At 37.9% G+C, this 144,179-nt stretch overlaps 8 protein-coding genes and 1 pseudogene across 8 annotated transcripts in view; 6 read left to right on the forward strand and 3 right to left on the reverse strand.

The window, feature by feature from the left end:
* LOC139132907 (sacsin-like) overlaps nucleotides 1-341 on the forward strand; it is a 5,528-nt gene extending 5,187 nt beyond the window's left edge. Inside the window, exon 3 of the mRNA XM_070699266.1 lies at nucleotides 1-341. This exon is cut by the window's left edge and continues 3,495 nt beyond it. Coding sequence (XP_070555367.1) covers nucleotides 1-341 — 341 coding nt within the window.
* An 82-nt stretch (nucleotides 342-423) lies between these two features.
* Nucleotides 424-1,683, forward strand: LOC139132682 (sacsin-like). The gene has a single exon (XM_070698950.1). The coding sequence runs from the start codon at nucleotides 424-426 to the stop codon at nucleotides 1,681-1,683; it is 1,260 nt and encodes a 419-aa protein (XP_070555051.1).
* A 4,717-nt stretch (nucleotides 1,684-6,400) lies between these two features.
* LOC139132684 (sacsin-like) lies at nucleotides 6,401-9,304 on the forward strand. The gene has a single exon (XM_070698951.1). It carries the CDS (start codon nucleotides 6,401-6,403, stop codon nucleotides 9,302-9,304), a length of 2,904 nt encoding a protein of 967 aa, XP_070555052.1.
* Nucleotides 9,305-17,684: 8,380 nt separating this feature from the next.
* On the forward strand, nucleotides 17,685-31,387 carry LOC139132909 (nose resistant to fluoxetine protein 6-like). The gene is made up of 12 exons (XM_070699267.1): nucleotides 17,685-18,034; nucleotides 19,079-19,233; nucleotides 22,645-22,723; nucleotides 22,993-23,089; nucleotides 23,420-23,610; nucleotides 24,277-24,453; nucleotides 24,637-24,742; nucleotides 25,404-25,677; nucleotides 26,246-26,334; nucleotides 26,793-26,900; nucleotides 27,752-27,890; nucleotides 31,191-31,387. Exons 1-12 carry the CDS (start codon nucleotides 17,818-17,820, stop codon nucleotides 31,383-31,385), a joined length of 1,827 nt encoding a protein of 608 aa, XP_070555368.1. The 5' UTR covers nucleotides 17,685-17,817; the 3' UTR covers nucleotides 31,386-31,387.
* A 5,675-nt stretch (nucleotides 31,388-37,062) lies between these two features.
* Nucleotides 37,063-50,234, forward strand: LOC139132910 (nose resistant to fluoxetine protein 6-like). The gene is made up of 14 exons (XM_070699268.1): nucleotides 37,063-37,337; nucleotides 40,788-40,942; nucleotides 41,443-41,521; nucleotides 42,013-42,102; nucleotides 42,756-42,940; nucleotides 43,708-43,884; nucleotides 44,280-44,376; nucleotides 44,773-45,046; nucleotides 45,456-45,535; nucleotides 45,971-46,078; nucleotides 46,877-47,020; nucleotides 47,363-47,549; nucleotides 48,308-48,450; nucleotides 49,213-50,234. The coding sequence occupies exons 5-12, from the start codon at nucleotides 42,817-42,819 to the stop codon at nucleotides 47,367-47,369; spliced, it is 1,011 nt and encodes a 336-aa protein (XP_070555369.1). The 5' UTR covers nucleotides 37,063-37,337; nucleotides 40,788-40,942; nucleotides 41,443-41,521; nucleotides 42,013-42,102; nucleotides 42,756-42,816; the 3' UTR covers nucleotides 47,370-47,549; nucleotides 48,308-48,450; nucleotides 49,213-50,234.
* Nucleotides 50,235-50,251: 17 nt separating this feature from the next.
* LOC139132911 (epidermal retinol dehydrogenase 2-like) lies at nucleotides 50,252-55,790 on the reverse strand. Its single transcript, XM_070699269.1, has 4 exons — nucleotides 55,257-55,790; nucleotides 52,947-53,191; nucleotides 52,168-52,284; nucleotides 50,252-51,827 (listed from the first exon to the last, which is right to left on the reverse strand). Exons 1-4 carry the CDS (start codon nucleotides 55,707-55,709, stop codon nucleotides 51,731-51,733), a joined length of 912 nt encoding a protein of 303 aa, XP_070555370.1. The 5' UTR covers nucleotides 55,710-55,790; the 3' UTR covers nucleotides 50,252-51,730.
* Nucleotides 55,791-57,485: 1,695 nt separating this feature from the next.
* On the reverse strand, nucleotides 57,486-62,712 carry LOC139132913 (epidermal retinol dehydrogenase 2-like; annotated as a pseudogene).
* A 12,040-nt stretch (nucleotides 62,713-74,752) lies between these two features.
* LOC139132912 (epidermal retinol dehydrogenase 2-like) lies at nucleotides 74,753-79,062 on the forward strand. The gene is made up of 4 exons (XM_070699270.1): nucleotides 74,753-75,309; nucleotides 75,494-75,738; nucleotides 77,454-77,570; nucleotides 78,849-79,062. Exons 1-4 carry the CDS (start codon nucleotides 74,833-74,835, stop codon nucleotides 78,940-78,942), a joined length of 933 nt encoding a protein of 310 aa, XP_070555371.1. The 5' UTR covers nucleotides 74,753-74,832; the 3' UTR covers nucleotides 78,943-79,062.
* Nucleotides 79,063-83,687: 4,625 nt separating this feature from the next.
* On the reverse strand, nucleotides 83,688-90,707 carry LOC139132685 (proteasomal ubiquitin receptor ADRM1-like). Its single transcript, XM_070698952.1, has 9 exons — nucleotides 90,489-90,707; nucleotides 89,028-89,144; nucleotides 88,163-88,304; nucleotides 87,749-87,832; nucleotides 87,208-87,289; nucleotides 86,587-86,822; nucleotides 85,851-85,898; nucleotides 84,554-84,714; nucleotides 83,688-83,840 (listed from the first exon to the last, which is right to left on the reverse strand). Exons 1-9 carry the CDS (start codon nucleotides 90,693-90,695, stop codon nucleotides 83,688-83,690), a joined length of 1,230 nt encoding a protein of 409 aa, XP_070555053.1. The 5' UTR covers nucleotides 90,696-90,707.
* Between the last annotated feature and the right edge of the window lie 53,472 nt (nucleotides 90,708-144,179).

A 144,179-nucleotide genomic window follows, 5' to 3' on the forward strand; every position in this document is an offset into this window, starting at 1 on the left:
AAATGTATATCCCAATTAAAGGTGATGATATGGGTTTGCATTTTGCAATTTGTACAGAATGTACATACTGTGATAATAACAGTCTAATGGAAGAGGTTAGTTTCGAAAATGAAAACGAAGATGGTAATGAACCTTTATATATGGTACATGACAGGATCTCTAATAAGACAGCACGTCTATTAGGTATTCCTCCCTTAAGTCAAAGACTTGCACAGCCTGATCCCTTGGGATTCGAATATGAATCTACAGGTCCATATGAACCTCTGACAACACGTTTGAAAAACATCCTAAGTGATTATGTCGAAGGTAGCATTTTTAAAGAACTGATTCCAGAATGCTGATGATGCAGGAGCTGAAGAGGTGAAGTTTTTGATTGATTGGCGAGAAAATGCTAATCAGAGAACCACATTATTTTCTAAAGAAATGGAGATGTGTCAGGGACCAGCCTTGTGGGCATATAACGATGCTGTCTTTACAGATGAAGATCTTCAAAACATTAACAAATTGGCAGGTGGTACAAAAAAGGAAGATACTAACAAGGTTGGGCGCTTTGGCTTAGGATTCAACTCTGTATACAATTTGACTGATGTACCTAGTTTAATTACACGGAACTTCTTCATTATGTTTGATCCCCACACGACGCACATACCAAATCTTATCAAATGCAACTCTCAACCTGGCATTAAGCTGAACTTAGAAAAAAATCCCAGGGTCCTTCGAATGTACAAAGACCAATTCCATGTCTACAATGGTATATTTGGCTGTGACCTCAACAAACAAGCCTCTTTTAATTCAACACTCTTCCGATTTCCGTTGCGAAGAGCAGATGCTGCCAAAACAAGTGAAATATCATTGAAGGTATATGATCAGGAGCAAATGGAGAAACTTGTGAATGCTTTGGAAAAACAGTCACTCTCACTACTTCTCTTTACCCAACATGTAAAACGAGTAGAAGTGTTTCAATTGAGACCTGAAAGCCAGAATGTTAGGGATGTAGACTTGCTGCTCACATTCACTATTGAAGAGGGCATTGACAACAAGATGAACCCTGCTTCATCTGGCTTCAACTCATTTGATGAATGTAGACAACATTTGAAACGTGGAACAGCATACATGAAGATTTCATCTGCATTTGAGAATGATATACCTCCACTATTACATTCACCTGAACTAGTATCATACACAGTAAAGACTACCTGCAATAAAGACAAGCAAAATGAAGGCAAAGACGAGTATGATGAACAAATGTGGGTAATTTCTTCATGCATTTCTGATGGTGAAGCTAGAACATTAGCCTTGAAAGGAGAGGGGAAAAGGAGCGGTCTTTTGCCCTGTGGAGGTGTAGCGGTAAAGCTACAGGCTAAAGGGGACCTCAAATACACACTAGCTGAAACCAAGGGAGAACTCTTCTGTTTCCTTCCATTGAACATTCAGAACAACATGCCTGTCCATATTAATGGCTGTTTTGCTGTTGATTCACATAGACGAAGTATTCGACAACATGTAGATTCTGATGTTGAAAAACCTATAGAAGTCAGGTGGAATGAAGTTCTTATGAATGATGTCATAAGCAGAGCATATGTCCATCTACTGGAAATATTACTGCAAAATGACACACTTCAAGAAAAAGGAGTAGTATACTCTCTATGGCCTGTTGCAACCACAAAAGAAACTTTATATTGACATTGTTAGGGGATTTTACAATAGTGTAGTAAGAGGCATTGGAACACAGTCATTACCTAAGGTATTTCTCCAAGAACCATACATAAATGGAGATAGGTGTTTGTCCTTCTTGTCAGTCAAATTCATTGACCCTGTAATGAAGAGTGAAAATGAAGATCTGGCGATTGCTGCTCGACAAGTAGTCAACAGTCACCTTTCCAAAGTGCCACATGAACATCAGAGAACTGCTGACATAGATGATAGAATTCTTCTGACTTTTGAAGTCATAGAGCTGTGTTCAGAAATTCAACACTTGATTGTCTCTGAAGAGCAGTTCTACCAACAGTACTTTTTCCCTAATCTTATAGAAGTTGAGAGAGAGGTCCGAGATAAGTTTATTCTTGATGCCCTTACTCAAGATAAATGGAAACGTAGGGAGTACTTAAAACAATTGCTTCAGAATAGTCTGTGCATACCAACATCACCAAATGGTTGCAAGTTGTCTAAGCCCTCAGATCTCGTGAACCCACGCTCTCCACTTCTTGCAAATTTATTTGATGAATGCGATGAGAAATTTCCATACGGTGACTATAGTCTAGATGACTGCCTGGGAAAGCTTACTGAACTTGGAATGGCAAGGGATTCTTTGCTCTGGTCGGATGTTATTGAACGAACAGAGTCGATACAACCAATGTATGCAAGAGATAAATCCAAAGCACTTTGGCGTGTTCAGTACTTGATCAAATACTTGAATGCACAAAGGGAAGAATATCCAGAAGACATCAGGATGAAACTGTGTATGATACAGTTTTTACCTGTGCTCAGAAAACCGAAAAATTGTATTCTTCCATGGTACACGTCGTCAAATGAGATTCTTTCACCCAACGATATCCATAGCAGACAAAATGACTTGCTTGTCTTCTCGACAAAACCAGTCGTTAATGATGACAATCCCGAGAAGTTTGGATGTGGTAAAATTCCATCAGATGTAGAAAATTTACTTGGTTTAAGCAAACAACCATCTATAGAAGTCGTTCTTAGACATCTTTCTAACATCATTGATTGCAAAAATACGCAAGAATGCTGTACCATGTTAGAGAAAGTTTGTAATACTATATATGAATATATTGAATGTCGCATCTTCAGTGTGAACCCAAGCAGTCATCTGGTTTATTCTACTGAAAACTTTGGTGCAACAAGCCGAACAGAATCAGAGTCAGAGCTGCAGCAACTAAAGGAATTCTCAAAACCATTTCTGTTTGTAGATGGTACCTTCGTACATCCGCAACAAATATCATATAACTGGCATACCAATCATTCACCTTATTTATACAGAATGCCAGATTATTTGAAGAAGTTTAACAAGCTCCTAAAGGCATGTGACGTGAGGGTAAACTTTGAATTAGAAGATTTTATTAATGCCCTCATGACGCTGGAGAGAAAAAAAAGTGGTGTGCCATTAAAAACGGATGAGCTGCAAATGGTTTGCAATTGGCTGAGCCAATTCAGTCACTTTGATAATATTTCAGATGACACTGTAAGAGATATTTACATACCAGATGACAAAATGATTCTACGTCATCCAATTCACCTGGCATACAAAGATGTTGACTGGACAACCTCTGAAGATGGCGAGGAAGACTACTCTTTCACTCACGAATTGATAAACTGGCCTCTTGCGAGAAAGCTAGGTGTTAAAGTTGTCAGGTCAAGAAAGCTTGACCGCTATTCATCTGCAGAGGGATTCTACGTTGGAGAAGATTTTGGCCAAGAAGAGAAGTTAACAGATAGGATCAAAGGCATCATTAGAGACTATCCTTCTAGCACTGAAATCTTGAAAGAGCTGGTGCAAAATGCTGATGACGCAAAAGCCACAGAACTTCATTTTATATATGACAGACGCTACCACAACACCAACAGGGTTTTGAGTGATAATTGGAAAGAACTCCAAGGTCCTGCGCTATGTGTTTACAATGACAAGCGTTTACAGAGAATGACATTACAGGAATACAACGCCTTGGTATTGGTGGCAAACGAAACATTTCTGAGGCTACTGGTCAATATGGAATTGGTTTCAATGCTGTGTATCTTTTGACTGATTGCCCTTCCTTCATTACTAATGACACCGACCTTGTTGTTTTTGATCCCCGTGTACTATATGTTCCTGGTGCAACAAGGCAAAGGCCAGGAAGAAGGATTAAGGTTGAAAAGTTGAGAAAAGACTTTCCAGACATTGTTTTGCCATATCTATCTGACATGTTGAAATTGAGAGGATCAACATTATTCCGATTTCCCCTACGTAAAATAAGATCGGAAATTTCAGAAAAGGTGTACAGTGAGAAAGAAATGCAAAAGGTGATTTCTCTTTTAAGAGAAGAGGTACATCATATTCTGCTGTTTTTGAATCATATCCAAACTATCAAAATTTCTGAAATAGATAAAGATGGGAAAGTAAAGAATGCAATTACAGTAACGGCAAAAATGTCAAAGGAAGATAGTGTTCGACGGAGGCAGTTTTCTGAAGACATTATATATCAAGCAAAAATCACAAAAAAAGACCAATCGAAAATATGGGAAATACCACCAACTAATGTTAGTTACTTCATGACTGTAAAAGTTTCAGATAGAAGTGAACAACAATGGTTGATTACACGGCAAGTGGGTTTCTCTCCTTTCGCCAAAGACGAACAAACTGAATGTCAAATGGAAGACATGGTGAAGTTCATTTTACCTAGGGGTGGAACAGCTATGTCAATTCAAAGTGATACAACTAAGTCTGTAGCATTTTGCTTTCTGCCATTACCTGTACAAACAGGGCTTCCATTTAATGTGAATGGACATTTTGCACTTTCATCAGACAGAAGAAATTTGTGGAGATATGGCAGTAGGAGTAAATGGAATGAATGCATACAGTTACACGTTATTGCACCATGTGTGCTTGTTGGTCTTAAAAAGATGAAAGATTCTTTCTACTTGAAGGGAAATACTCAGCAAGTAACAAATGTTTATTTGGCTAATTTCCCATTGATTAAAGAGGTGCACCCAGATTGGAGAAATCTTGCCGCACAAATCTACAAATTGCTGTCCATCACAAAAGAAGAACTGTTCCCTGTGATAATGCCATCCCATCCACCAAAAATGAAGAATTGTGTGATATCAAGAATGATGAAACAGTCACATGGTTTTCATTTGTCGATGTATACTTCAACATGAGGCCCTCAAAAAGGGTTACTGTCACAACTGATTCATTGGAAAGCATTCTGCTAGAGACAGGATTTCCTCTCACAGTATTGACTCATGAAATTGCTGAAAACTTCCTTATAGCTGGTGTAGAGAATATAAAGAAAATGACACCAGAAAATGTTATGAAATTCTTTGAGAATTGGTCTTCACCGCAGTGTACTATAGGTCCAGTACCATGTAACGTCAGTGAGACAAGCTTTGGCAATGCTAAACGTGTTAAAATGATCTTGGAGTTTTGCCTTAAAGCAAAAGAAATGTGTCTTCATGGAATACCTCTGTGCTTGAGTGCTGATTACATTTTAAGGACTTACAATGCCTATGAGCCCATTTATGTGTCTGAATTTTCTTCACTGTTGCCAAAGTTACCATACAGTTTTGTTGCTGACGAAATAGTTCATATTCTCGGTCCAGAAATTGATAAGGAGGAAGCACTAAAAGAATTCAATGAAGAGGATCTATCAGCGAAAATGGATATTGTTATGCCAACATATTGGAAAGGATGTGGACAATACGTGCAATGGAATCCAAGTTGTTGTGACCAGCCATCTGAACAATGGATGAAGACGTTATGGTCTTTTTTACATTCTCTCTGGAATGGAAAGAATGATCCACTAGTGTCCCTTCAGCAGTGGCCTATCATCCCAGCTAAAGGGTCAAAACTATTGCCTCTATCACTGACACGGACAATACTGGACAGTACGAAATTTAGAAGAAACATATATCGAGACAATATCAAAGATGTGGAAACTGTATTGTGCAAGCTTGACTGCCCGGAGGTTGATTATGATGCAATAGCTTGTGACTATGATGAGCAAAATGAAATTAAAGTAATAGAAAATACAACAGTGCAGTTACTATCAAAATTACAAGCACAGATATTACTCAAGAAACATGTTGCTCATATTACATCTCACTTTGATATCATATCAGTTCTCCACCATCACTTCAAAACTGGTCAGTGCAACATGTCTCTGGAGGAATCAGAATGCATAACACTTCTTCAATATATTCAAGAATGCACATCTTCAATATACTCAGACAAAGCAAATCTCAGTAAATTGAAAAGTCTTCCACTATATTTCACAATATTTGGATCACCGGTCAGCATCAACCGATGGTGGAAGTGTTATGTCCTACACAGAGGAATTCCTGAAATAGAGAGAGATGTGTGGATCGATCAATGTAGCTGTGTATTCCTGAAGGAACAGACTAATTTAAAGTTTCTGTATGATGCAATTGGTGTAGAGAGTATAAATCCTGTAGAAGTATACACTAAATTCATCTTTCGACATTTTGAGGAATTCAGTGATAAAGCTCGCTTTGAGCATCTGATATTTTTAAAAAATTCACTAGCTTTTAATTCCAATAACTCGGGACTCATTGCTTGCTTGGAAAGTTTGGCATTTATACCAAACCAAGATGAGTCTAAACCCTTACGCCGTGCAAATCAGTGTTTTGATCAAAATAATGAGATCTTCCAAGAAATGCTTCCAAAATGCTCGTTTCCCTGACCCCATATGATACTGAAGATTGGCATCCTTTTCTCAAATTTTGTGGTCTGAAGCAGAAGGTTGATGAAGAGCTATATCTCATATTTGCTAATAAGATCGAAAACCATAGTCATGACCACAAGAGCAGGCAGGCCAAATTGTTGATCTGCTACCTGTTCGATCATACCCATCTTCATCATAGCAAGTCATTTCTTGACAAAATATCTACGGTAAAGTTTGTGCCCACACAGAAGCCGAATGAGGAACAACTATCCATTTGCTCTAAACATTTTATGGAAAACGATACGTTCACCTGTTTCCGAGAATCTGTTGCAAATGATAAAGAAAAACTAGTGTGGACAGCATCACCACTACTCCCAGAGTGGGCTGATCCATACTATACGAATGGCAACACCAACTTAAGAAGCAGTTTAGGCATAAAGGCAGTGCCTTCACTTGATAGTGTCTTGCAACACTGTGGAAATGTCGCAGAGGCTGTTTCTGCCAGAAATAAAGCAGGGCTCGAGGAAAGATTGGACCAATGTAATGCTGCATCAGCTGGGCTTCTGACTAAAGTTATGGTAGAAATTTATGAATTTATGATACAGAAATGTTTACACTATGCAACAGAAGAGTCCACATGCTCTGAAAAATGTCCAGACAACATATGCAGTGTTTGTAAACAAATCCATGCAGCCTTATATGATGTCTCATGCGTAATCGTTGAAGACGGATGCATGATGGTCAGAGCAAATCAAGTGTTTCTTCAACAAAATAAATGCACTGTAGAACCGTTTTTACACTGCGTCCCACTAAAACTTGGGAAATATGTGGGACTTTTTAGACTGCTTGGGGCACAGGAAACAGCAACAGCTACACAGTTTGCCATCGCCTTGGAGGAGATGTACAAACTTTATGGGTCACATGAGCTGGATGTAAATTGCCTAAATATAGCAAGAAAGGCCATCGAGGGCCTTTTCTATTGCCTTCAAAATAAAGAAACACTGGTCACAACACATTCAGCAACACTTCCAAGTTGTTTGCCTCCTCTGAAAAATATGTACTTGTTAAATGAGTCAAAACAACTGTATCAATCCGCCCAATTGGTATTCAATGATTTGTATGATAGGATTGGAAAACCACAAGGATTTACATGTCAATTTCTGGTAGACTTATCATCATACGCTCTACATTCACATCCACAAACTCTGGTTGAAAGGATTCCAGAACACCTTAGGCCAAAGTTCCTCAGCAGCATGGTAGAGGAAGAGCTGCAGCCGACACAGCCATGTGAAGAGTCTCAATACTGCACCAATGAAGAAGATTTCACAAGTTTACTGTCATCAGAATATTTTGCTGAGGCCATTCTTAGACTCATTGCAAGGCGTTCAAAAATGGCCATTTCCAATGAATTGAAAATACGTCTTGCACGACTGAAGACCGTTAAGATCCATTGTGTACGCTGTGTTAGAGTTAATCTCGTCAAGATCACGACTCGAGAAATTGTTTGTGGACGACCCTCACCCATTTACTTGCAAGAAGATGATCAAAGATACTCTTTATACATGCAACATTCGTCACAAGAAGATACCATGAAAATAGTACCACTTTTTGCAAGAGCAGTATGTTTAATACTAAAAGGAATGGCTGACTCAGTACAATTAGACATTTTCCAACTTTTGAGACTTAAGTCAATGGAGAGTATTAATACATATCTTGACCAGGAAGGTTGTGAAACATTATTTGAAATTTCTGATTCACTCTTCCCTCGAGTTGGGTCAGAAATACCCCAGGATAAAATTCACCTCCTGAAGCAACATCCAAATTATTACTTCCGGAGCGATGAATATGTCGGTTACAGATTAGATAATGATAGCACTGCATCTACATTCGTGTATGCTAAGATTGTTAAAGAGGTGAAAATACCTACTGGGTCATGCGAAGGTGATTTGACCTACAATGTAAAACGAATTTATGAAGTTGATATAGGAAAAGATGAATTGATTGCAGTTTCAACGTTGGACCTTTACAAAATACAAGGGGTTTTGAGAAAGAAATTTCTCGTGCCGTATGAAAAATCACCATCGTTTCCAGATAGGGGAAAATCTCTGGATGACATACTTGATGAAGTGTCTGATCTCCTAGAAGATATTTGGTCTGACACTTCTTTGACTGATGACGAACGGAGAAAGGCTATTAAACGGCTTTACCTCGAGTGGCATCCAGACAAGAACTTCGGGAATGAAGAACTCGCTACTGAGGTGTTTAAACATATCAAGAATGAATTGGATAGACTGGAACAGGGCCGTCCAAGGAAGAAAAAGGCAAGTGGAAGTGCAACAACTGGAGGATCAAGCAGGACGTCATCTTCATTTAGACCTCGATATCATAGCCGGGGATATTCTTCATTCTATGAAAGATGGGACAGTGAAGCGAGGATGCACAGAGAAAACAGAAATGAAACAAATGCAGGAAGTTCACACTATGAACCTTATTCCTCCAATTTCACAAAGCGGCCGGACCTTGCAGAAGGCAAACGGTGGTTCCGGCAGGCAAGGGTAGATCTAATTGCAGCACGCAAGGACTTTGTGGACACAGATGGCAAAAGCTATGAATGGGTGTCATTTAAATGTCAGCAGGCAGCCGAGAAGGCTCTGAAAGGTGGTCTGTACGCGACACTGGGCTATTTGCCATACTCTCACAGTCACTCAAATATTTCCCTTGCATCTTCATTATCAGATCATGCATCAGATATTGATGTTGCAGCTGATGCCGTAGCACTCATGAATCTGAAATGTGACCACATTCATCCAAGATACCCGGATATGCATGCCCGTCATCAAATACCAAATGATTTCTACACAAAACAGAATGCAGAAAAGCACATGAACATACAACAAATATTCTAAAATCAGTAGCAACGATTGTGTCTGAACATTTTGGCTGATGTTTTGTATCGAGGTGGGTCTTAAATGTGTCTTTGTGTTTCCTGATGTTTTAAATCAGAAGTTCATAGTGTTCGAACGTTATTACTGTATAATTTTTTTTATTACTGTATAATTTTGGCTATGGTCTTGGTTCCTTTGCGCCAAATATTTGCTGTCATGTTTCTCATCGGCCATTAATCATGAATTTTGGCCCTGATAGCATTGTTTTATTGTCACCAAGATGATACCATATTTCTTAAGAACTGATACATAATTCAAAATGAAACTTGCTTGATATTACACAAAACGTTCATCAAAGTTGAGGAGAAATATTTTCATAAAAAAAGAGGAGGGAGACCTACCAATGATCAGTAAACTTTCCACTGAGTATTTTAGGTTTTTAACGTTTTTCAGCATGCCTATACCCTTTTACTATCGCACAATCAATGTGTCAGAACTCGCATTATGTTAAAAATGATATTTACGTACTCCCAGCATGTGCAGTACCCCGGAGTCATTTCCATTACTCGCCAACAAGTGTACATGCCGCCCTTTTGGGTGGGGTTTCAGAAATGTAGTCTAAAAGGGGGTATCAATTCAAGTGCGGTCTTAAATGTGGTATAATTTCACCCAGTCAAATTTAGTTAAAGTTAAGCATATGTTCTCTAACCAAATTTTATATTTTCTCTATAAATGAAGAAACATTTTTAGTTTTTCCCGTTTTATCAAATCATTAAATAGCCAGAGACCACGGATATGCAGTAAGGCATTGCTTGTTTCCCAGCCGTATAAGAGCTTTGTTTGTCCCATAGGGCTTTATAAATTCGACTGTTTGACTTTTTACCAGGCTAAAAGGCTATAAAAGTCGACGGAAGTCTAAAACGAGGTCCCATAACGAGATGTTTAGTCTTAAATTGGGTATGGGGTTTTCATTTATGGCCGCACAGCCCTACAATTTCTCCAAACAGGTACTGTTCCAAGGGGGGCACTACCACGATTTTTCTTAATGAAACGTTGTATTACAGTATTTATGTCCTTGCCAATATGTTTAATGATATATTTAAATCAGTTTTTGTGTAGTAAGAGATTTAAAGTTCTAAGGTAGTGATCTGTTTAAAGTCAGTCGACATACTGTCGATTGTTTTGATTGGAAATATGTACTTCAACAAAATAGGAAACGACATTGCGACCTAGTACTCAACCTATTTATCACATTTAATGTGTTAGTTTGCATTATATATGATATTAGCCATAGATTCCTCTACATAACATTTCAAATGTTTATAAGCTGTGCTCATAAGGTTCATATTGGTTTTATCGACGATGTAAGCGGAAATGAAGATGACCATTGCATCAAAGCATAACGAGTGAAATTTTCTTTCGAAATATGAACAGATAATTTGATCTTGAGATAGAACGCGCCTCGGGGACAAAAATTCGGGCTTTCAAATTTTATCAATTCTTTTCTGATCTACCACTTGTTGAGGCTCATTGTAAAGCTGTAGATGAAAGGAAAGTTTTCACCGTCTTATTTTTCGAAATTCGAAAACTTTATTTCTCCCCATAAAGTAAACACAGAGATGGAGGGCATTTTGAATTTCAAATATCGGGAAATCTTTGGTAATTTGTCTCTCTAGTACCAATTTTTGCACGGTGACCCCTGATTTATTCTTGGTTCGGTAAGAGTATGTTCGAAAGTTTCATTGAGGAACGTTTGAGCAAAAGGTTAATTCTTTCATAAATGTAAACATTCACGATGTGCCGTAAGCAGTCTGTACATTCGAAAATTGTGATGTTTTTCTCTTAATGATATTCCAATGTTAATTGTTTAAGTTTGTGTGCGATGTGTGATAGAGAGTATGTGAGTGCGAGTGCCTCGTGAACTCTGGTGTGTGGAGGGGCAGCAGTAACCACTCATTTTAAGAGTGAGGATTTGGCCAAACGCTTTCGATTGTGGCGTCTTCCCTAGGTGACTGGGTGCCATACGTTGTGAGTGCGAAACCAATCAAAACTTTACTGCATTTAATTGAATATCCAATGTTTATTTAATACTTTGTCCTTTGTAAATACCTTTACCGTCTAAATATCCAATGTTTGACATGTACAATTAGGTTGATCGACTGAATAAGAAGTGTCTTCAAACTACAATTTCATTTTGAAGTTTATTAAGCATGTACCCGAAACCCACTATCTATCTATCTATCTACTCGTCTGCTTTTGTAAGATTTGTCTATCTGAAAGCAATTGCCTGTATTGCATCTGAAAACATTATTTGAGAATTTCCACTGAAATGTGCTAGTTGTGCTTAATTCATATGATTGTTATTAGAGAACCCTGAAATGTAATTATATAATATCGATCAAACTTTGCACCAGACTTTACTGTAGGCATGAATGCATCCTTTAATATCACTTGAATTGTAACCTCAGCTTTTATATTTTTGTTAGTTATCGTAGGGTCATACGTCAGAGTTATCGAACTGTTGAATATAGATATGTATATATACTAGATCTCCTCCAAACCAATGTCAATTTAAGTCATTAAATTAAAATGCGTTCAAATGAGAAACGTAGATGAAGCAAATTTTCCCAATCGCTTCCAAATAAAATTATGTCACCTGTAACACATGCCTGTAGCACAAATTCGAAGACTCTTGCGTGTAAAACAGTATTATAAGATGTTCAATGAAAAGGCCATAGCAAAACATATGTTTGCTGTTCTAAAGGAAATACTTTCACGATCGTAGCCTGTTGTATTATATATTATAAATTTTATATTATAAATTTTATATTGATGATAACATTGACGAAATAACATGATGAGATGAAGTAACAGGAAATTCTTGTGAATTGAAAATATGTCCATTTTCAATTATGTATGACATGACAGGAACGTTGAGTTTTTGCTCCATATTGTATGTTTGTCTCAATTATGTTAATATAGAATACTTGAGTGATAGCGCACTACGATATTGCATAGACGTCAAAGCCATTTTGCAACGAACTTCATTTAATTGATAGTTCTTGGTATGGATTTTGTCCCAATGAATAGATATGCAGAGTGTTTGTATTGCGACTGAGGTAACCATTTATTTAACCAAAATTTGCACTCCCATATCAAGTGTCATTGCATTTATCTTTAGTATTCGAATAGTTTTTCTAATCACAGTAATTCCTAGCAGTCTTTAAGACTGCTTCTTATTTCTTTCTAATTTTGAGTGATTACTTGATTATGGATATATCATATGCTTAAGTCAGTATAGTTCTTTTGAAACATTAATGTTAAGGTCAAGTGACAATTTTAAAACATTTGCAACTCATTAAAGTTTTAGCGATTATAAAGTAAGCTGATATGTAACATTATTGTCGGCGCAGGATTATTTTTATAGCCCTAGAAACGAGTTCGATGATTGGCACGGGTTTGAATGTCGATTACGTTCTTCGAAGAAGCAAACGCGCCATGAGTTACTGTACTTTTCATAACAGCAGCATTATGATGCACAAATGAAGAGTAGTGGACGCGGACTTTCGGATGAAATAAATAAATTTTTCCTAGATGCCTGTAGCTGGATATCTATCTCTAACTTTAATGACTCCTTAGGTTACTTGTGATTAATGACAGGCAGACGTTGTGTCCATTAGTCTTCAGTCTTGCAAATGACTTACAACAGTTGGTTAACGTCAACAATAGTCGACCTGTAATTGACCGGTGGTTCTCAAAGGATGAATAAAAGGGTCACCAGCATCATACCCGTGGCATCGCTATTTGTTCCTGGAATTATTGAATGGTTTGACATCGACTATCCTGTGAACTCTTGTAGAGCAAACAATTACTAGATTACACTTTCATATATTTATAATCTTAGTTTTCCATTGTTTATTTTTAACACGATTCTTCATTTTTTATGTTGTTGATATAACTTTTACGGTGAAAATACGGTGATTAAAAATTAACAAACTACGTAAATACAATGTGTCCGTCATTAATTTTAAGCATTTAACACATCCACTCTTCCTGACTGCAACATCCAAAGCCCTCCCGCCATGTTTTTTGCTTCCCGTGATATGAGCCTTGCTGACCTTTTCAGTACCGCTATTTTCCAACCTAGCTTCGACAACACCATTACGTAGGATACAATTGTGTGAATTGCAAATGATGTCAACATTTAAAATATTGTGCATTGTCCATAAAATGTATCAACTTGCATTCAATGTTGTAGTCTAAACTGACCATTTTTTCTTCTCTCCACATGAGTGCAATCTTGGCTTGTTCCTATATCAAGTTTCTTCATAGGGCTAGCGTAAGCAAAAGATTTTGTCTTGCGTCCTCTCAAGATGCCAAATTCTAGGCTGGTAAGCGATTTAAAACATATAAGAGGTGCAAAAAGGTGTTCGGCGGGCGGGCAAATTTCAAAACTAATCGGCGGGCGGGGAGAAAAATCAATATTTACTGTGGGCAGGGAAGACGTTTCATAATCTTCATGGGCGGGGAGAACATTTTTGACAGTAGGTACCGGAAAATACGTAAAGGGGAGGGGGAAACCGTGGTTGATGATAGAACGTGAGGGGAGATTAAGCGCCCAAGTTAGATGGGAGCGATGTTCCAAGGTATACTGAAGCTGCTGGCACGGTTTGCGTTGATCTAGGTTGCCCAGTGGGAATCTAGTGGGCAACGGGGAATTTCAGTAGTGGGGAGAGGGCAGTGGGGAGCTTGAATTGTTGTGGGGAGGGGGAGCGGGCATAGATACTAGAGGGCAGTGGTCATCAAAATTCAGTGGGAGGGCACATTTTCCGTGTATGCCAGTAGGAGGGCAGTTACGAACAGCTCTACTTTCCCCTCCAAATTTCAGGTTAAGGTCAAAAATAAGTAAAATCGGTACATCAGCTTTCATAACATGTTTGGGATGATTTTGCGAACTTGGTGAAATTTACCAGTTGGCGGCACCTGATATAAAAATGAAACATATCATCAAAATGCAGCAATGTGGCGTTTTCTAATAAACTTTCCCATTCATGTAACTGTATACTTCTAGAGAATACAATTTTACTTCCCCATATGCTACAATGGTTACAATATGACTACTGTAGGAAGTATTTTGTTGCAATGTAAAAGTCATGTTTTTGCAACAGAATACCGTCAAAAAGGGAGAATTCTGTACGACAAAATCTCCCTTAAAAACTTCTTATGGTAAACAAATAATTTACTCACTCTAGCTGACACAAACACCGTAGGGTAAATAGAAGAAAATGTTAAGAAAATCCCTGCATTTTTTTTACAATTTCAGTTTTTAGACAATTTATCGAAAACATAATTGCGATTTCCCTTCAAATAAGCCTGATTTAGTAATTTTAAGTACACTAGGCGCAGCCTGATGTTGCGGGGCAGCTGCCCTTCCTCCCGGAATTGTGAACACTTCAATATTCCAGTATTTAGCAGCAAATATGTTACTAATTGACGATCTGTATTCAATCTAAAACAAATGTGTAAAATAAAATGGTAACATATAAATGTACACTGACTTAGTTACTCTGCAACTTTCAGTTTTCCAAAGTAGTAAATCTTGAGTAATTACGTGAGTTAGTGTCCAAGCCGTGCACAAACAGCAGAAGAGTCCTGCTTCTTCTTCACTGAATTCCCGTTTTCGCAAGTGTGACACGAGTTTGTAAAAGCGTGTGGGCTGCAGGTTGCAGCTATTCACAAGTTTGTAGGTGTTCAACGGTGTCCCTAAACTTCACTTAAATCAGATATCAGGTCTCAAGTATGTCCAAGATCAACATTGCCAAGAAACGACGTGTTATCAAGCAATCTGTTTTGATTTTTGTCAACAAGCAGACAGTGTAAGCTGTCAGTTTGAAATTCAAAGGAAAACTATAGCCAGCAATTTAAAACAGGGCAAATTGGAGTTCCCTGCGATGAATATATTGACTCGTAATTAGGCATAACTTTAAAAAAATCGAAATAACGAACACAGCCCCGAGATAGTTAATTAATGAAATATCAACCGGAGAAAATTATGTCTCTTTGTAAAATTGCAATGACTAGCGATAAAGTGACTGAAACAGTTGAAATGTGGAGAAAATCTCCTTTCCAACCATTTCTAATGATGTTTCATGACCGTTGATTCAATGACGGAAAATGATTCGATGATGTCATTGTCTAATAGCGTGAATAGAATGACGTAGTACTCCAGTCGTGACTTATATGAAGATCTTCCCGCTAGATTAAACATAATGAGTCTATGGTGCTGCTTATTATTATCATGTAAGCTGATCGTTTAAAAACAGGCATACAAAATATTAGTGATCCTTGCGCTTTATCGCAAACAGGACATAAGGGACAATGTAGCTCGTTTTTGGCCCTATGTGATTTCAAAAAAAAACTTGAAATACTTGTATGAAGTCACTCAGTGTACAAAATGACGACGGTACATTAATTGTAAAAGTGTCACATTACCAATTTGCTGAATGCAACTTGGGTGATATTATTTGTGACCTGTAGACAAAATGGATTTTTCTTGCTCGACTCTCTTTTCTATGACAAAGAAACATTGCCATAAATAAACATTGCCATAAATAAACATTGCCCATGCCCCAAATAAACATTGCCATAAATAAACATTGCCCTCATGCAAGGAAAAAAGTTGCTATCCTTAATACAGATTTCATTACAAAAGCTTGCATGAGGACTAAACTTTTGTAACAGTGTTTTCCAACTATGCATGGTTACAGTTGTGCACCAAATATCATTTTTTCAGTTCAGACTATGAAATGTTTCTCTGAATCTTTATATTGTCTGGCTGCAAACAGATTTGAGATTGTACACATTTGACCAGTATTTCAGCATGTTTTAAGAAGTCAAACATGGCAAACTACTTTTTAAATGAACAAAATTCAAGAAAAATCTCAAACTGACCTGCGGTCCTGGTTCTCACAGTAGTGCTTGTTGGTATTCACTGTTTGTGTTATTATAGTCCTTATTCTTCTATTTTAAAATTGTGTCCAGTTATTGTAAATTTGCTCAGAGATAAAGCTGATGGAAAACCTGCTCCATTGACTGGTGCAGAGTGGTGCCATTTAATACCTGGAAAAGGGACAAAATAGTTATCAAAGGATTCTGAGGGTATAATTGGTATTTTATTCATTACTTCAAATGTAAAGAACTCACGTCCCTAATGTTTCAGTTTTCCATGTTGACAGTAATTAGCACAACTCATGATATTTCAGGCAAAATGCCATAACTATGTTGACATTGCTTATGTATGACTAGAACAGTTTCACGAAATCGGATGATTTTTAGGGGTCAGGATAACGGCAATTTGTGATGATGACCCGGCTTGTAATGACATCGGCGGACAAAAAATACCCTTCTAAATCTATTTCTGCTTTAAACGTTTTAAAGAAATGTAATGTATGATTTCTGACCATCACCATGTACTTAAAATAATTTTATATAAATCGTTCTCAGACATTTTTAATTTCTAAACGGTTACTCGTTGAATAGTAGTTCCAGCTTCTGGTATACTAATGAAGAAAGGGAGAAGTTTTCTTTGCGTTTTTTAGGATCTGATTATTTCATCATACCGAAAATTAGTTCATAGCTACGGAAAAGCGACAATCGGAAAACAATATAGGAATGACTGTTTTGGTTGATCGATACATCTTTCTTCGCCCTGTTTTATCCTACAGTTCTAACTATCGTCCTTCGTGTGACTGAGTAGTCACCTCCGGGGCGGGTACTTCAACGAATTCAGTGCTTCGTGACCTAGCGAAATATTGGTTTTATCTAACATTATCTGACAGGAACTGTTTACCGTTGTGGTGTGAGTGGCAGTTTTCTCATAGATAGTCTTATATTCAGATTATGAAAAGTCAACAGACTTGTGAACCTGTACGATTCCCTGAGATATAGGTCAAAATTTTGGACTTTTTTGCTCACTGTGACTCTATAAATGAGCGTCATATTTATAAATGACTTGGTAAAGTTGAGCTTATCAGTTCTCAGGTTATCAAAAAACAATTTGAATTTGCTTTATTTTTTCTTATTTGTCAAATTTTCGATGAATTACGTTATTCACCAATTTAATACTAGTCAAAGGTTACTGCTCTACCAAGGAGTTACTCGATGAGTACGAGTATGATCTACCATGTTCCTCTCCAAAACTTTCCGATCCTCACCGACAACTTTTCGTCGACCGCGAGGATGGCAAAATGGTTGTTATATAATAATCGTGGGTCCTTTATCGAATACAGCGCCTTCCTGGATTTTAAGCGTGTTTATTGCTGTGTTTTGTAAATGAGTCCTTGATATCTTATTTACGCCATGTCAAGGCTTCTTTTGCAGGTCAATGAACGTTCACGACATTCGGAAGTGGGCCGCTGCGGTTGTTGTCTCTGCATTGCTCATAAGCTAGTTCTCCGGTTTGTCAATCGCACTGTACCGTCAGTGAAGTCCAACGCCATCCTTTAAACGCTCTGATACACTTTTTGGGTTGTGCCATGTCTGTAATTTGCAATCTCTTTGTACTTATGGCAACTTCGCTCATTGCAAATGCGCTTAAATCGAATATCATGGATCCTGTATTTGCCGTACTGACAGAGTGGCCAAACCCTAACGCTACAGGGAACCCACTGAAGAACGTCACACTGTCATGTTACCGTAACATGCAGGAGTTTGGTCTGGATCTGCTGATGGCAAAGAACTACGCACGAGAAAGTAAGTCAGCAAGTCCTGTGTCAACATTAGTATAAAGTGACTCTACATTAGCCTTAGACAATTGTTAATTTTATTTTCTCATGCTATCTGATTGAAGACCGGGCAGTTAACATTACCCCCTATATCGGGCAGCGCATTTGGTTTTCGCATTATTGAAATCGTAATGTATAAAAGGACGTGAGGCTTGTTTTCAATTTATTGACAAACATCTATTTGTCGACTGCTTTTTTATAACGTAACAATTATTTATAATAAATGGTTTCTCGCGGGAATAGCAAACATGGCCTGTTTAATGTTTAAGATAAAGACAGATAGCATCTAAGAGTTCGTAAATATATTTTTGATATCTAAATAATGGACGCCGTCAATTATCCATATAATGTGATGACACATGTCAGAAACACATGTGAAATCATGGAGGCAAACAAGAGACGACTTCATCGGGCGCATGGCATTTCCTTAGCGCATGTACAGTGTGCAGCATCTTCTCTATATATTTTTTGGCAATATGACGTTACATACGCCAGTCTATTTGGTAAATTTCAAATAATCTCCGTCTGTCCTGTCAAGTAAATCGTGACCAAATCCTAGGCAAGCGACATTAATAAAGGTCGACCACGGAGAACACGTAGCACTGTTTTCAAACTCCATGCACCGAAGGGGGGGGGCAGCAGTTGCTAACTGATGCATGCCTTCATACTAAAGGGAGAATGAATAGGACCAATTCCTCCCACGGTTGTTAGTGCTTGCTGCCCATTTGCTTCATTGTGTAAAGTCCTGGCCGATGTTTATCTGACGGCGTCGGAACCGAATGGGTCAAAGCGGCAAACAGAATACATGTTTGTTCTGAAACGTTTTACTTAGCATACTACTGTCAAAAGCTGAATTACACATTTAGTAAGAAAAGTTTTCTTTGGTTTATTTCTCACACTTCTCCTGGATTCATGGTGTCTTTACACAGCTAAAACAAACCGTCAAACTATAGGTATTTCAAAAGATCACTGACGCCCGTTCTGTGACCTTCCTTTACTATGTTCTTTACAGTGTACGAATCAAGCGGCTCATTCAGGACAGATTATGACGTGACCTATGATCGGCAAGACCTCGGTCATTATTGGATGTGTCGGCGGGGTAAAGCTGAGAAAACAAATCTTCATTTTGGAGGCCAGTATTGCGTCACGAATACGTTGTTCAGCCAAGTATGTGTCACGTGATGTTTGTACTCTCATCTTTTGCTTCGAGACTGAGATATAGTTTAAGGTAGTATGCACCTCGAAAAGGAAAGCCTTAAACTTTTGTTCAAACTTTCCCCAAGGAATCTTTCAACCATTCTCTTTCAAAATCAAGAATAAAAGTCGGCGTCACCGTGCAAATTTTGGTACTAGAGAAACAAATTTCCCCAATATCAACCGATATTTGAAAGCCGCCACCCCTGTGTTAACTCTATGGAGAAAAATTACATTTTCGATTTTCGAAAATCTAAGACGGTGAAAACAAGTGGTAGATCAGAAAAGAATTGTAAAGGTTTGAGAGTCTGAATATCCGTCAACGAGGCGCATGTAACCTTAAAAGGACAAAAGCTTCAACTTATGATGATATTTTCATTATTTTGTTCACAAAATATAGTTTTTATTCTTCATTCCATAGTAGGTTGAAATACAAACTATCGGCCTTATAAACACGATCCATTGTGTAAAAATGCTATTGCTGATAAATGAACAAAAGGATTCAAAGGTTACTCCTAATGAGACTTCAAGAGTGGATGAACAAAAGTTAAGAACAGTGTATTATCGACCACAGTGATTATTGCGAGCTATTTCAGCAAGGACGTGCAACAGACCGATGATTCAATCATTGTGTCCCACCACATACCTGATTCTAATGTCTCTTGTGCCAGCCGTGGTGACTTGGTCATTTAAACTCCTTGACAATTTAACACGAGTGGAACGAGAACATTACGATAATTAATTACGGCATCTTTAGGGATATTCTATAAGGGGCATTCATCAAGGCCAAAATCCAGAAAGTATTCATAGTATAGTCATATGTATAGTGAATCAACATTTCGGTGAAATTTCAAACTCAACTTTCTTGCACACACATAAACATTTTAACCACCCAAGTCTAATCAGGTATAAATGATTTATCAAACGGCTATAAAAAATCAAGTTTTTGTACGCATGCGAGTTGTAACAATGCTATTCCAATCAAGTACATTTATGTCAATTATTAGACGTCTATAAATGCATAGATATTGCTAGTTTTGTATTGAAAAAGTATCACATAGTTTTCTCATAGACTACCATGTAAAGTGTATCAACATTATCAATTAAATCCAAATATCAAATTTTTGTAAACACACGCACTTTTACCTGTCACTGCAAGCAAAGTACATTTACATGAATCATCAGAAATGTGTGAATGCACAGATATAGATTGTCTTTTATGGTAAAATATTGTGTGCCCAATACACTCCCATGAAATATGATGTGATATTTTAGGACAAAGCATTATATCAGCCACCATTTTGCCTTCTAATAGTTTCGCGATAAATTGTGACCCTCCCCAAAAGGCATGCATGACATTTCATGACCCTTCAAAAATGCTTATGCAAAAAATTACAACCACCTGTAATTTCTGTCAAATCCCTTTTAGGGGGATTTCAAGATTTTAGCAAGTCAGAAGGGGAGATTTGATCGTTAGCGCATTGTGACTTTGTTTGGGGTGTCATATGAAAAAATCTCAGAATATTTTATTGGATTTTATCCCCCCCCACCTCAAGAGGTGTTTGTGTGTTCTGCTTTACTCAAGCGATTGGGGAGGGGTCATGGAATTTTTGTCATCTTAAAGGGGGTTCATCCATTTTCTCGTGCAATGGTAAACTTGCTCCAAGTCTGTAGGCATACAAATATCAAAACAGAACAAATTTAAGGAATGAACCTCAGCAGACTGAAAGGCCAGGTGCTAGGCTGGTGCTTAGATCGTGGAGTGAACAGTAACTGCTCTGGCGAGACAAGCCAAGCGACAGGGGTCAGTCTATCGGGTAGCTGGGTGCAATGGGGTAGCTGGGTTCACTGATTTTGACTGATGTAGCCTATAGGAAGTATTTGCAGGCCCACCCTCGGCCATAATACTGAACGCTCCCTAAGTTGCAAGCACCCCTAGGACACTGATGTCGATTTCTTGTCAAATGTGAGTGTTCATGAGTTGCATGGATACCGTTGCCGAAAACGACACTATCCCTCGTCAGAATACAATATCCTTCTTCAAATTTGACCTACGCATTGCTGATAGTAATGTCTTCGTCAGAGTTGATGTACGCTCTGCAGCTTTAACGTAGGCTCTGCAGATTTGAGCTACGCTCTCCAGATTACGAGCTTAAAGTTGGCATGATATCATCCTCGGATTAACATGACCTTTCTGGAACTCTGAAAATGACGCTACTCAGCGTCAGCTTCAGTTTCATACCTTTAATAACAAAGCCGAAGTTACTCGACCAGATGGAGGATAAATAATAAACTTTTAAAGAACTTTTAAAAAACGTGCATTCTTTCAAAATTATCTTTTGCAACGTAAAATTGTTTGGACAGTAATATTTTATCGGCAGACGATCTCAAAAAGACTCACTTTTCTTTTGTGCTGTTAATTTCAGTCCATGATCTGTTGTGTGTGTTTGTTGGTGTCTTGGTGTCTCATGTGTGTTTCAAATGTATAAAATTCATTACCGTGCAAGGGTTATGAAATCCTAATTCGGAGAAAACATCGGGAACAATGTACCTGAATAATATAACTTACGATCTGAATTGTCGACGTGATTTGTATTTAAAGAAACATCACCAAACTTGCGGCATTCAAACTTATGGGTAAGAATGTTGCATTGTAACCACGTTGTGGTAAATAGACATAAATATGGTAAGTTACTCAGTATTATGAAAGACAAAGGTTATAGTGTTTCGATTAATATTAAAAGTGATATAAAAGGTAAACTCCGCACATAGTTCGTATCGTGGTTGTTTGTGTTTTGAGTATGGAAGTGTATGTATTGTAAATGTATATTGTGTTTGGATGATTTATGTAAAGAGTTGATTAGCTATATGGCGAGACGTAGCCGTAATTTACGTTGGTTCGCAAAGACCCGACACACCCCACACACAGGCGTTAGGAGTGTTCAGTGTAGAGTAATGTAAAAGGCCATTCTTTCTGAGCTGCGTATACCACATTGGCAACTACAATCACCTGTGACCCCCACATTGGGGTGGAGATAACACAGAAATCCTTCGTTACGCGCCAGACAGAATGCTTATGCGTGTCACTATGGCTCGTATACTCTCGTCTTCGAATCAAAAGTGTACAGGTGAAAAATGATATCAGCTTAACTTGTCAAAAAATATGCTATCTTAAAATTAAAAGTGTTTTGACTAAAAATAAATCTGCTTGTACTCAAAACGAATGTGTTTCAGCTCTAAACGAAAGTGCGATGCTTTAAATGGAAGGTATTCTGACTAAAAAATGATATACGTTCTAGACGAAAGTGCTGTAATTCAAACTGATTAATTTCGGCGTTGATTGCGCGACAAAATTCTACTTATCCCGTTTATTATGTCTCGCAGAACGAAACAACGCTCTTCATCGGAACATGTTTCCCAGATTCCTGTACAGAAGATGATGTGGCAATATTCGTCTCAGGAGGTATTTAAACTTATTTAATGGGTATTTTTTCCATGAAATTTACTCTTACATTGATAACGCCATCACCACTACCATGATCATAATAATTTTCATTGTGAAATTATTATTGTTATTATTATTATTATTATTATTATTGTTGTTGTTGTTGTTGTTGTTGTTGTTGTTGTTGTTGTTGTTGTTGTTGTTGCTGCTGCTGCTGCCGTTGATGTTGTTGCTGCTGTTGTTATTGTTATAAATAATAATACTTTCCAATTTCTTATTTTTTTCAGGTTTTCGACAGCAACAGTCCAGTCCACATTATGCCTATTCAACGTCCGTTCATTGTGTTCGAGATTATTCTCTACGGACACGAGATATCGTAGCCATGTAAGCTGACAAATACACAAGCATTCAAAGCTGTCTGTAGAATGGAAAATTTTATGGGCATTAGTTGTAAACATTCAATATAACCAGATGACGTGTACCGCAAATGGTGCTCCCTCAGCGGGTAAAATATCTGAATTGGGAACTGTGCAACACCATGACTTCGGAATCGGTTCTTCCTTTGCAAACACGATACAAGATTGCATTACACACGTGTGTGCGTCCTTCTGTGACATACCGATAACCTTGCAATGCATTGCTAACAAATAGTAGGGTAGTGTTAACAATATTCTTACCCATTGTGTGTTTTCTTTTCCGTTCATTTGTTTTAAGAGTTGTATGTACGATATTACTGGCGGTTATAATTGTTGGCACAGCATTTGACGTCACTTGTAAAAGGAAATCAGAAAATCCACCTAAAAGTGAAGCTGACTATGAATTAGTAGTCCAGACGGAGAGTCAAGACCTTAATCAGCTTAATGAAGACAGTCAATTTTCCATGACCTCCGGCACCAACTATCGAGGTACATAACTGTTTTCCTTTACACATAAATGCAAACACGTACACGTATACATTAACACGATTGGAACACATTTGGGACAATTGGCTTTCAATATTTAGCAAATTTCCCAAAAGTGTTAGATGCCGTACAGCTGTATGTTGCAATAATGCAAATTACTCATAAAAACAAGTGTGTAATGTAAAAAGAAAAGCAGATGAGATTATATTTGTAGATTAAATCGGCATTACTTCACCATCCAATTATCCAAAATTGGTTCCAATCGTGTTACACTAGTATTTAAAGTAATGTTATGTCTATGTCGCTCCAACAGTTTGTGATTGCCAAGACGCCAAAACTCTGATAGGTTTACCGTCCTATAATCGCTGTGAATAAGGAAATATAAGGAATTTCCGCGTAATACTTGCAGTTATTTGTAGGAGTATATCGTCTCTCTGCAATATATACGAATATACGGTACATACATACATACATACATACATACATACATACATACATACATACATACATACATACATACATACATACATACATACAGACAGACAGACAGACAGACAGACAGACAGACAGACAGACAGATAGACAGACAGACAGACAAATAGGTCATCAGAAATATATTCTGTTTATAATTTCTCAGATTTATTAAAGCATATTGTTTCACTCCTACAGGCACAATAACTCAATGCCTACGAAATTTCTCCATTCTTGAATCTGGCCGACAGATATTGCATACTGACGCTGGACAAAGCAATATTTCTTGTTTAAATGGCATCCGTGTAATCAGTATGTTTTGGATCGTCTTGATGCATGTGTACGTCTGGATAGGTCAAACTCCTACTGGCTTCAGTGAGTATTATGTGTTTGCTTTCTCACTGCCATGCTCCTTCTTCCCTTTACAGCGACTAATAAAGATACAAATAGCAGTACATTTCGTCTGATTTCGTCCTATTTGATATTTGACATGAAATTAAAACTTGAAATTGTTTTTCTTAGAATTATTTACATTATTTATATATTTTATTATGGCAGTACTTGCAGAGAATTATAGCTATATATGGGGTGTTCTCAATAAGAGATGGACAGCAACCGTCCTGTGGCAAGGATTTCTCGGCGTCGAGGCATTCTTTGTCCTCAGGTAATGCACTATTTGCATGGACACGGTTTAAAAGTTTTGTGCTTCTGTTACCTTTCATAATTTCATATATATATATATATATATATATATATATATATATATATATATATATATATATATATATATGGTATATAAGTATGATGTATGTATGCATGCATTTATATATCTATGTATCTACTATGTATTTATCTTTGTTTCTATATAAACAGTAAGTTTTCCAGAAGTTCATTGCGTTCATTAAGTGAATGTACTTCATAAGTATGTTGGCACAATTTATTACAAGCCTTCACAAACTTGCCCGGAAAAATAATAATAAAACAGATAATAATTGTATTCAGACAATAATGAAATTACTCAAGGAAAATGAAAACACTCTGAGAACGTTCTTTGTTGTCAAACATAGTTTTTAATATACTAAAACACAGCTTTTCGATCGGTAACATTTTTACTATAAATCAACCAATCTCCCCATACTTTGTGAAAATAAATAAAACCATGACACCACTGTACAGATTTGCATTTGAAATGACCCAACGGCCGGATTCTGCCGACCCGGATCAAACCATAACAACTGAACGTTTCCTAACAATTAGAAGAATAGTTTTTGGAATATTGTTTATCTACCCCGTTCAGAAATAACACGGTCTTGCTGTCATTGCAGTGGACTGTTAGCCAGTTACTGGACACTCCAACAGTTTGATAAGTGTGGTGGGCCCGGAAAACACCGCTGGTGGCTGTTCTATTTACATCGCTATTGGAGACTGACACCCGTATATGCGTTTTGCCTGATGATGTACGCCACGCTGACTCTACACATGGGGAATGGTGTATGGTGGTTCTCTTGGTACAGCGCCCAGGAAACTTGTCAAAATATTTGGTGGACAAATTTGCTGTACATCAATAATCTATATCCATTCCCAGGAATACTTCGTGAAGTAAATACATGTTTATTGTCATTTTTGTGTTTGATAGATTATCGGAATCTCTATCGCCCTCGTTTGGTGTTATAATAGTAGAGTTTGATAGTTTATTGCTAGCGAGTGTTACGTGTATCAGATTTCTGCATGGCCAAATATGTAGCAAAATTGCTTAGAACGTGACACTGCTACTGAGCAAGCATGAAAAACAAAACGGCAAAAACCGCTCCAAAATGACTTCTAATCAAGTATACTAAATATTGAAAGGTATATTTGTTGAACTCTTCGACGTCGAAGAAGACAAATCTTCAATATTTGTCATTCACAAGCAACATGAGTAGTAGAAGCTACTGGCTTAAAGAAAACATCTTTCCCATAAGATATTCTCGTTCCTAAGAATGCTTCATCGATACAAGGTTTTATGTTGTCCTTTTGACATCGACTAGTTGCAAGGTGTTAGTTTTTTTGTTTCCCTCGATGTTTTATCATGTTAAGAACTTTTGTGTCCAAATAGAATTGTTAACATGATGCAGTTTGATCAACTGAATGTTAGTTATGATTATAAAACATATTCTCCTATTTCTAGTATGTTGTGTGTATGGGATGGTCGTGGTATCTTGCAGTTGACATGCAGCTTTATGTCATCAGCCCAGTCTTCATTGTTACTTTTTACAAGTAAGTTTTGCACGGTCGGTCTGTATGTAAAAACACTTGTAGCAATTTTAACTACTCCTGACATTTACACCTCTGCCTATGTCCGTTAAAATTCACGTTGACTTCAATCGACAGCGTATTACAACATTGGAACGTCAAAACAAGAGTTATTTCGTGGTAGAAAAAACTTGGCAATACTTAATTCACGGAATTTAGCTATTTCTCTGTTTAGCCTTTAGCAATTACACCATATATTACCTTAAGGACCCCACAACGTTACTAGTATAAAAGTGAAATGCAGTCAGTGTCCAGTAATCTTCATTATTCTTCTCTCTTTATCTCTTGCCTATAAATCCTAAAGGTTTGAAAACCGAAACCTTTTCACTGTAATTATATAAACTAAACTGTAACGCTGTAGAAGCATCTCATGTGTCTCCTTTGTACATTTCTCATGTGACGCCCCTTTTGAAATCATCCAGATCCTGGAAAGCTGGGTTGTTTCTCAGCATTGGAACCACTCTATGTTCCTTTGGAATATGTGCCTACCTAGCCACTGTTCAAGGTATGCCCGTTGGCATGGATACAAGGTATGTACGAGAAATACTGCTCACTCCCTGTAAACTAAGTATCTCTGATTGTTTCAAGGAAGCTTCAACTTTGATTTGTCATCGATAATACGAAAACACTCAGTCTGTTTCTGATTGTCGAAAATGACGCCACTATTATGGAGCTAATATTGTGCACCTATAAAGCAGAACCTGATCAGAAGAACCGTTGTGAATGGAATTTCGAAGCACTGACAAAGCTATTCTCGTGTGTGCACCATAGAGTACGAAAATCTGATTAAAATCTAACATGAATGTCAGAATCAGTATTTATTTGTTTAGCAAAGCAAATCGTTACATTTGCGAGTTATAATGTTCGTATTTTAATGCTTCATGCTGTATGTAGCATAAATCTTTAACTGTAGATTCGCATCTTCTCTATATCGTTTCAGCACAGTTAGAATTAATTTTCTTTTCTGTTCCTCACCATATCTACATGTTATAGCGTAACAATCGATCAACAATTAAGGTATTGGCGCTTCAAAAGTAAAAGACACTTCTGCCCAAACTTTTCATGAGGAAACATTAAACGATTCCTTTTCGAAATCAAGGATAAAATCAGGGGCACCGTGCAAATAAAAATTCAAAATAGGCGCCATCCTGTATTAACTCTATGGAGAAAAATGAACTTCGATTTTCACAAAAATAAGCCCGTAAAAACTTCATTAACTCCGTGAACTTCAACATTGTAGACCAAATTGTTGTGAAAATTTGAGAGTCAGAATATATGTTCCCCGAGGCGCATTCTACCTTAAAAATAATACAAATAATACGACGGTACTAAATCCTAATGATTGTCAAAATCATCATTTTTCTCATCGATTTTCTCACAGGCTTTATCGGCAAGCCAAATATGAAACAGGTGAATGGATATATTCCAAACCATACTATAGAATACCTCAGTATCTTGTCGGTGTTGGCCTAGGCTACGTGCTGTTCAAATTAAAGGGAAAGACTGTCAGAATCAATAAGGTCAGTCTTACGTTTTCCTATATACATGACAATCCATGTGGGTCAAAAAAGCTCTCTTACAGTCACCGAATTTTTAGTCAAAGTGTCTGTTTTAGTATGGATACTGCCGACAAATGACGCCTGTGCTCATTATAGCTTCTAATTATGATACTGTATTTTAATATGAACACCCGTATTCCCGTTAAAATACGTTATAGGAAATAAGCCAGATCCTCGACATTTACCTATAGATTGGATCATTACCCGGACCACAGACCCTATAGGCTGTAAACAAAATACTGGGAGCTTGCGGAATTGCTATCAAAATCCGCCCCTCAGTATCCTGAAAAATTTAAAACCCCTTCTGCATGACAACAATTGTCAAGGTCCCGTGCTATCATTTGGTCAAATATTTATTAGAGATGTACGCCCAGAAGAAAGAAACACGTGTTGCACAGTTCTGCACATAAATGTACGACGTACACTACTTTTTATGACGCACGAATAAATATTCTGTAGTGGTTTAACGTCGTCAACATTTACTTCTGTTATTTGTAAATGCATCAGTAGACGTTTTGGATTTGTTTGTCTAAACCGACTTGAGTCAATCAAAATCTGGCTGGATCATTGTTGGTACCCGCTCTGAAGCGTCAAAATGACAATCATGGAGGAGTATGCAATTGAACTCCATGCTTCGTTTTGCTGAAAAGTGAAAAATCTGAGCACGGTGACCTATAACCCAAAAATTTGTTTTATTCTTTAAAGGACATGATCTAAACGTTACTTGTAAAGGTTTTAGAAAATTAACAATGTTTGGAGATAGAAATATTCCGTCAAACAAAACATATAATCTCTGAAATTTTGGGTGTAATAATGGCAAATTTGGAAAAAATAAATAATTCCATGTATTCACACACTTTTTATATAACTTAAGAATATTTACTGTCAAAGTCTTTTGTTATTGTAACATTTCATTCAACGTATGAACTTGAAATGGATGGTTTTATATTTTGATATTAAGTGATTTTCGTGAAAAACAGTGACTTTTCGTCGTCAGTATGTAGAAAATCAAGCATGATGATCTCATCTTTTTTAATGTTTGATTATTCTAACAAACTGGAATTCAAAAATCCCTAATGCAAAAATATGGCAACATTTTCATTTTTTCGATCGTATATCCTTTAGCAAACTATATTACGGAATAACATTTGTAACTCTTTCCAGTATTTTAGATTTTTGTATCAACTCAAATCTATAATTCCAAATTTTATCGTATTAAATATTCAGTATTCAGCAAATCAACACAATCTTCGTATGTGTTATGTACACTAATATTGCTGGCAGTCCCATTTCAGTCCAATATACGATGTGATTAATATGTCAATGTACGATGACACAGCTGCGTATTCATACTCTGGCTGCGTGACTAAGTTCAAAACATTTCAACATGATTTAAAAATATTTACTTCAAAAACTGATGTTGACACACAACATAATATTGACAAAAATAAAAGTTTAATATACTTACAGATCGTTCACATCTTGGTAGCTCTCTATGGACAATGTTTTATTAAAAAATTACAAATATAGGTAGTCATACAGGAATAGAAGGAAAGTTTATAAACATTCAAGGAAATGCATTTCTTGGTCTACCACAGTCAATATTACACCTATTGTCCCTTTTCAAAGTTTTGGTCATTGTTTATTTGTAACTGTCATTAAGTCTCCTGGTCTTCCATGTGTTTCTCTCCGGGCCTGATCTTGTACACAAATATTTTTAACTGTCATAAGCGTCATATGACCCAAACTGAGACTTCTTCAACTACATCAGAATCAGTCAGAGTCAGATCTATCGCTGTCACTGCCGGTATACAGTGACACTGTCCGTATAGGTAGTAGCAAGGTAGTAACTGTATTAACTTGGATAATGTTGACTATATTTTTGTTCAGATTATACAACTGGGCGTTCTTGCTGAGAATGTTGAATTGTCCAGTATTCATCTTGCCAATACACCCTGTGTATGTGTACTGTGCATTTGCATCATTGACATACTACTTTCAGCCTGAACGCTTATTCATTTATCAGCAGTAGTGTTTACATATATACGCTTTGTTGAGAAGTTGAATATTTAAGCAATAAATCACACCCAGCGACGGTATACCACGGAATTTTGACCAGTTCATGACATATATGCATGAGCGATAGCGACTACATATACGAAGTGAACTGGTCAAAATCGAGTGGTATACCGTCACTGGGTGTGATTAATTGCTATTATAATATAACAGTATAGAAATTCTGGTATGGAACGCCAAAAAAGGATTTTTGCCCTTGCCGTGAATTCGCGCGTGTGCCAACCGTTCTATATCACGAATATATCACGTTATTGTTACGTCTCGACTAATCAGACAGCTGTATTTGCGCCATCAATATACTGGTATGATATAATTTGTTCGCAGTGTTGTAGAAAGATAGCATGGAAACTGTATTCAATACATCGCACGGAAATATTGGAAAAAATATCAACAGTTTCACTGTCCCGTTACAAGGTCTACTTAATATGAAAATTCAATGGCATTCATAATATAATTTTAAATTTTTGCAAAATGAAAGTGATGAAATGGATAAAGTGGTGATAGATTTTTTTCAATTATTACTAGCATTAGAACTGTTGGATGATTTTTAATTGCCTATCAAACTATGGTATCTGAAAATAAAAAAAGTAAGGAACCAAATTATTTTCAGATCCCCTTGCACACAGAGCAAAACCTTCCAGTCCCCTCTCTAGACGCCCCAGAATTTTCAAATTCCCCCTGAATTCGAATTCCTGTAGCGCCCTCCCAGTATTTGTGAATGCAGCCTAAAAGGGTCTTTACACTAAGCGTATGCCTGACACAAGCTTGTCTCTGAGAAAGTCCTGGTGGTGACACTCATAAGAAAGCGTGTGGATTTGCAATGGGCCTTTTGCCGTGCAGTTTAACTTATGTAGGGAACCTTCGTCAGCGTGAAGGACGAGGAAACAGTATGAACTTGCTACTTGTTTACATGATGACATTGTGGCAATCTGTCTACGTCAGAATCTTGATGAGGCACACACTGCGTGACATCGAACAGAACTGTTCTGTTGTAGTGCTGTTAGTGAAGTGACCAGGAATTGTGCAACAATTGTCCGCACAAAGAGCTTTCTATTTGTCGAACCTGTCGCTCAGTTTTTGAGCAGTGTGATAAACATGTGAACATTTATAAATGGTTTTATAACAAACAATCTGAGTGGGACAAGTGGGACAACACTCTGTAATGGATACCGTTTATTTCTACAGATTTTGAATGTGTTCCTTTGGTGTGTTGCTGCCGCTATCGCGTTAGCTGTTGTCTACGGTGTGTATCCCACAGCAACAGGTCATCGCTTAACCCAGTTTGCAGCAGTCATCTACAATGTTTTGCATCGATTTGCGTTCTCCGTGTCCATTGGATGGGTGATATTCGCCTGTGCTACTGGCAATGGAGGCAAGTAAAAAATACAAGCGCAATCTTCTTTTATTTTATTTAGAGATGAGAAATATACGAATATGAAGTGCCTTATGTATGATATTATTGCATTGCTTCTAATTTCCATCGTTTGATACAACATAGAACGGTAAAAATATCACATGCTAGAATAATCTGAATCCGTGGTACATTGCGGCCAGTCAATATTCTAATTCATTCATTGTGATAGAATATATAACTTGAAATAATATGTTTTTCATCTTTCGTTATGTTGATAAACTTTACTTTACTTTACTTTATTGCTCAACAACACACTCAAGGAGTGCGGTGAGGCAAAAATAGAGCTCTTTATGAATCTTGTCTGTGTACCTCATCAGGTCCCGTCAATGCATTGTTATCATGCAGATTCTGGCTGCCGTTAGCCAAAATAAACTACTGTGCATATCTGGTCCATCTCGGAATTATCTTCTCATATACCTATGGATCTGAAAGTCTATGGTACTACACAGATTTTCACTTAGTAAGTATTTATACAACAAATTAACAGATCTTGTGCACTCAAGCTGACAGTATGAAAACTATACTCTAAAGCTGATCTCTAAAGCTAATGAGTGACATTTTCAATACAATTAAGTTTCATATTCCTGGATGAAGTGAAATTTACTTTCTTGTGATGACAGCATGGTTCTGCACCGACATTATCCGAATATGACATGTGACTTACCATTAATGTTCTAGACAATTACAGATACTGCCATCATTTTCAATCTGGTTTTTCATCAAGAAGCTTGTAACTATCAAGTCTTCATTTCAAGTCTTCATCAAATCGTTGCTTAAAAGTTAACATGTGAATAGTCAAAATTATGAGATAATTCGTGGATAGTCACGATAACTAGTATTTCGATACAAAATCATACATTAATTGACATGGTTTTCATTCATTAACGCAGGTTGTTGAATTCATAGGAATCCTGGTCATCAGCTATGGAATTGCCTTCATTGCCACTATGGCTGTCGAGATCCCTTTGTTGGTCTAGAAACAGTCCTGATACCAAGCGCAGCAAAGAAACATCCGTAGAATTTACAAATTAATGTATCGTGTGTTCCCTTGGCGTTTTTAGCGTATATATAATATATATATAAATATGATAAAATAAGTTACAGGGTATTAGCTGCCCAGTGTCTATTTTTCAGTCTTCCTGTCTGTCTCTTTGGCTATCTGTCTGTCTATCTGTCAGAATGGCAGTCTGTGTGTCAGTATGTATGTCAGTTGCATGTCAGTCAGTATGTCAGTATGTCAGTATGTATGTCAGTATGTATGTCAGTCAGTATGTCAGTATGTCAGTCACTATGTCAGTATGTATGTCAGTCACTATGTCAGTATGTATGTCAGTATGTCAGTATGTATGTATGTATGTATGTATGTATGTAATGTATGTATGTATGTATGTATGTATGTATGTATGTATGTATGTATGTATGTATGTATGTATGTTTATGTAGAGTTGTCACGTATGCTTTCTTTCGCCTTTTGGATGAGCTTTACAGGAATTTTCTTTCATGCAAGTTACTGATCTAAGTTCCAATACAAGTCTGGAATAAAGGTGTGCATGATTACAAAAATGATCATTATCGAGTCAATTTTACACTCGTACTGTTAGATTGTTTCTGATGTGTTGGACTTGACTCTGCAATGTCGAATTTCATTTATTATCGTCTTTGTTGTCAATTTCATTCTCTTGGTTGCTAACCAATATATAACGATATTCACTCTATACAAACTTTGCAAATATCACTGAAAGGTTAGTAATTCGAATCTTGAATATGGAGCAGCTTCAGCCATGATGCTAGAGGCAAAACCTGAAAACTCTTGCCGAAATTTTATGAAATTTGGAAAACAAAAGATGTTAAAGGTGAAAGTATGACCTTTCTTGTTACGTTGATGGAAAATTGGATTTCCGTTGACAGCAAAGCAAACTTTGAATGCGCAACGTATCACTGTCCGTAAGTTGTCCTTACACGGTCATTACTCGTTGTCATTTCTTGATATCTATGGTTCTAATCTCCAAAAATGAGTTTTATGTTTTAATAAGATGTGAGAACATAAATCGAACCAAATTAGGAAAAAGAGCAGCTGGTGTTTTAGTGAATTCTATAATTTGTATGTATTTGTATAGTGTCCGTGTTTTGTAACGGGCATATAAAACTCCCTTGACAATTAAATAGTCCTGCTCCTTGCAGGACTTAGAATGAAGTGGATCTCCTTCTTTCAAAGATTTCCAACAAACATTTGTTCCCCTGCAAAACCGTCATATTCGGAGAAATGTCACACAAGGATAATTTTGTCTTTGTTTTATTTTGCTATGTTTTGTTTTGCTTTCGGTTTTGCGTCCTGAACGACTGGAATTCCATTTGAGACTATGTAGGGTTTGCTAGCACTGGTCCAGTCATTGCAGACATTCATATTCAACTTATAATACTTGGGAGCCAAGTAAGATCTTCGAAATATGTGTCTACGAACTTTCAGTCTACCACATTGACTTGTATAGTTCATATATTGTGGTCGCATTACCGTGGGTTCAAATCGTGATCTCGCCCTGTTATCATGTGTTATTAGTTAATGATCCAATTTTTACAACGAACATTTAGACTACAGATAGTCACACAAACGAGATATATGAAAATTAATATTTAATTCAATATGTGATGAAATAATTAAGAATAACTTTAATGGTTCAATTCACTTATTTTGAAAAAGCATGGATGGCAGAGAGTTTAATAATCTATAATTTGTATCTTTTCTGTCTTTAATGCAACAGCCAATATCCGACAAACCATAGACTGTCTATGGACAAACTAGGAATGAGTGAACTTTTTGTTAATTTGTAAAGTTAACAATTAACTCATGCATACTTTAGGAATACATGTACTTCTATTTCAATTTGAACTGTTGGAAAACCTCACAAGCGTAATAAATCGAAAATTAAAAAGTTTCAATTGCAATTTTATTTATGCTGCAACTTCAATTATTTCATTGTTATCTTGAGTTTGGAAAATTTTGGAAATGTTTGATTGGATTACTTTGCGAATGGGAGGAAACGTCCGAGCATCTACTGGTAACACGATTGGAACTTATTTGGGATAATTGGATTTTCATATTTTTCAAATTTCTCAAACGTGTTAGGTGCCATATAGCTGAATGTTGCAATATTAAAAATTACTTATAAAAATAAGTGTGTTATGTAAAAAGAAAAGCAGAAGAGGTTACATTTGTAGATTAAATCGGCATTACTTCACCATCAAATTATCCAAATCGTGTTTGGTGCTGTCCCTGGAAAAATATGGAAATTCTGCCGATGGTCATAGCACCTGCGAAAAGAGATACCTCAGCTGATTTTGGGAAACCAATGTTTACAAGTGGTCGAGACTGTTGACCTGAATAATGATTTACAGTTGCAACGGATGAACTCTGGGTGTAGCCATCATTAACAGACACTTGGTCTGTCATGTCAATTGCAGATGTCAACTTTTCCGCCATTCTCTTTGAATCGATGTATCCCTGACATAGGAACTGATGCTTCCTTCGTTTCGATGACGACCGACGCTCATGATGAGCCAATTGTTGAAGCATGCTTCACTCAGAAGATTGACGTTGCTCGAATACAATGAATGGTAGGCCTGTAGTGTTGACTCAATTCCGTCTTTTATCTCGAAATTTTCTGCACGGAGATCGTGATGTACCTCGCTACCACGACGACAAAAATACACACCTTTTGCAGAAGTGCTCTCGTGTCCGTCACGGTGATCGAGCGACTTGAATAGGTGGTTCAGTGTTTTTGCTAAGGTTTGGGAACACTGGTAAAATTCCGTAAATGGCCAGGTAACATTTCTTCTGTCCCCTAACCTGATTGCATTGATATACTAAGGGGAACCCGGGTAAAATGACAGGGGAACCTCGGTAACATTTACTTACTTACCGCCCTTAGCAAAAGCACTGTGGTTTTAGTAAGCTGGTTTGGCTTGTTTACCTTCGCCATGGAGATATAGCACTTCCTCCATACCTTCACGGATTAAGGGGAGAACCATTTGATTTCTGGGGGAGGGGGTATGGAGGATTTTGAGAAAAAAAAATTTGTCACCAGGTGAGATAGAAGAAAAAAAAATTGATCCTGTCATGGCCTGAGGAAAAATAATTGTCATAACAGACAGAAGTGAAAAAAAATTGTCACAATGTACCAGAAATTAGCTAAATTTGGAAACTTTATTCTCATGTACGGTATTCTTTGCCGGCGCGCCGCCATAGGCGGCACAAATATTTTTACCACGCAATTCTTATGTTTTTTTCCCAGCACTTATGATATAAGCATGCACTACATAGGTCTACTTTACACCTCAGTACACCCAATGTTTTCCTTCCCTTTTCTTCTGACCCAAGAAATCATATTTCAGGATTTCTCTTGCAATATCTCAATGGCATAGGCACTATCTAAAGGGGATCATTTGACTGGTGTCTCGCCATGTATTCCACACAAAATAAATGCAATGATCCTTTTATTCACCATATCGTAATATTGAACAAACTTGGTAGAGCCGATGTGTGGAGTTGCCCTCACTTTCCTTTATATGAACTGTTTTTCACAAATTGTATTGTCATTTTTGGTTGTTAAATATTGTGACTCAAACACTGATCATGCAAAAAATGTAAAACATATCAGTGTTCAATGTCATTTTCAAACAGTTTTACCGAGTGCAAAATAAACTTAAACTCCTCTCAGATTGCACCATTAAACATATCAATTTCTCAAAATTTCCAATACGAGAGGAGGAACCCCCCTCTCGTGCTCTCCCCCTTGGGGTATTCTAACAGTTTCACTAAGTAAAAAAATTGAAAAATACCTCTCAGATTGCACCAGACTGCACCATTGCACATCAATATCTTAAAAATTTCCATGCAAGATAGGGGAAAGCCCCTGTGACACTTTCCCTCTAAGCCTCTCGCGTGTTCTCCTCCTGTACTTTCAAATTCTGCCCGGTCAGATATCCTAGTGAAAACCCTGTCATAATACCCATCCAAATTAAACAATATACTTTATGGTTAGATACTGCGTGAGCTTTTATATCTTTATTTTATTGTGACTTTGAATTTCATTTTTTGGGTTCACCTTTTTTGAACCATCATGAGATAACTGATGATAGTCTAGCAGGGTACATCAGGCTTTGAAAGGTCTTTACTTTTGCTGTATTTTGTAAATTTTACAATTACAAGTATTGGTATTTAACTTTTCTAAATGGGGGGGATCAGTCAAAATTTCAGAGTTAGAGAGGGAGGTTACTCAAATTCATCATGGTTGGCGAGGGGGGGGGTCACTCGAAATTTCAGAGTTTCAGGCCGTAAATAATGACGACTCCCTAATATAGAACGCAGTACAAACTTGATGACCAATAAAAAAAAATTTGCACTGCTACCCCATTTGGAAAAAAAAAATTGATGGAGGTCTGACAGTAGAAAAAAAATGCTGCCACTCTGACAGGAAAAAAAAAATTTCCATCCCATACCCCCCCCCCGAAATCAAATGGTTCTCCCCTAAGAGGTTTCGATGACCTAAACACTATTATGAGCTTAGGGAGTTACGCCGTCTAACGGAACAGCCGACAACTACCTTTGTATTTTCCCCATCATGTGACGAATACATGACCTGCCTGCCTTGTCACCTGACACAGTGTCGGTCACATCTCTTTTGCACGATCATGGCGCTGCGTCGGTCACTGATCACCGGCTGTTTTATATTGGTGACGATCTTGACCACGTCAAATGCACAGAAGCCGAATATCATGGACTCCGTGTTTTGGCGTACTGACAGAATGGCCAAACCCTAACGCTACAGGGAACCCACTGAAGAACGTCACACTGTCATGTTACCGTAACATGCAGGGGTTTGGTCTTGATCTGCTGATGGCAAAGACCTACGCACGAGAAAGTAAGTTTGTAGGTCTTACTCAACATGCTCGGTCTTTTGGTATCTGCATGGTCTGACACTGGGGACAGTTTACTTGTTGGGCGTTCGTTTTCACGATACAAACATAAAGTTAGACTCACTGAGATTTTAATAGAGGACTTCAGTTTGTGCACGGTCCCTGTAGGAACCGTGGTTTGTGCAATAATGGATGTGCACTCACTAGTGTAAGTACCTCCATGGTACAAAAGAAACGGTCAGCCCACCTGATTTGAGAAATTGTAATTATAGGAGTATACAAACGTGTAATTAAACCATAGCCATAGAGAAATTACTTTCTATGGTTTAACGTACTTCTGAAGAAAATTAAAATTCAAGGGGAACTGGGCTGTTCGTAATTTCTTCCGCTACGATTCGACGGAGGAAAATCATAGAACGCGTAACTGCCCTCCCGTTTCGATTTGACATTTTCACCCTCTCGCACATAAGCTTAAGTCTTCAGACTTCGTAACAGGAAATCTCCCTGCTTCCACTCTCCCCTAAAAAACCCTCCCGATTGCCCTCTCTCCACTACAAAAGCCCCCACTGCTATCTCTTGGCCGCATGAGGTTTGGCCCGCCTTCTTGGCTGTCCCTGATCACATTAATCATTGTTGACAATGTCAGTCTGGTGTGTGATAGACTTGCACATGACCCATTTTGCTAACAAAACTGTCGAGTTACAATTAGGAGTGGCCACCGTTCAGTCTATGGGAGTTTGAAGTTCGTTCACCACGCTGTCACAAATCGGGCCGATTGTTCTCGTCGAAAACGTTTGGTTTACTGTTGACATAGCTTCCCCTGCACAGTTTAAGCACAGACTCTCCACCTGTGGTATAAAGAAAGAAAGCTAGTGCGTGATCGCACTGCCATTTATCATTGATAAAAAGTACTGTTATACTAACATTTGCATATATATGTCTCTGCCTGTTTGACTGATTCCTATGACATTAGTATTTGATGTACCCTCAAGTGCTTGCGGTAAGACAGAAATCAATAGGAATAAAAACCTGTAAAATAATGAAATTTTAAGTTGACAAGTCGGAAAAGATACTAGCTAGTGTTGCCATTTTAAAGATATCATGAAAAGTATTGCATGGTCTTTGTTAGATATCAGCGTGAAGGACACGAAAGGTTGTCGCAGATTGAGGATATGAGAGTACATTATTCATGGATATTTCAACAAACAGACTGTTGACAATCGTACAACAGACATTTTTTTCTAAAATGCTGTGAGACCTTTCTCAAGAACATCGTCGTCTTATGACCATTGCCCACCCTATGAGAGGAACCATCACTAATTTTAAAGTTGAGGGGACGAGACAATTAGTCATTTCCTTTGAACTAACCTACCCTTTTAATACCCCTGGCCTATGTGTTTTCGTGTGTTCACAAGGGGCTAAATATGAAAATGGAAAAAGTGAGAATTTAGTTTCTCGTTACGTTAACATCTATAGAAATCTTCAATTTCGGGCCCTTCCCCAGTTACAAATTACTGTAGTCAGTTGTGCTCCAACCAAGGATTTACCAGGAGAAACTTTGACTTGGAGTTGGCCACCAAGGGGTCCGCTTGTTATCATATATCATTATCATTGAATTAGTTGCAACTTTAGTTTCGGTACAGCCTTAATTCATCCATAGCATTGACAGCGTCTGTCAAAATGTCAAAGCATATGTATTTTGCAGATCACAGTCCCTGTGCAGACGAATTAAATCGGTCTCTCAGACTTGAAGATAAAGTGTTCGCAATGAAATCACGTCTTGCTGACTTTCTTACAGAATCTTGTCAGAAAATCCAAACAAAACAGAAGACCGAAAATGTTTAAACAAAGGCATTTCGTTCCTCCAAAAAGAGAAAAACGGATTTGGCTATGATGAATCGGTCAACATTTACTCTTGACTATAAATTTTATGTTTCACATTGAAACGAACATGCAGGAATCCAAGAGAAAGTTCTTTAAAGGCCCAATAGCTGTATCCTTGAGCATTATTTTTGTGATTTTACTTCCAAACTAAAACAAGTTCGCGGGAATGTACTCATTCAGGGGTGTTTATACAAGTATAATAAACTCTCTACTGGGACTGCATATGTAATTTCGAGCAAGATAAATAATAAACTTTTGCCCAAACGTAAAATGGCGCCCTCATGCAAATAAAGCAAAAACACTATACGTCGTGCCTACATGCATAGGAATGTTCACAGAAACAACAGAGTAGTCCAATATAATGCATAATGCTGAATGTTTTCCGCTTGGACATCATATGCTTTGTTTTCTTTGTAATATTACCAGCTTTTAAAAATGGCGAGAAATCGAAATAACGGTGAAAATTTTAATTTACTTGTCTAATTTTTCAGTAGTAAAAGACTTCATCCTTAAGTTTGTAGAATTTAAAGAAAACCAGAGAAAATAGAAAGCCTTTCTCTCAGGTCAACAAATTTCAAGAGTTACAGCTACAAGGGCTTTAATGACATCATCTACACAAACCATAGGAGTCGGCACCACATATAAGTATATATTGCGCAATGAATCTGGTATTCTTCCTCAATCTCAGCATCATGCCATGCATCTGCATCTGAAAATAATTTTGGTGAACTTCAGTATACACTTATTTCTGTTTTGGGTGGCAACTAAAACACAAACTTTTTTTAATCTCTTGAAATTAATTAAAATGATTAAAAATAGCAGGGAGACGAAATGTTAGGTTTTTATATGAATAATGTTCAATTTCCCTTTCGAAAAACCGTAATTATTATGATCGTTCAGACACGCTTTGATTTGTGAACGATTGGGGGACGTACAGACATAAAGTTACGAAGAGGGAGACACAGGGAACGAAATTGTTTCCGAGGGTTTGCCCCCTTAATTTTCTGTAAATTACCAGTCCGCTATATCCCTTAGGCACCAAGGGAGTTCAACGTGTACTTATTGGTGTAGGCCTACTACCACGAGCACATTTGGTTTATCCATGCACGGACGCATAAACTCCTCTTTTGATGGTTTACAGGGAGAACCATTTGATTTCTGGGGGAGGGACTGGGGATGGGGGGGAATTGTCGGCAGGTGAAGAAGAAGAAGAAGAAGGAGAAACTGACCCAGCAATGTCTTAATGTCCAGTAATGACAGGACATAGAAAAAATTGCTGCCAACATGACGTGAAAAACATTGCTTCCATACCCATTTCCTCCAACCCCCCGAAATCAAATGGTTCCCCCCTATAGACCTCACAGTTCCTTTGCAGTCGTGCTTCTACTGCCTTATGGTTGTCTCAAGTCCAACACACAGGATGTGGAGTTTAGAAAAGGAAAGAGAGCGTGTCAAATATTTCACTTAGCATTGTTTATTGTAATATGTTTGAGTAATGGAAATCTACGTCACTCGGTCCCTGTATTCCACAACGATGTACTACACCATGTATTGTTACCATACCCTTCCAGTGTACGAATCAAGTGGATCATTCAGAACAGATTATGACCTGACCCATAACCTCAAAGATCCTGGTAACTATTGGATGTGTGTTCACGCTGATCCACAGCAGAGTGGCAAGGAGTTTGGAAGCCTTTATTGTCCCACAAGCACTGTGGTTGATCAAGTAAGTTGTCTAATATGATTGACGTCAAAATTGTAAAATAATCAGTGTTTTACGCTCCCCATCTCGATTTCATCCTTTCCATACTTTTTTGTTCATTTATTGGTTAATTGATTTGCTAAGAAATGTTATACAATCAATGTGATAGCAGTGACGTAAAGCCCTAGTACTTGCATCTTTCATAGCGTTTTCATGGCATAAAAATAAAAAAACAACAGTAAGAAATAAAAATAAATGTAAGAAATTTAATACAAACTGACCTTTTTGATTAAATTCTGCATGAGATCGTTGCAAAAAGGTTTCTTGGGAAATACTTTTATGACGACTATGTTGTTAAAGTGGCAGTTGATTGTTTTTGTCCCTTCCCCAAAGGAGCGCCATATAAACAACAATATCCCAGACCCTTGAGGTACTCTCGTTCCCTTGGTCTACATTGTCAATTGTGTCTCATGGCGGGTGTCAAAATACAAATAAACTCGTCCTGTGTTCACTTTGTCTTTTAGGACTATAATGCGTTGTTCATGGGAACGTGTTTTCCAGATTCCTGTACAGAGAATGACGTCACCATATTGGTATTTGAAGGTATGCATATTCATAGACTTAGTACCTGTCGGGCATTATCGCCAGGTTCATAGGAACCTGAAGGCAATTTCGTCTATCAATTATGATGACTGTATTGATTATTGATACCAAGAATATACAATAACCACGTTGATAGTAAATACTATGATGGGAGACAGGATTGATGTTGGCTTGAAGTTGAAGTCCCCTGAAATCTCTGCAGAGGGAAACAGTCTTTGGAGTAAAATCTCTCCGATATAAAAAATCACGTTTCCTATTACATGGCAATTGTGTCGGGATAACTGTACGAGTCGTGGAAAATCACATATATATGGAACTGACCGATTGTCTTCGCGGATAGTGTGTAGATCAAAGAAAGAATATTAGAAAGTGGCTCCTCGAAGCAGTCATCCTCGAAGGAATGTTGTCGGTGTATCTGGTAAGAATATACACTTATACCAATCAAATGAATATTGTAACATGGCTTTATTAAAATATGTCCGTATTTGCAGGCTACCAACACCAACAGCAGAGTCCGTACTACGACACATCTGTTACCTGCTATCGGCAGTATTCCTTCGCGATGGAGACATCGCGGCAATGTACGTGTATTTTGAATTGTTATGAAACCATAAAACATGGACGGCTCCTAATATAATGGACAATTGCTCAATCCCGTTTATGCAGCACGGCCATGGACATACTTGAGTGCGATTGTCATGCAATAACAGGAACAGTTCAATTCCCTGTGTATTTGTTTGCACATTTAGCTAGATATTGACAGAACTTAAATTTGCAAAGGTTCCCACCAGCAAAACTGTTTGTTCCACACCGTTATCAATTATTTTCCAAATCAAAAATGTGCAAAGCTTTCGAATGGTGTTATATCAAAGTACGGCAAACTATGCTAACTTCATTTCATTGTATCACTAGAAAATTAAAAGTTTAATAAGAGCGTCAAGCATGAAATAACTTCCGTTGTCACGTTCAAGTTGACACCATAAGCTTCCTTATAGGTGTGAGAATTGTACACAGTTGTCAATAAGTGCACAGTTCTTGACATACCACCATGTCAGATGCTTCCGCTTTATCTCACAACTTATTCTCTTTCATATGTCGTATTGGAAAGTACTTTAGAATACAATGCTAATCATTTGTCCAAAATTCCATGCACTTTTTTCTGCCATACACTCAAAGGTATACGTAAAGGATTACAAATGTCTACGGTTTTAAAATAGTTATTTTATTTTTTTAGAGTGATCTGTTCTGTTTTACTGGCTGCAATATTAGTCGGCACCATTTACGACGTATACCGTATGATTAGGGCAGACAGTTCAGTAAATTCAGACCCTGAAGTGAACGCGCACACGGAAATTCGCGACCACATCGGAAATGAAGAGGAAAATCTAATCATGAAACAGCATGCCACCAAAAACCCAGGTACGCTGCTAATTGGTGCTTTATGATTTACATACCTATAATTCTCCAGGATTTTTTTGTTATGCAAAATTATGCAAATCAGCAATTTAACTACAGCCCTTAATGGAAGGATCGTGATTTAACCAAGCAAGATTTAAGTGGTGAGCACGTCCACTGCAATGTAGCTGAGGGTCCATAGCTGTGGTGTTTTCGGACGAGATTTCTTCCTTTTACGGGCTGGTTTTGACTTGAACGTTTTTAACCCCGCCACCACATGTTTCCTCATCTTTCATGAAACAGTCGCTAGGCTATTTGTTATTGGGTTTGCACAATCTCTCCGCCACAGTGTAAGCGGTCTTATGGTAACAACTATGACAAAGACCAAAGAGTTTCAATATGATCTACAAGAGAAGTAGAAGAATTTTGCGTTAACCGATTCTTTGAAACAGTGTTCTTAATTAAGAATTTTCTTTGCGCATCGCAATAAAACAATCTGCGCAGAGTGTGCCATCAGTCGCTGTTTGTCAGATTTTAACGGTGTGACAGAAAATATGACAACACCCCGGATGATCCGTAACTTGAAAATCATACTTAGGATTAAATTTCTCCATTCAATTTCTGCCAAAGCACAATTCATTGGTTTCATTTCGTACAGCTACGGTATCACAAATCAGTGTTTCACTCTAAACGCTGACTGCTCGTGCAGAGTGTGCTGTTATACACTATCCCAGTAAATAGTGCTTGTGAATGTGTAACATGACAATTATTGTCAGTTTTTGTCTTAATAGGCGTCGCTTCAAAATGTCTCTTGACATTTTCTGTACTGGACTCTGGTCGGAAGATATTGAATACCGATGCTGGACGTGGAAGCATTTCTTGTTTGAATGGAATTCGTGTTCTCAGTATGTTCTGGATTATTCTACTACATTCGTATTTATATCTTGGATCAAGTCCATCATATTCTGGTAAGTACTCGACGTTTTGCGACATTTCAGCGAAACCAGTCATATATATACTTTTAGTCCCCAAGGACAAAGTCCGGGGAACTTATAGATTTGGTCGAGTCTGCGTGCGTTCGTTCTCACAAATTTCTCAGAGATGCCTGGAGCATTTCATTCAAACTTGTACAATGATTACTCCCGATGCCATACATATGCCCGTTGGTTTGCTTCGTGACCATCATACAATGCAATATGACCATCATTTCCGTCAACGGTTCCAACGTCTCTAACACATTGGGGAGTATGACGTTGACAATGACTTGTCATTCTGTTTATCAAGAACCTAAAACTGGCTTAATAAACGCTCTTCCCTACCAATACGTAACAACGTCATGACAAGCAATGTCTTATAATTATAGAAAATTATCGCTTTATAACCGATGTCGTATATCAGAGATGGACAGCTACCGTCCTATGGCAGGGCCATCTTGGAGTCGAAGGATTTCTCGTCTTAAGGTAAATAATTTACTTTGACACCAAGTTTTGTAATGTAATTTTGATTTCTTTATTAATTATATATATATAAGAGAGAGAGAGAGAGAGAGAGAGAGAGAGAGAGAGAGAGAGAGAGAGAGAGAGAGAGAGAGAGAGGCATTAGTACCAATCATTGAAATCAGAAGAAGAGATGGCGATGGCTTGTTTCTGTGCTATTCAGGCAACTGTCTGTCACCCCTCGAGAGGCTGACATTACTATATTTGATTGTACTCAGATTTGGCAGGGTTACTCCTGTTAAAGCAAGAGTATGGTAATAATGACAGTTCAACGCTACTTTCGGCCAATGACTAAACGCATATGCTGGCAATAAACGTTTATTAATAATATTACTGAGAACAATCTCTCTGCCATTTCAGCGGTCTTTTGGTTAGTTACCTGACTCTTCAACAGTTTGACAAGTGTGGTGGGCCCGGAAAACACCGCTGGTGGTTGTTCTATTTACATCGCTATTGGAGACTGACACCCGTATATGCGTTTTGCCTGATGATGTACGCCACGCTGACTCTACACATGGGGAATGGTGTATGGTGGTTCTCTTGGTACGGAGCTCAGGGAGTATGTCAAAACAAATGGTGGGCTAATATGTTGTATATTAACAATCTCTATCCGTTTCCAGGAACAGTTAGCGAGGTGAGTTGATTTGGGTGTTCATCATAGGTGAGATCCACGAAAATTAACATTTCACAATTGAGATGGCGGCGGTAGCAAACACCAACTATATATAGGAAAACCTGTTTCACATAATAAGCGTCTAAAATGCCCCTTGACTTGGAGAATCAAGGTAGATCCGATTTCCGACTGTCATTGAACATCCACAAAACGCCACAGTCAACTCAGAGACATCGTAGGCAAATGTGGTGATCATATTTCTCGCTTCTCGACTTGATGACGGTAAAGTTTAAGATGCAAGAAGAAACATGGCGGCTTCCTTTATGAGTAACTTTCTAGTGAAACGACACGGAAATGTTCAGTGTCAGAAATAGAATGGTTACTGCAGGCAAAATCGCAAAGGTCAATGTCCTATCGTTTTGTTACATAGTGTATGGGATGGTCGTGGTATCTTGCAGTGGACATGCAGCTCTACATTATCAGTCCCATCTTCATAATCACGTTTTACAAGTAAGTTGTACACGGTTTGCTTCTCTGTGTCACAAATGCTACATGACTCGTGTAATTCATCAAACAGCTTTCACGGTATTTCAACAAAAGCGGTTTCATGATTGAGCTTTCAATGTAAGTAATGCCACAATTGCTTTATAAAGATTTTAAAATCCAAGAAACTGACACAACGTAGTCAATGTTATTAAGAACCATTATGAGAACCAAGTTTGAAAACAGCGGCTTTTACCTGTTTAAACAAAACGTCAGACTTCTACCGGATAGTATATCAACTATTTTCTTAGCGTTCAAGTTTCGTGCATGGAAACACATCCAAATTATTACGGTATTTTAAAAGTACATTGTCATGATCAGAAGCGACTTCACCAACCAAGTTATATAAACCAATCAGTGCTGTATCGCACACTTACAGTTACCATTCATACTCATTTTCAGATCCTGGCGAGCAGGGCTAGGTCTGTCACTTGGAACCATCCTTTGTTCCTTTGGTATCTGTGCTTACCTCGTCACCGTTCAGGGTATGCCTGCAGGCTTGGATCAAAAGTACAGTAAAGATACCCTTTCAGTTCCTTTGCCACATCTCAGAGTTTGCAACGATAAGCTTCATGACAGGATCATGTAGTGATGATACTGGGAAATGGGCATGCTTTACTCGTGACAGTCACACCATGCTCTTTCCAATAAAGCATGTGTTTATTTGTCATCGAATGTTCTCACTAATTTAAGACTTGTTTACCATTTCGTCCCACACACGGCTGTAATCTGTACACAAACATTGACTCAGTGAAACCAAAAGAAGAGGACGGTTTCTGGTTATGGCTTCCTTCCAAAAATGGGCGTCTGTGCGAATTTTCGTATTTTCATTTCTTTAGTGCTAGCCATTCAGTCTGTGAAGAGTTTGCATGTATTGTATGAATTAGGGAAGGGATAGATCTACAAAGCATGTTATCCAGCGACTTCAATAATTAATTTTAAGGCTTCGAAATGATACGTGTGCTGACCTGAACAATACACTATACAATTACAGTACCGCAGTACTACACTGGCAACTTCTAACTGAATGAACTTAACATTTACCCGAATATACCTCTCTTGAATTAGACTTTACAGTGCGATTACAAGACCAGTAATTTTACTGTATGAAAGCCTAGTTGGAATAAGTACTCCAATTTCAGGTTTGTGTTAAAACGAAGATATCGTTGCCGGAGATCAGTGAATCCATATTTTGGCATTCAAGTCAGAAACAACTGAAACACGAGTGGTGTACATCCTATATGGCTTCTCGTTAGCTGACGATATTTCTGTCGATATGAACTTTTCGTGCATTGTGTCTCTGTCCAGGCCTTATCGATCACCGAAATATGACCCAGCTACGGGTGACTGGATATACGGTAAACCGTACTACAGAATACCTCAGTATCTCGTCGGTGTTGGCCTAGGTTACGTTCTATTTATATTAAAGGGAATACAGTCAGAATCAACAAGGTGGGTACTCGACGTCTGTGCAATGAATAAGGAACACATGTTTCAGATTAGTAAACTTTTGTCTCAAACATATAAAGATTATGTGCATATCGTCAACCAGTATATATTAGAATTTAGACAGCCTGTCCAAAAAAGCATTTATGTACTCCAGTGATGAGATTAAACAGAAAGCAATATATTATTGTCCAGAGGATTTATATTGAATGGAAAATAATAGTTTGAAAAGTGTGAATTAGGTACACACAGAACAAGAGGTGTTCCATGTCAAGAAATATGCCCTATAATTAGATCTACCGATCGGGCGTTTTATGTCAGCGCTACATTTCAAATTTCTTTCTGCAGATCTTGAATCTTTGCATTTGGTGTGTTGCTGCCGCTATCGCCTTAGCTGTTGTTTACGGTGTGTATCCCACGGTAACAAGTCATCGCTTGCCCCAGTTTGCAGCAGTCATCTACAATGTTTTGCATCGATTTGCGTTCTCCGTGTCGATTGCATGGGTGATATTCGCATGTGCTACTGGCAATGGAGGTATACTGACAGCTACACTTTTACTTTTTTAAAATAGTAAGATAAGAACTAGTACATGAAAACAAATGTAGCGATGCTATAAATCTCGCTTTTTAAGTTAAAGCATGGATCACAGTCCCTTCATGTGATGGGGAGGGGGACTATGCAAGGACCACAGTCCCTCCATGTGATGGGGGAGGGGGACTATGCAAGGACCAGAGTCCCTCCATGTGATGGGGAGGGGGACTATGCAAGGACCACATTCCCTCCATGTGATGGGGAGGGGAACTATGCAAGGACCAGAGTCCCTCCATGTGATGGGGAGGGGGGACTATGCAAGGACCCCAGTCCCTCCATGTGATGGGGAGGGGGACTATGCAAGGACCAGAGTCCCTCCATGTGATGGGGAGGGGGACTATGCAAGAACCACAGTCCCTCCATGTGACGGGGAGGGGGACTATGCAAGGACCACAGTCCCTCCATGTGATGGGGAGGGGGACTATGCAAGGACCACAGTCCCTCCATGTGATGGGGAGGGAGATTATGCAAGGGCCATAAAGGGTCTATAGTCAAAGCTAAGATTGTAAGTCTCCTTAGTAGCAACCAATGAAGAACACGTAACTTCCAGCAGTATTAAATTTCAGTTGTAACGGTTTAACGATAGCAGACAACTCTCATGAAATAGACAGTTTTGCTTGATGTTGCAACGCAATGCTTGCAAAACCACATGGGAGGACTGTGGCCTAACGTAAGCCTATCCTTTTACCATTGTGTCATAGGTCCCGTTAATGCACTGTTATCCTGGAGCTTTTGGCGGCCCTTGGCAAAAATAAACTATTGTGCTTATCTGGTTCATCTTGGAGTTATCTTCCTATATACATTCGGATTTCAAAGTTTGTGGTACTACACGGACTTTCACTTTGTAAGTACTTTGAACAATCTATTGTCCTTTTTGGCAAACCAAAGTTGACAGCCAATCTATGGCATTTTGAAGGGAAGCTAAACCTTAAGGTAAAGTGTTACCCAAAGTATTGATATCATCATAAAACAACACTGTATTCGGCCACAACGGACTGCTTCCAGGATGTTAATAATTTGTTCTGGCCAACAATAATCACGAATCATTAGGCAATTGAATTGACTTGTTATTTTACATCGGGTCTTTCCTTTTGAATATAATCATTGCTATTCGGAAATAATTTACTGGATGTTAAGATGAATCACCGTACTTCAAGTACTGGATACATTAAGAATCTGAGCGCTGCACTTGAATTTGAATTCAGATCTTACCTTAAATTTCGACGATGCAGGCCGAGACGCTTCTAGTAGGCTCGGACTTAAATAAAAGAAGGGCCCGAGCATGAGGGTTTTTTAACTATTAAAATTATATATTATGGTCGCCGTTTACTGGATCCGTTTCGTTTGTCAAAATTTTCGTTAAAAAGTTTAATTTTGGTCTACTGCCTTCAAAGCCAATTGAAAATCCAATGGAGTATCCTAGTTCACACCGGCTTCAAAGCGGTCTTTGCTCTTGAGGTGGTTCTTTACTTCGAAACGTAACAGATTTCTTGAAGATACAACGTAAACAGCGCCAGAGTTTTTCGTGAGAATCCCTGCGTTTTGCGATCATATACCATGCATGCTTGTCAATATTTTACTCATCGTTTCGAACATCTCCTTACAGGCTGTCGAATATTTGGTGTTCTGGTCATCAGCTATGCCGTTGCTTTCATTACCACGATGGCTGTCGAGTTCCCGATGATAGGTCTAGAAAGAGTATTGCTGCCCAGTAAAAGCAAAAATTCATAATGATTTTGACTTTACATACATATATATATATATATATATATATATATATATATATATATATATATATATATATACACAAATTGCTTGAAGTACAATAACATCTGTTACTTAAGTTTCCTGCAACCCTCAGACAAAATAACTGTCTGAGGATCGTAGGATGCATGAAACATAAGTAACAGATGTAATTACTTTGTACTTGAAGTAATTTAGCCGTCTGTCTGTGTGTTTGGATATATCTTGTTGATTTACACAGCGTGTGTATTTTATCGTAAAATTTACAAGCCAAAAGATGTTCATCATATTTTTGTAAAAAACTTATGCACAGGGTATTCAAACTATTTAAGCAGGTGAGAATGTAATATGTTTAATACTAATAGCGGAAACCTGAAATGCTTGATATTTGTTGCAAGTTATAACATGTAACGTCGTTGTCAACTGTTTTAAATCGAAAATCTCTATTTACTTATCTGTATCACTATTACACAAAGTCAGACAAATTCTGTGACCGCAGTTAGTTCACATGATTTTTTCTTCCGATGATACTAAATCCTTCATGTAATTCGTTCTGTGTGTCAAACAGAGTGATTTACGATAATCTTGAAATTCAAACTTTATTTTGCTAACTTATTTTACAATTCCGTTATACCTGACTTTTATTTGACTTTTCATTAATCATATCCAGTGCTGATTGTTGCGATGGCGGCGTATTTCAAATTTACACTTTTCTTGTCAAACTTTTAAGTGTCAACTGTATCCATATGAGCTATATTTTGTCCCGGGTCTCCACCCCAAGTAGAGTAAACATGGTCGGGTAAAGATCTATATATAAAATATATCCTAGTTCGTGTATTTCCTCAGATTTGTTGAAATGTGACTTGTAATAAATTTTTAAATATGTTCTCAGACAGTTTTCATAAACTATTGTAATATTAATTTGTTGTTGTTTCTGTTATTTGTGATAATGGTGATTCAACGTCGTTCTCAGTACAACAGATTCTCTGTGATTGATTCGTCAGTTCCGACTTCTAGACGGGCGAAAATGTTGAATCGCAGTGTTAGTATAATGTCTAAGTTACATTGTAACATACCATGGTTTGAAACCGAGAAACAAAGCTAATGCCGATGTAACACGGCAAGTTTGCTACATTTCTGACTGTCATTCGTTTGTTGAAGCTCATGTTAGCGTTTTCACATTGCCACATTCTGTAAAAGTCTGAGCTAGGATGTTAAGATCACACCGACTTTGTATAGTGGATTGATTTGAATATCAATTCAAACAAACTCTTGATAAATCATAGTGCGTTTCAGTGCTTGTCTGAGCAGTGTCTTGTCGTCTCTATGGTAACGAATGTCATATAGTCCTAATAGCAGATGCAAAAAAGCATTTGTTTGAAAACTATCACTAACATCTCTTGTTGCGGCACATGCGCCGTTACTAGTCAATACACTATTGTGATCGTATCTGGGATTGAAAAAAATTACGTGCGTAATATTAACACCATTCAGTGCGCTACCCATACAAATGGAACTCACCTCATTGGCCATACACTCACAATGCCTTTAAGGAATAGTCTATAAACATTAAACCATGGTGTATCAAAGTCAGGAACATAGAAATCTTATGCACATAGGAACATTTTGAAATAAGATTTTTGTCAATAATTATTAACAATATCAATGATCTAAATAGCAAATCTAAATTTTAGTATTATTTTATTTCTTGTACTATATTTGTCATGGACAACTATGCCATAAGGTTTTGTCACTGCAACTATACACAACGATGATGCCTCTGTGTTTTAATATCAAAGTCACCGTGTCTATGAACGAATAGGCAAGCCGCCATGATTAGCTCACTATGAAACATTCTTTTTACTATTTAAAGACCCACCATTGACACGAAATACAAAAATATACCATAACATATATACTCTGCAACCACTCACTATAATTCCATGCCATAATTAATGGTGAACATGATGTGAACGACGTAATTATATCGTACGGATAGTCTTGGATAAAAACCCCGAAAACTCGATACATAAACTATAGCCTAGCATGATACGTAATATTGCTCCACCAATGTATAAAAGTATCTTGTCGTGCATTAAACTCCCTTTCAATAATATTGACTTATTTTATTTGTTACACATTTGCATTGAGATTGTCTTCCCTACAGCTTCGACGTTTCTCTCTTCCTGTGTTTGTACTGCAGACCCATTCCATATAGTAGTGAGGTGGTCGTCATACATTCAACAAAACAAACGCTTTTTCGCAGGTTACGAAGTTGTCAGTAGGAGTACGAAAGAATTAGAAATACACAACATAATCTGAAATCAAGCCTTAACTTTCCTTTGTCATTTGGAAAAGTATCCTTTTAGCTATTAATCCTCCTAAAAGTTCTTCTTTTGTCTTCCGACAAAGCCTTCCATAAATGTTCCGCCTCCAACCAGGTATGTCAATCTCATAAAGGCGTCGACAGACATCCAACTACAATAATCACAGAATTGTATTGTTAACTATAGCAGACATATCATAGAGTAATTGTCTTAATAAAGGACGAATAATGAGTACTTGTTCTTCTTATCAAACTTGGAATTCGAAACCGTAGTCAAGGTTTATTCCTTTCAGTACTGCAAATGCGTCAAAAACTGAACATTTCGAAGATTGTTTTAAGGAGAAACCGGGTTTTTAGGGTTATTTTACTTGATAAAAAGAACCACTTTGACACTTTGGCAGTGTAGATAAAAAATCATCTTAAGTCTGTCGATGACAGATACGCGTTCATTGTTGATAGGGAACTCTTGTAGGTTATCTTTACTATACTTACGATTTCAGATAAGGGAAAACATACATAGCCTTTGGTAAGCAGAGTACTTTTTGATTGCTCTGAACGGCGTCTACAACCTTCTTGGCAACATATTCTTGTTCCAACATCGGTATAATGCTGTTAAAACAATAAATTAGGATGGCTTATCATTAACTTACCAACTGCGCAATTGCATTTGTCAATGTGAACGTCGCTGATAACCGTATCGAATCTGTGGCAGTATTTCACAATTTACGCCTTAATGACCGAGCAGAAAGGGAATTTAAATATCATTTATTGGTCTACATTAAGTGTCTTCTGTCTTCCTAACGTCGATTGCAAATCAAGATATCAAATGACTGACAGAGAATGGTTGACACTTTGTGAAAATTGGTATCAAATCCCGCGATAGAATATCATCGTGTGACATCAGGAAACAACGCTTTAAACATCATTCCTTGCTGTTGAATCACAAAATCAAAATAATTGTGCTCGACTCTCGTGCTGATGATCTTATTGGAGAATCACTGTCGTCATTTGAAGCTATTTCGCATTTCCAAGATGCCCTATGCATATTGCAAAGCACTCGATTTTTGGTACCGTGCATTGTCTCAACTTGTGTTTCAGCGGTTGAGTGATTCCGGCAAACTTTTAATGCAGCTATTGAATTAGCCATCATATACTTGTTTCATAGGTACGAAATTAATCCATAGACCCTCAAAATACCATAGGGTCTATGATTAATCCAAAATTTAACACAATTGCCTCTGCCAATCTTGCCCGGGAAGATATTTGCTTACCCAACTTTCACACCATCAAACATTCCAGTATCGATAAAATATGGCTGCACCAGAGTTGTATGAACTCCTGTCACTTTCTGTATATCCATTTCTAACATCAACGATTCATGGAGACCAACTGCAGCAAATTTACTGGCGCAGTACTCCACCAAACCAGGACATCCACAGCTACCTGCTATGCTGCCAATGGTTACCAGATGACCATGGTTGTTGTCGATCATTGTTGGTAGGAAAGCTTTGATGGTCTGGAAAGTGAAACGTAAACTTCAGTAAATTTAAATAAACTTACCAACTTCCATGGCTAAGTATACATCCCCACTTTTAAACTATGAACCTTGGCCTTGTTACTTAAAAAAAATTCAAAGTGTATAAACTTATATAGTCACTTACTTAACAACTTTCATGACGAGCTGCACAACTTCTGTCGACTTACATACTCACGAAGTGTTAGGGTTGACCGAACACCCCATCCCATTCGACAAACTAATAGCTGCATTTAAACCCTACATTCACCATAATACATTGTACTTGGCATTCGGTATTTTTTATGGCTGTCACCATCGAAGTTTACACCAGACTTCAGCATTAAGTCGCTCGCAAGCATTCAAGTTAACCTTTATTTTAGACATACACTTCGATATTATTCTAAGGCTGTACCCGTCCAAGTAGAATCGAGTGTGATTTTACTCTGGAATAAATTACAAAGAAGTCGCTTGCAAGCATTTCAAGACATAAACTCTACATGGCAGTCGATGTTTTTACTGCTACAACCATCCATAGTGCACACTGATATTATCCCCTGTATTATTTTGTTGTGGGTATGGTCACTACTCAACGGATGATGTAGGGTTAGTGGATGTACTGGAGACTTCTATGGGCAAATTTCTTGTATTTGTGTTTGGTAGGAATGTGGCCTGTACGATGACACAAGAATTCAAACGTGCTCTGCAAAATGGAATCGGTTGGATGTTGTACATTGGCACAGAATGTGTGAAGTAAATAGGAAATAGCTTCCACTTATACGTGGAAATGAGAAAAAGAGTTCGTAGACAAACAACAGAAACACTTCTCTCTGAAGGATGTCGCTCACTACGTTTTTTCCACGCCATTTTCAAGCAAGTTGGTTGTCCAAACGCCAATTGAAAGGAAAGTAGGGGAATGGAGCGAAAATTTTAACACAGGAGGAGACTCAGGACATTGAGCCAGATTTGCTGTCTATAAGTATTTTGTCGGCCAATGTGGAAAACGTTTGCTTATTAGTGAGACGATTGTGTTAGTTTGCAGCCAGTAGTAAGAGTTTTTAAAGTGTTTAATCCAACACACGAAATCGTAAGAAATTAGGGTTCTTTTCGGAATTAAATTATTATCTTAAGACCCGTCTTTCCAGGAATGTATAATCAGCATGGACACCTCCTTGTGTTTCGCCTGGTGATTTGTACTTGAACTGACAATCATTACATTCTGTGTTCGGCATCTGTCTCCATGCCATTTCAAGTATTCGAGCTAAAACACTGATAACATTCAAGTGACCCTACAACTCCCTCAGTATTCACGGTTCCACAAAACCTAACTTGTCGTCGTACAGATGAGGAGTAGTCGATAGGCCATTAGGTCATTAACATGGGGCGCGACACATCAGGTGACGACCGTATCACCGTATCAAATATAGCATGTTAAAGCGTAAAGTTACCCAATTCATGTCTTCAAATAAACGAGGTTTCGAAGTGTAGGCAGAATCAAATACACTAGACTTTCGTTTTGTAAAATGTGATTCATCGACGATGAAATGTTCAAATTAAGTCAGGATTGACCTTGTGGGATGAACTGCAGGCAATATGTAAGTATACACAACTTCAAACAGAAATTTAGGAATTCATGATCCATCCAGAAATTCAGGGATTCATTACAATTAATTGCATTCACGGGGCATTGTAGTGTTCAATATTTGCACAGGTGTGTCGGCATTTCAAATGATAAAACAGCTGCTGACGTAATCTGAAAACGACCGCCATATTGAAAGAATCAGTATAAACAGACGGATAGAAGGGACAGTTTTGGAAATTTTGCATGTTTTCAACATAGCATGCAGAACCGCGAAAATTAAATACTAAACAAGTGATTCTCCCAACGTGGCAGCTAGGCTTATATGAGATGTGAAAGTGTGCTTACTGATGCTCGGCGATCAGGGTTCATGCCCTGTTCCGAAGACCAGAGACAGTTGCAACCTATTCGGTAAACGTCAAAAGGCCACATGAAATGACCGTGGAAGAATGGAGCATTACGCACGATATCAACAAATATGGTTATTACCCAAAACACAGCCATGACGTTCACATCCATGGTCCTTTCGATGAGTTCATCAGGGCAGTCTAATAATTTCTTACCAGCCACCACTCCAGCATTATTGACCAATATGGTAACATCACCAACTTCTTGAGTGACTTGTTTAGCAACACGATAAACGTCTTCTTTCTTGGTCACATCTACCACGTAGCTGTGGGCTTTACCTCCAAGTTGTTTAATCTGTTCAGCTGTCTCATCGTTACCTTCTTTGTTAATATCCCAAAGTACCAATGTAGAACCTTGCTTAGCAAAGTTGATTGACATCAGACGACCAATACCACTACCAGCACCGGTAACCAGCACGATTTCTCCGTCCAAAGATTTCTTACTGGCCGGCAGAAAGAATTTTATCCATGACCAAAAAATTAAAGCCCATACACCAATCATGTCAAACAGGGCTTTTAAACCATGTCGGGCCATATCGATCGTAGCTACCGTTTGAATAATTGACAAACAGGACTGCGCACTTGAGAAAGTTCGAGTACGGGCTCTTGAACCGAATTTTCGTAGTGAGCAAAGGCCTAACAACAGGTAGCCTCGTTTTAAAGTAAACATGGGACAACAATCTGTCGGATTTCATTGTCTTTAGACTGCGTGTAGTAGTTGTACACCAGGAGAGCAAACACCAGGGACAATCGATGCATACAAACTACAAAATTCCGTATTGATCATTACGTTCCGGTTGGGGTAAAAGTTCACTCCTCAAAGGGGAGCAAACAAAAAATCAGATACAAAATCAACAAAGTGTGAACGCCGTCGCTCCGGTAAAATAACCGACTTGTGGAATACCATATCAAAGTAAAACCCCAAGCACATTTTGTAAAGGAAATGTCAGAATTACAACATAAACAGAGGGCCGGGTTCATCCGTGCAAGACACGATCTTGAAATGACATGGCATGACTAAAAGTTTGGTGTTTACAACCGTAACTGTTTGGTTTAGTGACGCTATTAACTTCTTATACAACGACAAATCTACACATTTTAAATCGATGATGGCAACTATTGTCGGTACATACCTACAGTCAACGAGGTCAAAGATAAAGTAACGGTAGGGACTCGGCCTTGGAGAGACATCAAAAAGTGGCTGACACCCCCTTCAAACTTTCGCAAACAGGGTGACCCCCGTTCCACTTTGTGAACAATAACTTTAGCAAAAAATATTTATTTTAAGGTAGAACGCACCTCGGGGACAGAAATTCAGGCCTTCAAATTTTATAAATTTTCTTTTGACCTACCACTTGTGGGGGCTCATTTTGAAGCTCTTGGCGTCACCGTCTTAGTTTTTCGAAAATCGAAAATTTTATTTTTTCTCATAGAATTAAAGTTCCATTAGCTGTATCTTCTGGCGATTTTTCCGTTAGTTTTGATTGAAATGATCACTGGCTCATGTTGAATAGCCTGTCAAATAACAGAGAATCGCATATTATTCGGAAACATTACGTGCCCTACAACTAAATAACATGTGATTTTACAACGAAAATTTCAATTTTGTCCGGACAGAAAATACAAACTGTTGACACGCGAATTGCAACGTAGGCATTCTTCTGCACCTGCGCGAGTTATTTACAGCAATTTCAAAATAAATATTCATTACTTATGCCCGGTACTTACGTCGTAGTCCATTGTCCGAGCACGTTGCGTAGCCAGATGTCTGGCAATCCACGACGCAATGTTGTTTTGATCCGACAATAAACGTGAACTTGTACATCTGGCGTGATCGCGGCGTCACCATATCTGCGTTCTCCCCACCAGCACGCTGAGCACGCCAGACGTCAACAAACGAGCTCGGAAGGGCAATACGTTTGAACAAAAATTAGCAGTTTTATGTGGCTGTAACATCACTAATCATGTTTGTTTCTTCGTAAAACAACATTTTGCAACAAATATGAGCCTCCAACTTGGAATTTTCCGAGGTAAAAAATGGTCAAAAGTTACAAATAATGGCCCTTTAACACAGGGATGGCGGCCATTTTGGATTTCAAATTTCGAGAAATCGCAAGTTATTTGTCTCTCTAGTACAAAACTTTTAACAGTGACCCCTGATTTTTTTTCTTGATTTGGTAAGAGAGTGGTTGAAAGTTTCACTGAGGAAAGTTTCACTTTCGAGGTGCATATATATACGCGCGATGACGTCAGTGAATTTGAAAAAAATTTCCTTATTATACTGTACTCAAATGACTTTTTCTTGCATTGATTTTGCGGAGATGAGAACGTATAATTTTATTGATGAATTGCAAGTTTGAAATTGACAATACTTGAGTTGAAGTGTACTTTCACAGTTTTACAAATTCAGAGTCAAAAGTCCAAAGAAAATCTGGTGTACGGAATTTGTCTTCTTCTCTGACTGACATTTCATGTGCAGTCGGCGTCAGAATATTACACTGTGCGAGTCAAATTAGAGTTCCAACTGGCCGAAGTACATATAGTACTATAAGGTACAGAATTATATTTAATGTTTTATCAATAGCAGTGAATTTGTGATGTCATCCTTCCGGATTATTATTGATAATGTATCCGATTATCCAGCATTGTGGTACCAGATATTTTTCTACATCTACAAATACACTGGCATCGCCAAAAGTATAGAATAATAACAATAATGTACTCCTTATACCGGTCGATAATGGACTCAAGTAAATTTTGCACTCCATAATGTACTCGACCTCCAAGTCACCCCATACATTATGTCTCGCAAAGTTCGCTTTCGTCCATTATGAACCGCGAGGGGGTACATGATTGCTTAAATAATTAAAGGGACAAAGTCGCCCATTTTTCATGAATTTTGTTTGAGACGAGATACTACTTATATTGTTTGACATGTTGAAAGATACTGAATGAATGGGTGACCATGCATATATTCGACTCCAGTTTTAGACACGATACATGAAACCATCGCGAAAATGAATTAATGGTCATCACCAATAGTTCATTTTTGCGCTGGTTTCATTTAATTTGTGTAAAACTGGGGTCGAATATATGCATGGTCACTTATTCATTCAGTATCTTTCAACATGTCAAACAAAATAAGTAGTAACTCGTATCAAACAAATTTCATGAAAAATGGCCGACTTTGTCCCTTTAATATAACAATGTCTTTAGCATGCATCAGTGACTGTGTACAGCTTGAGCTAGGATCATTAAATATTCTTAGTTACTGTCATCTTAGTTCAAAGAAGACTTATCTATGATTTATAACAAAAACTTACCGCACACAAGCTCTTTTAGGAATCACCATTATATTTCGGAATGTCATGGCCATAATGGTGACACGCTCCTAAATATTTGACATTTAAGGGGTGAGCTGAACATACATATTTTTTCAGTAATCCCCTCTCTTCACGTTCTGATCGTTGGAACAACAGATATTTTACAGCAGGATTGTTTACATTGTAGATTTGTTAACATTTTACTGCCCTCACCAAGAGTCTAATGACTAAAACAAGGTGGCATGTGAAAGATGAAATTAAACAAGAGACAACCAAATTGCTTAAACTGATTAAAGCACACCAGAAATAAAAAAAGATTTGCAAGTCTGGAAAGTGAATTGGATGAGAACACTGGATGTCAGAATAACGCGCGTGCAACTTATAAACGGAACCAGTGAAAACACGCATTTTATCAGTCCCTAATATGACTGTTTGATTGGAGAAACTGCAAGAAAATTGTATTGGGATTGACTGCTTGGTTATCGGACGAGTAGTGATCTCTAGCCACTCGATCAGTATATCATTACTATTCAAATTTTAGGGCATATTCAACCAAAGCCTAGTTGCGAGAAGGTTACGATTGGTTCGTGTCCCATCTTCTTGTCGCAAACACTCCCCAACAATATTTAGGGAGAAAACGATTTGAGTCACTTAGTAGAGAGACTTGCAGACTTTTATCAGATTGCCCGATTACAATTAGGCAATCCTGGCAGAATGCAAACATTGTTATCAAGTTCTAAAAATTCCTTACATAGTACCTAAAGGCCCTAAAAATTATCTAGTATTAAATTTTTTATGATTTAATTTTTATCGTCTCCATAACTACACAAAACGTCCATATTATCACAAGTACTGCATAATCACAACGTAGGTGACTGTGATGTCAGGCTAATTTCCATTCGTAGTAACTCAGTCACTAAAGATGATACAAGCCGTGATTCCCGTTAAGTCTGTTTCTTCTGTCTCCCAACAAAAGTTTCCATCACCTTTCCTGATTTTGATATGCGCCCCATTAGCATTGTGGCGTCCACTGGCATCCACCTGAAAAATGTTGATAATATGCATTTCTTATCTAACTGTGGCCACCTTTGACTTTGTCTTTTTTACGTTGTCACAATCTGGTTCGTTAACCGGTGAGAATCGCCAGCTCATAAATCATATAATCATATTAATAATCATGAATAATATAATCATGAAAATTTAAATGTTCGCTCTTTATTTCCCGCGTAGGTAAAAATAGACGTTCTAATTATTACTTACTACTTTTAGTCGATTAAATCTTTAATCGTTTATCTTAATACATTCACACCTGTTATGACATTCATTGTCATAAAAGAAGTAATTTGCAGAAGATTACACCATCTCATTGCATTATAGGAACCGCAAATTCCCGATTGTAAACAAAATATCAAAGCAACAAGACAAGACTTTGAATACTTACGATTTAAAGTATGGGAATAGATACATACTCTTCGGCAAACAGAGAACCCTTTGGTTGGTCTGCACTGCGTGTATAATTTTGTCAACAACATACTGTGGCTCCAACATTGGTATAAGACTGATCAAGAACAATAGAAATGGACTATTAATTAGCGTCGGTGGCAAAACATTCTAAAAGTATTCTGGGGATGTTTGAGTCCTAAATGGGTGAATTTCTTTCCTTACACGAAAACTACTTCACAAATTCCATATGATGTGTCATTTCATTTGTCGTTTCTATGACATTGCATCATTCAAAAGCATGAAGTTCATTGCTCTAAAACCAATTACTACGTTGAAGGTAAAGCGAAGATAAGAAATTCTCTTCGACGGGCAAGATTAAATCTGAGTAAGCATTTATCTTCACTTGCACAACGTCTGCTCTCTCTATTTACTTTTCTGATTTCGTGATCGGGATTATGTATCAGATATTGAAGAGGCTATTAAAACTTAGATGGAGTAGACAAGAAACACGTTTCAGGAAAACACTGAAACACTCGAACGGGAGACGAAACAGAGTAATTATTGGACATCATTCTGTAGATGTAGAAAATTCAAATGACCCATGGGATGGTCATACAGAGAGAGGAGGCTTAAATAAACTTACTGTTTTCATAGAACGTACAACAAAGTTACCATTTCGAAAACTACTTGATGACTCTGACTCTAAAAACGATAAAAAGAGGGGCTCTAAAAGAAACCACTTACTCCAGGGTTACACCCTCAAACATCCCAGTATCTATCCAATATGGCTGCACCAGCGTCGTCTGAACTCCCGTCACTTTCTGCATATCCATTTCTAACATCAACGATTCATGTAGACCAACTGCAGCAAATTTGCTGGCGCAATACTCCACCAAACCGGGAAACCCCATTGAACCGGCCATACTGGCAATTGTCACCAAATGTCCATGGTTTTTAGCGATCATCGATGGCAAGAAAGCCTTGACAGTCTGTGAAAAAAATGCAGTGAAGAAGAATTTATAGCAAGTAGAACTAACTTCTGTGCATGTATTAGCTGGGGACTGATCCGTATGCGCAGTACAGTTTTGTGTCCTAGACCCTCTTAATATAACAAAGCACGGCACATCCTCATAATCAACATCCATACAGCCTGTACATGGATATCACTGACACATTTCTAGTAATGCAGTGGTGCCGTAAGCTATAAAACAACAGTTCCGTACTATACTGTGGATAGCCCTGTGTATGATGTTGCGTGTGTTCCTGCCGTATAACACCGGGAATACACAGCATCGTAGGCAGGGCCAGGAAATGGTATGCTACGATGTGCATTAGTAATGTGACCGATATTGGTGGCACTTCGCCAAGTAAAGGCAGATCAGGAGACACAACTTCTATTTCTGAGAGATGGATTTCTTAATTGCAATACGGCAGTGCAGCTTTTTTGTCCTTCTATACCGTCATAATGTTGAAAAGTCGATTCTTGAAGGGTGACAAGCACAGTACTGAGCAATTATTTCATGAACTGAAAAAAATCAAAATCAGACTAAACCATCAGTAACTTTGTCATGCTGCCGTAAATTATTTCGAACATCCAATGTTGGAGTTTTCTTTTGCATTCAAATTCTGACAACCTATGACACAGTTTCGATAGTTGCTCGGAACCGGACATCGTATGAGGAACTGTCTCATGACACTCGGCCCTGCACTGCCTTTGCCAATTGTTACTGAGGTCAAAGGTTACTGACTAGAGTTGAACAAACTCTGGACCGTCGCTTTCAATGTGTATAGTTATGAATGCTAAAGAACAGTGGTCCCTTGTTGTATTGTTGGGCCATGGAGGTTATCTCCATGGTCGGGCGAAAAAAAGACTATTTTCATTAACTTTTATAGCCAGGAGCGGGCTCTAAGTGGATCATTGTGTGAGTTTAATAGCCAAGTAATTCCTAACTGGTATGTCAAGAGATCGGGAACAGTATAATCTTACCTAAAGTGACCTTCAAGGGGACTGGACGAAATACCATAGGGCTCAATAAGCATTACGTAAAGTAAATGGCGGCGTTATATAACAATCACGGTCGCTTGTGGTCAAGGTATGAGGTGACTGTCGTATACTTAATTACCAGTGACCGTACGTACTTTGCAATGTATTAAATTCTAAATTCCTGCAGGCTGGGGTCGAATGAGGTCACAAAAGCTAGTTGATTTATGGAAAAATAAGGCAAGGGCCGCTTACCCAAAAAATAGACATGGCGTTCACATTCATGCTTCTTTCGATGAGTTCATCAGGGCAGTCCAATAATTTCTTACCAGCCACCACTCCAGCATTATTGACCAATATGGTAACATCACCAACTTCTTGAGTGACTTGTTTAGCAACACGATAAACGTCTTCTTTCTTGGTCACATCTACCACGTAGCTGTGGGCTTTACCTCCAAGTTGTTTAATCTGTTCAGCTGTCTCATCGTTACCTTCTTTGTTAATATCCCAAAGTACCAATGTAGAACCCTGCTTAGCAAAGTTGATTGACATCAGACGACCAATACCACTACCAGCACCGGTAACCAGCACGATTTCTCCGGCAATCGATTTCTTGTTGGCGGGCAGAAAGAATTTTATCCATGACCAAAAAACCAAGCCCACACACCTATCATGCCAAACAGGGCTTCAATTATCTCTGCAACCATTTGATGCCGGTTGTAGTAACAGGCTCACGGAGTATGCGTAAATGATATATACTCTGCGTTCGCAAGCGTGGAGTCAGAAGTCTGAAGCCCTTGAACAGTGCAATGATAGCCTCGTTCCGGTACTTCAAACCGTTGAGCTTCAGCTGTTGTTTGTGTGAAGAGTTTTAAGGTCACTGAGGGGGCGTATGAAACTTACACTGATATAATTTATTGGCAGAAAGTTGAAAAGGGAAATTCTTTATCATATTTCCATCCGTTGTTGTTCGTACTTTTGGTCCTTAATAAGGCCTCAATCGGCCGTACATAGCTGTAGCAGTGACCCCTGGACTCTGCACTTAAACTTTGGACTTTACTGTCATGTAAATAGAGATCGTATAGGTCTTAATTTAGAAAGGTTCACCGGAAGAGGGGGTATTCACTTTTTATGAACACATGGATTTCATACTTTACACCACACTGACACCATGTGGTCGGAATTGCAATAGGGAAAACTGTGTTAACTTTCATCGAAGCAAATTACGCTGGTCTGCAATAATATTCCATACATTCATTAAGTTCTTCGTTCAATGATCACTCTGTTTATTTAAATTAATTATCCATCTTTCGGTCCATTCATACACTCATCGATTTATATACCCAACAACACACGCACACTCCCAATCACCATGTGTTGCCATCGACAATTATCCTCCTCGGGGAATCGCCATGCGAGAGGGTATCGGGATACAGAAACAGCGTAGAGACTCCAAATCTTCAAAGATAACACCGTTTATTTCTTATAAATGGATGTTACATATTGCCAGATAGGTCCTTCTCTCAAGATGTTGTCCCTTCGTCTGAGCTGGTGTTCGTAAAGACACCGTGTATATACAATTCAATGCATACAATCCTTATCTACATACAAATAAAATGCAACGTCTTTCCCTGACGTATTTGGTGCCAAGGTACCTACGTGTATCAATCGCCAAGACCATAAACACGAGAACAGTGTGTACTTGTTAGATTTCTCACATGACGTAACAGTATGTACTTGCTAGATTTCTCACCTAAGGTATAATCATCGCACATAATTAATAAGTCTGAACCTGTCTGAACCTGATAATTAACCTTTATGCAGAATTGACGTCAGAGTCAATGAACTCTGTAACATTCCCCTTCTTTCTATGAATGCGTCCCGCATGAATTTTCAATTAGAAATAAACGGTAAAATGAAAAGCATACAACCACTAATAAAATAAAGAATAGAAGAAAAATTACATACCTCAAGAAAGTGTGTTAAATAATTCTACACAACAGTTAATATACTTCGTCATAAATATACATGAATAATGAGTAATAAGGGCCCTTTCTTACTACAATTTACACAGAATATTTTCATAATTTCTTACAAACCCAAAGTGGAAGGGTTATATCCCTTCATTCTGAAAAGTAAATCTTTCCTTTGTTTCCTTTTTTCTTTGTATCACTACGTATTACAGAACCATCATTAATATCTCTCTTTTTCGAAACTTGCATTTCTATTTCATATCTTGTACCACTTCAGTCACACAAAATTCACCATTATAGGAGGCAGAGTGGGTTTTATCGCCGATTTTTCAATTCAAATTTCAGAGAATGACGGCTTAAACTATTCCCGTCCTTTTCACCTCGTGTAGCTCCCTTTAGGGGGCGTATTAAATTTAAATAGTCTCAGTTACGTCTTTCTTTTGGTTTCTTTAAGTGGAAGGACTAAATCTTGATACTTTCAGAAGATAAATACAACACTATAAATTCATATTTTCGTTTATTTGATCACATTCAGGGGCAAACGAATCGAGTCACGCCACTCACAAAGTTCTAACATACTTAGGCCGGCCTTGCATACACACCAATCATTCATCTCAGACTAACCGTGACCACACATTCGTTTCACCTTTATATGTGACCAATTAGCAAATTCGTAAAAAAGACAACAATGCCTTGCCTGTAACTTTCACAGGGTGCTCTCGTAAATACTCTCGTGCGGCATCATTCAAATTATTTTCATCTTCCCACGTATTATGTTTGTGTGAATAGTCCTTCCACTTGACTAAATATTGTAATTTGCCGTTTCTATATCGACCCCTTACAACTTTCTCAACTTCATAATAAGGTGCCTGTTCACTTTCTGAGCCCACTGATCGTGGAGCGTTATTGTCATGATCACCACCAATTGTTAAATATTCGTGAACTGAATGTTCATTGTCATCATCATTGTAAGAATGCACACTCTGACTGTAAGCTGAACTAACATCGTCATCAGGAGAATTCCTGATCTCATCAGCTACTGACGATTGAAACGGACTTGTAATTCATCTTCAGACTCATCGGAAGTCGACGAATTAAACTCTGATGGACGCAAATAAGCTTTCTTCAACCTATTTACGTGGATCACCTTACGATAATTCTTATTGCTATTCAAAAGTCGTAACTTATAATTAACAGGAGATACCTGCTCCGCAATTATATAGGGGCCCGTCCACTTGTGAACAAATTTCTTATTTACTCCTGGCTTAATTGACGGCTTGTACAATACACCGCATCTCCTATCTTAAACTCTTGAGATTTCTTAATACGGCGATCATAACGCTCTTTCATTTCACACTGATATTTCTCAATATTCTCTCTTGCTAACTGATAGGCTATGTTTCTTTTACTTGCCAAGAATTTCAAATGGGTGTCTATATTTCGTGTTCTACCCTCAACTGGTTGAAATTCTACATCCATAGGGAGGGTAGCCTCCCTTCCGTATAACATGAAAAAGGGAGATAGCCCTGTTGCTTCTTGTGGACTAACTCGATAAGCAAATAACACAGAAGTTATATATCGGTCCCAATCTTTCTGTTTGCTGTCTACAAACATTGATAACATGTCAACTAGCACACAGTTAAAACGTTCCGTTAATCCGCTTGTCTGGGGTCTATACGGGGAGGACACTTTGCGCTCTATATTAAAATATTTACATGTTTCTTTTACTACCTGAGATAAGAAATTTGATCCTTGATCACTCAACAAAACTCTAGGACTTCCATATGTAGAAATTACTTCATCAAACAATATTCTGGCCACAGTTTCTGCTCTGGCATTTCTCAGAGGGAAGGCTAAGGGAAATTTGGAAAAATAATCGGTAAGCACTAAAATGTATTTATGACCATCATAAGTTCGGGGTAATGGTCCAACGATATCCATTCCTAGTCGATCCCATGGTCCAGAAACTGGAATCGGCAGTAATTTAGCACGGGACGGGGGCACAGCACGTTTCCTAGTATGACAATGGGCGCACGTTTTAACATACATATTAACATCTCGAGGCATTCGCTCCCAAAAGTACCTTTGTCTCAAAACTCCCAGTGTTTTAGTGTAACCAAGATGTCCACCAAGGACACAATCGTGGGCCCTCTTCAACACATAATTCCTCATAGATTTGGGGATAACTACCTGCCTAATACAATCAGTTTTCGTTGTAGCTTTCCCAGTGGGTTTCCAATAGTGATATAGAACTCCGTCAACAATATCATAATTAGGAGCCATATTTACTAATTTCTTAGCTAACTGTTCATTCTCAGGTAGTTCGTTACTCTCCATATAATTTAAAAGGTTAATCAAATACGAATCATTTCTCTGTTCCTTTCGTAAGTTTTCTATAACTTCTTTGTCAATTTCATTGTCTGCCTTATCGGTATGGGTTTCCTGATCTGAGAAAGTGTCTTGGCCTGTGGCGTAACCTTTGTTTAAGCTTTCCTGGCTCTCAACAGTCAAACTAGAAATGGTAGGAGGCTGAACTAAGTCTGTATTGACTGCTTTATCAACCAGCTTGGGACTGTGATCAGGTCGATAATTTATTTCAGGAGCATTCTCAAGATCAGTGACGTCGGAAGGAAAACCTTCACACTGCCGATATGGTCGCCTTGACACCCGTCAGCGTTCATATGTTTCTTTCCAGGCCTGTAAATAATCTCATAATCATATTGTTGCAATGTCATTATCCAACGACCAATTCGACCTTTTGGTATCTTTTGTTTAAACATGAATGTTAGATTGGAATGATCTGTTACAATAACAATGTGATTGCTCCTTACATACGGATCGCAATATCTTATAGCATGTATAACAGCCAGGGCTTCTAACTCTGTGATAGAATAATTCCGTTCATGACAGTTTAAACTCCGTCCGCCATACAAAATTACACGCTCGACGCCATCTTGCTGTTGTGCCAAAACAAATCCAAGGGCATAAGTCGAACAATCAGTATACAAAATAAATTCTTTACTCATATCAGGGTACCCCAAAATTGGTGCTTCGCATAGTATCTGTTTCAATTTCTCAAATGCCTCCTCGCATTTATCAGTCCACTCAAATTTGACATCCTTTCCCAATAATTTGTGTAAAGGCCTTGCTATTATTGAAAAATTCTTAATAAACTTCCGATAGTAATTTGCCATTCCCAAAAATGACTTCAATTGTGTCACTGTGTGAGGGCGGGGATAATTCTTTACAGCTTCTACTTTACTTTGATCGACCGAAATTCCATCTTGACTTATGATATGTCCTAAAAATTTAACACTACGCTTCATAAATTGACACTTGCTAGGCTTCAATTTTAATCCTGCTTCACGTAATCTTGTCAAAACGGTGTCAATGTGTTGTAAGTGGTCTTCGAAGGTGTTACTAAAAATAATGATGTCGTCAATATAACACAAAACATACTGCCAATTGATGTTACGTAGGACATATTGCATGGTGCGTTGAAAACAACTGGGGCTATTTCTCAACCCCTGAGCCAGCCTCCGATATTGATATAACCCTTGATGTGTGACAAAAGCTGTCTTTGGCCTACTTTCTTCATCCAATTCTAACTGAAAAAAGCCAGATTGCAAATCTAAAGTCGAGAAATACTTGGGATTGTTTTACCAAGCATTTCTAAAGATCATCTGTTCTTGCAAGGGAAAGGAATCAGGTATAGTTAATCCGTTCAAAAGCCTAAAATCCGTGCAGAATCTGAAAGAATGATGATCTGATTTCGCAACTAAAACCACCGGACTTGAAAAAGGAGAAGTAGATGGTTCGATAATACCTTGTTCTAATAAGTTGTCAATTTGTCGTTCTATTTCCTGCCTTTTATCAGGGGTCACTCTGTAAGGGGCGCGACGAAACGGAACAGAACCCTCTTGCAATTGAATCTTATGCTTAATCAAATCACAGTGACCCAGTTTACCACTAGAATCTACAAAAGCATCGGCATTACGCAGTAAAATATCTTTAAGTTGATTACGTTGATTATCAGTTATGTCTAACTCATCAAGTTTCAATTGACCAAGCAAGTAATCTCTCTCATATTGTGATTGACTGTGACTGCTATCAACGTTATTAATCATGGGTTCAACCAGTGGAATAATTTCACTTGAGAAATGAAGTGGCGAAAATGCTCCGACAATACTATTTTCTTGATCTTAACATCTGTATCTAATGTATTCAAAATTCTCATTGGCATTGATTTCTTATTCGAATACACCAAACCACTAGCTACTAAAACACCAGGCGTTAATCGGGTCCGTTTATCACAGAGACACCCTAACACTCCATTTGCATACTTATACGGCACCTTAACGGGAATTATCATTTCACGCCCTTGGGGAATTATCATATTGACCGTAGTTCTCAATGGTACATCAGATTGTAACTTACACTATTTGCAGTAAAATCAATGACAGCTCTATAACGCTTCAAAAAATCAAGTCCCAAAATTAAATCATGAGTGAGAATATCAACTAAGTTAACATTCAACATTACACGCTTATTTCCAACATAAGCAGGTATCTTCATAACCCAACAACATTCAATTTTCCCTTCCCCGCTGTTTGTACACAACTATATTTTGATGTCAAAATCGGATATTTCCGTAACTCAGGAATTAAATCTAATAATCGCATGGGAGCCACTGTATACTAGCCCTGTATCAATCAAAGAATTTACCTTTCTGTTACAGATAGACACAGGAATTAAATTTCTTCAAAAGTATTATCTTTCCGGAGGAACAATCTGTGTGGGAAATTTTACGAGTTTCACCTTCAGTAAATGACATCCACAAACAGCTGGCTGAGTAAATTTGCTCTGGTGAAACCCTACAAACTTCTTAAACACATTGACGAGCTATGTGCCCTGGTTTCCCACAATTATAACATATTCTACTATCGAAATAGTCTCTTGAATTTCTAAAACATTTCGAAATATTATGTAAAATACCTTGACGGCGATTAGACCGTATTGCTTTGCTGTCAGCCTTTCTTCTTCCGTATTTCTGTACTTTCCGTCGTCTCTTGCCTGTCTGCTGTGAGTCATTTTGACGCGATTGTTCATGCAAGTTCGATTCAATGTCCGACATTTCTTTCACAAGTTCTTTCAATTGTCCGATTCTTTCTTTGATCTCCTCCGTTAACTCTGCTGACTCCTCCTCTGGCTCCTGTTGCAATTTGTTGACAACTTCGGCCGTCTTCGCGTGTTCATAGGCGCTTGTAAAATCGGTGGGATTCATTCCTGCGACGAATGCTTGTAGTGGAGGTTTCAGTCCATTCATAAAGTACGATAAAATTTCCTTGTCGGTTTCGGGCTTTCTCTGCCTTCAGCTGTAACAGTGATGCGTATTGGTCGACTGTCTGGTTAGACTGCTGTTTCAATTTGAAAAGCATTTTATCGTACAACCATGTAGGACCACACTTATCAAATCGCTCAAGGAAAGTCTCTCCTAAGATTTCCATGTCAGCCCGTCGATCGCCAGGTAAATTCCGAAACCACCTCTCGGCTTCGTCTGATAAGTAAGGATTCTCCACCATGTGTTGCCATCGACAATTATCTTCCTCGGGGAATCGCCATGCGAGAGGGTATCGGGATACAGAAACAGCGTAGAGACTCCAAATCTTCAAAGATAACACCGTTTATTTCTTATAAATGGATGTTACATATTGCCAGATAGTCCTTCTCTCAAGATGTTGTCCCCTCGTCTGAGCTGGTGTTCGTAAAGACACCGTGTATATACAATTCAATGCATACAATCCTTATCTACATACAAATAAAATGCAATCTTTCCCTGACATATTTGGTGCCAAGGTACCTACGTGTATCAATCGCCAAGACCATAAACACGAGAACAGTGTGTACTTGTTAGATTTCTCACATGACGTAACAGTATGTACTGCTAGATTTCTCACCTAAGGTATAATCATCGCACATAATTAATAAGTCTGAACCTGTCTGAACCTGATAATTAACCTTTATGCAGAATTGACGTCAGAGTCAATGAACTCTGTAACATCACCAATCCACACATCCTACATTCATCCATAACCTAATCCATTCTTTCGTTCTTTTGATGTCTCGCTTGCTCGTTATTTCGTTCGTCCATTCATTCCCTTCTTCATTTACTTATTCACTCACTCAATCACTAAATTACCCAACCATGCATCAATCCATGCATCCATCCTTTAAAAACTCAACCATTCATCCATCTATCATATCCTTCAGGCACCCCTTCATCAACCCTGCTCGCTCGCTCACTCACTCACTCACTCACTCACTCACTTATTCAGTAGCTCACTGAATTAGTCATTTGTCCATTCATTTCTCTGTTTATTCCTTCTTCCTTTCATGCTTTCTCCCCTCTAAAACGATGAGTTCTAAGGCCGAAGTTATGCCCACGGCATTCCCAGCTCGTGCCTTCGGCGCTACGCTTGTGAATCCTAACCCCCACTCCGTATGTGCAAGAGACTATACCAATAATACCTTTTCTATGATTAGATTTCATCCGTTAACGTTATGGTTATACAGCGTGGTTACATGTGAGTGTCAGTCAATGGTTCTATCCAAACTGTTACATTGTACAATGTGTTTCACATCAACTCTTCGCACTGTTTAACTTTCGTTACGGAATGAACTTATTCGACCGTCTATGACGGTACAAACGGTCGCTTACCTTTTTCAGTAACTTAAAATCAATGGAGTAGATTTCTATAGTTCAATAGTTTCTACACATGCGAACTGGCTGGCTGTTTAATTAGGAAAGGATAGCAAGTAACGTATAAAAAAATACTTCTACTGTATATTGGAAGCCCTCTCTGTGTTGCACATGATCCATATACATTCAATGAATTTATAGAGTGCTGATAAGCAGAAAGGAAGCTAACACGTTTTTATTTATATTAATATTTCAAAAATTATATTGTTTTTAATATTTACGAAAATAATATCATGTTACTCTTAGTTCGCCTATGTCCGCTCTAGCAAGTTCTCGATTGCGTTTATTATCGTAGTCATATATAAGCATTGGTCAACGCGACTAATATTGAAATGAACTCATTCTATTCGGACGTGTACCTAGCGCTATCTACAGGTATCTTGACGTTCTTGCTCGAACAAACATTCTGTTTTCGTCTAGTCGATGATGACAAAGACGAGCGGTTTTGAAGTCTAAGCTTGTTGGGCCTTGCTCAATGAAGTAGGTCAGTAACTTTTGTTTACCTATTTTAAAGTTGCAATATGGATCAGAATTGTCAATTGCTTTTTGTAAAACTACAGCGAATAGATCATACTACGATGAAGTACTCTTCTTAGATAAACCTCTCGCCACTCCAGGCACACAAACTCGTTCATTTTGATGCGTTGCGGCCGCTCAGAAAAGCTGTTTTGTAAACAAACTTTCAAAACAAAAACATGGGGATTTTCTGCTGTACACGTGATCAAGACCGCCAAATTGATGACGTCAATGATCTCCTCTCTCTCCCTGAAAATGCAAGTTGTACACGAGACTCGAACAGCAATATTGATGCAACGATGGCGGAACTTGAAGTAAGGCTGCGTTCACAAAAAAACGGTCAGGGGGCTGGAGGAATTCGGGGGGATTCGAAAATTTGGGGGTAGTAGAGGGGGGACTTGAAAATTTTGCTCTACCTGTAGGGGGGACTTGAAATTTTTTTCTTCCCTTTTATGTTTTACATTTTCCAATTCCAATTTTTTGTAATTCAATGAAAAATTAATACCATTTTTATGCCATCCAATTGTTGTAATGTTAGTAATAATTTAATAGAATCTAGAACCATTTCGTCACATTTCATGACTTTTATCTCGAAAAAATCTAAACATGTGTGATTTGTCATAAAAAACCAAACTTGAGCCTAGTAACAGGGCAGAAGCTGCGACTGTTAATGATTTCTGCAATATTTCTATGCAATATAACAACTACAGTTTCTTGCTATCTCCCTACGGCATGCTCAAACATACAATATTTAGTTTGTCGACAAAGCCTGTATATATAAATATCAGGTGATAATTTAATTGGAGTCCAGACTGACAGTCAGTTATCAGTGACACAAATGCATGGTACACATACATATTATAGGCTGTGATAGCAAGCTGAATACTGGACAATTCAACATGCTGTAGGGAGAAGAACAAGAACGCAGTCGTAAAACTGAACAAAATTATTGTCAAAATTATCAAAGTTAACACAGCTACATGCTGTAATTTTTTCCCACTAAAATTTTAGAGCATTCCACCAATTTTAATGAATTTTTCTGTAAATTTTGTGATAATTTTTGACCCTATGGCCATCACATTTCATTAGCTACAGTTTCTTATCAAAATTTTTGCACAAATCTGAAAAAAAATGACTGGGGTACATTTTACACAGGCGGCAAAAGTCGACTTTGGCGCTCAAAGGGTTAATACAGCTACTGCCTACAGGTAGTGTCACTATCATTAATGCTCTGCTACTGCAGTGTCACTGTCACTGCATACCTGAACAGTGACAGAGACAGCTCTGACTCTGATGTACATTGTAGTTGAAGAAGAGTTTGGGTCAAATGACGCTCATGACAGCGAAACATAATACTTGTACACAAGATCAGGCCAGAGAGCAACACAAGGAAGAACACATGGAAACTTGTGAATTCTGGCATATGAGAATAATCAAATATTAAAGAAAAAAGATGGGGTCACCATGCTTGATTTTCTAAATTTTCACATTCTTGTCATAAAATCATACCGAAGTAAAACTTTGCACAGTAAAGACTAAATGAAAAAAATATTTGACCAAATGGAATTATTTATTTTTTAACCAAATTTGCAATTATTACACCCAAACTTTCAGAGATTAAAACATTTATTTGATGGAATATTTAACCTTCCAGTATTGTCAATTTTGAGTAGCATCTAATGAAACAAATTTTTGGTAGGTCACTGTGCTCAGTTTTTTACAATATGGCAATTAGCCAGAATTCACAATTTGCCTACTCTCTCATGATTGTCATTTTGTGTGCTCTTCGGCAGGAGCAATTGACCTGGCCAGAGTTGGATTGACTAAAGTTGGCTTTTAGACCAATAAATCTAAAAAATATACTGATGCATTTAAAGAACTTGCCTTGAGAATATGACTATAGAAAGTGCTAATACATGTAGCGTTGAACACCTGTGAGCAGAACGGCACAATATATGTTTATTTTTTCTGTGCTCACATCCTTTACAAATATGCGGGCCTGTGATAGATGGGGGACTTGAAAAAATTTGATCATATAGAGGGGGCATTTGAAATTTTTTAGGGTACTGAGGGGGGATCTGAAAAAAAATAAGATTTCAATCGCGGTTCCTCCAGCCCCCCCCCCCCCCAATCGTTATTTGAGAACGCAGCCTATAAGTAATGAATAATTCATAGTGAAGTTTGTATTTGCCAAACTTTCTTCGTTTCATTATGTTTCGAAAAGAATACAAGAAAGTCCGTATGATCTGAGCTCGGCCAGTCGGAGTAGGGTCTCTGTTAGACAGAAAGATTTATATATGGGTCCTCCCGACATCTCTTACTTCAACCACAACCCAATGATTGGGTCAGAGATCATGACGAAGCACCGATACAAATACTATGAACTAAATCTTTTGGTTTCCAATAGTTTATATTACCACCAGATACTGGTAAACATAGCTTGAACATTTGTATATTTCAAAGATAATACATTTACTGTATACAGATCACTCAAAGTAACCTGACAGCAGAGTTGGTGAGGACCATGACTTCAATCAATGGCCATGGCTCAGTTGTAACACAATAAATATTCAAAACGTATGGTAATTAGAGATGAATAACTATACACAAAATCCATCAAATTATCTCTGAGTTTTTGATTTTACAGCTTGCCTTGTCGATATCATGCGATATCAAAAGTATTTCAAGTAGAAATGTATTTAAAAAAACGCTGAAAGCTTACCTTCTAGACCATTGATAAATAGGCCTATATGTACGATTTTCTTGAACATGATATTTTTATGCCTGAGATTTCACTTCAGTTGTCTCCTTTTGCACCGCAAATATTTTACGTTTTCACCATGTACAACAAATTTGCCATCCAACACAGTTACGTATAACTATCTGTCTGTACATTTTTGTTATGGACACGGACTCGACCAGTTCGTCGAGAACTATTTCTGTGACCGTCACCAGATTTGAGATTATTTTTTTCTTCTCTTTCGCACATATTTCTGGTGAAATAAAATTCACTTCACTTCTCGTCACTTCACAAAATTCACTTCACAGTTGCTTAATATAGGTATATAGGTAATTCCAATGTTTTGCAGCTACATGTGATGAAGCGTTTGAGACACGCAAGTTTCCGTCATCAGCAGGATCTGTGGAGAAAAGTGTTTGCGAAACTCAAACGAGTCCTCAGCGTTGTGGGACAAATTATTTTGTTTCACACCAAAAACAAAAATACAAGAAGAATATATACCAAATTAGACACATAAGATCATTATGTTTATAAAATAGAGGCTATTAAAGAATGTGCATAATCGGAAAGGGTAATTGTCTTTTCCTGCAGAGGAGAGATGGGTTCCAGAGAGCAATTACTATTTATTTCCCCTGATCTCAATACAATATGTTAAATGAGGTAAAGAAAAGCCTTCTATAATTTCATAAGACTAATAGTGAAAATCGTATTGAAAAATCTTAATTAGGTGTCGCCTGTGTTTGTAAAATTCCCTGGTCATGCACGTGCCAACGCACACAGGGTCAATGACCTCAGGTCAGATAAAGGACATCAACAGTCACATGACTGACGTCAAAAGTTCGACAACGATCCGAGCCTTGATTCAACTCACGGTCCCTCGATCTCTCTGTACCTCGGCTTTTATGCCTCTAAAACGTTCGAAATGGCTGATGGGCACCAACATCTGAGGCCACACAATCTGTTAGACTTGGCAATCACATTGTTCAAAACAATTTACTTATTATTTACATCATGGCTGTCATTCATCGTTCCCGCTGTGAAGAAATCGGTTGCCGGAGAAATCGTGCTGGTTACCGGTGCTGGCAGTGGTATTGGTCGTCTGATGTCAATAAACTTTGCTAAGCAGGGTTCTACATTGGTACTTTGGGATATTAACAAAGACGGTAATGAGGAGACAGCTGAACGGATTAAACAACTTGGAGGTAAAGCCCACAGCTACGTGGTAGATGTGACCAAGAAAGAAGACGTTTATCGTGTTGCTAAACAAGTCACTCAAGAAGTTGGTGATATTACCATATTGGTCAATAATGCTGGGGTGGTGAATGGGCGCAGATTTTTAGATTGCCCGGACGAGTTGATTCAAAGGACTATCAACGTCAACACGATGGCACATTTTTGGGTAAGTAGAACCAATGATGGCGAGAAAGTGGATGTTAAACAACTCCCTTTATGTGTATGCGAAGTTAAAGACGTAATATGAAATATTAAGAATATAACCTGACTTCCCATTGCCAGCCAACAAGTCATTATGCTATGCATCATTACGTTATAATGTTGAAATGTTTTCACCTCCCTACCTACAGACACTGAGAGCATTTCTACCGTCGATGATTGCAAAGAATCATGGTCATATAGTGAGTATTAGCAGCATTATGGGATCTGTTTCAGGTCCGAGACTTACAGATTACTGTGCCAGCAAATACGCCACAGTTGGTCTCCATGAATCTCTGGCTCTAGAATTGCTGGCTGAAAGAGTAACAGGAATTCACACAACACTTGTACAGCCATATCAAATCAATACTGGACTGTTTGCAGGAGTCTATGTCAAGTAAGTTTACAATGTATTGTGTACATCGTCGTACACCACGCCCTCTTCGGCGAGTCTTATCACCCAACGCCGAAAAGGAAAAAATGGAAAAAATGCTCTGGCTTGCGAGAATGATTGTGTATGGATGCAGCACAACTTTGAGTATAAGCATTACTTTGGATATCTTAAACTAGCCCTGCGTACGATGCTGTGTGTTCCGCTACAGCTACTGTAATAGCCCCGCTGTGAGCGGGGCTATTAGCTGTAGCGGAACACACAGCATCGTACGCAGGGCTAATCTTAAACATGCACATTTAGCTTTACTGTTTCATGATGTGTAAAATTGTTCCATTAGCCAAAACATTGTCCCTGATATCAAGTGCATAAAGTTGATGGACGACATTAAAAAAATGATTGCATGTTGTTGACTTTCTCTATTATTCACTGTACTGATTTACCAGGAATTACATTCATAGTATCAAAAAGTAAGTTTGTAAGTGTTCACAGTGAGTGTGCTTTAAAGTAGTTTGCTTTGTTCGTGAATGGGTTAGTGCCCTAGGAACCAACAGACACACTAAACTCTATTGAGAGGTCAACAAATCCAGTGTCAAAGGTCAAGGATCCCAAAATGTTTCACCCAGACCAGTGAATCTGTTATTTTCATCCACAAGTTTGTATAATCCAGACTTTCTTGATTTAAATGACAGAGAAATGTTCATGTATATCTTTACTCACAAAGATAAACTACCTCTTGTGAAATCTTGTACTTTAGTTCCTCCCCCAGCAGCAGCTTCATCCAGTGTTTGTTGAAGTTTACATCTTTTAGTTTTGTAATTTTTGCCTTACCGCACTTCCATTTGTCTCACAAAGTAATAGAGATTTCACATCACTATTTAAACTTACATGTACGTCACACATTTTTTTTAATGCTGCAAAGAATGTGTTGATAACCCAGACATGACAGCTGTTGAGCTGTTGAACATTTTTTTAGAAAAAAAACTGTCGGTTTACCCATGGTTGTTATGGTACCTTGCACCAACACTGTTCTGTCTCTGCCAAGGTTTCTGTCTGCCAAGACCTTGTACGCTGTGTTATATATTTCAAACTGATTAGTGATATTTCTTTTTAAAACCACTATCTCCATTGTGATTTTCTAACAAATGATTAAAAACGAGTTGGTAGCTTTTATGTCCGGTGAAGTATCAATACATTTGATGCACATTTACGAAAAGAGTGTGTCAATGATGATGTGAAATCTGCTGTAAATGCATGCATTGTGTGAAAATGTATTGTGAAAATTGTCTATGGTGAAAAAGAATGTTTGCAGGACAGTAACTAAAAGGCAACTAGGTCTGCTGTTCCTCAGATCACCAAACACTGAATGAATCTATCCAATCCTGCCATGAGAAACAAATCCAACCATAATGCAACAAAATGTGCCTTTCTGTATCAATTTTAATGCACTTCAGATATATGTGAATGTGTGGTCTAGGAGATTGATAAAAATAAGGTCTTGTCAGTATTTTTTCTGTGCACTACTCAATCTTGTGATATTTGAATTACATAATATCTGGTGATAATCAGCATTGAGAATACATGATATTACAATGATAGTATCAGAACCTGTGCCTTTTTCCCCTTCATCATTATCCCGCCTTTAAATTTACTTCACAATTTTGTACTGATGTCACAGAGACTATATTTTATGTTTGTCTGTTTTCAACATATATTTGCAGTTTGTTTCCTCCACTGGATCCACAATATGTAGCTGACAAGACACTCCATGCTGTCCTTACAAATCAAAAAGTTATCATCCTACCAAAGCTGATGTACTTGTTGCCATTTTTAAAATCGTAAGTAAATTAGCAGGAGTTCATGTACAGAGCTTGAAACTGGACTTTCACAATATGAAGCTTTTTAGCTCATATTTGATATGTATATAAATACCAAAAGAGCTTATATGGTGAGTTGGTGGCATCTGTATGTCTGTATGTATGTACCGTATGTATATATGTATGTTTTATAATTTGTTTCAGTCAAGAATATCGTTATTCCTTATAGTTGGAGTTTCTGAAGAGCTTGAAGTATACAAAGTGGTGTCGTTGAGAAATTGTACCATAGATGGTAGAGAAATGTTTCTATGCTATGAGAGTACACATACAAATTACAAGTAATATTGCGCTGTCTGGATTGACCTTACTCTTTCAGAAAGTGTTAAATGAAGCTTTCATTCCACTTTTAGTATATGTATTTTAAATGGACGGCAAGTCTGGTTTCCAGGTGAATTGGTGCACTTTGTCATTTGTTGGTAATCACCAGCTGGTTGTTGTTAATGCACCACCACCAGTGTCAGTTTTTCACTAAATTCTGTCATTTGACATTCTGTGCATACAAGTGATGACTTCACACATATTTAGCTCCAGAAGGCCAGCATAGGCGCCCTCTGGAACCGTTGCGTGATTATTCACTGGTTTCAGCAACCTTAATTTGTCTTGTCAAGAAAAATGCAAGTCAAGCCCCAGATTTTAATAAATAAGATAAAATGCCCTTGCTAGAACTTGCAGAGACAAAAATGATACTGTATACCGGTATACAATGTGACACTGTGAGACAGTACTTCGCATTGAATGTGTATTTTTGGAAATAAAAGGCGAAAGAGTGTCTTCAAGGGGCCATTAGTCTTGCCCCTGTTTACATATGCATGAGGATAATTTGATGGCAGGTATCTGTAGAAGTGTTTTGACCAAAAAGGTTGCGTGGCTTGCAAAATCAAGTTTATGGTTGACTCACTTCAGATTTACTTGGTTTTTTGCAGTCAGGCCTAGCGGCAGGTAAGACACTGCTGGCAATAATGGACCTTTGTATATTTGAAGTAGGGATAGTGGACCATAAACAAAACTTGAATGGTTCTCCTGAAAACAATATCACAATATTGTGACTTGTATCAAAATTTTACAAAAAAAATTCAAACTTTCATGTATGTGAGAGCCAATGGTTATCAAATTTCATCTTTTGAATCTCTGAATTATTGCTTACAGAAAAGTAAAATACAAAAGTGAAGTTTTTGTGGGTCAACACAAATACATGTACAGTAAGAATGCAGTGATTGATTCATTGTCGTTTGTTTTCAGGTGGCTGCCGTTTGAATGTACCGTCTCTCTAGCACAAGGGATGGGATTTCTTGATGCAATGGATTCATTCATTGGACATCAGAAACAAGTTTAACATTTGGATATTGTTCTATGAACTGTGATTCAGTTATTTGCAGTTTGTTGCCAGCTGACATGAATGTAGATGTATTGTGTCGGCTGATCAGAGGAAGATAAGGACAGGAGTCAGGATGATGGCGCCCTCATGCAATTCTGATGTGATATTCATGGTACAACTTACATTGCAATTTCACCATTGCCCCAGTAATTGGGCGGCTGAACACTCATCAAACAAGTACAGGGAGTCACACATTGTATACTTTTGGGGGATATCAATAATTGACAATGCACTGCATGAACGAAGCTGAAAGATTTGATTTTTCACATGTAAGACGGAAATATGATGAATAGTGCAATACCATTAGCTTTCCCATTTTAAGGACCAGTAACTGTAAATTTTGATCATTTTTGACTGTATTTTATCAATGTCAACCATAGTTTCTTGTTCTACTCCCCACAGCACGTTGAGATACACACAGTATTCATCTTGTCAACTCAGCCATTACATGTGTTGATTATTGTTCACATGTGAATTCTGGGTTAGACTAGAATTCAAATGTGTACAATAATGGTACATTTCACACATATAAATACATTGACAAGCGCAATAGTAGGTGTTTCAACAAGAATATGTACTTTACATTCAAAATGAAAATAGTGATTTTGGTGGAGGGACTCTACTGGTAATGATATCAAGACATTCACTGTTGGCAATACTTAGCATCAAAGACACAATCTTTCAATTGATGGTGAAGAATAGAGCAAGATATTATTAAAATGATTCAAGTTTTCGATCACTTTCCTCATCAGTCGATTATAATCTGTGGCAGGTGAAGCTAATCCTGTACAATAGAATCTAAATATCTTCATGTTATACTTGACTTATTTTTAAAAAAAACAACGATAGAAACCTAAATACATGATGTATGAAATATTAATACCATTTTAATAATAAACGCATCAAGACAAGTCTTTAACAATAATGCAATGGATTTTATTTGACAAATATAATAGCAATGTGTGCATTTGGCACCTGCATGTGAGAGTACACACTGTTCTACTACATAACAGCACCAGAAGTTTTGACACAAACATATCCAACCATGAACTGCTTAAAAACAATGCGCAATCTTTTCTCGGTTTGTCACAGACAATCAGGGACAAAGAGTTTTAGTTTGAACAAGACAGAATTCAACATAACACCAGCAAATGAAAATTTCATGAGAAGATTTTCACCAGGTACATGCATTGTGAAGTTGGTTACAAAACAATTTGTACATTCTCTCTATATTTAGCCACAGCACATAATTGATGGTTCTTAGTACCATAAAGCATATCTTCTTGTCATTCATTGAATATTCATATGGATTATTTCACTGTCATCATTCACTGACGTCAAGACGTCAACTTAGGTTGGAAATAACATGACACCTAAATGAAGATGTTACATTTGTTGACCTTTCTCCTGTTGGGTCATTTCTGCATGATGTTGTGTCCTGTTGACCCTTGACCCCAGGATAAAGCAATAAGCAGAGTGTTCAAAGTACAGAACAAGGCTATTACATTTCTGAAGTCTTGTCTGTATTCACACAAATGAAGCTAAACTTTGACCATTGGTACAACATATATAAAACATTGTCCTCTCTCTCTCAGCCCTTGCACAGAGTTCTTCATTGCTGTACGACTGATGTGCCTTCAGCAGTCTGGTCAAACAGAGTAAGCTAGGCATCGTTTCTGAAATATTTGTAGCTGTGCTAGCTTGCTGAGCTGGGCTCTGTTGGGTTTATCCTTTTACTCATTTTTGTGTACAGGTCCACATTCACCATTGAAAACAATGGAGTTGGGACAAACCATGGTGGTGGAAGGGTTAATAATGATGGCATATGAATGGTAAGGATTGGCTGGCACTCAAACCCAAGCACAGGGGTGTGAGAGTCTACAATCGATGTTATAAACGTACGTTGTGTTGACATTCAAATGACTTACAAAGTTATACTGAGTGCTTAGTTTCTGATACAGCTGCAATACATGCTGTGATTTACTGAAATAAACTTGACAAATACTGTATCATATTACACAATAGCTGAGCAGTTGTTCAATCCATACAGCTTGCTATGATCATCGGATCAGCACACACTGGTATACAAAACTCAACAAATACATCTTCAAGCCTGCGAAAACATTGATCAAGACAGGACACATACTGAATGCAGTTACAGATGAAGTGAAATACATAACATTCAAGCCATGATTCTCACTGCAAAAGCTAAATGTATATGTTAAAGGGCCAGCAGCTACAACTTTTGATGATATTTTCCTATTTCTGTTTACAACTCTAAACCAGACCAAAATTCTCTTGTGAACAGTAAAGCAGTCTAAAGATGTGCGGGCTGAGTTGACATGCTGATTACTGTGTATCTCAATATGCTTTGAGGGTAGAACAAGAAACTGTAGTTGACATTGAAAAAATTGACTGCAAGAAATCATCAGAAGTTATAGCTATTGGCCCTTCAAGTTATCTGAACCTATTCTTGTCTTGGAAAAGACACATTGCAGTAACAAACACAGTACTTAGTAACTTGTACGATGACAAACGAAACAAATTAAACTCTTTGATACTGACCCATGTAGCAAGTACTGAATTCATGCAGATAGCTACCACAACTAAACAACACATTTCAAATATAAAACACAGTCAGTCTCCCTCACAATGCCATGCTGACTACAACTAGTAAGTTACTGTGAGATTCCAGTGAACAGGGCTTGCCGTGTTGAATTCAACCACTGTGGACAGAGATTGTGAAGATTATACTCTAGGGTTTAAACAGTTTATCAAGTGAAGATGAAGCAGTTTTCATCTCAGTCACCAAAAAATGTCAACACTCCTGCACAAAGTTCAAACATGGCCAATCGGAAAGTACATTTACCTAGTCAGAGTTGCAATTTCACACAGTGGCTGTGTCACAAGTCACAGTTCTGTTCACAGTTGATCATCCCATCTCACAGTTCTCTGTTATTCCTAATCCATTGTTACATCCTTCAGAAAACAAATACTCTTCTCTGCTTTCTTTTCATCAAATTTTTGTTTTGGCGCTGACTACACCAATTCTTTCTTAAATACTACCCCACTGAATATATCATTATCTTTCACCATGGTCACCTTACACCATTCTGTCGTATGAAATCAACTGAACCAGGAGCAAGATCTATGGTTCAACACATCAAAATGCTGTATTTGAAACAAACATAGTTAACTCCTGTCAAATATATACTATCTGTGTGGCTGTTTGTATCAAAGTCTGTGTACACTACTCATCCTGTACTCTTCCATCCTTCATCAGCACTGCCTGTTGTTTAACATAGGTACATATGATGATATGGTCTATCCCTATGGTTTTAACCCTTTCACCACCATGGTTTGTCCCAAATCCATTGTCTTCTATGGTAAAGTTGGACCTGTATACAGGGAAGTGGTGGTGAAAGGGTTTTTAAACTACAAGTGTAAGTTAATGAATGAAACATAGTTTGGTCCAAATGAATCTGATATCAGATCTCATCAATGGTAGAGTTAACAGTTGAAATCTAAATATTTAATGAATCATTGGCAATATAAGGCAATTTGTAACTGGAACAAACATAAACTTTCATCTGTAGAAATTGGAGTCAATACTTGCATGCATGTTAGACAGTAAAATGGATAAAGTTAAGTTGCCTTGGTGATGTACATGTTATTTGCAAATACACCTTTGAAAACTGGAGGTACAGCAGTTACAGTTTTAATACTTTGTCAATGTAACGGGAGAACGTTCTTAGAAAACTTTTAAAACAAAGGAAAAGTTCTCCAGAAAAAATGCAAAACTTGGAATAGAAATTGAAAGAAACAGCTTAGCTTTGTCAATGTAATAGGAAAGAACTTACTTCAACACTTTTGAAAAAAAGGGAAAAATTCTCCAGAAAAAATGCACAACTATAGCAACTGATCTGGTGGTTGTTCCCTTTTACAATAACAAACCTGAAACTTTAATGACAGACAAATGAAGATTTCAAGGGTGAAATTTCATTTGTGTTGAACAGTTAACTGAGGAAGTTAGTCATTTCTACTTGAATTCTTTAATTTATCTGAACTACTTTATAATCTTAGTAAGTTGTAATTAAGACTATGTTGTGACAATGATGGACTAGTCCGTTACAATGATTAATCTACACTCATCCCTTCGTCGTCATCTTTGTCTTTTTCATCTCCTCCAGAAGGTTTATCTTTGTCCTCCTTCTTGTCTTGTCCACCCTCAGATTGCATTCCACGGACAAAAGCGGTAGATCTATAAAAACAGCAACATACAAGAATTAATACTAGTGTACAGCCTTGTATCAGTTCAATTGAAATTTGTTTCATGGTTGCACCATATCAGACAGCTTGAAATTATCCACTATACGGTAGATGAGAAGCCAACATAAAGAGGTTCAGATATCTCTCTAGTATTGTCAGTGATCCACAACATTTTTTGCTTGACACTGCACTTGATATGCTTGTCTCTAAAAGCTTAAATCTTATAAAATTGTTTAAAATTCATTAAGAAACACTTTCTTTTAAATTTTTGACTCTATGATTCATATGTACTGAATGGTAAAATACAAGCTGTAATTTCAACAATGTCAATACTTTGCACTCCTGTAAAACACTGACTTTACCACTGTTTATTTGAGAACTCTTGAACTTTAAATAAGTTTTGGATTCTAAGTTTGATTAACGTTATCAGTCTCTCATGGTTTACAAAACTCAATGGTGTGATATTTAGGATGATACAACTTACCTCCTCGATTGGCTGCCTCTACAGCTTCTTGACTTAAACCAAATTGATTCATCAATGGTCCTAACTGCCCAGACTGTAAAGCAGCACCAAACATATTCATAGCCTGGTAATAAAAAATGTTGTGAGAATGTTCACATCCATGACACTCTGTACATATCTACTCTTCTACATGTATGTTTGTCCAGGAAGCGGGATTAAATTGTTCCTCCGAATCCCTTAGGCAATTTGGAATTTTTTTTAGATATTGTGGCAAATACATACTTCCAAATTCCAATTATTTTTTTTACTTTCAGGGCATTTCTAGGGCATTTTTGTCTTACATATGTATAGGTTTTTTTTCTTCTAGTCACATGTGGAAATGCTCAGAATTTGTTATGTCATCACTGCCTGTATATGCAATGCATCTATTATTGTGGACACTTTATAAAATCTTAGACTCCAAGTCATCAGTAACAATGTAACTAGTGAAGAATTTGTTGGTATGCCAAAAAAGATTTGAAAATTTTCACGCTGTCTCTGAAGTGTTGTCAAAAACATCTTAGAACAATAATTTTTTCGTCATGTAAAAAGAATGTTTCAGTGATGTGGTTTACCTTCACATGAGCGGACTATGCACTATTTGCCAGACTAATACTTTGCATTTTACCATAGCAGTACTTAAGAGACAAACTCCTTGTTTTAGAGAACATGGCCATGAAAATATTTTCAAAAGTCATGATCATTGCACCTCTTACTTGGTGCAATATCATTGTACAGCATATATGATGTCATCGATTACTGCCAGTGTGTTTCCCCCTGTTGGCATCTGCTACATACCTGTTGAAACTGCGGTGAGTGCAGTGTAGCAGAAAGTTGCTCTGGGTCACGTGGTAGACTTTCCCCCTCTGGAAGGTGTTGCATCAAGCGTTGTTGAACTTCAGGGTTGCTCAGTATCGGTGCCATGACCTCGGGGGACAGTGTCTGTGACAAGTCAATTGCTGCAAAAATTGAAGAATTACTTCAGTGTAACTAGAATGTACATCTGAGTATCTATATCATGACTTGTAAGTAGAAAAAAGCTAAACATTTACAAATACATTTACCTTTCATGTATTTCAAAACAGTTTTGTAAGAATCCTTTTCAATGCCAGACACATGAAATAACATATTGAAACATGTGCATTAGGAAACATGACAGTCACATTACTATCTCTATCTCAGTGATATTACCAAATGGTTGCGTACCCTACATCATTTCTGTTGTCCCTTGTATGATTGTATTGATATTCTGATGGGCGCCCATTGTGACATGACTGGGAATCCCTTTAAGATTTACCAAGCTACCGCCCAAAGCCAAAATAATGTACCTACATGCACCACATAAGATATCACAATAGTCCTCAGACCAGGAAAAGTCGAAGTCAATTAAAATCAACAACATGTGTATCTACAAATACCCAGTATTGTACTGTACAGTACAGATGTTTTGAAAAGACTGGCTTCTTTGACTCAATGTATCATATGATGCACAATGCTTTAATTTGACTACTGTTTAACCCTTTGAGCGCCAAGTCATATATCAAAATATACATCAGTCAACTTTTTTCTAAATTTTGCTAAATTTTGATAAAATCTGAAGCCAATAAAATGTGATCTTCATTTGATCTAAAATTGTCCAAAAATTACAGAAAATTCACAAAATTGGGAAAATGTTGCACACAATAATTTTGGTGGGAAAAATTGCAGCGCTCAAAGGGTAATAGGCTTTCTGGCAATGTTCATAGGCAGCAGTTCCATTACAAGCATTGCTACATGATTGGATTGACAATACACTGTAAATATATACCGCATTACCACGTGACGAATCACTACCTCTTTGTAGACACTTTAACCTGTACATCCCTAATTTCCTGTAAACAGGACCACACTCACCAATGTTAACAATAGGTTTGGGCCAAACCATGGTGGTGACAGGGATAAAACAGAATCTTGTCATCTGTGGTACAATAAGTATCTGATGACAAGATCTGCAAGACTATTCTGAGTGTCATGCATCTATGTTATGGTCTATGGTCAGTGTACATACACGCACATGTAGACAAGCAGTACTGATTAACAGATAGCATCAACTTACCAGCAGTTTGTGCTTGATCTCCTTGGTTACCAGATTCAGCTGCTGGGACTGAAATGAAAGACAACACAAACAATTTCATGTACGGTACACTACGATCATTGCAACATAGCTATTACTGTGATGCCAGGACAGTCAGGTGACATCTTGCCTCAGCTGAACAGCTGCCAAAGCTATCTGGTGTAGCGAATCTAAAGAAATAGAATGCTCTTTTAAATGTAGGCACTTTGCTTTGCAGACCGATGAGTTAATTGTGCTCTTGCAGTTCACCATTGTGCTGTTTGTGATCACTTCAGTATGATCTATGGAAACTAAGTGGAGACAATTTATGCAATGCCTACACTTTCATCTATTGCCTGATTGTTTATACCAGTTTTATTGGCTACTTAAGATAGTCACTCCTCGACACTCAAAAGACATGGACTATTGACCAAACTTTCCTAAGGAAAACCTTTTGCCATTATCTTTTCAATCAACAAAAATCATGGGTCGCAATGCAAATTTTTTACCAGTCAAACAATTTACAGCGAAAACTTCATAAACTTGAAGAGCTTAAGAGCCCACATAAGTAGAAGATAAGAAAAGTTTTGTGAAAATTCCAGGGTATAAATGAAAGTCTCTCAGGTGTGTTTTGCAGTAATTTGATAAGACTACACTTTTGAGTAAACATCTTTGTAACTACATATATTGCTACGCTTCAACAAAACTTTACAATATCTAGGTAGTCAACCCTACTCACTGTTCATGCTGCCAAGAATGTTCTGCAAGTCACTGAGTTGTATTTGCTGTCTGGCAGGTGACTGAGATGGCAGAGCACCTGATGCAGTTGCTGGTCGTTGGCTGGACAGGTTGGTACCACTTGTACCAGTGCCTGTGGCAGCAGCAGTGCCAGTTGTACCACTACTACTACCGCCGCCGCTACCGCCACTTCCACTGCTTGGTCTCTGGCCAGGTGAAGACTGGACACGTGATGGACTGTAAAAGAATTTTCATGATAGAAGTTAAAACATGTCACATGGGCTAAAGATAAACAGAGTGTGGGGGAAATGTTTGAAAAAGTGATACTGTACATTGAATAACAAAGCCAAAACAAATGTCAGCTTTTACTGAATTGTAAACTTGAAAAGGTGGTAACACTGTATCTGTTCCATTCATTCTATCTTCACCATGGTTACAAGACAGACAGGACAGGACTGATCATTTCACCCCTCTGATTTTTAGCAATCTATTCACATGTTATTAACCAAACAAAAGAATATATTTTTACAACAAAACATAGGCAAATTATGCATTGTTATGTACATGGATCCCTTTGTTTGCTCAGGCTGTGGAGAACACAGGTACATGAAAGCATACTTACACTGATGATGAGGTAGACTGTGCACTTGATGGTCTTCCTTCACCAATCAAAGCACCAAGGCCTCCAAGCCCTCCCATACCACCTATAAACAAACATGAATGTAATTCTTGTAAAGACTGTACAATGATATTTCTCATTGCATTACCTAATCTACACCAAAGTGTGGACAGACAATCTTAATACATCAATGGTCTTTTTCTCCTGTTTTCCATTGGAGAAACCTGTAACTCATACAGATGATAGTACACACAAAACTATGTACATAAACGAGCACAGAAATATGATTACTGGAAATGTGGGTGGGCATATATCATTTGTACTGCCATCAAGTAATCTTATTTCAATCTGGACCTAGCCTGATATGACATGTTTTATACATTGGGGTGTGACATTTAATACAGGTTAAAATCTTTGATGGACTGTGCCTCAAGCAACGTTGAAAAACTGTGTTTTACTATTATTAATTCCGATATCTTCCTAAGAAATTCTGCAGTTACTTTAAAGACAATTCCGATGAACCAATCAAAAAAGTGTAGCTTACCTAGAGCACTGAGACCACCGCCTCCAAGTAACTGCATCAGTTGTTGTTGATCCATGTTACCAAGCATACCAAGGCTACCTTCACCTAGTACAGAAATTAATAGAGTAAACCTTCAGATGAAGTTTGCAAGGGTCAAGCAGTTACGCAGATACTAAAGCGCATGTACATGCATACTGACATTTAGCAAGGTACATGTAGAGTCATGGAACTTCTTGCAAGATGTGTTTGCTCAGTGCCAATGTGTTTGTTGATGTTGTATAGAGACAGTCAAATTGGCCATTCAATTTTTAGTTTTCTGTGGTATACATGTATTGACATTGGTTTTTCTTGTTGAAAAGTGGGCAGCGGTCAAATGTGGACAATCAGAGTATCTTGGTGTTAGACAATTGCTTTATTTATTTAAATAAGACTTACCACCAAGCTGTCCTCCTAAAGCGGCTAACTCCGGTGGTAAACCGCCAGAACGACTGCCACTGGAAGATCCAGGTGGTGGCGGATTGTTCAGGTACTCATTCACTTTCTTGCAATACTCTTCATCTTTCTCAGTCTTGGGTTCCTATCATAAGGAGGGAAAAACATACAATAATAAACGTACTATATCACATCTAGACTATATGTACCTTGAACCATGCAGGTAGATGCAAGCAGAAGTCACAACCAACCAGATATCAAACGGACGATGATAGTGACCACTGTTAACTTATGATTGCCGTAAACATGTAGTTTACCTTATGAACTTCTGAATGAGCTCTTGATACCATTCTCAATCAAACAGGCATACAAAGAAGGTCCCTTGGAATTGTTCAAGACTTTACAGCAGTGCAAAATACTCGTAATTGTTTCTCATAATGAATAGATTTGGTGCTCAGGTAACATTAACAAATGTGAAAAACAGTTGAAATATTTCAGTGATGGTCATTTTGCACCCCAGTTAATTCTGTTACCTTATGCATGGTTGGAAAGCTAGAAATATATTTGAATTTTGTTTGGGAGTCATTGGAAAACATTCAGAAAAGTAGATGCTGGCTTTGAGCTATATTGACAGAATAGTATGGTAAAACAAAACAACCTTGTTCACACATTAGACAATACATGCTTCTAGTCTGTTGTAGTAGTTCTCTGAGATACAATGTAAACTGGATGGAATGTCAGTCTGTAACATTGCATATCTGGCTGACTACCCTCAGCAATTTTATAACCATTGAGTTGTCAGCTTCAGTTTAGTCATACTTGCAGAAATTTCAATATTCCAATAAATATCCATACATGTATCTCTTACCTGCATCCAAAAGAAAAACTTGCGACTTGATGACTTGAATTTCAAGATGTAAACTCGTCCAGTTGTACATTGGGGCACTCGCTTGAATTCACAGTCATCAGGGAAAATGATCAAGTCCTGATGTGAAAAACAAATCCTTATCAGTACAGTCATAACCATAAAAATAAAACTTGTATTTTCACTACATAGTGCTGTAAAGAACCATTACATTTATGATTTGACATGTGTCCTACGACAGCAAATAAACATCCTGGACTTTTCATAAAATGTAGTTGAGGCAACTCCACTGTGAGGTGAATTAGATGAAAATATACATTGCCTTCTGAGTTCTGATGTCTGAAGACTATTAAAACTATTAAATTACACACATATAATTAGATGAAAATATACATTGCCTTCTGAGTTCTGATGTCTGAAGACTATTAAAACTATTAAATTACACACATATAATTAGATGAAAATATACATTGCCTTCTGAGTTCTGATGTCTGAAGACTATTAAAACTATTAAATTACACACATATAATTAGATGAAAATATACATTGCCTTCTGAGTTCTGATGTCTGAAGACTATTAAAACTATTAAATTACACACATATATTCTAATGTTCTACTGTTAGTTTTGCTATTAAAATTAGCAACCTTTAAAATAATGGCCCTACTGGAGGCATCCAATATGACACTTGTCCTTTTTTATCTCTGCAAAATGGGAAAATATGTACCTTTACCCTGATTTCTTAGATTTTCTTTACTTCTGCCTTCATGATTTTAAATCTATATTACCTCTGCATGTTACAGTGTACATGTAATTTGTATTTCAGATCTCTGACATGACAGGAATGAATATTGACCTATGTAATGCATTCAACTATCAACTTTTGAAAAGTGAAAAGTATCAGATCTGATCTTAAATTTTCCCTTAATTGTTGGTTTTCAAAGGCATGGCGATAAAGGTATCCTTTTTATCTCCATAGTCTGAGCACGCTAGCACAGAGGTAGGGCGAACCTCCGTGGTTTGAGCACGATGATTACATGATTTCGTTTTTCTGGTTTTTTGTCTTCTTAAAATCATCGAGGTAGTTAAATATAATAATGCGTTATGGAAATTGTCTAGGAAATCTCCCAGTTAAGATTATATTCTTCAATAGCAGATCTCTTTTCCGATTTAAGATTGAGCACCGCTTTACATGTTGGAAGCATGAACGACGGACATGTGTGGACCCAGATTGACCAGACTGACTCAGCAAATTGTGTTGGCTCCATTGCCATGCTGTCTATACATATAAAAAACTGTAAACTGTCCACGTCTTCACGAATCGAAACTTATAAATGGTTCATGCAAGCAATAAAAGCGCAAAGATTCTACTGTGTTTTCTTTTTCAGTAGCATTCTCACAGGCAGATAATTACACAGACAAGAAGGGAATGTTCTTGGCGTTTGATCGCCGTGTATTCACTTACATCTTCGACTGAACCTGAGGTGCGGTCCTTCCAGCAAAAATGAACCAGGGAATCTTCCGACTGGTGAACGTACACCAAACCCTTTCTCTTGTCGGGAGTAACAGTAGTTCCTTTGAGATGCATTTTTCCAGCGCGAAATTCGACCAAATTCTTGCTTCCAGAGCGGCTGCCAGTGGCAGCAGAACCGAAAAGAGCCCCAGACGCCATGTTTCTTTCAGACAAGTCAATGCGTTAATTTTTAGAACATGTATTACGCAAATTCCATTATTTGTTGAATTTTGCCAAAATTAGTCACATTTTAGGTCTTTTAAATATCTAATTAAATTTTTAAGATTAGCAAATACACAAAATATACTAAATTTAAATAATTACCGTATTATTCAATCTCAGTTGTACGGCTGACAATAGCTGAATGCACGTTTTAAAAATGTAACGATAGATAAGGTTAAAGTTATGCGCGATACGTCACGTCCCCTCACGTCCAGGAAAACTCCTGAACAGGCGCAACGCCGTAAAGCTGGGGATGGTCTAAATCCTTGATCACACCATGGGAAAAAAAAGTTATGCGCAATACAGCTTCTTGAGCTGTACCACATCAGGGCTACGGTTTAAAAAGTCATCTACATAAAGCTACCTTGAATATTTCATAAAGTAGTTCGACAAACTTTTACTCAATCTTTCTTGAGGAATCTTAAAACAGCATATGTGGCCCAAAATGAACCAACGATTTTAATGAGCACGCTACACGACCGGTCGTACGACTCAATTTTCGTCGTGGTTTTTTTGTAATATGCGCCGTTCGAGTTGGTCATGACCGTTTTAAACACGCATGCGTGACATGGTAATTCCCACCAATCTTTTCCAGCCGGATATGTTGTAATTCTTTCCGACACCAGAAGTTGGACAAATTTTCACTGACTTTTCTTTCAGAAACCTTCAGTCAGTGGCGTTGTACCGATCGCAGGTCGTGCGTGGCTTTCAGGAGAGATTTTTTTGCATGTTTCTTCACGACCGGTCGACATTATAACTAGCATTTCTCCTCCATGAATGGTTGCTGGTCGCAGCTTTATATAAATATGGATATAAAGTTACATATTTGAATTTTCTTGTATTTCCCCACTGCTTCAGCTACTACTCATCGCCAGTTTCCTCTTCGCAATCCACATTAGCGGATGTAGCGCATGAGTACAGCTGGCAATGTTTTATGGATCGAACGTTAGCCTGCAATGTGCAGATGGCCTAAAAGCATGGTTACCTATGTACAGCCTGATGAGTGATTCCTGGAGATTCCAACATCACCGACAAATTAATATTTTATTGTTACTTTCTGGAAGGCCTTTTCATAATTTTGTTTACCATCTGATTTTTTAGACGTTTCATACTTCGACTAGGACAATTTGCGCATATTGTGTACTGTACGTATTATGCCTAAATCATCAAGTCATACAATACTTTCACAGTGTATGACCGTATCGACATTGAAAAAATGATTCGGGATAAAACAGAGTATTTTTTAAAAAGTTTTTCCTTCGCGCGACCGGTCGTAGGGTCGTGGCGATAATGTCGGGAGAAATGGAATATTTTTTCAAAGTTTTTCCTTCACGACCGGTCGTGGGGTCGTGGCCATGGACATGGAGAGAAAATGAAGTATATTTTCGACGTTTTTCCTTCACGACCGGTCGTAGGGTAGTGGCGATGCATGTTGGGAGAAAATGAAGCAGTTTTTCAAAGTTTTTCCTTCACGACCGGTCGTGGGGTCGTGGCGATACATGTCGGGAGAAAATAAAGCAGTTTTTCAAAGTTTTTCCCTCACGACCGGTCGTGGCGATGCATGTCGGGAGAAAATAAAGTATTTTTTCAAAGTTTTTCCTACAAGACCGGTCGTGGGGTCGTGGCGATGCATGTCGGGAGAAAATAAAGTATTTTTTCAAAGTTTTTCCTACAAGACCGGTCGTGGGGTCGTGGCGATGCATGTCGGGAGAAAATAAAGCAGTTTTTCAAAGTTTTTCCTTCGCGACCGGTCGTGGGGTCGTGACCATGCACATGAAGAGAGTGTACGTTGGCATACATCGTGTCAAAGAATGATAGTGTCCTTGTAGCGTTTCTATGACATCTACAGTACGAAACAGCCACAACACAACATTTATGTTAGTTGAATTTTTTTGTCAACAACAACATCACGACTAATAAACATAAACAACAATACAGACAACAACAACTAGATTTCTTGGTTTTATGGTTTTAACATTAAAATGAGAATAGGCAGAGGTCATAGCCTGCCTGCCAGTGTCGCTAGTCTCGTCTGATTAGCATGGCGACCAGCGCGGCCTCTCAGTTTGTAGGGAAATCAGATCGTTAATTTTGACACCTACCATAGCGCAAGCATTTAAAGATTTAGAAAGTATCCATTTCGATAAAGCTTATATGGAATTACCTCTCTTTAATTCTGAGTTGTGCTATCTTTCTGGTTTTGCCCAGAACCCGGCTGATGAATTTGTGTCACAGAGAGTGCTCAGTTTGACATTATTTATAAGATAACTGAAAGGAGACTGTGGAATAAATTCACTGAGTGTCATAGTTCAACATGTAATTTACGTATGTGGTAACTGTCATGTATTTTGAGCGCATCTTTTACGTTATTTTGCGACGGCAAACGTATTCCGAATCGCCAGGTACTGTGATCGGTGATAGTGTCTATGCTAATGAGCGCTTGGCTGTCTGACTGTCTATGACTGGTAGTGCAGTTCTGCACGTTACAACTTTTTAATCGAGTGCTCAGTGGCATGAAAAATGATTAACTGTTGTGCAGTTTGGTGCAAAAATGACTCGAGGAAGAACAAAAACGGTGTTAGTTTCTACCGTTTTCCCACAGAACAGCTTTTTCGAAGACTGTTGCTAAATAAAGTCGGGCGAGGTACTACTAGTAAAATGTTAAAAACTGTCAAAGATAGAAGTTATGTATAACTTCTAACTTTGACAGAGCATGCTCTGCACCTTCAAAGGATGATTGTTTTATAAGGGATTTCGGGACTCTAATATCACTACAAGACGACACTACACAATGTGGTTTGTATCTTGACATAGCCTAAAATCACTGGTTTGGCGGATGGGCGATTTCGGGACTCTTTTAATATCCGAAGCGACGAAACTACACGACACACGTCAGCGAAATCACCGATATTAACCAGATAAAAGATCGGCGATTTAGGACTTAAACTATTATACTAGACGATACTTTGTCAAATCGTGGGTAAATATCCTATGTATATCGGAGATTTCACCACCCAACAGATCTGACCACCCGACTACCTCTGTCCGACTCTTAGTTCAATAATAGCATTCATGGTCGGTCGTCAAGAATCCTGCATGTTTTACAATATTAGATTTATTCATGCACGAAATACTTTTTTTTACATTCAATGCATTTTTTTTCATTAAATGTCCACACGAAATTTTCATTCACATTACTATTGGGACTTCGTCGACAGGGTCGATCGGATATCATCGGGAGTTTGGGAGGGCCTTGCACGAAATAATTTCTTTACATGTAATACATTTTACTTGATGATCGGGATTTGGACAGAGGACCGATTGGACATCATCAGAAGTTTTTGCTGGTCTTGCGCGAAATACATTCTTCAGGCCTACAACAATAGATTATACTAGATTTTTCAAATTGCGGGTAAATATCCAATATATATCGGAGCATTCCTCACTGTATAGATCTGAGCAAGCCCGATTTCCTAAGTACTGTTCGACCCTAACTTCGAAAATAGACGATATTATAGATTTGTCAAATCGCGGATAAATATTTTCCGATATATCAGAGATTTCGCAACCTTAGAGATCTGGCCAAGCTCGATTTACATGGTAACACATGCAATCAGTCAATCATTCCGTATCATTCACTAACCAAAAATTAATTTTAAGCTACTGATGAAGAAAACTTTTTTCGAAATGTAGCGTTGAAGGATCGCAGGGTCACTTCAACTTAGAGTCTCCAATCCAGTTCGGGGTCTTGTACAAGCACAGTGGCTCCCTCCACGGAATCATATATCTACAAAACGCAAACAACCAAGATATGTGTGGAGATGCTTTCCCATTATTACATATCTTGGTTCAATTGGTATGGTTTGATTTCAGTCGAGGGAAAGTAATAATCGATGTCAGAAATATCGCTGTCCGTCATACGAACGCTCTGAACTGTTCACGCATATTGACAGTACTCCTCTCCTTGATAGCTCCAATCGTCTGTATCGCCGATGACGTCAATCACGCTGCTACCATGAGCCCTTTCGCTTCCATTATATTCCGAGCATAAATGTCGTCTACTTCAACTTCTCTTTTTTCATCGCGCCATAGTCGTCAGCGCGTGCAAGTATGTGGCGACTTTGAGCTGCATTTTATTCAAGGGTTTTATCAGAAGGGATAAATGATGAAATTGGCTGGACTAAGGTTTCACTTTTAATTATGGGGGCAGTTTGGCACATGCCATTATCATGTAAGTATGGCAATTATCAGTACTGGCAGCCCTAAAGAAACCCTAAATTGCTGAAGCTTACAGCTTATATTTACTTCAATATATTCAAGATTATGCTTACTTCAATATATTTAAGATTATGAACCTGCATGAATTTTGCAAGAGTGCACACTGCTGAATGCCAGTTTTCACATGCGATATGTTACCTTCGTCTTCGATCATGCGACCATAGACGGAAGAGGGACCAAATATTGTCTATATTATTCCATGCAACATAAAAATAAAATAAACATAAACGCAAATACTTTATAAACAACGGACACCTTTACTTTGGTAATGGTAGATTGTGTCCCTGTTTTTGATGTACAAAGCCGCATGCCATGATGGTGTATATGTGTGTCCGTTGCAATAGTTGCCGACTATTATACGTACTTCGATGGACATCAAAACGTGTTCAAACGCACTTGACATTATGAATATTACGAGCTAAGGCCCACAAGAGCTAGAAAATATCGTACATACACTCTGTTCTGCCATATGTAATCAAATATGAGCAAAGTGGAGCGTTGCTATAGTTTGCTACTATACGACTTCTTTCAAGTTGTTTCTTTTGTTCTATAATATCAACCATGGTGTCTCATATTCTGGAAATCTCTTCACTCTAATTTTGCTCTTTTAGAGGTCCACCATGATGGTTAAAGGGTTGAAACTAATGTTGTACTACCCTAAATGAATTTTAGTCCAAAATTTCATGTATTGGTATGTCTACTTTATTCTTTTGCGATGATATGTCGACCAATAGAATCTGGGAATTTCTGTCTTTAGAGGGAGGCAGTCGTCGGATGCGCGTGTGCGACTTTCTTGTTCACAAACAAGGTATTTCATGTATGACATCTAGATGCATCAAGTCAACATAGCTGCAACATTTAAATTTTACGAAATTCATTGTTAACATATTTTAAAATTCATCATTCGCAAGCGTAATGTAGATACAGTGTTTACATCGGTGGTAGGGGTCCCTCAGCCTGGCAACCTTTAGTAGAGTTCCGACGACTGCCTCCCTTTAATATACCGAATAAAAATCATGAAAACATGTCAAAAGATCCAGCTGTTGTTCCTTCCACATGAAGCTGTACCCACAAATTGGAAAAGCTGGCTTCTATATACGCAAAGTATGATGGATTGTAACATTCTGGTTACCTGCTTAAATGTTTTGATTTACTGTTGTTCTCTCTTTGATATGTGATTGATATCAACTTATGTACAATGGTTCTGGGCATCTGGTTATGCATAAGAGAAATAGAGTGAAATACATTTAAAGGCAATTCAAAATACTGTATTCCCACCTTAACCCAAGTTGAAATTAAAACTTCACAAATAAGCCCTTACGTCTGAGGCATTCAGTCAGTGTACACTGTACGATAGCTTGCCATAAGCTACAAGCTTTTCATGTGTACCGTTCAGTCCTTAAACCATGACTAAAATGTTTGAGCCAAAAAAATAAAAACATTTCCATGCAGAAGAAAGCATTTGGTAGCATAGTGACAGTGTACATACGATTATTATGGTATTTAAAGGCCCTGGTGTCTTGTCATAGTTGTGATTGAGCAGGCTGAATGGCATCTCGAGCATAAGAACTTGCCTAGGAATATGGCTCTACAAACTGCTAATGACAGGTAGTGTCGAACATCTGCGAGCAGAACTGCCCAAAACATGTTTATTTTTACTTTGCGTGCATCCCTAATAAATATGCGGCAATACAATTATAAGGGAGGGGACTTGAAAATTTTTATCATATAGACGGGGAAATGAATTTTTTAGGGTATTGAGGCGGATCTGAAAAAAATAAGATTTCAATCGCGATTTATCCAGCCCCCTCCCTAAGTTATCTGTGAACGCAGCCTTGGATATCATTCAACAGACAGACAAGACATCGGATCAGACAATCGCCCAGGGTTGTGTAAGTTCAAGAGAGTTGCGAGCTGAAAAAATTCAAAGTCGCCTGGCACATGGCATCGCATTATCATTCTAAAAAAACATTAATTACGTGCAGTGTGATAAGACAAAACTTCTATGTACACCGAGTGGCAGATGAAGAATACGAAATTCCTCCGATATTTTGAGATATTTTCCGTTCATTTTTCTCACAAAATTGACCTGATCAGGTAATTAACCCACGGTACCTTGATTAACCTGAATCTGGTATCCATTGGGAGAACGTAGGGAGGGCTTGTTTACGTTGCGTAAAACTTACAAACGTACAGTCTTTTACACTCAGACGCTTGATGTCCTCCCTTAAGGTGACCGCCCTATGTTCCGACATCCCTATGTTCCGACAACTCTATGTTCCGACACCCCTATGTTCGGACACCCCCAGCTATGGAAAGGTTCTGCAGGAACTAGTTTTCCGGTTGTCAAGTCCTATTTACTGTGTAATAGGTAAATATGTAAAAAAGTTATAAATGTTACTGTAGACGCCGGTGTTCAATTCTTGCCGCTGGTTGGTGTTCTCCAATTCAAGAGAGTCATGGTACAATAGACGAGAAATCGCACAAGTTTGCACCGGAATAAAGATTTGATCCATTCCTGATGATCCATATTTTTATGATCTACTCTTTCGTAAAATAATGGGAGTTGGACCTCTACAAAGCGATTACTGTGTCATATTTATTTGCGAAATAAAGACCACACTGCATTTGATTGTATAGTAATACAGTAGAATCCACATATCATCTCAACATGTTCGTGTCATAGGGACACCCTTCTCATCTTATGAAAACAAAATGAGAAGCAATTAGGGCCTACTCTTTATCCGTTATTTTATTTTACGGCCAGTTGCATCTGTGAGCTACTAACTGAAAAACGGTACTACTAGTAAGTATCAAGGAAACATTCGTTCAATTAAGTATTTTACCACGATACGTATTCTACATTATATTTTATATGTTGATACGTTGACAGTTACTGAAAGGACTCTTGTTTTGTTTTTTCTGTTTTCCCTTTCGATTGCGTTGTGTTATTTTTCGCAGAGGGAGATATTAATCGCAAAAACAATCGTTTTTATCAAAGCCACACAGCCGAACATGCTGTCACTGTTTCTTCAAGTTGCAAGTTCTAGATATGTTTTGCTTTGTTAACAGGGCCCAGTATCAGATCGGGCAATTAATAAAGCACATAAACATTTACTGCAAGGATTTTTGAAAGTATTTTTGAAAATACAGTGTCGGGGAGTATGCAGGGACTTTAAACACGCTCAATTGTTTTACATTGAAACATTATCACGAGAATTGCTTGAATGTTCTCCCTGTCTATTGCATGGTTCCCATTTGTTAAATTTAATTAATTTTACGTATAATATCGTCAAGAATATCTATGCTATCCACATTGACGGGTTGTTCACTCAAATAAAAATGGAAGAGCAACGACCAAAATCAAATCCACATAAAAAAATCCCAATAGCAATAATTTCTACATTTGGAGAAAACCAGTCACGAGAAATGTGTGTCTTTAAAAACGTTCAGAACTACACGCAAAGAAATTTAAAAGTAACTTCTGAACATATATCAATCATGTGTTGAATTAATTTCAGCCTATTTCTGGGTTTGATTTTCACAACGGGCACAATCTGATGCAGTGGACGTGCATTGTCTGTTTTGAAATCGCTAACAAATTCCACCCTGTTTACATCGTGAAATCCATTTCTGTGATTAGCTTAAGTATAATCACCTCTTTTGGATGTAAATATCTGAACACTATGGTTTGGGTACAGACCGCTCAGCTCTAATTGAGTATTTTTCTGTACATTTATTGTTTTTAAATAGAACTGAAAATACTTAAATTGAGTAGAAATGTACACCTGCCCTCTAAACATGGACTTTCCGATAGGATTTTACTCATTTTGACACTATGTGTCGGAACATATATGGGATGTGTCGCGTATCGGAACATAGGGTTTTGGGAACATAGGGGTGGAACTTAGTGGAACTCCTCGAGAGCTGACAACATCTGATTCGACAACAGCCTTGCTCTATCACAATGGGGCCAGAAATAGTCTTCAATAGCCGCATCATTGCAGTGCCTGCAAAAACTCTACCCGTTGCAGTGAGCAAATGACTTTCAAAAACCACGTTGTGCCGAACACGTATCGCTTGCAATCACCTCCTGTCACCGAAGTGTCGGACGTAAAAGAAGAGTCGGTGTCAAGTATTTTACGCCGTTTACAGGCGGTTGGGTGGCATCCTAATCAAAGCATCGTGTTTCTGGTGTTTGTTTGTTATGCATTCGCTATTGCTATGATATAATAAGACAACAAACGATGACAATGTATACCTACACGGGACATTCAAAACTCCACTGCAAGGCGCCATGTTGGTCAGAGGTCCGAAGGTCAGCAGGTCAAGTTCACGGAACGCAACATAACACATTCCCTCTACTCATGCCATGGTAGACGGACTGTGAACACACGGAACAGAAAATACGTGTGTTTGTCGACGTGAACATTTGTCTTTTTCTCCATGAAGTGAAAATGTTAAATATTTGTGTCCAAAGTATGACAATAAATCAAACAATCTCTGCGTATGAGCCACGACCTTACGACCGGTCGTGGATCAAAATGTCGGAGAAAAATTTAACACTTTACAGCCACGACCCCACGACCGATTTCGAAGGAAAACCTTTGGAAATATACTTTACTTTCTCTCAGTGTCCATGGCCACGACCCCACGACCGGTTCTGAAGGGAAAAACTTCGAAAATTTTTTTTATTTTCTCCCGACATGCATCGCCACGACTCCACGACCGGTCGTGAAGGAAAAACTTTGAAAATATATTTCATTTCCTGTCCATGTCCATGGCCACGACCCCACGACCGATGGTGAAGGAAAAATTTCGAAAAACTACTTTATTTTCTCCCGACATGCATCGCCACGACTCCACGACCGGTTTCGAAGGAAAAACTTTGAAAAACTAATTTATTTTCTCCCAACATGCATCGCCACGACTCCACGACCGGTCGTGAAGGAAAAACTTTGAAAATATATTTCATTTCCTGTCCATGTCCATGGCCACGACCCCACGACCGGTGGTGAAGGAAAACTTCGAAAAACTACTTTATTTTTTCTCAGTTTGCATGGCCACGACTCCACGACCAGTTGTCATTGGAAACTTTGAAAAAATACTTTATTTTCTCCCGACAACCTTGGCCACGACCCCACGACCAGGGATGAAGGAAAAACTTTGAAAAAATACTTTATTTTCTCCCGAAATAAAATACATTCGTTTCTCTCAGTTTGCATGGCCACGACTCCACGACCGGTCGTGATAGAAAAACTTTGAAAAACTTCTTTATTTTATCCCAACAACCTTGGCCACGACCAAACGACCGGTGGAAATGAAAACTTTGAAAAAATACTTTATTTTCTCCCGAAATAAAATACATTCTTTTCTCTCAGTTTGCATGGCCGCGACCCCACGACCGGCCGCGAAAGAAAAAATTTGAAAAAAAACTTTGTTTTCTCTCAGTTTGCATGACCACGACTCCACGACCGGTCGTAGTGGGAAAACTTTGAAAAACTTTATTTTCTCCCGACAACCTTGGCCACGACCCCACGACCAGGAATGAAGGAAAAACTTTGAAAAAATACTTTATTTTCTCCCGACATGCATGGCCACGACCCCACGACCGATGGTGAAGGAAAAACTTTGAAAAACTACTTTATTTTCTCTCAGTTTGCATGGCCACGACCCCACGACCAGTGCTGAAGAATAACTTTGAGAAACTACCTTATTAGGCTATGTCCTGACATGCATGGCCACGACCCGGCCCACGACAGGTGTCGAAGGAAAAATTTTGAATAAACACTTTATTTCTATCCATTTGCACAGCAATATCCCCACGAGCTATCGTACGACAAAGGGATACAGAGAAGCTCTGCATGTTGTTTAAATATGATTTAGCATATTTTATTTTCTCCCGACATTTATCGCCACGAACCCACGACGCTAGTGATTGCACAACTTTCAAAAAGTACTTTAGTTCAACCCATGTGCATCGCAACGACCCAACGATCTATCCATCTCGATCTATCCGTACAACTCCGGGATGCAGACAAGCTGGACATGTGAATAAACTTTTTTTTCCTGTCAGTATCAATCCCACATCCGGGTATTTTTAAACATGATCTCTTCACACAAGGCGCATAGCATTGTGCAGCAGTTCACGACTGATAACGGTCGTACGGCTGGTCGTGAAGCGTGCTCATAAAAATCGTTGGTTCATTTTGGGCCGGGTATCGTCCATTTACATCAAGAATCATGGCTTGTCTGTATTTTCCAGTGCTGAATTGAAGCACCTTGGCTGAACCATGGGTCTATTTTTTACATCCATGGCTGAACCATGGAGGTAGTCTCTCCTTCCACCTCCATGGCTGAACCGTGGTGTTGTTGTTGGCAACATACCGTTGACACATGCGAAAAGGTGTGAATTACTATTACGAAATAACACAACGAATGTGGACAACTTCATTCCGCTTGGGAGTACAAGGTGTTCGTACAGTGCGCATGCGCATATTATTCGCCTCTGGACCCCTGGCCCATTTCTACCGCTGGCTGCGCTGATCAAGGAACTGAAACACAATCGCCTCGCTCGACGTTCGCGTTCCTCTGGCGAACCAGAGGGCCCACACAGGTTATCGTAATGTTGCTTGGATAGTCGTTCGAGGCGGGCGGCCGCAGGTCGCCGTTTACTTGGAAAAAATAGAAAGGTCAGACACCGATTTCAGACAAGCAGCCAGAAAGAAACAAAAGAAACAATCTGGCGTCAAATAAATGATCCTCGACTATCACAAATACCTTCAAATGTTTATTGCTCCAGTATGGCCGGCCTAGAAACGTTACATGTGCCGAAATTTGGCAATATTCACTTCCTGGGGATTCCGCACACTTGCCCTGTATCCGCCATACTGACTTAATTGGACTTCGCATTGACGCCAGATTGTTTCTTTTGTTTCTTTCTGGCTGTTTGTCTGAAATCGGTGTCTGACCTTTCTATTTTTTCAAGTAAACGGCGACCCGCGGCCGCCCGCCTCGAACGACTATCCAAGCAACATTACGATAACCTGTGGAGGGCCATAAGGCATTATAAGTCATTACAATAGTTAATCATGAATCACGAATATTGTCTGTAAAAATTTCATATTTTTGTCATTATTGTGTATTTACAAAAGTACAAAACTGCACTGGAATCCTAAATGGTGATTATTTATGCACACTCACAGTTGTAGTCTAGACCCTAAGTTAATATAGGCCTACTTCCAGCTGTTGCATAATTGCACAGTAACTTGATGCACGGCCAACTTTTCCTACTGAAAGTAATGGTTAAGAACGTCATAATCTTTAAATATCAGTGAAATAAATATATACATCACGGTGCACTTTATTCAAATTTACAAGGAAATCCATTACACATTACAAGTACTGAGAAAACACAAAACACCTTGGGATCCGATCATCGGATCAAATTCCGTGTGACATCTTTCTGAGAGAATCTCTCTCTCTCTCTCTCTCTCTCTCTCTCTCTCTCTCTCTCTCTCTCTCCTCTCTCTCTCTCTCTCTCTCTCTCTCTCTCTCTCCAGTCAATACAGACTACTTGTTTTACTTCACTAAAAATCACCCCAAAACCTATCCCCGAAGCTGACCAAGAGACAAAATACACGTTTCATCAGAACTTGATGAAATAGCTGCTATTTAGAGGTTTGACTTTCGGGCTGACCTAAAACATTTTTTGTAGAACCTGTAAATTAATATCTTTTTTTTTTTGGAAGGCGATGGAATGTTGTTCCGAAACGGTGAGGGGTTTCCTGGAATTAAGACTTCTGGAACGAAGAAAATGATATCAGATATCATATCAGCAAGACAACAAAATGGACTTAATGCAATGATATTCTTTATTGATAGCTATTTAAAATCGAGGATTTGCCACACTTACTCAGTTACATTGACAAACGGGAGAAAATTAATTACTAACACATGCAATTATACACAACAACACTCAGCTATCTCCCGCTCTGGCGAGTACTGATTGCTTAGGAGAAAGCACGTTATCCGATGTTCTGCGGATAGCAAAAGAATGGAAACGACAAGGCTAATTTAAAAAGTTTTGAACTATAGTTAGATCGGCTAAATATCGGATACATATCACCTAGTAAAAGTTTGGCTGGGGAAGTCCGATCTAAACTCCAGCTGCATGTGGGCTAATGTAGAAAGTTTATGATATTTAGCTCCGCTAAATATCGGATAGTTAGGCTAATTTAGTACATTTAGATGTAGATGTAGGCAAATCAAAATTAGCCTTCTAAACTTTCAGCTAATTTAGAAAATTTAGATGTAGATTTAGAAAAATCTAAATGAGCTTTCTAAACTTCGAGCTAAACTTTCTAAAAATGATAAAACACAATTCCGCACCTTAATGCCATTGTACGTCTATTGTATTTGTTCCAGTGCCCTCTGCCTGGGCGTCGTAGGGCATCATGTTATCAGGGGTATAAGCTGTCACGACAATGAAAATCGACTGATGGATATTGTTTGTCCGTTATTTCCTTTCTTGAGATTTTTGTTCATCTATACAAACACAGGTCCACTACCTTTACCCAAAGATGATGATGTTTTCTGATTAGACGTAGTCACGTTAGGAGATACAAGTACTTTACATGATGACAGGCAATGGTTGTAGCGACGCACATTATGCAACCTTTATGCAACTAAGTACGTTTCCGGCGTTCCTTCCGATCCAACTTCCCGTTTATTTTTGAATAATGAGCAGTGTTTGTTTACGCATATCATGAATATATAAGCGCCCACTAGGTTTACGGACGTCCTCCAGACACATTTCCCAAGATCTTCATACCTTTTCCTTTTTCATTTACATCTCTATCTTTCGCAATTGTGTTACCAACCCTTTATAAGTCCAAGGATTAGCACAATTAGTTGTGTTGACTAATTAATCACAAGATGTGTATATGAGAGATAAACGTCCTTGTAACGGTGTTTAAAATAAACAAAAGAGTCAAGAGGCTATGTTGGGCTTTATAATCATTTATTTTATTTACTCCGATCAGTCAGAGAACTGATAGAGAAAACTGTAAGAAAAACCCAATACGCATGCATGCAAACTCTTTCGGCTGGCCTGGGAAAAATGACGTTAGTCGACGTGTCTAACACCGTATCATCGAACTTAACTAGACTTCATGGGTATACTGAACATTTCCATGTAAGTCAAGAGCAAGAACGGAAAAAGGCTTAATTAACTCGACGTTCGCCTTCAGCTTGTTCAGTTTATCAATTGCGTTCTTGCAGTACGTATTAGGCACTTTCGTATTAGTCTTTTTTTAAATTACAAAACAAGACATGTTGTACATACGATGCGATGATTTCACATGCCGTTTGGTTTAGTTATGCTCATGGAGCTATTTGGTAGCTCTATGGTAGGCTCGACAATTAAAGCTGGGTTGTCGGTTGGTTGATGACTGCGACCTTGCCTGCAGGTTTTACACCGTTACTTATTTTGAATTTTCAATTGACCCAGTGTGCAAGAAGAGTCTTGTATTCTCTCTGTAAATCAAGAAGCATTTCGGCCATGTATCTTGACTTAAACATTACTAGCTACGCAGCTCCAAAGTTACGCTCGGAAACAGGACTGGAACATTAGTCAAGCTGGATTTTGCACCGTACCAAAAAAAAAGGGAAACCGCGGCTTTTCTTTCTCAGAAAGTCTCAGAAAGCATGCAATGTACTGCATACTGCTTATGCTCAGTGAGGTATCAAGAAATTGATAATTTAGTGGCGTGAATCTGTCTATATTTTGATCAATCATAAGCTTAGTTATAACGCATCAAGCAAGGGTCGCAGTCAAGTTCTCAGGGTGTTTGCGACGAGGAGACATAATCGATGACTGTCCTCTTAATGTTTTTACTAGTTTTGAGAACTAATAAAATAACTGGTCAACAGTACGTCTTCGCATATCAGATCGACAAGTGTATTAGTAACTTCGAAGTTTTACATCCTTCACTGTACAGTGGTTTTTATATAAAAAAATCGAGAAAGCGGGCGTGCAAGCGAAAGACACAGCAACTGAGATCAACAACGGGGCGAAAAAGTGTTTTCTCCCGACAGTATAGTCAGACACTATGCAGTTGATAGTTGTTTTATCATGCATTTAAAGGATGTCCAAACATTGACATAAAAAGATATGTTGAAAAATTATGTTTATAGATACTGTAGATAGCTATTATATTGTCACGCAGGGTTTCAGGCAGGTTAAAAATCTGACATAAAAAGATATGATGTCCAAAAGTTTTGTTTTATTCAACTGACTGATTTATCGTCTTTGCCAATGCTTAAACCTCCCCATTTTCGTTCAAAAAAGACTTAGACATTATCTCCCCAAGACAATATCCCCCAAACGCATAGATATACCTGTGATTGGGTATGGCTGTGCTTCCAATGTGTCTTCACAGTTTTACAAAATGTCTCGCCAACTATTCGCATTGTGCATGGGCCACGTCTTGCAGGTTAGTCAGAAACGAATGGCATTAACTTAGGATAATTGTTGGTCTTATTAAGATAGAATATTGAACATGAAAATACTTTTGCCAACTTGTCAGTTTTTATGCATCAAGCAGCTGCGAGTTTCTCCCTCAAACATTGACCGGCTGTCGTCAACTTGAAAGCGCATAGATTGTCATGCCTATGTGTTTAAAAACAGTTCAAGTACCGGTTTCCGGTCTTACGGACCACATCAGGACACTGATCATGACCCCACGGCTTCGAACAGCGTTCTGTAACCCGAAGAAGCAACCGACGAACCCATAAATTAAGCTGTCTCCGTTTCAGCATGTTACAAAACTGCTGGCGTTCGTAAAATTGAGAAGTGTTTATCATAAAGTAGGTTTCTGTGGACACGGCTTTTGTGAGTTTCTCCCCTTTCTCTGTATCGATTTTTTACATCTATGGTTATACCTTGCTGGTGCGTTCGTTGTTGACTTTGTCAAAGTTAATCCGTTGATAATCTGGTGACAGCGTCCACAGATTAGTAATTTACCCTTCCTTGCTTTGGCGCATTTAGCAATCAAACGCATCAGACAATAGACACAATAAGCACCGTCCCTCCACCCACGAGGGACGGTGCAATAAGCTTACAGTGACAATATTTCGCGGGACAAATACGTGACACGGGGAAGGAGAAAAAGAAACTTTTACAAAACCAGTGCTAACATACGACCAAGACACCAGAGGTTGGCAGTATATCATAGTCAAACGTATTAAAAAAAATTAAACCATAGTTAGGAGAACCCTGTGCTGAGCCCAAGACACCCCTATCCCGCCCCTGCCCCTGGGGACGGACATTATGTGCAGTCCCCTATGCCGGTCCACTCCTTTTAATGCAAGGTGACATTCTTAACTTTGTGTAGTTGTTTAATGACACTGATGCAATGACTCTAATGCCGTCCCTGACTACATCGAGTAGCTTCAAAACTTTTTACCGTCTTTCTAGCTATGAAATATGGCATTAGGCCAAGAAAAATAAAAAGTTTGTTTCTCACCCTCGTGCGCGTCAATTCAGACCCGCCGCGTCAACCTTTTTCTGCTCTTGAGGAAAATGAAAAAAAAATAAACGCAAAAATACGCGACTATAGTGCATAACACAGTGCTGTATAAAACAGAACTGTAAACAAATTAACTGACACTAACATTCCATTCAGAACTGTACACATATGTCACTGGTATATTATGTCAAAACTCTGCATTGCCGCACTAAAAGTCAAACCACAGAACTGTTGCTACACATCCTAAAGCAACACTGCTGTGCATTTATCTCTGCGTGTATTCCTATGTTGTTTTCATGTTTTTTGCGTGTTCTTGTTCAATTGGTTGAAGAATAAAAAAAAATGAGAGAAAAAAAAAACCCGACACCGCATCATTTTTGTAATAAGTCTGGGATGAGAAACACACTTTTTATTTTTCTTGGCCTTACCGTGTTTCCATACATAGATCCAGTTTTCATTTTTGTTACCAAGATTCCCTTAAAGGGAGAGGGTCGTCGGAACTCTGCTCGAAGGTTGCCAGGGACCCTAACGACCGATGTAAACTCTGTATCCAAGGGTAAGTCGATGAAAGTTGAAATATGTTTGTTAACAATGAATATCGTAAAATTTAAATGTTGCAGTTATGTAGACTTGATGTATCTAGATATTATGTACGAAATACAATGTTTGTGAACAAGAAAGTCCAACATGCGCAGATCCCGGGCCGACGACTGCCTCTCTTTAAAGGTATACTGTCACCTGTTCCAATTTTGCCACAGTTACCATGGGAAGAGAAAATCTATCCAATCACAGATTTTAAGCGGGTGGCCGCTTTTTAAAAACAGCGCCCTCATATGGGCATTTTGAACACCAAGGAACGCCCCTTTGACCATATATGGGCATATTTAGATTACAGGTGACTGTATACCTTTAAGTGTTAAATCGCGGGGAGCGGGGTCAAATGCACGTAAAATTGGTTTCCAGAAAGTACATTTATTGTGAAAAGATCTGTGTAGCAATACAAGCATCGTTCAAACAAAGTAGGCAATCATTTGTGGTTACGATGAGTATGACGTCATCTTCAGTAAACGGATGAGACGCACTCAGTTGCTGTAACAACACTTAGGCTCTCCAACATTCACGATAGGTGGCGCTGTACCGTATTTTCCTGTAATGGTCAATTCAATGAGTTCTACTACAGACGATCATAATGACCGCATGATAAGGCTACTATAGTGCAAGCAACATATATCCAAAGCCATTCAAATCTAGCCTTTATCAAAAAGCATCTGTTTTACTAACTTCAGTACAATCAGTGCGTTAATTTCAGAGTAAGTTTGCATGAAAACACGAACGCAGTAATTGTAGTGCTATTGTGCCCGCTAAAGATGTCCCCATGCTCTGCTCTGAAGCAAGATATGCGACAAATGCTCTATTTCAAATAGAAAAAACACACCACGAGAAAATCTGGAAAGATTTGCAGTAAAATGAGTCATACTAATACATAAAAATTGATAAATTGTATGATATATGCATCAGTCGATGGCTTAAGTATTAGGATCTTCTTTCAACTCTCTAGTATAACGTCGCCAAGTTACATTTCCCATTCTGATGCCTCTATGTGGAGAAGGCAGAAGAAAATTAATCAGAATATCTTTGTAACAACTTCCAGATTTTTCAATTTGTGTTCATAGCATAGGGCTTATCCTTTATGTATATCGTTGTCTGATATTAGGTCCGCCATCGTGATATGCTTACCAGTCACTTCGTTTCAAGTTTATTGTAAAAAGTTTATAGTAACCTCGCTGAATTGCTACCGGCTTTGGAAATCAGAGGAAAGCTCCGAAAAGACTTATATCGTTGATAACTTTCGATTAAGAAGTTCGTCATGTGACAGTAATTCAAGTCGTTGTGCACCATGTATATAGACTGAATATATCGATCACTTCTTCAGCCTGTGCGTGCTAAAACGTTAACGATATTATACTACAGTGACGTCATCGTTCTCAGAAGGTGGACAGAGGTTGACATTGACTTTTCCACCAGCTTCCGAACTCTGAGGCATATCATGATGAGCGAGCGAAAATAATTGACAATCCAGATCCCAGATTTCTTTGTCCAAGACAATAAACACTGTTTCACAGATACCAACTTTCTAAGTTTACCATCGTCAATCGTACAAGAACGCCTTGCTCCCTGCCCTGTAGTGTGACAATTCACGTCCCTCCACAAACACCATGCGTTGCATTTCGCTTGAGAAGATAGGAGTTACTTTCACTGCCTTGACGCAAGTGGCGCCTATCAAAAATCTCCGACTGACTACAACAAAACAAATATCGATATCACGATGAGTAGAGTAAAAATCTCATTATATATTGTAAGCAAACCAATCTTTTTCGTAAACTGTTTGCTGAGCAATGAAATGTTGACCAGGATAATCTCGAAGAAAGCCTCTAAAACAGTAAAAAATAAATAAAATATATGAAGCTTTACATAGGCCTTTAGCTCCTCTATAACACATGGGAGCTGATTACTATCGTCTGTCTGTCTATCTGTCCGTCTGTCTGTCTGTCTGTCTGACTGTCTGCCTACCTGTCTCTCTGTCGTTCGGAATAGACCCTGTCTGTGGGATTATACGTGTTATCTTTGATACATCCACCTTTATCATTTCTTTTGGATAAGCGCGTGGCAGAAAAAAAAATTGACGATAGTGTTTTCAATCTATATTTCCCGTAAGGTGGTGCAGGATGCTGCAAATATATAAAGAGTTAATAGCTTGGTTTTCATCGTCGTATCGGGATTCAGAGATAGTAGTTCTAAATATAGCGCCCTCATCATGAATATCGAATATCACTGTTTCTGAGGAAATAATACTTTGTAGTAATGTAAACAGTGGCGGTTCTCCCTATCTTTAGTACAATCATCTGCCAGATTGAAAGAGCAATGCAGAAACAATTGTATTTGCACCGTCTACTTTCAGTAAAGCGATTTACCAGAAGTTCACATTTTACACCGGAATAATCCTCGCGACATTAAAACATTGTCAGAGTATGTACACACTTTTACCAACATGAATGACTAATATGCTGCGAAATCGTTTCCCAGTTAATAGCCTTCGTAACTTGGGTTTTTAAAGCCGTATTACTTCTATCTTTACGTCTGTCTTTTGGAGTGATTTCGGTTGTAACGGCTTACACGAATTCCCCAATGGTTGACTGTGGAAGGAGCAGGCCACCACCGTTGCAAGAGACGGGGCTACGCTGTATAGCGCCCTCATGTTGTACACTCTGGCAATGCGGGCATCGGAGATCAATAGCAAGGTTCCCTGATTCCAACACCTATTGCATCTACTTTATTGGAATTTACTGACATCTTATGACATAAGTATATCAGCCGTATATAGTGTTGACGACTAAGCCATGTCATAGTCGCACGTTCTCAGTCAAACTCGCAGTAGGCCTACCAACTGTTGTATAGCTATTTTTACCTCTCATGGTTGTTGCAGAGATCTACATTCACTTCGGGGTTTGGACATAATTCTGTTTCTTTGCGAATTTATTTGATACTGCAACGATCAGCTGCAGCTTTTCAGTGTACAATTTCCCGACAGCGCTTAAAAGCTTAGGATGAATTCCTTGCTAGTAACTGTAATCTTTTTGCAGTGTCTGGATTCAGTCTTGATTTATTTACTGGCTGGTAACAACGGGCTTTGCCCAATTACAGTTCCAACAAAAGACAAAAAGATTTAACAAGCAGCACAACAAAGAAACAAGGACAGTAAGAACACAGCTAAAAAGAATAGTCATTGGTAAAAACAGAACAAAAACGAATAAACATTTATTAAATAAAAATTTGCGAAATTGCCTGTAGTTACAATTAAAAGTATCAAAAATTTCATTGCTTAAAATAATATTCAAATTTTTCATAGTTCTTTGTAAAAATGCTGAAGAATGAGCATTGACTCTTCGTTGATACATCTCAAATAAAGCCCAAAGCCTTAATCTTTTCAAGATATAATACTTTGAAGTACCATTGAAAGTACCAAATCCCCTCCCCCCTTTCAGTTGTGACGTCATAGTCACGGTCAGTTTATGACCAATCAAACAGTCATAAGACTTGTATTTCTCTTGTCGAAACATTTTCATTATTGGCTCAAACTACCATTTCTTGAGAATACATGTATGCTGCCACAGACCATTCACGGGCCGCACCACGATTACTAAGCGTTTTTGCTGACATCATAAATTAAACTCTACCAAGGTATACGTAAATGACGGTCATAAGAACGTTACACGTTATCTACTTTCCTTGTAAATAATTGATTGTGACTGCCATGAGTAGTTTTTATACAGGTCTCGTTTACTTCCTTGCCGAACACGGCCCACAGTTCGATACAGTACGCCGACGCACAGTTACACGAGATATGCCTCATCTATTAAAACATCCAATGTGTGTTCGTCAGGGAATTTTTTTGAATTGGCCGTTGCCTTGGTAATTTGGTCAATCAAATAGACTTGTATGGTTTACGTAGTTCATATATGTAAGTATCGTTACTATCAGTCTGTCCAAGGAGTGAGATCGATAAAATTCCAGCCGTTCCTGTCCGATTTTATGTATTTTATCATAATAGGTATTTGCAAGTGACATTGATAAGGGATAAATCTCTAAATCGTACTGTATATAAACGTATATCAAGTCAGCTTTTGATCCTACATCACAGGTCAATATTGGATTTTTGTTCATGTCACCTTCTTTTCACTTCCTCGCCCTTCACAATGATGAGTACCAAATCGAAAGATACGCACTTAACATGATTTTGATCAACAGATAACGGGTTTACAAAGATCGTGGAGGTGGAGTGTGTCTTTATGTAAACGAGAGATGGTGTAAAACAATTGTTGTACGTGAGGAATTTTGTACACCTGACATTGAGCTGTTATCGATCCCACTCCGGCCCTTCTACATGCCAAGAGAATTTCCACAAGTGTTTCCCACTCCAGTCTACATTCATCCAGGAGCAAATGCTTCAACAGCTTTGAAACATATTGCTTCAAATATTCAGAAACTGGAAAAGATCTCCGGACGCTCCGAAGTTCATTCTTGGTGATTTTAACCACTGTGACCTCAATAAGCGTTTGAAAACTTTTCATCAGTATGTTACATGTCCAACTCGGCGAGATAAAACCATCGATAAATGCTTCGGTACAGTGCCAGGTGCTTATAAATCCTACGCATTACCACCGCTGGCCCCGTTCTACAAACCAGTCATACAGCGGGTTCAAAAGGTGGTGAAAAGTGTGAAGATCTGGTCGTCAGACAGTATTGCTAGTTTTTTACAGGATTGTTTTGACTGCACGGATTTGAGGATGTTCTACAACATCTGTACGGACTTTAATAAACTTGTTGATGTCGTTTCATCTTATATTTTATTCTGTGTGGAGTCTTGTATTCCAACAAAACAGTTTTCAATATTTCCTAATACAAACCCTGGGTGACAAAATACCTAAAGTCGATTCTCAACACAAAGAAAGAGTATTTGTTCAGGTACTCCAGTTGAGAAACAGAATGTAAACAGAGAAGTTACAAACACGATCAGACATGCCAAGCTAAACTATAGGGACAAAATTGAATCCAAATTCAGTTTAGGTAATTTTTGAGCAGCATGGCAGGGTATTAAAAACATGTCAGCAGTCAACAGGGCCTGCGACAATAATAGGTCAAAGGTCGGTGTTGAAGGTATCGATGATGATGCTATACCATACGTCTTTAATAAATTCGTCACTCGTTTTGAAAAGTTTGATTTCTCTTCTCGAATTACCATCATAAAAAAGTCTTTGTCACCTGACTGTTCCCTTGTCATTACTCAAGAAATGGTTGCTAAAACCTTAAAATCGCTAAACTTTAATAAAAGCCCAGGCCCAGATGGCATTAATGGTCGCACCCACAGTCCCCTGTGGTCTATTCCGCTCTGCGCCTATGCGCCCCATTGACGAGTGTACATATGCCTGCGAAAAAATTTTCTCAGGCATATGTACACACGTCTATCATGTCTTTGGGGCGCATAGACGCAGAGCGGAATAGACCACAGCAGAGTAGAATAGACCACAGGGGACAGTGACGCACCCTGAAGTTCTGTGCTGATCAGCCTAGTGGGGACTTTCAACACCTTTTCCAGATCTGTCTTGACACTGTTACTATTCCAATCATTTGGAAACACACTAACGTAGTTCCATTCCCAACAACAACCCTAAACAGTTAAATGATTTTCGTCCCGTTGCATCAACTTCTCTCGTTATGAAAACACTAGAAAAAAATTCATAATTATTTCGAAGGTAGAACACAAACTCGACCCTCTTCAGTTTGCGTATCGTCCTGGAAAAGGGGTAGAAGATGCTAAGCTTTTCATTTTAAACACGCTGTATAAACATTTAGAAAAGCCAGGTGCACATGCTAGAATACTCTTTGCAAATTTATCAAGTGCTTATAATATTCAACCGCACATTCGCACAGAAAAACTTCTGTTGAATTTTGACATTGGTCACCAACTAGTGCTCTGGATTATCGATTTTCTTATCAGTAGATCACAAACAGTGTTTGTCAACGGTCGCATGTCCAATTTGATACATACTTCAACTGGGTCTCCTCAGGGCTGTGTCCTTTCTCCTCTACTTTATATCCTTTACACCGATGACTGTAGGAGTACGCATGAGGGTAATCATCTTGTTAAGGTTGCGGGCGATAGTGCGTTACTTTCACTTTAATGGATTATGAGTATCATCATGGCCCGCTCTCAATGAGTTTGTTGACTGGTGTGACCAATCATATTTGAACTTGAACATCACGAAAACAAAAGAAATGGTCATTGATTACAGGAGATGTGACACAGGAGTGAGAAGACCATCATACATAAACCAAGAAGTAGAAATTGTATCAATTTATGCTTATCTGGGTTCTATTTTTGATGATAAATTAAAATGGGATTCCAACTCTGATGCCATAGTGAAAAAGGGTCAGCAGCGCTTATACTTTCTGAGAAAACTGGATTCATTTAGAGTTGATAGAAATATTTTATCCCTATTTTATCAAACATTCATTGAAAGTGTTTTAACTTTTTCCTTTATTTGTTGGATCACAGAGAAACATATAGACAGAGTGGCAACACTTGCATGCCTTTTGTTCCATGGTCGTCTCGGTAGACTATTGGCTTTTCATATTAAAATGAGCTTCAAAGGTGTTAAACTTTTTGGAGGCTTTGTTTATGGTTGATAATTACACGAGATTATGCGAAAAATACGACGAGATGGCATCGTACTGCCAGTCGCGTAGCAACCATAGTTACTTTATGAGCTCTCAGGCCAGAAACACTGCTTCACGCCAATCAAAACATAACACGCCAGCAGTTTCATAAACATGTCCTTCCTTGACGCACGTGTAAAAGACGGTATGACTGACCGTAAACCATTGAGTAAAACCAGACAGTATCGATAAAATACTTTCAAATTTGGTTCAAATACACTCATTATATATTCATAAAAATATGAGAGGAATGTTTAAAACGGTAAAACTCATTTTCCTAAAGCTCAAAACACTCCCGTTTTCGCCAGCACGTCAATTCTGCTCAGCACCACACGACAACAACAACACAAACTTTGCCGAACATACTTTCGCTTAACAATTGGCGAAAATCCGAAAATTACCGAAGGATTCATGGTCGGCACTCTTCGGAAAAGAGAGGCGAGAGCAACCTGAGGCGAGGCGAACATGGATGGGTTACGTAACCGCTTCACGCCTTAAACAATACCCGTTGCCACTCTATCTATCTTTCTCTATGGTTGGATGCATAATTTGTCTGTTAAAAATAAAAACTCATTAGATAAGATCGTTTTAAAGTGCTCCAACATAATCAGTATTCCTGAGAGAAATCTGTTTTGTTTTTACAACCACAAGGTGCTCCGAAAGGCTCACTCTATGTTTTATCTCTAGACTTTGTTTTACTTCCTTCCGGTCGGCGTTTTCAGTCCCCGGCTTGCAGGTCACATCGGCGCAAACATTATTTTATTCCAACCGCAAAAGAAATGATGTCAAGCTTTTTATCCAGTTTCTGTCTGTTGTTTGTTTTTATTTATTTCTCTTTTGTAGATTTCTCGTTCGTGCGTGTAAATTTTCTTCAGTCACCATTTGAATTTCCCAGTTTTTGGGATGAATAAAGTATTGATTGATTGATTGATTGATCCGAATGACGTCACATCGACTCTTGTGAATCCTGCTTGTAAATAAACGTAAGTTTTCCACCTTTCGTGAAAACGACACCTACGAGATGGTTTGTGGACTTTTAATAACATTTGAATCACGTGTGTGCCAGATGTACGAGGTTAGGGAACAAGCTTGTCAAAGCTTCTTTTTAAGTTTTGGATATCCCAAACACCGATTTCATATATTGCAATGTTCAACAAGTTGCTCTACAAAGTCACTAAACGACAAACTCGCTGTGGATATATCTGCTTTACATTTGTTTCACAACAACACACTTGTATCACTGCTAAGTGACAATAAGTGATTACTCCAATATGTCGCTTTAAAATTATTTCTGGCGCTGTTGGCAGTGCTTGTCCCGAATTCCTTCTGCACAAAGTAAGCCTTTAAAAGTTTAAGTACCTTTGTACGTACGGTATTAGTACATAACATCAATATGTGTAATGTGTTTAATTACTTTGTAGACTGGCGATCAACATTTGTATTGCCGGTAATATAGTTCCAGGGGACGTCAAAATTACAAAATTAAAATTGATTCGCTGTAATTGGCAAACACCATGGGATGCGCGATTTGTCATCTTCCGACTAATTCTAAAAGCAATCAAGCATATTAATTTGACATGTACACGTTTCCAAACATGAAACAAAAGGATACCAAGCGATTTAGAGAAAGTTCAGTAAATTTTCGATCGGATTTGAACTCACAATGTACGGCATCACAATCAAAACCGCTCGGCTAAATCCCCCTCTCTAAAACAATACAACACAATATAATCTTTATTGTCCCAATTTGGGCAATTAGAATCGCGACAGTGACAAAAAAACAATAAATAAGACTACAGAACAAAATACAACCATAGGAACGTGACGTATTAAAAGCACTTTAAAAATTTTAGCCAAAGCAAATAAAAACAAATAGGCGAAAGAATAAAATTCCCAAAAGATTGTTAAAAATACTGAATTAGTGATGCATAAATAAAAAACAGAACTATTTAACTCTGTTCAAAGATCCAATTGCTCTGTTTATAAATAAAGTGTTTTGATCTGTTGGTTTTTAAAATCGGAACGTTAAAACGACGACCAGACGGAAGCGGATCAAACTGGATCAAACTCATGACGTAATGGATGGATGTTGAAATTTAGCATTCAAGATAAAGTTATAGCCTTACGTATAACGTGTTTCTTAAACAATTCGGAAAGGCTGGTCTGTTGTTCTCAAATAACTTTGCTACAAATATTGACTATCTTACATATTCATTTTTGTCCTTCTCATTCAAATTACCGTACCAAAAAACCATAGAAAAATAATTTAGCTGAATGATCTATAAAACAATGCCACTAGAGATTTATGTACTTTCAATTGGTTCAGTTTCCTTAGGAAAAATACACGTTGTTGCATTTTACCACAGATTACATCTCTATTTTCTTCCCACTTTAATTCATCATCCAAAGTAGAACCAAGATAATTATATTTTCTCACGATTTCAATTTCCTCACCCTCTATCGTTGTTGGCTTAGGGGTAGATTGACCCCTTCTGAAGTCGATACACATCTCTTTGGTTTTACTGACATTCAACTGTAGAAACGAACTGTCACACCACTTACTAAATAATCGACAATAGGACCGTAATCACGTTCACCATCTCTAAGCAAGTATACTATGGCGGAGTCATTAGCGAACTTCACAATAATGTGTCTGTCCTGATATTGACTTCTACAGTCGTCAGTATACAGTATATACAGGAAGGGGGAATGCAACCCTGAGGCGAGCCTGTTGGTGTAAAAAAAATCGTTTGATACGCAGCTGTTAACCCTCGAACATTGACACTAGACTGAAAGATTCAGTCGCGTGCGGGCGCTCCGGCGCACTGCGACCTACGAGTTTGAGAAAACACGTTGGGATTCCCTAGTTGTGTTTGTTGACAAACGAGACATGATATAGGCGGGACAAAAGCCGGGCGGCAGTTTTGAATATGCTAATCACGATCACGCACTGAGTGAGCGATGTGGGCGGTCTTTTTACGCTACATACTGTCAATTAACTCGTTTCTGTAATACGATTGGTTCCAACAAAATTTTGTTGGAGAACAGGATTTCAACAGTGTGCCTTCAGTCGTGGTAAAGGGTCGTAGGTCGCAGTGCGCCGGAGCGCCCGCACGCGACTGAATCTTTCAGTCTAACATTGACACCTGTTTGTTAAAAAAATATAAATCCAACCAACCAGTTTGAGATCCAAATTGAAGTAGTATCTCGGCACAGGTGCGGTTATATGGTGTTAAGTGCCGGGGAAAAGTCAACAAATAAAATGCGTGCATGTGTTTTTTCACCTTCAAGATATTTATCCACTACATTCAGTAGAGTTAGCGTTGCGTCCTCCACACCTCGTCCCACCCTATAAGCAAAGTGTAAAGGGTCTGACAGAGGCTGAACTTCATCTAAATTTTTCTGTTTGATTAACTTTTCAAATGATTTCATTCAGTTGCAAGAGAGGTGAGCACAACTGGCCTAAAAAAGTTGAAAACCATGGCATTATTTTTCTTTGCAACGGGTATACAACAGTAGCTCGCTTCCACACATTCGGATATTTTTGAAGGTCAAGGGACAGCTGGAAAATGAAATGAAATATGTCACATAGCTCCTTGGTACAAAACTCACAATACATGACCACTAATATTATCTGAGCCGGGACTTTTACTGGTTTTATTGCTTCTAAGTGACTTGAAAACACTATCTTTATCAATTAGCATCCGATCAGATCTCTAAAACAGGTCTCTTCGAATTATTTATTGTTAATATAATTCGAAGAGAACAGTTTTATAGATCTGTTTTAGGAGGGGGATTTAGCCGAGCCGTTTTGACTGTCTTCTAATAACGTATTACAATGTATTTACAATATTTATAATTGTATTTACGATGTAAAATATAGTAAAAAATAATGAAAGCTCGATGTAATATATTTGCAGTGAAATTATTTGATGAGGACCATGAAAGAGTACATTAGGACTACATGTATATTAAGTGTAGACTACATGTATATTAAGTGTAGACCACATGTATATTAATACCAGAACAAATCATAATCGCGTCGATTTCAATGAAACAAATAAAGGTATCCTTTTCTGTTTAATGTGATCAATTTTAGTTGTGTCAGTTATCCTCTCATATAATTTTCAGATGCTGTGGCCTGATTCAGATATTTTCTCGAGTCATATGTTTAACTTCAACTAATCACTCTCTACTACCTCCATGAACTAGTCTACTTTTGTATTCTTTTAACTATTTAATGCTACATAACGGCCATTTCATTTATTACATACAGAAGACGCAATCTTGGTGACCGTATACGCCAGACTCAGTCAAATATTGAAGTGGCAAGTATTGACGTTCAATACTTGTCGTCGGTTGGTGTTTTCCAATTCAAGGGAGTAGTGGTATAGAAAAGTCGTAGAATTTTGCGCTGAAATAAACATTTGAATTCCTCATCTACATCTTATGATCTACACTTTGTAAAATAATGGGTTTGACTTTGACAAAGTGATTACATTGCTTTATTTATTTGCCCAATAAAGACCACACTGCGATAGGTTGTATTGTGCTATCAGAATCATCACATCATCTCATATATTCGTGTCATAGGGGCAGTCTTCTCATCCGGATGATAGTTATATAAAATGAGAAACCAATGCTCTTATCTTTTATTCTATGTCCAGTTGGAGTTGCATCTGTAAGCTACTGACTCAACAGCCGGTTCTGATAAGTATCAAGGAAATATTCGTTCGATTGAGGTATTTTTCCATAACCTATGCTAAATTATATTTTGGTTTGTCGGGAACTATTCTCGAACATGATTATTTTTATTGTAAACTCATAGATACAGTCGCTAACCTAAGGACTTTTTAATTGCTTTGTTTAATATGAAATGTTGTAACTTTTCCCCGTAAAGAATTGTGTTGATTCGTTGATGGAAACCGATAGGAATCCAACTGGATGCAACTCCAACTGCAATCAAATTGTATTGTCTCCCGCTTTGTTTCTTTTTTTGTTTTCCCTTTTGATTAATATGTCATTGTTCACAGAGCGCGATATTAGCGCGAAAACAGTCGTTTTTATCAAATCCACACGGTCGAACAAGTGGTCACTGTTTCTTCAAGTTGCAAGTTTCACACAGTTTTTTGTTGTGTTAATAGTGGCATATAAAAACATTCTGTCCATTTGATGTTCCGTTTGAAGTATCGCCATACACACCCCACTGTACAAGACCATGTTGTGTCAATTGTGCCTTGTACAGTAATTGGGCAATTACTAAAACAAAAAATAAACATTTAAAAAACTGCAAGGAGAATTTTTGGAAGTAAATTATCGTGGAGTATGTGAGGGCTCGAAACATGCTCAATTTTTTTCGCCATAAACGACGAAGAATTTTAATATCACCTTAACCTCCAAAGATGCATCTGTTATGAAAACTTCTGAAAGTTTTTACATTGAAATATTATCACAGGAATTACTTAAGATTTCCACCCTCAGCTATTTCGCCTCGAGTTAAACATGAAGTTTAGGAACGTATTTGAAGGTGTTTCGGGTACTGTTGCTGCATTTTAGACGCCTACATCGAAAATGCAGCAAAGTTTTACTTTGCCCGTACCGAACTGGAACACTTTGAAGAGGCTCTAAGCTCTGATTCACAGTGTTCATATTGAGTGTTCACAAATCAAATGGTCCTTTAATTTTCAGTTCCGCTAAATAATCCAAAGAGAGATTAGAACGCGCCTCGGGGACAGATATTCGGACTCTCGAGTTTCTACATTTCTTTTATAATTCACCACTTGTGGGGGCCTCATTTTGAAGTTATTAGAGAAAGAAAAACTTTCACAGTTCTAGTTCCAAAAATCGAAGATTAATTTTCTCTGATAAATTTAGCACAGGGATGGAGACCATTTTGAATTTCAAATATCGCAAAACGTTGATTTCAAACTTTGCACCGTGACCCCTGACTTTTATTGCTATGTTGGTAAGAGAATCGTTGAAAATGTGTAAGTTAGGAAAGTTTGAGCAAAAGTTTAAGTCTTTCATTTTCGAGGCGCATACTACCTTAAAATATTAGATCGTTTGTATTTGTCACTGCGATGCATTCACGCGACCTGACGTCACGTTCGCAACATTGTGAACACTAGCTAAACTGCCGACCAACTATTTTACCGCAAATTTTATGTCTACATTTAATCCTCCTACAAGTCTATCTATAAGTGTATCCATTATTGTGAAGTGCTTGATTGTGCAATGGTTTAAATGAAATTGGACGGGGCAAAATGCTTGATGTACGACAATATACACACATATACTAATTCATAAACAATTGTCAAATACGTGAAGTATACACGAAAATACACGTATGTATACAAATAAAGTGTACAAGTACAGTGTGCAGTTTGTGAGCGATGATCTGCGTTACGTATACGCTTCTTTCGCAAAACCTTTTGTATACGTTACGTATATGGACGTATTGACGTATATCAACGTATTGATGTTCCATATACAAAGATATACGTTACGTACACCACTGGTGTGATGTTCTATATACGTGTACAGATCACCTGAACAAGCATTTTACCTGGTGTTGTCTGGAAGAAAAATGTGAATATCGTTGGGAAAAAAACATGAAGTCAGCAAACATTTTCTTGAGAGAAGCCCACGCAGAAAATCGCTGCTTTCACTTTAGCGCGTTCCCGATACGTCTATAATATCGTGAGTCTCAGCTAAGCTAAGCGCAGTCAGACGCATGATGGCGCTATTGCATGATATCTGTAGATGAGTTGAGCACGGCAGTTTTTCATGGGGTAATTGTAATCCTAAGTCATGTTGTTCCTATTTGGATAAAGTCCCTCTGACTGAAACATGTAATTGCAGTGCCTGTAAGTGACCTTTAAACTTTGACCTCTATGACTTGATAATCTTTAGTACAGAGATCGGTCTGGAACTTTCGTAGGGACAGCTTAATTATGATTATCAATAGCCGATAAAGTGTTTGACAATATGAAGGGCCTGGCACTGAATATAGTAGCATCAAACTATTTTGAAGTTACCTTCTACCAATGTCGAATACCAAAAAGCCTACTTTTCCCCTGAATAAATGAAGCAATACAACATGTCTATCCAATTGTGATAACCTATAAATAGGTGTATCACGGCAATAAAAGTAGGAAACTAAGAAAGAAAGAAAGAAAGAAAAATAAAGAAAGGAATAAAGGTATAACATACTTGAAAGTGTTCCCTTTTGGGGACCTTGAAGGGCTTTTATAAAATGCTGACATTCAAACGAAATGTCACAACTCTAGCTCTTGCTTGATATTCGCTGAATGTTTTACCTAAAATCTTAAGATAGGTAGCGTATAAGCGGTATCTAGAACTATCAACATAAGTCGCGGCTTACTACGTATTTTGTTTGTACAATTTCACGCGGCAATTTTAACCCACATGTGGATCCTATCGGGCCGGGACAAAGTCACTATGAGTGAAATATACAATTTCAGTGATATGTACGTGACTTGACCTTCGGTACAGAGATTTTTCGGAACTTTCAGGTAGTTTGCTCATTGAAACTTCAAACACTTTTGTTAAACGATAGAGAATAAGAATTATGGGGACAACGTGCAAAATTGGTACTATAGCAACAAATTACTCAATGCTTACCGACACTTAAAAGTCAAAATGTTTTACTGTGGAAGCAATGCAACCTGTTCGTTACGAGCAGGAGAAGTGCGTCGCCCAGTCTTCGTTCATCATCGGAGTTACCATTAAATTGTGAATTTCTTGCGTAATAGAAGACGAACATGCAGGCAGAGACGAAGTTGACGGCTTTTGCAAATAAGAATTCTCACAAGCTTTGACTTAACTGCCTGGACGATTTCTTGAACGCGGTGGAGAGTTCAGCATTTAAGTAAGATTTCCCAGTCGTTCTTTAAGGTGAGACATAGTGTTAGCTGTTTTCATGGGTGTTAATGTGGAATGCAGTCAACAGTATCTGTCACATACAATTATCATCTTCATCATAGTGTGTTGACGTCTACTAATATTATCTTGAGTAACGATTAAATGCCAAAATATGCAGACTTTTGGATGAATGTTTTATATTTGCATCATTGTGATAAATATCCATTCCTGACAAATATGGGAATTAGCTTAACTGCCGACCAATTGTTTACTGCATATTTTTACCTTCAGTTCTTAAGAGGCACCTTAATTTTATTGCTTGCCGTGCTCGAAATTTTCATCAGTCCTACCCTCCTTCAAGGTAAACAAAAATAGACACTGAAATAAAGGACTTTGTGAAGACACATACTAATTTTTCAATGTATTCCATGTGTAGGATTAAGAAAGTACTATTGCTGTGTCTGTTTTTTCAACGTTTTGCATGTAAACCTACCCTCCCGTGGACGGCAAACGAAGAATTGTTATCTGACTATCCAAAAGTGTACCGACTGAGACCATTAAAGAGATATTGATTGTGCAATTATGGTTGAATGTCACAGAAACTTTTTTTTGCTGAGCTTTGTTAAGAAGTATCCATACGGTGAATCTCAAAAGTTACATGACATAGGTAAAATCTTTTCAGTCTTGCTGTCAAGCATAGCTAGTCGTAGCCAGCCGCATGGTGGCGCCATTACCTAAAATCAGAAGTAGCGCACAGCAGTATTTGAAATTCGTAAAGTATTTTGTTTGTTGAATTTCAAGCGGCAATTCCGGGAAAAACTCACTCTGTGTGTCTGTAGCAGTGTATGCAAGTGACTTGATCTTCCGTACAGAAATTGGTTCGCAACTTTCAGATAGTTCGTTCATTGAAAGATTCAAAAACTTTTGTTAAACCATTTCTTTCCTCAGAGAGAATAAAAGTAATGGAGGCACCATGACAAAATAGGTACTAGAGAAACAAGTTACTGAATGCTTTATACCAGCACTTTAAATTCAAAATGGCCGCAATCCCTATAATGTTAACTCTATGGAGAAATATCCACAAAAATAAGCTGGTGTAAAATATTTTTACTTATTGAGCTTCAAAATGAGCCCTAACGAGTGCTAGATCAAAAGGTATTTTAAACGTTTTAGAGTACGAATGTCTGTCACCCAGCACCAATTTTCCAACAGAAACATCAGAGTACAGCCTGTGTTTTTATTGAGAAAACCCTTGTTTTCTCTCGACAGTACGATTGCACAAAGAGCGTATTCAAAACTTTTGCTCTGCTCTGAAACTCTGAAGGTTTCCTAAACTAAAAACAGTGATCGTTAAATGTTATACTCTAAATATTGACTGAACATCGTCTGACGTCCTATCGTGTGATAATGACCAATGTGATGGTACCCGTTAATTCGCTGTTGTGTTTATTGATATCGTCCACCAGAAAAGTAAAAACACGTCTATCATTCTGCTTCGATGACGTATGTGATGTGGAGTGTACGCGCCAAAAATGAAAGAACAAACATACAACAACAACACCACAACCTAGCAAATGATGCTATGTGGTTTGGTCTCCATGAACACTAGTGCAATTGAAAGCAGCATTGGAAACCGTAATATATGAATAGTGGAATGAAGCGTTCTCTAAGGGAACGAGCACAATTAACGGGGGGGGGGGGGGCTGGAAGAGAAAATATGTGGTGCATATATTTTACATATATATATTTTTACAGCCCCCCCCCCTAACACCAGCAAAAAGTTCAGTGGCCCCCCCATCACCCAACACCGGCAAAAAATTTTTGTGGCTCTCCTCCCCAAAAAGAAAGATTACATAGGTACAAAGTTGTACACATATATATAGTCCTTATAACTTTAATAATATATGCTTTAGTGAAAACAACATTCTTACATTCTTGAAATAAATAATAAACAAATAAATATATAAATAATGAACAAAGAAAATAACATATGTTCAAGCTTTACTACTTGTAACACCTACAGCTACTTTTCAGTATTGTGCTATTTTAATCTCAAAGAATGATGAAATTACCAAATACCTTATAAACAATCTATAAGTTCATTCAGTGCTGTTATAGTTGTTATAGTTGAAGCATTGATTTAGACATGAATTATTTTTAATGATGACAGTGTTCACTGCACATCTCCAAGTTAGTCTAACAAGCTCAATATTGTACATTTCATCATACTCTGAGTAAAATAAGAACTTCAAGTGAAACACACAGAACACAAAATACTAAAAAATAGTCAAATTATGTACAGCTACTGACCCTCAATACCTTTCCAAATGATGCAATATCCAAGGCAGGAGTTCAAAATAGAACACACTTTGAACAAAAAGAGCAATAATTGTCACTAAAGCAAATATAAACATGAATGGTCTGGAAGAGGTACACAGCATAAAAGCAGATACCAAGTACAAAGGTCTTTTGTTTACTATGACAGAATATGTATGTCTATGCTTTACTTCAACTGAGTATCTGTATGATGTTTTCAGATGTTGGGGAAAAATGTATAACATGACCATTGTGATTTCAATGCACTCTCCACAACCCAGTGTCTGCCTTTCTATGACTACCCAAGATATTCAATGTTACCCCACTGTAATGACAGTCTGCCATTGGAATAGTCCTTCATGGGCTAACTATAAAAGACCCATTAATGCCATTTTTTCTCCTTTTTTCAGTATTTTTTTCCTGCATGTCCACTACGAATTCTAGTTCTTCCTATAGCATGATGAAATAACCAGTTTCAACCTAGCCTCTGTATCATTACCAACCATTATTATTGTTGACAAATGAAGTCAATTTTCAATATTAATATTGCTCATTTTACACATAACAACTGCATTGCGAGGTTTAAGACTTGGTATTTCATCATGCTACAAGAAGTTTAACAAGGAACTCCAGCTTCAACAAGGAACAAAAGTGCTGAAATATATTCTCTTTCTGTCGTGGTGTAAAAAATTTTGGTGGCCCACCTTCCCTGGAATTTTCATGGCCCACCCCAAGAACACTCATTTTTTTTCGTGCCCCCCCCCCATTTTCTCTTCCGGCCCCCCTGCCGTTAATTGTGCTCGGTCCCTAAGAGTTAAAGTCTGCCCTTTACTTTGATGAATAGGACACAATTCGCTTTTTTCCATGAACGCAAAGAAAAAACAACAACAAAAAACCTTCCAAATACTGAAATACTACCCAAAAGAATACCCTGTATTGGAAAGTCATCATGCGTACGCACTGATTGAATGAATGAATGTAAAAGAACATTGTATTTTGCTCAGCTTCGTAGAGAGCTATTCACTCGATGAATGAAATTCGAAAAATAACGGTGAAATCGACAAAATGTTTTTGTTTAACCATGACTATTCAGGCACTGTGCCGGAGGCCAGGCCAAGCGCAGCCAGACTGGCCGTATGGTGGCGCTGTTACATAAAATCTACCGATGTGCGTAACTGCATCGTGACTGATCCGGCGAAGCGGACGAACGATTAGTCTTCATTTGTTTGTGAAGTTTTTGATGAGAAAATTTCCACGATTTTACGTGACAGTTCATTCTTTGAAAAGAAAAAAAAATCTTACCTTGAAAAATGTTGCTTTTAGAAGAGCACCTTCAAGACTCTTTGAAAGTGATGCTAGTGTCACCAAACTGCCATTGCGTCACAGACGGATTGGAGAATTCGTAATGAAACCTTTAATGAATATACACACAGCCTATTGGTGGCACTCACAGGAAACGCTGGGTACCTATGCTTGTTCCGAAAAATTTCAAAACACCCCTTATCTGAGATTTTCGAACAAGAAAGACACCTTTATTATGAGAAAATTGGAGGTAAATAAACCAGAACCGCGTGACGCCCTCACAAATTTATAAAATCTATACTATATGCATAATTTATCTATATTCCGGTGAATGTTATTGGAAAAGTAACAATGGAATTGACCAGGTTTTTTAACATAGCAATAATATTTCCGCTAGAGTGCTATATTCTGAAAACATTCATCTAGGAGTTGGAGAAATGATTGAAAATACAGTTCGTACAACCACTATCTTTTAGCTTGTATAGAAAGAACAATGAGATCGTCTTGACACATTATTGTACCTGTAGTCTATTGTCGTCATCTGTAAAAACTTACCTCCATTACAGTTTGGAGCATTATGGTAACTTTTGGGAAGAGAGTGTACGTGATGACGCCCTTAGAAATCTAATTTTCAATTCAGCGCTGACATGACTGAACATCTAAGAAACTATTTACCAAATTTCTAAGGGCGTTCTATTCCTTTCAAGGGCCAGTTCTTCCAAAAACTCACCCATTTTCGTGTTTTCACAGACCTGTATAATGAACCCAACACTCCCCGTTTTTCATGATTTAGCGTACACGCGTTGGTAGCCTACCAATTTTCCCTGAAAGTGCCTTTACCAGGATATACAGAGAGTTGAGACACTGCATCCGTCGAAGTTACAGCACACGGCACAGTGTTGAGGTTTAGGGCAAATGTAAAGCATTCATCCGTAAACCTACGCATGTTTTCATATTAAGGTAGAACGCACCTCGGGGACAGACATTCGGACTCTCAAACTTTTACAATTCTCTTCTGATATACCACATGTGGGGGTTCATTTTAAAGCTCTTGGTGAAAGAAAACTTTTCGTAGGCTTAATTTTTCGAAATTCGAAAATATTTACTTTTCTCCATAGTGTTAACACAGGGATGGCGGCAATTTTGAATTTCTAATATCGGTAACTCTTGGGTAATTTGTTTCTCTAGTACCAAAATTTGCACGGTGAACCTTTTTTTATTCTTGATTTTGAAAGAAAATGATTGAAAGATCCCTTGAGGAAAGTTAGAGCAAAAGTTTAAGTCTTTCACTTTCGAGGTGCATACTACCTTAACTGACAACTCAGAGGTGAAAACGAAGTAACTCGCACACTAGCCCGTTGTGAATATGAAGATTGTATTTGACGGATAAGGTTGTTATCGACAATCCCCATTTTACACCTATCTATAAATAGCTCAGCCTATGTGTCCCACTCTATCGTGTTCAACATGAAAAAAACTAATCGAAAAATTGTAATTAAACACTCTGCTTTCACAATATCGTCTGACCGAGCTCATAGTCAAAATCATAGCTCGGGGCAGCGTTCACATTCCATAAAAATCCACCAACCTCCATTAGTATCATGCCTGCCTTCAGTTACGGTAGCGCCTATCGACACGATCATCGTGTCTATAGACAAAAAAGGCTTGCCGACACGATGATCGTGTGATAATGTGGTTTTTCTTACCTATCCATACGATGGTCGTGTCAATAAGCGCGTCCTTTGTACTTATTGACATATGATCGTGTCTATAAGACGCATTTTGCGCTTATTTGCACGATGGTCATGCAAATACGCAGTTTTTCTTACTTATTTACACAATGTCGTGCAAATAAACTGGAAAATCTTACAATCGACACGATCATATGAGCCAGCTTTTTACGATCATCAAACACAGCAAAAACCCGTAATGTTAATGCCTCATCGGTCAAGCAAATTTACTATAAAATGTATGGGCGCACTTGTCTTCCTTTTAGCGAAAAGCATGATATACACTTTGTAATTTGTAAAGTTCTGAATCTCCGTCAAAGATCAGCGGAGATTGTCAATGCAATGAATGTAGCGAGAAAAGAGAAAAATGGGAAAGAAGAGTGAGAGAGAAGAGAAAAATGACAGAATAACAGACAGAATGAAAGAGAAAAAAGAAAAAAAATGTACGACCAGAGTGGGATTCGATCTCACACGCTATAGAAGCGTATATATTTGCACCCCTCGCATGACCCATACGCCACAATAGAAGCTGTATCTTAAATCAACAAATTTTATAATAGAAAAATCTTATTGTATGTGTAAAGCTGCAATTTTCTTTGTTATGCTCTCTTATTCATTTTTGGGGACAGTTTGAGTCTCGAAAACGTGAAATATTGAGATCGCAAACACGATTTCATTGGTTGTTTGTTATGAAACGGCGATTGGATTTTAGCAAGCGATGTCAGCAATTCAATTGACAATTGAACACGTGGGCCTAGGGCCAAATATGGAGAACACACTTTTTGCCACTCGAGGAAACTTTATTTCAACTCGAAAGCCGTACATTTGAGACCATTTGATAAAGGAAAATGGTGACATAAGTGTACAATGTGCATTTAATCGCAAGTTATCATGATCGTGTCGATAAGGTGCCTTTTCTTGCTTACTGACAAGATGATCGTGTCGGTAGCCACAACAACGCTTGAGTTACACATTGGATTTTTATTCCATTGACCTATTGTGTCTGTTCTGACGGATGATGACTACCTGGACTGTTCACAACAAAAAGATTTGAGGAATTCCGCAGTAAACCTTCAAGAAAGGTAAAGAAAACTGCTGAGTCGTTCTCGACTTACTCGCCACGTTACCATGCACTCTGTGTAATTGACGACATGGACGAATACGCTGGTAGTATCTAGATTGCAACAATAGTTTTTATTTGCTATTGTGTACTCTGCCAGAGCTGTAACTTCAACTCATTTTGCCAGTTCAACAAATCTATGAGTGAACGATGCAGTTTTTTCCATTGCTCTGCGAAGCATGGGCACGTAAATTAGGGTCACTGCTAAAGGTCAGGATGCTACTTTTGTTTTGGAAAATCAAGATAGCGGCAAGTTAACGTTTGATCTGATGAGAATTCTTAAGACGATATGGCGTTGACTAGACTGTGATCGTATAGATCCACTGTGATTGATAGTGATTTTCGATTGGTAAACTTGATTGATAAGCTGGTACTGCAATCACCGTAAAAGATTGCTGAAAAGACAAAGCTCAACAAGGTACAGTGGATTTCAACTAGGCACCGCAACTCAGCGTATGAGACGGACGCATTTCACGTACAAAACAAACGGTAAGCTTGGGTATCACGACACATTTCAAAGCCACCGACACCTTGATTATACAGTAAACCAGCATGGGACAGCCGCTCTGTCTAGACTGAGAGATACATCTGACCTACAATGTAACTGTTTTTACGGTTTCGGCTGCAAGCTAAAATGAATTGAAATATCGCATATGTTGCTGCTAAGACAAGTCGAAATACCACATATTTTGCTGCACAAACACCTCACATTGCTAAACGAATAAACAACATGGTATACCTCTTATCATACTTTTTAATATTTATTTTATGAACACGAATAAAGTGAATATAGTGGTGACCATGAGTAAATGGAGTAACATGTACTTCGACTCCCGCTTTGGAATCGGTGAAATAAAGTCAACAGATATCTTTAGTTGACGAAAAAACCAAAGCCGCTTACAGATGACGACTTTGTCTGTATTTCGCATGAGAAAATCTACTGTGCACTACTTCACGGGAATAAGTTTAGAATACGAAATCAACGGATAATTGAACAAGGTAACTCTGATGTAAGGTCGCAAAACGAGAAAGCAGTTGAAATATATTTCGAAGCAAATTTTTCTTTCTCAAATTTCTGATTTGTTGTAGTCACCTCAAAAGTTAAAAGAAAAACAAGAACAGCAAAATATTGCATTGCCTTACGGAATGAACATATGGGACAATTACTCGCCATTACTATTGAAATGGTATGGCGGGCGCGATGGTTGTTCAGTCGGCAAAGGAAGCTGAGTGTGAATGTCATTGCATGCCGGATGAAAAAATGGATAAGAGTGTAAAGGTTGATTCAGAGCCATACTATAGTATCGCCCATAATTCGCCATGTACGCATAGGGAATCCATGCATTTGTGCGAACATAGACTGGTGATAAGGCAATACATTCTGTTCATAGTACATGCTAGGTTGATAGTACGGCCGGGTCTGTTGTGAAACATTGCAAAGTTCGGAGTACCGTTCACCACGCTCTCTAACTGAATGGAGTTGCGTCGTTCTGTACCAACCCTTGTTTACATTCGCAGCGGTAATGACATCTGTGCCAGCACATGTTGGTGTACCGGGTGATTTTGACGTCTGCTTGCTTGAAAAAGTATTCCTTGCGATTCAAGTAATTTCTGTACACTGTTAGTGTGCTTCGGTCGTTTTTTTCTCCGGTCTGCTTGCGGCTGCCTGGATTATCTCTGGCCAAACTTTGCGTATAGTCTCGATGTTTTCTGGAATTTTACCATTATAAGACGCACGAAGAATGGTCTATGTCTGCATTTACAATCACTTGTCCATGTTGTCTGACACGACCATTGAGGAGATATTTATCTGGATTGCTGTTGATAAGAAATGGCTGAACTTTACTTTCGAACGAGTTACATATGGAGTTAGCTATGGGTCCATAGCTGTAGTGTTTTTAGACGGGATTCCTGCCTTTTACGGGCTGGTTTTGACTTTTACGATTTTAACCCCGCCACCAAAGCTATGGGAAACTGCGTAGAATACCATCCACGTTACGCCCGACAGCACCCTTGTCGCAACTTTGTTTGGCGATATTTCGAAAAGTTTCCCTCCAAATTACGGCGAGTCCCAAAACCCGGACCGAGACGAGTCGAGACGAGACCATAATGACCCCTCAGGCCAAGCGTTGTAAATACATCATATATACAACACTACAGTAAGCTTGCAGATTATTGATAGTGTCAAAGATTGATGCACAAAGCAAGATATAGCACAATCAACGATTGGAACAACTGAAAAAGATTTGTTGAGGTTTTTCAACTTGAGTTCAAGGCGAGCTTGAAACATGCGAACTGCGTCGGCATTTTGGCTTATAAGCGATAAGCGCCAGATTCAGATTCTACTATGATATCTACTGTGAATTCAAAATAGGTAACCTTGTGTTAGAAACATACATACAGGAGATTTAAGTAATCATTTTTTAGAAATTAGATTCACCATTTATAAACATATTAAAGGAAAGTAAACTGAGAGCTCATATGTTAATTTTAATACAGTGGCTGCACCATTTTTCTGCATTACCGATAGTACATTCATGTATGTTATGTGTGCGGAATTTGAGGCAGCCTCAGATTAAGATTCAGATTCGGAGGGCTATGTAACCACTGACTAGAATGTACGAAAATGAACAAGCATAAGTCGATGGTAGGAGTGGGATATCACTTCTTTGACTAACTAAGACAGAAGTGGACAACAGCCAGTGGCATTGATACAGATGCTGCCTATGTGCAAAAAACCGTAACTTTTCTATCAGTAAGATAGGAGGTCTTTTGGTCTCGTCTCGACTCGTCTCGGTCCGGGTTTTGGGACTCGCCAGTCAAAATTACAAATTGCCAACACTCATCGACAACTTTGGTTATTAGGGACTCACCACGACAGAAATCCGCTTAAAATTCACTGAAATATCACCCTTTTCCTAGCTTTAACCGACATGACGACCCGGAGACCGCCATTTTGCTAACGAAAAACTGTTGACCAACAGTTCTAAGTAGACGCATTCAGGCCCAGTGTGTTTCATTCCTTTCAAGGTTACTGTAAAGTTGCGTATTAACATTTCATTCCACAGAGTTGAGAGCAGAAGCAAACGTAGCCCGTTGAATTATGGTCACTTTATTCATGTTCAAAATAAACGTTTTGAAGTATGCTACGGTGTGTGTGTTTTTGTGCAATTTCTTCTTTTGAATTTTGAGGTGCATTGCAGCAAAATGTGAGGCCTTATTTAGTTTCTATTGAGAAACTCTAAGCTGAAACTGTAAAACCAGTTACATTGTAGGATCAAGTGTATCTCTAAGTCTAGACAGAGCAGCTGTCCATGCTGGTTTACAGCAATTATCAAGGAGTCGGTGGCTTTGAAATGTGTCGTGATACCCAGCTTATCGGTTGTGTTGTACGTGAAATGTGTCTGTCTCATACGCTGAGTTGCGGTGCTTAGGTGAAATCCACTGTAATTGCATTTCTATTCTGGGTATGAATTGTCGGTACACAGCACAACAGCTGATCGTGATTTTAGCAAAGAAACGGGGCAGTAAACGTTTCTTTCAGGATTCGGCCATAATCACCTTCATTCGCTACATTTACATTGCCAGAGGCACGTGCTGACACGCGCCGTCAGCCTGTACGCTAGCCCTGCGTACGATGCTGTGTGTTCCGCTACAGCTAATCGCCCCGCGGGGCGATTAGCTGTAGCGGAACACACAGCATCGTACGCAGGGCTACCTGTACGCGTGGATATTTCATTTAGCATGTGTAGTCCTGCTCTCAGTCAAGGACCTCCACTCAATGCGTCTAGATCTCTTTGACTTCGGTGTATGGACGAAAGCCGAAAGACGGATTCAAGGTCGTAGACTAGCCTGCTCTTCAAACGATTGGATGAATGATGTCTCAGGTTCAGTTCCCCCTTTATTTTATCTGTCAAGCCCGTAGACGCCACTTGGATTGCTATATGCGTTGATGACAGCGTTATCCACAATTTTAGTTTGCTTTGATGGGAATAAAGGTGGCAAGTTGCTTGTACAGTAATTAAAAATGTCAACAAAACGTGGTTTTGAAACTTCGAAATAGCAAATCTAATATTTACACGATGATTGGTAACTGACGTCACGTCGCCGTTGGGATGACTTTTTGATAAATTAAATGAACAAAATAGCACATGGCAATATTTACTAAATGAAAGATACTTTTCTGGACAATTTTGTCGACATATCAATGTGAATACCTAAACTGACATGAATCTTTTGAAGTAGTTATTGTGATTAGTGTCTGATGTAGGGTGTTCATGTTGCACGTTATTTCGAAAAAAAAAGAATGCTGAGATTCCTAATTAATCATTAAAAAAAGATCCGGAAATATCGGACAGAGAGGGCGCTAAACTTAGTGATCTATAACTTGTGACGTCATGATGCATTTACGAGATGCTCCTGTTTGATTGGCTAACTATTGCTCCACTGAGAAAGCCCACTTCTTTGGAAGATCAAAACAGTGCGCAAGATCTGGAACTACTGCTGCTCTGGGAAATGGTCACGGGCATATCCTAACGATACTGGTAAAATGAATGAAGGTTACAGAAATGGAAGCATGATCGATTGATATACCATGGTAAGGGATGCATTAGTTTTTCACAGTTTGTGCAAATGAAGTTCTGAAGGGTTGTGAGTGACGTCGCGAAGTCATCGTTGACTAATGTACATTTCAATTGTTATTATCGTTGTCTTTGTCTGAACTTTAAAGTGACACAGCGCAGCGGAGACGTTGAGGTGAAAACGACGCAGCGCACTGCCACTGGAGATGTTAATGGAAGCTAGATTACTTTGTGGATATACATCGCGTGCAACTCCTGCGATATGAATAAAACCCTATTAAGCTTCACGTTTATCTCGGGAGTGTTCGGTTGAACACACGGTGCGTCAACGCTTCCAAGAAAATGCGATTGCTTGTGTGAAAAACAATTTGTTCTCTCAATGGCATGCGATTATGGTCAAATTTAGCAATACTTCGGAGTAGGTACAATGCTGTAAATGTACTGAATGCCTTCCATGCAAGATGATATTCAATACTCGTATAATCCTACTAGCTTTTACTATTGAGAATATAGGTAGCCTTTATATAATATGAAATTATTATGATAGATTTTTGCGATGTCCAGCACAAGTTTGTTTGCGATTGTGTATGTACGTATGTATGTATGTATGTATGTATGTATGTATGTATGTATGTATGTATGTATGTATGTATGTATGTATGTATGTATGTATGTATGTATGTATGTATGTATGTATGTATGTATGTATGTATGTATGTATGTATGTATGTATGTATGTATGTATGTATGTATGTATGTATGTATGTATGTATGTATGTATGCATGCATGTCTGTCTGTCTGTCCGTCTGTCCGTCTGTCTGTATGTATGTACGTTTGTATGTACATATGTCAGCATGCATGTTTTTACGTAAGTATGCATATATATGTATGTATGTGTGTGTCTATGCTGTATGTGCATGTGTGTATAGAAATGCAAGGGTCGATGTGTTTATTAAATCATTTTGCAAATTAAAAAAATTTCAACATGGTTACTCAAAGATGTAATCGACTTTCTGTTTTTATTTTTATTTTCTGTTTATAGGGTCCTGCCTACTCAGTTATGTTTGCACGGGATTACAGAACAAATGAAAAGGTGGGTTTTTACTTGATTCACAATAATTTTGTGAAAAATAATTATTCAAAACATCTTATTATTATTGCATTCTCATTTTCCTTGATGCATCCTTACTTGACAGTTGATGATTCACAGGATTACACTGTGAACGCATAAGGAGCTCCCACAATAAGTAACTTACTGCACTTTTCTTTTAAAAACATAATAAATCAAAAAATGTAATTATTATTTTCTGTTTTTATTTCTTTATTTCTGGACCCTGACTGGATAGAAGTTGCCAAAGAAGAATACAGACAATGCAGTTTCCTTAAATAAACCAATTGTTTACTCAACTCATTCTTTATTTCTCAACAATAATGAATTATTCAACATCTCATTAATATTCTAACTTTATTTATTTGAGACTGCTGACTGAAGAGAAAGGGCCACACAAGATGAACAGATATGGAATTGCCCTGAAAAATGTAAGTTGTTTACTCAATCCATGTTTATTTGTCAACAATAATGAATTATTCAAACATGTCATTAATATTCTAATTTTATTTATTTGAGGCTGCTGACTGAGGTGAGAAAGGGCCACACAAGATAAACAGATATGGAATTGCCATGAAAATGTAAGTTGTTTACTCAATTCATGTTTATTTGTCAACATTAATGAATTATTCAACATCTCATTAATATTCTAATTTTATTTATTTGAAGCTGCTGACTGAAGAGAAAGGGCCACACAAGATGAACAGACATGGAATTGCCCTGAAAATGTAAGTTGTTTACTCAATTCATGTTTGTCAACAATAATGAATTATTCAAACATCTCATTAATATTCTAATTTTATTTATTTGAGGCTGCTGACTGAAAAGGAAGGGCCACACAAGATGAACAGACATGGAATTGCCCTGAAAAATGTAAGTTGTTAACTCAATTCATGTTTATTTGTCAACAATAATGAATTATTTAAACATGTCATTAATATTCTAATTTTATTTATTTGAGGCTGCTGACTGAAGAGAAAGGGCCACACAAGATGAACAGACATGGAATTGCCCGGAAAATGTAAGTTGTTTACTCAATTCATGTTTATTTGTCAACAATAATGAATTATTTAAACATGTCATTAATATTCTAATTTTATTTATTTGAGGCTGCTGACTGAAGAGAAAGGGCAACACAAGATGAACAGATATGGAATTGCCCTGAAAAATGTAAGTTGTTTACTCAATTCATGTTTATTTGTCAACAACAATAAATTATTCAAACATGTCATTAACATTCTAATTTTATTTATTTGAGGCTGCTGACTGAAGAGGAAGGGCCACACAAGATGGACAGACATGGAATTGCCCTGAAAAATATAAGTTGTTTACTCAATTCATGTTTATTTGTCAACAATGATGAATTATTCAAACATGTCATTAATATTCTAATTTTATTTATTTGAGGCTGCTGACTGAAGAAAAGGGCCACACAAGATGAACAGACATGGAATTGCCCTAAAAATGTAAGTTGTTTACTCAATTCATGTTTATTTGTCATCAATAATTTATTATTCAAACATCTCATTAATATTCTAACTTTATTTATTTGAGGCTGCTGACTGAAGAGAAAGGGCCACACAAGATGAACAGACATGGAATTGCCCTGAAAAATGTAAGTTGTTTATTCAATTCATGTTTATTTGTCAACAATAATGAATTATTCAAACATGTCATTAATATTCTAATTTTATTTATTTGAGGCTGCTGACTGAAGAGAAAGGGCCACACAAGATGAACAGACATGGAATTGCCCTGAAAAATGTAAGTTGTTTACTCAATTCATGTTTATTTGTCAACAATAATTAATTATTCAAACATGTCATTAATATTCTAATTTTTTTTATTTGAGGTTGTTGACTGAAGAGAAAGGGCCACACAAGATGAACAGACATGGAATTGCCCTGAAAAATGTAAGTTGTTTACTCAATTCATGTTTATTTGTCAACAATAATGAATTATTCAAACATGTCATTAATATTCTAATTTTATTTATTTGAAGCTGCTGACTGAAGAGAAAGGGCCACACAAGATGAACAGACATGGAATTGCCCTGAAAAATGTAAGTTGTTTACTCAATTCATGTTTATTTGTCAACAATAATTTATTATTCAAACATGTCATTAATATTCTAATTTTATTTATTTGAGGCTGCTGACTGCAGAGAAAGGGCCACACAAGATGAACAGACATGGAATTGCCCTGAAAAATGTAAGTTGTTTACTCAATTCATGTTTATTTGTCAACAATAATGAATTATTCAAACATCTCATTAATATTCTAATTTTATTTATTTGAGGCTGCTGACTGAAGAGGAAGGGCCACACAAGATGAACAGACATGGAATTGCCCTGGAAAATGTAAGTTGTTTACTCAATTCATGTTTATTTGTCAACAATAATGAATTATTTAAACATGTCATTAATATTCTAATTTTATTTATTTGAGGCTGCTGACTGAAGAGAAAGGGCCACACAAGATGAACAGACATGGAATTGCCCTGGAAAATGTAAGTTGTTTACTCAATTCATGTTTATTTGTCAACAATAATGAATTATTTAAACATGTCATTAATATTCTAATTTTATTTATTTGAGGCTGCTGACTGAAGAGAAAGGGCCACACAAGATGAACAGACATGGAATTGCCCTGAAAAATGTAAGTTGTTTACTCAATTCATGTTTATTTGTCAACAATAATGGATTATTCAAACATCTCATTAATATTCTAACTTTATTTATTTGAGGCTGCTGACTGAAGAGAAAGGGCCACACAAGATGAACAGACATGGAATTGCCCTGGAAAATGTAAGTTGTTTACTCAATTCATGTTTATTTGTCAACAATAATGAATTATTCAAACATGTCATTAATATTCTAATTTTATTTATTTTAGGCTGCTGACTGAAGAGAAAGGGCCACACAGATGAACAGACATGGAATTGCCCTGAAAAATGTAAGTTGTTTACTCAATTCATGTTTATTTGTCAACAATAATTTATTATTCAAACATGTCATTAATATTCTAATTTTATTTATTTGAGGCTGCTGACTGAAGAGAAAGGGCCACACAAGATGAACAGACATGGAATTGCCCTGGAAAATGTAAGTTGTTTACTCAATTCATGTTTTATTTGTCAACATAATGAATTATTCAAACATGTCATTAATATTCTAATTTAATTTATTTGAGGCTGCTGACTGAAGAGAAAGGGCCACACAAGATGAACAGACATGGAATTGCCCTGAAAAATGTAAGTTGTTTACTCAATTCATGTTTTATTTGTCAACAATAATGAATTATTCAAACATGTCATTAATATTCTAATTTAATTTATTTGAGGCTGCTGACTGAAGAGAAAGGGCCACACAAGATGAACAGACCTGGAATTGCCCTGGAAAATGTAAGTTGTTTACTCATTCATGTTTATTTGTCAACAATAATGAATTATTCAAACATGTCATTAATATTCTAATTTTATTTATTTGAGGCTGCTGACTGGAGCGCAAGGGCCACACAAGATGAACAGACTTGGAATTGCCCTGAAAATGTAAGTTGTTTACTCAATTCATGTTTATTTGTCAACAATAATGAATTATTCAAACATGTCATTAATATTCTAATTTTATTTATTTGAGGCTGCTGACTGGAGCGCAAGGGCCACACAAGATGAACAGAGTTGGAAGTTCCATGCAATGTATAAGTTCTTTACTCCGATGCCTTTTTGTTAACAATAGTTAATTATTTATGAATTATTATATCTCATTTATGTTGTGAATTTGTTTCTTAATTTATGGATCCTTAATTTGATGTGTCTGTGTCTACAATTTGCTATCTCCTTTAACACACCTCTGCTGTTCATATCTTGCACAAAAAAATTCATAGTCATTATGGTCATGTTGACAAAATGTTGCATCTATGCAAACTCTGGCACTGCGGTGATTTTGACAAAATCCAACTTCACTTTCTTTTTTTACACATTACTTCTGTAAGAATTCTTATTTTATTTCATTAAACTCAGTTTTTATAGAGAGATACAAGTTCCGCATGTTTTTCCTGAAGATGATTGAATGTCTGCACACTGAAATACCAAGATGGTATGAACTGATATTTCTTAGGGAGACATTGGTCAAAGATGTAAAGTCATGGAAACCCATTCTAAGATTTTTTCAGCAATACATGTCATGTGCTTATGTAGCAATGAGCATTCAACTCCATCACCGTCCAGTGCAATGATTGTATTACTTTAAAATGTATTTTTAAGATTTGAAAATATATTACCATGGCTTTTATATTTGTTTTGAAAATGATATGGCATTTTTATTTGAGATGATGAATTACAAGCAGTTTTAACAATTTACCCAATAAAGGATGATTTTACTGGTACAGTTAATTACAAACTCTCACAGACACTGCTGTTTGCTGTTGGAATGTTCAAAGGTACCCATACTATTGTGTAAATGGATGTATTTGTCATGTTGTCATGGTGATATGAAACAATGGAGCTGGTAAAGTAGTCTCCTTGCAACACCATCTGTACATCTGTTGCACTGCTGAGATTTTTCAGAAATATTCAAAAAACATGTCAGAGTTGGTGTTCATCTAAGCACCCCTGGATTTGGAACAGATGCACCCTGAAGAATTCAAACTTTTCAACAGTAAGTACAAACACTACTATTATTCATTCAGTATGACTCAAAAGTCTACATTTTGGGAAAATCCGTGGGTCATAACCATAATTTTAAAGTTTGTCTATAAGTGTTCAAAATGATGGGTCAAATTGTGGTCAAGTTTTTTAAGTCATAAAGAAGGGGTCCAATATCTACATTTTATCAAAAATGTTCTGATCGTTAACACTCTCAGCAAGACTGGCAATTTATATACCTGTATGTACTTCACCACATCGTATACTACAGTCGGAAATTTCAAAATTGCAAATTTAACAAATCTGCTTGCCACATCTTTATCATTCAGAATCCTATACAATGACCATTTGTTGAACTGCAGTCTGTAAAAAGATAATAAATCGACTTTTTCAAACTCTCTCTCTCTCTCTCTCTCTCTCTCTCTCTCTCTCTCTCTCTCTCTCTCTCTCTCTCTCTCTCTCTCTCTCTCTCTCTCTCAGTGAGGCTGGTTACTGTTATTCTCACCAATATAATAATAATACAGAACAATAATACAAAAATCAAAAACAGCTGCCTGAATGATTTGAATTCCACTTCTATTTCCCGGTTAGGGCTTACGTTGGCACTTGGATGTTGGCCCCTATTGGTATTGTTTGAATTCTTCTCATTTCATTTCTTTTTCAACCTAAAACCACAGCGTTAACCTTTCAGACTGTTTATCTGACCTTGAAATTCCATCTAGTCATGTGACCTGAAGTTCGTGTTGCATTATATGAAAAATCAACAAATGGCTATTCAAAACCACAGATCAAGTCTTCTTCAAATTTCCCATGTATAATGCTTGTATCTAATCCACGTATGTATGCCAATAAGCAGTATCATGGATTTTGAAACACCCAATTTTATAATGAAAATGTTTTCTAGAACAGACACACTATTTTGACAAGTTTTTACTATTAAATATTATCATTTGTGTTAATACTTTCAGTTTTAGAAAGGTCATGTGGTTAGGCAAACATATTGCCATTTATTAAAAAACCTCCAATAGCCACAAAAAATCTTTCCAAAAACCAACATACTGTTAAAACTAAAGTTTTATTAAAATCATCATTAGTGTGTGTACTTTCTAGTTTACAAAATGCATGAAATGCGTAAATACGATAAACATTACGTATAAAAAATCATTTTCACCAGAGGTATATTCAGCTCTAATGAACAAGTAGTGAATTTTTTTGCATAATTTTGAGATGGCCTTTGACCAACTTTCACATATCTCGGAAACTACAAGAGCTAGATACTTTAATTTGGTCGCATATTTACCAGTAGAGCACAAAATAATTTCTCAAAGTGTGTTATGACCTTTGACCTACTTCTTGTACCTCGGCACCTGCAAGAGCAAGGTATTAGGTGTCTATTGAATATTGACCAGTATGGAACAAATATTTTTTTTCAAAACGGCCACCATCCTTAGAATTATTCAATAATAAAAGGTCTGCCTTTCGAAAAACTGAGACAATGAAAGTTTTCATACTCCAAAATGAGCTGTCACAACGTGGTGCAGAAAGGTATGTATGTCCCTGAGGCTAATTTTACCCTGAACTTGCTAACCTTACAATCGCTTACTTCACAATATCACCTGTATGTCAAAGTAGTACAACTTCATAAATGTTCCCTGTGTATGTCAACCCGCTCTGCGGTAATGCACTAATATGCAACTACTTTATAAACACCCGATTTGAATTGATTATACTCGCTTTATGTAGGCACTTGGAAAACTCTACTGATGAATTTTCGGATTATAAGCAAGTCTTTGTAAACACAAGTTTTTGTCAAAGTGAAATGTGTAATTAATATTTTGTTATCTTCCACAACTAAAGAAAGAATAAAATTACATTAATACAGATCCCTAATCAGTATCATTCAAGGTAAATAATTTACAAGTTCCTGGAAAACAAATGAAAAACTTGTAATACATCACCTCGATTCTCTGTCAAATAGAGGCAACAACAAAAACATTAGCAATCGAAGTAGCTGTCAATAGAGGGCGCCATGTATATTCGACCGTATGTGGCCAACCAAGGCAAGGTCAGCCAAGGTAACGCTATCCTGGGACGCGTGTCTCTCCGGGGCTGCAAATGGACACTGAAAAAATCACGAGAGTTCTAACTGGACGTTGTCACTAGCGGTTGGTGAACTCTAAACATATTCCCTATTTGGTCAACGTCTTTTAAAACACAGCAACGACTGACAATTTAACCGATTGCTGTGTGCAGGATCGATCGTCAGCTTGTTGTGGGCGATATGATTGAAGGTGAGTCAGAGATTACCTGATGTAGCAGGGAAAAGAATTCTGATGAAATTTTTTTTAGGATAAAAATGGAAATTGGAATGGTTGCGGGCTTTGCGGCACATGTCCAGAATCGCTTGTGGTTCGATACATAGCGATGGCCGCTGAGTGTGGTATTGCATGAGAAAAGGATGTCGGATGACTCAACTGTTGGTGTCAGTCGTGGAAAATCATTGTGTATGTACACTTTGCAAGACATGGCACATTACCCTACTGCTAGTTTCTTGGGCCTGTGACGTTGCAAATGCACGTGGCAAGCAAACAAAACTGTAATAGGTACCTTGTTTCTCAGACTCATGAATTTAGATAATATTTTATTCTTTTATCCATGTAAACTGACAGTATGCATTGTGAAAACATTTTGCAATGTGAATAAGAAGTACATGTAAAAATGGTCAAAAATCAAGAACTGAGGAACTCAAATACTCATCTGATCATTGTCATACTTGGTTTTTAGGTACCTTAGGCCACTCACTTTTGGCTGTATTGATTTGATGCCAATATATTTTGTTTTCTATTTTTGATGCATTTTTTATTTATTTTTACAATTTTTGACAAAAAATCTTATTCTCTGAAATCAATGATCAAATTGCTTTAAAATTTGGTCTACAGGCTGAACAAAATAGGATTCGTTGAAATTATGATGACATTTGCATATTTGTATTTTTGGGACAGTTTATGCCATATTGTGTCATAAAATCTACTTCTTTGAAACTGTGACTTTCCAGTGACTTTCAAATTCGGTGTGCAGGTGATTATGAGGTGAAGCATTTCATATCTGCTGAGGTATAACATTGTGATGGAATTTTCATTGTGAACATTCTGTTGGAATGCAATGTCATGTGTGTACTGAGTTTTCTGGAGAATTGGAGCACAGTGTTATTTACACAAATTTTTTATCAGATTGCTCTTGACCCTACAACGAATGAGAGTTTTGGTGTGTGATTGCCTATTTATATTTAGCTAGTGAATCTCTCTCTCTCTAGCGCCCACTACAATAAATTGACTTAATGTAATACCCCATGGCAATCTTAATGGCCGCACGCCTTCAGCAGCCCTGTCCAGTAAAGTTTACTTTATGCAATAGCCACGATCGACCCTCTTTACCGGCGGGCCACCTTTGGTGGCCCACTAGAATAAAGTTGACTTTACGTAATGGCCCATGACCCTCTTAACTGGAGGGCTGCCTTTGGCGAACCACTCCAATAAAGTTTACTTTATACAATGTCCATGGACATAAGTTGTCTATGGAAATGAAGTTAAAAATTGCCTTACAGTCGTCCTAATCACAGTCCCTCCATTTGATGACCCCCCCCGCTGAAAAATAACCAAAACCCATATGTCAAATTTACCCGCATGGTTTGGATTTGAACTACGGTACGCGGCGCACTTTATTCGTGTAGCAGAGATGCCAGTGCACAAACTTCTCAGCCACATCCATTGAAACGTCTGTTAATTAGGACAAAGGGGGGGGGGGGTCATTTTTTCACGAGAAATGCAGGGGGTCTATATTTTTTTGAACACCGGCGACAAGATTTTGCCGCCCCCCCCCCCCAGGCCGTAAAAACTGAACGCTCCCTAATTTGATGAGATCGCTGCATGTTTTATCTGTTGACGTCTGTGATTAATTGAATTCGGCGATTAGTACAGGTGTCATCTATCATCACTAGGCTTACTCACAGTCACAGTGGAGGGACTGTGGCTTACTGTAATCTTCACTGAGGGTACCGACATCCTCCTCATGATATGTTGAGCGACCGGTGTGGCCCTTGCCACTATATAGATATTGGATTTCTCTAACTCACTAAATTATCCTTCATTTTATCTAGGATCCCGATTCCGTCTTTTCGGGACGAAGGCTGACAGACGAAGTGAAGATCCTATTCCTTCGTGACAATATTGATCATGCACGGTACGTTTCTAATTTCTTTGACACGATTTTCAACGAATATCAGTTTACTGTCTTTTCTTGTTATCCAGTGTGCATAGCACTGATTGAGCGACTACAGAATATAATCTGTGTTATTGACTTCGTCTTTCAAGACGTCGTGAATGAAGTGTAATAGCGTACAAAGCCGATTAAAGCTGCCGGAGTACGAGATGTGTTATGGATGATGATACTACGAGTCTGTGTCTTCGTAAGTTTGTTCCACTCTTGCCAGTATCAGTTTTAGTAAGAACAGTTATTCGGGTCATTCTTATTAAATGTAGACATTGTGGCTTCGGCTTACTTGAGTTGGGTCGTTACTTCTCAGCGGTAAACTTGTTATGATCTCGTTAGGTTGGTAGTAGCTCTCTCCACTGAGATTGCCTTTTCCTCTGCCTTCGCTGACTTTAGTTTTGTTTTCTTCTTTATACCATTATGGTCTCAGCCACAAAATCAATCAGATTCTTTTGAGTTCAAGTAATGGAAGACGGAGATAGCTCTATCTCTGCATAACATTTCTTAACGAATGTCCATGGTAAGACTTGGATGTACTTTTACATAACTGGAACGTAATGGTAAAATAAAACTCTCTTTTATCATAACTATCATGTAATCTACTCACAGTACGCACGGTATTAAATCTATTGTACAGGTATTTAAAATGACCCTTGTGAAATTGTGTGAATACATCATTTTTAAAGTTAGTAAATTATCTACCATTTGAGAGTATTGTCAACCGCTGAATAGCACTAGCTAATCAAGGAACGCACGTATGTGATAAGAAGCTGATAGTGACGATTAAAGTGATTTGTGAGTACGCTCTTTCTGTGCGTTTATGGGTATACAGGAATGTGAATGGGTGCATGTGTGCATAGGTTCATTCTGCATTCATTCATTGGGATAATGATAGAATATTGAACACCTCAGTCTGCTTGACACATGATAAAATATGCCAGTAGTTAGTTGAAGATAAAAACAACAGGCTATATATACTTTGTACAACAAGACACAGAGACTTCATCAGGTCTACAGGTATAAAACAAACACGGGTAGAGCGATGCAGAAAGAAGTGCTTTTTCGAAAAATATGCCTTGATAAGTGATCAAGGACCACTTGCGCTCGACTTATAGAGATAAATTTCACGATTGTTCCTGTGCTATCTTTCCAGCAATGACTAAACTAATGCAAAAGAGTTAAGACTGAACAAAGTACGTTTATATAATAGTGCTTTTATTGGAAAGGGAGGTCACGTTACCCCATCTACATCTTTTATTTCAATCAAAGCATATTATCAGGATGTTCGTTGCCACAGCATAGATATAAATCTGCAATAATGAATTGTTCATCATTCTGAAATATCTGATTGGTTACAGTAGTAAAAGCTGGTTGACATTTCA

This window comes from Ptychodera flava, chromosome 5 (genome assembly GCF_041260155.1).
Source record: "Ptychodera flava strain L36383 chromosome 5, AS_Pfla_20210202, whole genome shotgun sequence".
NCBI lineage: Eukaryota > Metazoa > Hemichordata > Enteropneusta > Ptychoderidae > Ptychodera > Ptychodera flava.

What these genes read in the sequence shown, in the direction of transcription:
- LOC139132682 (XM_070698950.1), top strand. Translation starts at nt 424, where the DNA reads ATGGAGATGTGTCAGGGACCAGCCTTGTGGGCATATAACGATGCTGTC.
- LOC139132684 (XM_070698951.1), top strand. Translation starts at nt 6,401, where the DNA reads ATGCTCGTTTCCCTGACCCCATATGATACTGAAGATTGGCATCCTTTT.
- LOC139132909 (XM_070699267.1), top strand. Translation starts at nt 17,818, where the DNA reads ATGTCTGTAATTTGCAATCTCTTTGTACTTATGGCAACTTCGCTCATT. An exon ending in CTCCGGCACCAACTATCGAG is followed by an intron (nt 23,611 to 24,276) that starts GTACATAACTGT and finishes TCACTCCTACAG; the next exon opens with GCACAATAACTCAATGCCTA. An exon ending in TCAAACTCCTACTGGCTTCA is followed by an intron (nt 24,454 to 24,636) that starts GTGAGTATTATG and finishes TTATTATGGCAG; the next exon opens with TACTTGCAGAGAATTATAGC.
- LOC139132910 (XM_070699268.1), top strand. Translation starts at nt 42,817, where the DNA reads ATGATTAGGGCAGACAGTTCAGTAAATTCAGACCCTGAAGTGAACGCG. An exon ending in GAAGGATTTCTCGTCTTAAG is followed by an intron (nt 44,377 to 44,772) that starts GTAAATAATTTA and finishes CTGCCATTTCAG; the next exon opens with CGGTCTTTTGGTTAGTTACC. An exon ending in TTCCAGGAACAGTTAGCGAG is followed by an intron (nt 45,047 to 45,455) that starts GTGAGTTGATTT and finishes TTTGTTACATAG; the next exon opens with TGTATGGGATGGTCGTGGTA.
- LOC139132911 (XM_070699269.1), bottom strand. Translation starts at nt 55,709, where the DNA reads ATGGCCCGACATGGTTTAAAAGCCCTGTTTGACATGATTGGTGTATGG. An exon ending in ACGTCATGGCTGTGTTTTGG is followed by an intron (nt 53,192 to 55,256) that starts GTAATAACCATA and finishes TTCACTTTCCAG; the next exon opens with ACCATCAAAGCTTTCCTACC. An exon ending in TTTGATGGTGTGAAAGTTGG is followed by an intron (nt 52,285 to 52,946) that starts GTAAGCAAATAT and finishes TTGTTTTAACAG; the next exon opens with CATTATACCGATGTTGGAAC.
- LOC139132912 (XM_070699270.1), top strand. Translation starts at nt 74,833, where the DNA reads ATGGCTGATGGGCACCAACATCTGAGGCCACACAATCTGTTAGACTTG. An exon ending in ACACGATGGCACATTTTTGG is followed by an intron (nt 75,310 to 75,493) that starts GTAAGTAGAACC and finishes CCCTACCTACAG; the next exon opens with ACACTGAGAGCATTTCTACC. An exon ending in TTTGCAGGAGTCTATGTCAA is followed by an intron (nt 75,739 to 77,453) that starts GTAAGTTTACAA and finishes ATATATTTGCAG; the next exon opens with TTTGTTTCCTCCACTGGATC.
- LOC139132685 (XM_070698952.1), bottom strand. Translation starts at nt 90,695, where the DNA reads ATGGCGTCTGGGGCTCTTTTCGGTTCTGCTGCCACTGGCAGCCGCTCT. An exon ending in CCTCAGGTTCAGTCGAAGAT is followed by an intron (nt 89,145 to 90,488) that starts GTAAGTGAATAC and finishes TTTTCACATCAG; the next exon opens with GACTTGATCATTTTCCCTGA. An exon ending in AGTTTTTCTTTTGGATGCAG is followed by an intron (nt 88,305 to 89,027) that starts GTAAGAGATACA and finishes TCCTTATGATAG; the next exon opens with GAACCCAAGACTGAGAAAGA.